Source organism: Anas platyrhynchos, chromosome 5 (assembly GCF_047663525.1).
Source record: "Anas platyrhynchos isolate ZD024472 breed Pekin duck chromosome 5, IASCAAS_PekinDuck_T2T, whole genome shotgun sequence".
Lineage (NCBI taxonomy): Eukaryota > Metazoa > Chordata > Aves > Anseriformes > Anatidae > Anas > Anas platyrhynchos.
In genome coordinates, this window is record NC_092591.1 from 3,570,954 (window position 1) to 3,686,657 (window position 115,704).

General features: G+C 45.3%; 1 protein-coding gene across 4 annotated transcripts; it reads right to left on the bottom strand.

The window, feature by feature from the left end:
* Positions 1-9,007: 9,007 nt before the first annotated feature.
* Positions 9,008-77,034, bottom strand: DDHD1 (DDHD domain containing 1). 4 transcript variants are annotated; one of them, XM_027458070.3, is made up of 14 exons: positions 76,121-77,034; positions 73,391-73,501; positions 62,075-62,248; positions 55,373-55,474; positions 47,725-47,853; positions 45,733-45,880; positions 35,020-35,126; positions 34,772-34,878; positions 22,720-22,982; positions 20,510-20,585; positions 15,795-15,944; positions 14,256-14,508; positions 12,778-12,954; positions 9,008-10,314 (listed from the first exon to the last, which is right to left on the bottom strand). In XM_027458070.3, exons 1-14 carry the CDS (start codon positions 77,007-77,009, stop codon positions 10,133-10,135), a joined length of 2,868 nt encoding a protein of 955 aa, XP_027313871.3. In that variant the 5' UTR covers positions 77,010-77,034; the 3' UTR covers positions 9,008-10,132. The 4 variants fall into 4 exon arrangements, with proteins under 4 accessions (XP_027313871.3, XP_027313873.3, XP_027313874.3 ...); XM_027458072.3 differs by lacking the exon at positions 55,373-55,474 and having other exon boundaries at positions 76,121-77,033; XM_027458073.3 differs by lacking the exon at positions 73,391-73,501 and having other exon boundaries at positions 76,121-77,032.
* Between the last annotated feature and the right edge of the window lie 38,670 nt (positions 77,035-115,704).

The window sequence follows — 115,704 nt, forward strand, 5'->3', positions numbered from 1 at the left end:
CTGCCCGTGGGTTTTGGGTTTTCCCTCCGTGGGTGCAGGGAGCAGCGAGGCCAAGCCTTTTCCCCTTACTCCGTGTTTTTGGGGATCCACAGCCGGGGTATCCTTGAGATGTGCCCGACCGTTCCCACCTGGGTGGATGCGCTCCGGAGCGGGTGGGAATCGATGGGAGATTCCCAGGGGCAAAACCCGGTAAGAGTAGCCCCATCTCCTGCCCCATCCTGGGTTTTACTTCGCTCGAATTCCCCCAACCCTGTGCAAATTTTGGGATGAGTTTCCCAGGGCACGGTTTGACCCCGTGGCATTGCGAAAATCCCCAAATCGTGACCCAGGACGGCAAATCTGGGAAGTGGCCGCCCTGGTGGTGCTCCGGGGATGCGAGGATGGGGATTCACGGGGATGATTTTCCCATTGCAAAACCGCAGCCTGGGCCACCCATCTCCTCTGGCCGGTACCGGGATGCTCGGTGCTGGCTGCAGCTCCAGCCTGCCCTGTGCCAGAGTCCCGGTCCCCACCCTGCAACCCCAAAAGGATGCTCTGGAGATGGGTTTCTGCTTCCTTTCCCATCACCCGGGGGAACAACAGCAGCCTGGGGTGGGTGGATAGGGAAACCCAGACCCCCCTGCTGATGCTGAGAGCAAACATCCATCACCCGAGCCCCGAATCATTCAAAGCCTCAGGAATTAAGGACTCGGAGCCAGCCGTGCCGCAGCGGCGCAGGGAGCAGGGAGTTCCCCAGTGCTGCAAAACCCCAAAGGCCAAACCAGCGGAGCAGCAGGCCCATAAATCCCACCCTCCCCATAAATCCCACCCCTGCCCGGGAAGCTCTGCAGAGGAGGAAGGAGGGCGCCGAGGACGGATCCGACGGGGTTTGGCCGCCCTTGCTCCCGGGGAACAAAAAAAGCTCCCGACCGAGTGCTTTTATCAGCACGCACGTCACGGAGCTGCGAAATCGGGGCTGATAACGGGCACGTGAGCAAAGGCACAGGCGCCGTGCAGGCACCGGGGTGTTCGTATCACGGAGCTTTCCCCTGCAGGAATCACCCCAATTTGTCCCCAAATCCATGCTCTGGGTGCAGGAGGAGCAAGCCAACATCACCCCAAGCGACTGCCTCATTTGGGCACCCCAAACTGCTTCCTTTAGCAGGGAAATGAATAGAAAATAGAAAACCAACACAATTTTTAAAGAGGGGCAGTGTGGGGACCTTTTACTCGCCTCCCGGCTACCCCAGGTGCCCGGTGTGGCCGCAGGGAGCTCCGGGGATGGATGGGTGATGCCGAGGCAGCCGGCTGGCTTCGTGCTTGCTGGCTTCGGTCCTCGCCAGAAAGGTCAGCAGCGAGCGGGGCGGTAATGCAGTTAGTGCTGGAAAAATAGAGACAGAGCCGATCGGAGAGGTTTAATAAGGTGGGCGTTATTGAATCAGCCGCGAGGGATGAACTTCAGCTCCGGGCAGAGCATCCGAAGCACCAGGAGCTCTGCAGGGGAGAGGAGATCCAGGGGCAAAGTTTTCCCTAAAGAAAGAGAGATTTGGTAATATCTTGGGGCAGATAAAAGAGGGTTTACCTAAGGGAGGAGGGATAAAAGGGGGAAGAAGTGCTCAGTTCCCTCCTGTTTCCACAATGGAGAGGCAAAAAGAGAGGGGAAAGCGCCCAGGGTGAGCTCCTAGGGGAGACTGTTTGGGTATAGGAAGGTGAAGAACTGCAGGGGACGGGGGAAATCGGCACCATCAGAGGTTTTTAAAGCTAAGCCAGAAACCAGGTGTCCAGGTTGGCCCAGGAAACATCTCAGTGCTCTCCCACCCCAGCCCTTCTCTGGCCAGTAAATGCTCCTGGTGGCTCCCTGATGAAATAGGAGGGTGCTGGGGCTGCTCTCCGAGCTCCCAAATAAAAACACCTTCATCCTCTCCAAAGGCAGTCTCAAAACCTGGGATGGGTGGTGATGGCAGGAGGGTGGCCGCGTCCTGCGTCCCAAAAACTGCCCCACAACCCGGGCAGGGGCCGAGCAGAAGCAGTGGTGCTGCCCCATGCCCAGATGGAAGCGCTGCAGCAGCGTGCCGGGATGCGCAGCGGCAAGGAGATGTTCCCAGGACCTCTCTTGTTTTCCCATCTACGCAGAAACACGGAAAACGGAGAGGAGGAGAGACCTATTTTGGCTGTCTGCCGTGCTTTTCCTCCCTGAGGGGTTTTAACCAAGGTCCTGTGAAGCCAACGCTGTTTATCCCGGCCTTGCAGCCTTTATTTTGCTCATTTTTTAAATAACACAAACGTAGGGCTCCATCGGCTCCTCTGGGACACATTTTTTAAATTTATTTTATTATTTTTTTTTCCTTAAAGGCTGAGTCCAGGAGATCTGCCTGCCAGAGGATTGATTTTTTTTTTTTTTTTTTTTCCAAGCACAGAGGCCCCTTGCCTCCCTCCAGGGTCAAGGGTCTGCTCACATTATTCCTACTGATTTGGGGTGCTGGGGATGCTGCCGGCTGAGCAGGCAGGTCAGGGAAGCACCGCTGCCTGCCCTCACCTCCCAAATGATGACATGGAAGGATGACACTGCCTGGCCAGGAAGAACAGTGATAGCAGCTCTGGAAAGAACGAGGAAAAGGAAAATCACGGCAAAAACCCAAAATTCAGCAAATCCCATGGAAAGGAGGCTGCGCCTTGCAGGACGTGGCCATAAAGGACGTGTCCTCCCCAGGAGGGACCCAACACGGACACGGAGCCCCCTGTTAAATGGAGATGGGGGGATCCCAGGATCCCTTCCTGGGAGATCCTGGGAGCAGGGAGCCTGGGAACAGGACTGCCACCTTCTGTGCCCAAATGGCCTGGGGACAGAGCCACAGAGCCACAGGAGCTGGGATTGCTCCCTGCCCGGGTCAGCCCCGAGTTAATTTTCCAGGCGAAGCTCTAGGAAATAAGAAATGCTCCGAAGGAAAGCGCAAAGGCTGCCTGGGCGCTGCTCTGCTCCATCCCAGAAAGCCAAACGGATGGGGCTTGTCCTGCCAGGCAGAGCGGTTTGGGGGAGAAATAAAAAGGATAAAAAGGAGAGGAGGACGTTTCCCCGCAGAATAGCCCGTTCCAGAGAACGTGGGTGACATTTCCAGCAGGGCAAGGCATGCTCCACGGTCATGTCCCAGCTAATACAAGGAAGGAACGGGCTCGTTTCCAAGCGCTCTGGCTTCGGGCCAGCCGCTTAACTCTTGGCATCTCAGCTCCTCGGCTGGAAAGCAGGCACTAGAGCTGTTCTGCCTGGCCTCTCCCTCGTCCCCTGGGATTTTTGGGCTCTGGGGAGGGGGGGTGAGGATGGGAGGTAGACCCACAGCCCTACACAGCGAGCTGGCAGCAGGAGGATGCCTCAGAGCTCTCCCTTCTGGGTCAGGTGAACAGGCAAAATGCCAAATTCCCCACAGGCAGGATGCAAAGTGCTCACCTGGACATCGGAGGGGACCACGAGCTCCTGGGCAAGCAGGAGAGCTGCCAGGCACAGCGGGAGGTGACGTGCAGGTGGCCAACCTGCCACCCCACAGCACGTCCCCTGCCTTCCTCCACCCCGTCCCCACCAGGGTCGGGGGATTTGGGGGCTCACGGAGGCAAATCCAGGCACAAAATGCAAAACCTTATGTCAGGAAGAAGTCCCAAGGCATCCTAAACCAGAAGCATATTTGGGGAGTGAGTCAGTGGAGGGGGGAAGCGCGCAGAGAGTTGCACCCTTTGACTTGATGAAAAAAGCAGATGGCAACAGCCAGGACTCTGAACAACACTCCCTGCTCCGGCGGCCGGGCCAGAAAGCAAAATCATGACTCAAGCCTCGGGTTTGATCCAAATCTGAAGGAAAATCTCGTTCAGGAGAGGGGTATCTGCAGGGAGAGCCGGCGGGAACCGATTTCGCAGGTTCATTACCTAAATTGTTTGGAGGGAGTAAAATGATTTTGCAGACGCTTTCGGGCTCGTTTTAAAGCCCTGCTTTAAAACACGGCTTCCACTGTGGGGAAACAAGTGGGACACAGCGCACGGAGGACATTTACCCCCGTTACATTTACCCTCACATGCGTTTTCCAGACACCGCCGCCTCAACTCGCGAGGACCTCAGCGCTTTTACCCAGACACAGCTTGCAGCCAGAGCTCCTGCTTCCCCCAGAAGTATTCCCCGGAGGGCTGCGAACACACAGCACCGTAAATCATAAAGCCGAGGAGGCTGCGGATACCATCGTGATGACGACACGCAGCAAAAAAAAAAAAAAAAAAAAAATTTGGCAAAACGCTGGCGGCAGCATCCCGACGCTCTTGCTTTCCCTTGGGCAGCTGGATGCTGCCCCACAGCTGGTCCTCGGCGCTTCTTTCCCAAGCCCTCGTGGGTGCAGATGTCAAAAGCTCGGCTCGCGGTCAGCCCAAAGACTTGGGGAGGGAAGGGACGAGATCCCTCGAAAGCAGCCCCGTGGTGTTGGGTGGGAAGCTGGCGGGATGGAGCAATCCCTGTTTCAGCCATCGGGATCCCAATTTGTGCCGCTCCGGTGAAGGATGAGATGTTTTTGTGCTGCTAGGGCAGGATGGCAGCCCCACCGCTCCCAGGATGGGCTGAGGAGGATGCTCAGGGTCCCTGGGGATGCCCGTGGACCCCACAGGCTCCCTGCTCCAGCCTTGGGACCGAACCCTCCTGCTTGGGCAGCTCCTTCCCTGCTGCTGGGAGCATCAAGCTGCGACGTGTTCAGCACGTGCCGGCCGATAGGCATCAGGCTGCTGCCAAGCCCTGCCTTGATTTCATCACTGCCTGTTGCTTTTCCCACCTGCCTCCCCCCTTTGGCTGCAGACGGGTCCCTCCCTGGCACGAGGAGGTGGCAGGTTTCTTCTGTGACAGCACAGCACCCGTTTTCGGAGGGAGCATCTCTGCCCTCTTCTTTTTTCCACAACCAAAGCAATCCCCGTCTCCTTCCCTCAGTGCGCTCCGGTAAGACATCAGCGGGGAGATGAGCAGTGTTTGTTTTGGAAGGGACCCTTTTAGACCTCCTTTGCAGCTAGGTCTAACCATTTCCGTCCCGAAAGCACGCCTGAAAAGCACTTTCAAGGTTATTTTTACCCGCAAGCCTCAGTTAAAAATAATGACAGATGTGCAAATCGTTTCTGACAGGTCCCACAGTGTTTAATATTCTGGGAAGTCGGCATGAGAGGACGCCGGCAGTTTGAGGCTGGGAACGTGCGTGCTCCTCGGCTGGTCCTCCAGCACAGGGATAAAAGGTGGAAGGACAAAAAATGTTTCAGAGGGCTCATGTTCATCTCGCAGAGATTTTTGCCATTTTCAGGGATTCTCAGTGGGAAATGCGCCCACGTGGGCAGCCGACGTGCTGGAGATGTTTATTCCACCACCTAATATGATGCTAGGCACTCACCCAGAACAGGTATGGGGACTCGGAACAGGATCAAAAAACATCAAAACTCTAAAAGTGAAAGCATGGGGCTGCTCTGAGATGAGGAACTGGCTTCCAGAGAGAAACTGAAAGAGCCCCAAAACCGGCAGGAACAGATCAGACGTGGGGGCTTTGGAGCTTGTGGGGTCTTTGGAGCATCCCCTCTCCCACGCTCACACCTAGGGTCAATTTGGCACTGGGGATGGGCAGAGTGGCTGAAAGAAATGGCATTTATTTAGGAAACAGGTTTATAACATATATAAGGATATATTTAATATCCCTATATGTCCTTATATACATGTCCTTAATATATAAGGACATATTTAAGGAGCAGATCTGCGGCAGATGCCCACAGAACTGTCAGAGAAGAGCTCTCTGGGTTAAACCACTGAAGGTTTCAAACCCACAAGATGCTTCCCGGGACTCCTGGGGTTTGCTGGGGACCCAGGGGACTTCTTGGAAAGAAACTGCTTGCTAAAGGGCCCAGAGAGCACTGGCCTCCAGGATGACCCTAAAGCTTGACAGCCAGGCATTTCTGCCCATATATTAGCCGCCTCCTCTTATTCCTGGGAAGAGGAGGCCGTGTCAGCACACTGTCAGCACCAGGAGCCTCGCATGCCTTCCTAAGTGGTTCTGTAACAGCACGAAACGGTGCCATCTATACAGCAAAACGGGGGCCCCACGGGGGAAAGGGGAATCCCACTGAGACTGGGGAACCCGTTTTTGGAGAGGCCAGCCCAGCTCTGCTGCTTGCCGGCAGTGCTCTGAGGACAGATGCTGACAGGCCCCAAACGAAGCTGACTGATGGCAGTAACAGTGAGGGAGAGCACACACCCATCCTGAAAGCTCAGCTTTTGGAGAAGTCTCCCCACAGACAGCAATACCTGCCCCCGGGATTTCAAGCACGTTGCAAAGCGCCCACGGCGCTTTTAGGTCCCGAGGATGCACAGGCCACGCTGACACAAGCACTGTCTCGAAGCAAGCTTCAAGGCCAGGGGCCTGAGATCGAAGCACTAATAAATAAATAAATAAATAAATAAATAAATATGTTAAAAAAATAATAACAGCAACAACAGCAAACACAACAAAACAAAAAAACTGTGGGAGGGGGAGGGAAAAAATGCACCAGGAGAAAGTTTGGTTTTGCGGAAAATAATTATTAAATGCAGACCAAATGCGGAGTAGAAGAAGAATGGCAGGCTGAAGTCCATCCCGTAAAGCAGAAAATAACCATCACACAGGTGCATGGTGAGGAGCAGGGACACGGCTTTGTCCGACCCCACTGCTGCTCGGTTCCAGCCTGGCTCGAGCAGAAAAACGTGGAGAAACCTCAGCTCCAAGCTACCAACAGAAAAATGGGAAACGGAATGAAAGTTGAAATAAATTCCCTAGGCAGAGGATGTGGTGATATACACTAACTATTTAACTGCAAAGAGCTGACAGGGATTAATGAAGTAAAAAAAATATTAATGAATATTTCTCACCCATGTCGCTACAGGCACGTTCAGCTCTGCTGAGAAGTGGCACGGGAAAGGAGCACCAGGATGAACAAAAGTCATCAGTATGAAAACGGGACACATCTGTCAGTTCAGCCTAGTGCTGAAGGTGGCCAAATAAAATGGGAGAATAAAACAAAGGGCCCCCAGCACCAAAAACACTGCCAAGCAAAGAGAAGGGGAGCGCATACAGGGGATGTGAAGTTAGGGCACAGCCACGAGAGTTGGGAGGAAAGGGATGGAGTCGAGTACTAAAAAAAGCGCTGACCATCTGCAGGAATGACCTCGTAGCAAAAAATCCCCTCCAAGTGTCAAATTTGGACAAAGAACTCAAGGACACTTTGCAGCAAACAGCTCGGTATCTGTCAGAAGACGGACGACAACGCAGTGCGTTTCCCTTATCTTCGTTTCTCGAGAAAAAGCACCAGTCAACACAGCTTGTAAAGCTAAACATCGTTCTTGCAAATGAAAACAAGTCGGTAATTGGAAGCCAGGACATTCCAGCTCTATATTATGCTGCGGACCATCTGACCAGAAAGCTTGAAGCATGAAATTTAGACTCTAGCATGCAGAGACGTGACTCTACTTGCAGCTGTGTTGCACCGCAGCAGAGGAACGGGGCAACCCTTTTTCTAACAGCTTCAAAATTCAATTACCATACGGTGTTTCATCTTAGCAGGAGGATAAGAGGTGTTTTCTTGAGAATTAAAAAGATGAAAGCCTGCCTACAGCACGCTTAATGCGTCTGCATGCACTTTAGAATAGATTCCCATTTATTCTTTAGGTATGCTTTCTCTTTGTAATTAAGCTTAGCGATTAGTAGATGCTTCGTGAAGTCACAAGTTGGAACAGAATCATAATCCACTGAATCAGAAAAAAATGCAACGCGATGAACAGGTCCTGGTCCTTCCTCTGCCTTCTCATGGGGGACTTTGGGGGACTTCTCCCTGCTCTGCCCAGAGGTGCACAGCAGGCAGGCAGGGATCTCGCCCCTTCTAGGGAGAGCAGTGAGCAAGCACCGGCACGTCCTGATGCGGGGGAAACTGCTATCCCATAAATCTGAAACACGTTCTGGACAACGGCAGAGTTCGCACAGACCACAAGAATTACAAGAATTAAGCCCCTTTTGTTTACAGCACTGAAAAAGAGATCTAACATCGACGCAGTGCTATAAGGGGATAGCACAGCAGTGACATTATCCAACTCAAAAGTACTGAAGCACAGACTGTACACATTTGGAAATGTTTTGCACGCTCTAAATATAAAAGGAGATTCTCCTTTTATGTCTGAGTTCTCCTATTTAGGAAGAGTCAATTAAACAACTTATCTGGAAAACCAGCAATGTAAACAAAAGCCTGCTTTCTGGAGCAGAGGTGTCAATCTCCCTTCTCTTAAAGGGTTGGTTTTAATTTTTAATGATTGTTCATCAACCGAGGTAAACGTGCCAGACACTACAGTTACAATTCACCGAGGCCAAAAGGGTTTCTTTCCAGAGTTCCACGCTGATGCTTTGTGCTTTACAGCACCCACCCACCTTTCTTGTTTTATTTCACTGCATTTATGGTAGTGCTGTTTCTGTCACCTTCTCCTCCCCTTTTAGTTTTTATCTCTTCGTAATTTTCCTAAATCCATACCCCCAACACACAGGCCTAATTCCTTCCCCACTGCACCATGGCCTGGGGCAACAAACAGCCTGAGCAGTATTATTTGGGAGAACAGCCGCCCTCTCCCTCCTGGATTTCAGAAAGGGAAGCCTGGGTGGTTTCCACATCTCTTAACCGCTGGCTGAGGCTGCCTGCTGTTTTGGGCTGATGTTCACACATCTGTTTACATTGAGAACACAGCTATTCACCAACACCACGGCCTCATTTTTTTTTTTTTAACATTAGTTTAGATTCTGCAGCCTCTCAATGTGCCATACAGATCATAAATACCTCCGCCAGAGGCAGCTCTGAGGCCATATATCTGACACTTCTTCTCCAGAGCCTCGCATGTTTTTAAAATCTCAGCAACGACCTTTTAGTGTTTCATTTGGAGATTATTGCCTTTCATGACGACACTTCTCTCTTCACAACTCCTGAATTATTTTCAGATACAAATCTAATCTAAGTTCTGGTATTCTCAGGCCTCACCAAGTTTATTTTATGCTGCTCTCTTTCCTCTCGATAGGTTCCTTGTACATACACATATACACACAAATGCATACAACTTTATACAAACACACACATATATACATTTAATAACGGCAGGCAAAAGACAGCTGGATCCTCTGCACACCAAGGCTCATGTGAGGTCAAAACCTTCATATTCTGGAAAAAAAATGCTTGGAGCCTAAAAAGCACAAGCCTAGCAAAGCAGTTACTTACCTTTGAGAAGAAGGTGACTAATGTCATTTGTGTGAAACCACAAATATTTATTTTAATGAAAAAATACTTAAAGTGTGCCACAGTGTCCATATATTCATTTGAATAGTAGTACAAAGATATGTATTTCTGAGAAAAAGTCTTAACACTGTAGAAAATAAATGTGGTTCTTAAATTATGTCAAAAGAAACCAGTAAAAAAGTAATGTTTTATACACTGGAATAAAATGAAACAGTTAGAGATAATAAATTATAATTACAGTATTTCAAATATTTGCTTCATGCTTTTTCAGCATTAGTTTCTAAATGTGTCACGTATAATATGCCCTCGGAAGCCAGCAGTCAGAATGGTCTTTCAATGGTAACGTGGACAACAGGATGTGGAGCTGAATAAAGTCCTAGAAAAATGACACCACCGCTTGTTATTTACTGATACATAAAACATCAGAACATGGCAGTTTTAGGTTTGTAAGGAACATATATTTTGTTAATGGAAATTAATTTAGTTTTTTTAATCAACTAATCTTTTATACCTTAATGAACTAAACAGCAATTATGGTCATTAACAAGTATGTCACCCAAGCACACTGCACAACTGTGCTTACGTGATGCTACACATTGTATCGGCTCTTTATACAGTCAAAGTTAACAAGAATTTGGAATAATTTCAGGTCTAATTAAGCACTGCAAAATGTTTAAAACTATAAAGTGCTTTTAAATACAAATCATTTTTGCTCTTTAGAAACAGGAAAAAATCCAAACATGCACTTAAACCTGAAACCTCCATGCCATATATACTGCAGTTTAACAGTAAGACATCAGTTTTGTGCCATTCGTTTTAAAATTTCCTTTCCCATCCCTCCCCATCCCCAGTCCAAAATTCAAATAGCATCTAAATTGGATTTGTCGGTATCGTCTTGGTCGTGCTTGTACATGAAGGTTAGAAGGAAGAGAGCAATATCCAGAGATGACCAATAGGCAGTGTGTGATGTGACTGCAGACCAGTATCTGCTCTCCACAAGACCTTCCCTGAGCTCGAAATCAATCCTGTGCTCCAGTTCCACTAGAAATTGAACGAGAAACAGAAATGTCGTTAGAACTGTATGTAGTTGGAAGAAATCCTTGCATATTTTTCTCTCAGACTTAAGTTCAGCTTGCTGTATATAAAATGAACGCAACCCCATGGTCACATTTAACAGTACACTCATATAAATCAACTGCAATTTTTAAAAACACATACATACATTTTAACACACACGCATGTAGCAAAAACCTGACCTACGAGTGGTGCTTAGTTCAGGAAAAAAAAAAACAAAAAACAGAAACTAAACCTAAAGCTTGGAAAAAGCTGGCATTTTTTAAGTCGCTGTTTTCCACATAGTAATGATGGAAATCCAGTTATTTATGCATATAACTACACCGAAGTATCCAGGAAATGTTGGGACCCCCTTGGGAAACTGTCAGAATGGGTATGGCTCAGAGCTTTCAGCAATAAACAAATTTTCTGCATCTATACAAGGAGACTACATGCAATACTCCATGGCCTTTCTGAAAACGAGCAGTTCCTACATTGCACTAGCCCTTTTAATTTCCAGATTATTCCAAATACGTTTCAGCAGTTATCCTTTCATTTCAATGGCTGCTTTGATTAATAACACATTCAAAGTAATTTTCACTGCGTGTTTAACTGGGCCAATGGCTAACCTATTGTGAAGGCACTTTAGTGGTTAGAAAATCTCTACAAGGAGCAATAGAATGAAAAGGACAAAACTAAAAGCCTGCTTAGCTAGAAAAGCCAAAACCCCATATTGAGTAAAAAATGTAGCTATTTATCAAAGCCAATTTCAAGGAATTTTAATTCTTGGCTCCAAGACCGCATAAATGGAGCATCACACAAGCGCTGCCTCCGCAGTCATGGCACAGCAGCAGCAGGGAATGACAGGCCTTCATATTTTTACAGCAGCATTTCACTGCCTTCCAAAACGCAGCGAGGAGAGGGAGTCGGAGCCTTTGCATACCAGGAGACAACCACAGTCATTTCCACTAAGATGCGTGTGTTCAAAATCAGTCTCTCTGCAGAAAAAAAACATCCCGACCAACTCCGTCTCCGTTACAGAAGCTTGGGAGGAAGCCAAAACCCACTGCAAGCCGTGTGGCTGTTCCCTCAGAAATGAACATTTTGGCCGTGGATTGCATCATTCTGCTTGCAGCCTCGCTGGCCTCTGCTCCACGTTCTCCTTCTATGGAGCAGGGATGGGGCTGCAGCAGAGAGGGATGCAGGGACCGTGCAGAAGGCCCTGAAGTGCAACCCCCCAAAAGGACCTCATCAGCAGCTCCACAACACTCGCTGTCACGTTGGTCTGATTTCCTTAAGTTAGTTAGTTTCCTTAAAACAAAGCCTCTGTCCTCGATACTGACTCAGGAAGGTTATCTGTTGAAAGTAGCGGCGATCAACAGGCTGCAGTGTATCATGTGAACGCTATCACAAGATACAACAGTGCTAATACTTGTGACTGCTTAGATTGCAAAAAGCCCCGCCTTGTAATGATTTTATTTTTAAACTTCTCAAGGATGAGTGTCTGTAAAGGAAGTACCTATATTTTTTTTTAAAAAAATGCATCTGCTAAAATTGCTCGCTGTGTTCCGGGTGGTTCAGGCTAGGACAAGGACAGCCTCTGTTTCCAGTCATAAACGCCTTTAAATATGGATTGCTTCAGAACTGCAAATATACGGGCAAGTTTAAATAAAATCCATTTCATGGTACACGGAAAGTGGAATTCTCTGCAGGAATTGTTTTGCTTTCCCCAGTGACAGTCTAGGAACTATTGATGTACAGATCTCATCAGCTGGGACTCATACACACATACATGTGTGTGTATACACAACAGGCACAAGTACATAAACCTCTTTCAAGAGGAAAAAAGATAACAGGGAGAACAAAGTCAGTCCTTGGACAGCCTTCACAGAATCACAGCATGACTGAGGCTGACAGGGTTCATCTGGTGCAACCCCAGCCCCAGCAGGGCCTCCCCGAGCAGGGTGCTCAGCCCCATGGCCAGGAGGCTGCTGGAGATGTCCCCGAGGAGCCCCCCAAGCTCTGGGCAGCCTGTGCCTCAGCCTCTCCTCACAGGGAGGTGCTCCAGGCCCCTCAGCACCTTGGGGGCCCTATGTTGGGCTCTCCCCATCATGCCTGGGTCTATCTGGTACTGGGGGGCCCAGAACCAGACCCAGAACTCCAGGTACGGCTGAGGATGGGGCAAGGATCGCCCCTCCTGACCTGCTGGTGACACTTTGCCTCATACAGCCAAGAAATCATTAAACTTCTTTGCAACAAAGGCACATCGCTGTCTTCACTGTCTGAGATTCAAAAAGAACAGACTCAATTTTTTATAATTTTAGAGCAAACCAACAAAAGTAAATAGAGGCATACGTTATGGTATTTCCAACCCCACCCCCCAAAACACACACGCACGGCCCACTGAAGGCCTTGTTCCCACAGGGGATGTGAGGGGGACTAGTCACTAACATGTGGGTTCGAGAAAGGCTGAGCTGCTTTGTGAGAAAGGCGGCGTTCCAACAGTAGTGGCCCTCTTGTCGTCCCCCTCTCCTCCGTCTTTCCCGGCCTCAGGCGGCTGTGTTGTACTGGAACGACCAAATCTTGAAAAAAGCATCCCTCCGAGGCCCTTCCCAATGCTCGCAGCTCCTGCATTCAGCATGGAGAGAAAAAAACACAAACACAAGCACAAGAGCAGCTAAATCAAACTGCAAATTAAAGTCACTGTAGCACCCATCAATTAGAGCTGAATGATGGAAAACACTATTCATGCTTTTCTAGGGTGGGAACAGCTTATCTGACTTAAGCGTACGCTGCTTACCATGAGACTAATCTAGTGTAGAAGCAAAAGCTATAATTTGGAAACTGTAGTTAAGGGAACAAAAATACAAAATAACACTTTTGAACTTTTAAAGGATGTGTTGTAATTCCTCTTTCATAAAAAGTTGAGGACTAAGACAAAAATGTTTTATAACCGCGGTAGTCCTTTCTGAACATAAGGATCCCATCGGGACATTTAAGACACTCCTTTCATTCAGGGTTCTTATGTTGACATAAGCCTTACGGAGATTTAGAAATGCTATATCACCCTTCAGAAGGGCTATTTTGGTTGCTCAGGAAGAAGGGTACAAAAGTTAAGAACAAATCTATGTTGTTTTCTCCTGACTTTGCTGCCACCTTATGGACAAGACATTAAAGTTACTCTGGTAAAAGAGCAAAAAGCAGTGAGTGTACTGTGAGAGAACACTGCTTTGGAACACTGTGTATTTTTACTTAAGGACTAAAATGCTTTTATACACTCTATTTATTAGATTGAAAAGATTCCTTGCGCTAGGTCACATTAACCTGCTTCCAAATATCACATAGAGAGCTAAAGGAAGTCCTTGAGTCAACAAAAACTGCAAGTGCATGCTCAAATATAAGCTCCAGTGAAAGTGAATTTAATCTGAACTAAATCAGAGCTTATTTTGAATCAGAAAGCCAGAAGGGGACAGGCTTCCTAACTAAGCAGCCTGAATTTCCCTCGGTAAAATGATGAATTAAATAGAACTGTAATACTTTATATGGAGTGATTTTTCTCCTATTTGTCAATGGCAGAACATGTAGTCACAAAACAAGCTTTAAAACATTTTTCCATGAAGTACAGTGGAAACTATTAAACCCCCAGGATGTTACCTCAATAAGCCAGACAACAATAAGGCGGCAATAGCATAAACTCCCTGACCCACATCCTCTCCCTTCAAGACTTGACTCCAGTGTATTATGTAAACTATCTTTACTTCAAAGTAAATGTTAGTTTGGATTAAAACAAGCAATACACCTACACAGAACAAACACTAAAAATAGCCAGCAATAGCTTGCCGACAGTTGCACCTTAAACACCACACCACAGAGCAGTGAAGCTATACAAGAAGATGCTATATAAAAAAAAGGACATAAAAAGCAATTACCCAATATACTGGCTTTGCCTATGTTTGTTATAGACTCCCCGTAGTGGCGTCGAACCATGACTGGTGAAGTCGTTGGGCTTGGTACAGTTGAAGCACTTTCGCCGTCAGTTACTGAGGTAGGTTCTTTTGTTGGGTTGAGAAAACTTGGCTTCATATGCTCATAAGGTAGAGGGTTTGCAGTGTTGTACCAGTGGATCTGGACAGGTGAAATGTTGCTGTAGTGTTTCAGAATTAAAGGTTCTAACCTATAGGCCTGCAAGAATAATTCAGAAAATACTGAGAGAAAATACTGAAGAAAAATTCCCAAACAGAGTCTTCTCCAACCTCAAATCCAAAATATCTGTAACAAGTAAAGCCTAGAAAATGACAAAGTAATGGCATTATACTCTGGTTCAATTATTTTTACCATCTGGGAGATACATTAGCTGCCCAGTTGCTTATACACACACATTTGCATATTTTTCTGCAGCAGCTTTGCTACCCATTCCTCTTACTGACACAAAAACTGCTATTAACAGATGTTTATCATTATGCTTGGAAAGATTAAACTTCACACAAGTTAAACTGATTCTGCACAGTGAAACAGAGTGGAAAACCAACTATGTGAACATTTTGTTTGATAAATCTTCACTGATCCCTGCACAAACCGTGAACTAGAAGGGCATTTGTATGTCTATTAAAAAGTCACTTTCTATTGATTCTTTGTTTATTTTTCATGTTTACTTAGCTATAGAAAAGGGTTCTGCATTTATTTATCCCAGAACTAAGTAAAGTTACTATTTGCTGACTGTTGCCTGACCAATCATCCTAGGTATCCCGGGAAAATTCTGTTTTTGGAGTTGCTAGAGCTGAAGATGATCAGATGAGCAAAAACCAGCATGTTTGGAGCTGAAAGCTTCAGGTAGAGTTTAAAACCAAAAACACCCCCAAATTACTATTCTACAGTAAGCATGAAACTCCCAAATCAGGCTTCCATCAAAGAAGTTGCTGAGGCAATACAGATCAGAAGCCCAACATCCTGCCTTTGATAGCAGTGAATACTGTCTGCCTATGGAAGAGCTTAAGGACAGGGCAAAGCTATACCAACACTTCCTTCCCAAGTCCTATCCCACCCTCTAACAATCTGTTTGTTTTCCCAAGGGGTCCTTGAATAACGTCTTTGATTTTCTGCAGTATCTTGTGAACTGCTTGTGTGTGTTTCTTTTAACAGCAGTAGTCTCTTTGGACATATGACATTTAACAGAAATCAGTTAAGTTATATAAAAGTTGGAACTAGAGTGAGAAATTTCATGTCTTTGCAAAAAAAGTTGAGTGTTCTCACATCTTACCGTTACTAATATGAAAAGAGAAGCAAAGTATATGATATTTAAGGCAATCATTTGTACAAAATATTCAATAGTTATACAATAATCGTTAAGGCATAGTCCTGTGCTGTAACACACTTGCGTTGATTCACATGCTTTGAAGATCACATATTATCACACAGCTGATGCTTAAAAACACTCAAGGCAAAAGCTTGCAACTGCAATTACAACTCACCACTGGATCTGTTGGATGAAAAATATTTAGTAAGCGGTTACAAATTGTTCTGGGCAGAATATGATCTTGACTACCGCTGTTTCCTGGACGGATGCCACGCAATGCCAAAAACACTGCTAATGGAGATCCCATACAGAAGAAATTCTCAACCTAAGGAGAGATTTCATCTACGTTAATAAGGAAGTAATGCTTTCTAACATGGCTGGATATGATTTCTCTGTTTCATAACCAAGAGACTTGTATAGTATTAGTAATTCAACACAGGGAAGAGAACTATAACATAGTGTGACATAACAGGTTAAGTTACCCATTTCCCTTTGCCGTCAGAAGAGAATTATTACATGTTGTGGTGCTCCATAGTTCAAAAAAACTGAAAAACAAGTTGGATAATTGAACTGAAATGAGTCTACCAACACTGGAAGGGGTAAGGTGAGAAGAATTTGGAAGACACTTAGGAAATGTGATGAGTTTCACAAGACTGAAGTCTGATTTCTCTTTCCAAAGTCTGCCACAGCCCCTCAGCCTCACCCTCGCCAAGTATGCCAGGACACATTTTGCTACGTACACCATCAAGGAAGTAGAAATGCAAGCTAAACTAAGGATTAAAGACAACACACAGGATTTTCAAGGTAGTCACGCACACATACACAGGCTGGTACATCCTCTTAAAAATATCTGGTGTTCAGTGAACAGAATGGTGCTTGTCAAAAGTGCCACCACATCACGTGTTAGGAACCTAGGTACAGCACACCGAGCTACCCTGCAGGCTACTCCTGTTGTCCAAAGCTACCGTGACTTTGCTCCAAAAGGACTGCCTTTAGCAAGCTGAGTGAATCTGGACTGCAATCACTAACCCATCTGACAGAGGTCACTGAACATGCAGCAGTGGTAACGACTTTTGGTCACTACCAACCTGGGCCGGGATTCAACAGTGACCCAGAGGTGAATGGCTTCGTATCCCATTACCAATCCTCAGACATCGTCTCCTAGAAACATCAAATGTAAAACTCTGTAGTCAAAAGTATTTTCAGAAGTCAAAGACACTTTTTAACCTTTAGAATATTTTCTTATATGAGAGGTTAATTTTACCGTTATCAGAACTTCACTGGAACTTTCCCAATAGTGCCAGTTTGCAAGGCACTACAACCAAGCAACTATCAATGCACTGCTGCTGAACTGGCGAGAGAAATGATTTAATTCCTGCTAAGTGCACGTGGAGAATGTCTGGATTCCCACACGCCTTCACTGTATGTCAGCACATGGAGCGAGGGTGTGGAAATAATGGTCTGTTTCATCTATCAGATTCCAGCCCTGAACAAAACATTCTTCCTCCTCTTACTTGGCACTGCTACTCCACCTCTTCCATCCAAAAGAACGCACAAGTCCCAATTCAATAGCAAAAAAAAAAAATCTAGGTCTTCAGTAAAGCTATTCAATGTCATATGCTGCAAAGCACTGCTCGCTGTCATCTGTGTTATTACTCTAGCCTAGTTCAAAGCAGCTCTTCTTTCTTTTAATTAAACTTTACAAAGAGCCTTACATTCTTGCAGTTTGGACAAAAAGCTTTCTCATCTTTAAATGCAATAGGAACAGACATTCACTGTGTAATCCTTTAAACCGAGGAACTAACTTCTAACCCTGGCCATCTGATACGCCTGTATAGCACATTGGGAGTACACGATTATGGTCTTTCTGCTTCAGGAAGAAATCAGAAAGTGACCGCCACCTTAACGCTTGCTTGGAGATAGTTTAAAGATGTTTTAATGAGTTCACCTTAGGCAAGTACAGACTAGGTGAGAATCTCAACAGGTAAATATTTGCAATGGTTACAAGGTACATGGCTTTTATTCCATTGTTTCTACTGGTAAACAGAAGATTAACAGCACCCACAGACAGATGACATTTTCTTGGACCACAGTGTTCTTTCCTACGTATTTTCTTACATGTGCAAGCCTTTCAACGTGATCTTCCAGCTCTCTTATTTCCTCTGGACATGTTTACAAAGACAGAAGTACCAAACTGAGGGTACTTTAAGGGGTGGCAACGGATCAATACCAAAGCAGCACACACTAAAAATCGAAAGTGAGTCTTCCAAAAATAAAGTCCTTTAAATTGCAGCCATTAGACTCTTAGCACTGCTGCAAAGTGGCTGAAGAGAAGACTAGGATCTGATGAAACCTGCTGGGAACAGAGGAATAAAATCTTCCCAGAAAGCATCTATTAATTTTGATGTTTCTCCATGAAGCAGGAGTGAGGCACTTCACATATACTTCACTGTAAATGTTTAAGAGCAGAGAAGCAATTGTTAAGAACATGACCTTTCGGGATAGCACTTTTCTGCCGGTTATGATTCATAAGCAGAAGTCATAATTAATTAATTTTTACGTTAAGCAGAAGCTGAGCCAAATAGTCATCCATTCAACTTAAGACTGACGTTTTTTCAGAATGAAGAGAAAAATAAAATAGCTGAATGAGACAACAGAAGTAAGACAGCGCAGCTCCTTTGTGCATAAATGAGTGTGGGGGATAGATGAACATGTTCAGTGGTGAAGTTAAAACAGAAGAGACAGAAGGCAATTACAGTTTACATTTATGTTCTGCCTTTTAGCCTGGAGGATCCCAAATTTCCTCCCACAGAGAGGAAATACAGACCTCTCCAGCAGCCTCTACCCATTCCTTTGCCCAGAAACGTTCTGCAGTTTTAACACAAAGAACAGAGAGTATCCATCAGTATTACATGGGGAATTTAACTGGACAGTTGTGTGTGGAACTACTCTGGCACATTTTTGTATTCAGTTTAAAGTCTTCCTCCTCTCCGATAAGGTTGCCCACCAGCATCCTATTAAACACTCATAGTTCTTGTACATGTGGTAGAACACTAGTATCTTACATAAATTTGTTGTTTCCATCAATATTGACATCACTGCCAATTAAACTACACAGAAACCACAGGGTGAAGTACAAGCTGGAGCTTCCCCTGGAAGAGCTTCTGTAACCATAGGTGAATTAGAAGTGCTACAGAATCATGAAGCACTTTGGAGCAGCACATTAACAAGTCCAGACTTAAATTAATTTCCATTCCCCGGTACTAGGGAGCAACTGAGGCACATCCTGCTCTCCCCTTCTATATTGTGATTGAATATCACCTCACAACACTGTTATTTTCATGAACCACAGAGTCATAAAGAGGTATGTACCACACCATTCCCCACGTTTTCATTTTCTGGCTAATCTTTTTCATTACAACTGTATGTACCCATTTGGTTGTGCAATACAGCCTAAGGAGATCAGGGACCACAGAGTCCAGCTGCCTGCATGGCACAGACCAAAGTAATTTGTGGATCAAGCATTTGCACTGAATAGTAGTAACTCATGGCCATCTAGAGCTCCGGGCTGGCATGAAAGAGCCAAGGTGCTTACTAGTCAGTACCTCCAAAGCAGTTCCTTCTCTTTCAACAAGCTAGTCACCCTCAGATAGCTGGACTGGCTTGCTCATGAGCAATAATTTTTCAACGTCATCCTGTAGAAAACCTCCCTTGGCAGAGGTCTCTTGCCATCAGATTCCCAGAAAGCCTCCTTCTTCCCCTGGAGGTCTCCTCACCTCCCCTTGAGGTCTGTTTCCAGCACAGTACTCAAGCAATGGGAGTCACCAGAGTAAAATGCTACTTTACATTAGGAGCACTAGCATAAAGAAGTTAAACGTCTTTCTTTTAATCAGGGTAAGAAAAAGGATGCACAGTGTTGGAAAAATACCTAGCAGCAGTTTGGTTTGATACAGTCCTCTCCTTCCACCTTTCTTTTCCCCTCCCTTGCTGCTCCCTCTAAAAAGCATCTGTTCAAAGAAATCTTCAGTTTAAGCAGAGCTGAGTGAAGAGTCATCTTTGCACAGAGCTAAAGGAGTATCAGTCTGGCTCCAGCTTCTTTGATGGCAGAGATAATGGCACAACATGTGTTTTTAAGCCGTGATAAAAAATGAGAAGGCTATGACAAATTGAATTATGGTTAGTTTCCTCTTTTTCATGGCTCAGGATTGACCTTGGCTTCTGGAAGTGCTTCTGAACTCAGAAGGAAAGAAAAATGGCAAGTTAAGAACAATGATCTATTTTCTTCCCATCTATCATGTCACATTTTTATCATTTAATATTTTAGGATATAGTAAAGCAAATATAAAGTGTTGCGTATACCACGAAGAAGCTAGAAAATGTAACATAAATCCTAGCAATTTACAGAGCTGATTAGGAAGCAATCTATTAGGAAGCAATTCATGAGACTGAAAGTAACTTGTCCTAACTGTCAGACCAGAGTAATTTGGAAGGAAAATCCACTGCTGGAGGAAATTCAATCAGATTTCCTCAGAGGTGTGACATGTTAGAAGGAGTCCCCAAAGAAAATGGATTAGTTGACAAAATAGAAGTGAAAATTTTTAAGATATGTGATTGATGTAGTTTGCCAAATGGCTTTTACCTTCCCACATGGTTGTGCGTGTGTGTAATGTAACAATCTATATGTTGGCTTATGTATTTACATATAAACATATATATTTGTAATAAAATGTAATATATGAATGTAGTAACATGTTTACACACGTCCATACACATTCAAACTCTTCCACCAACATTATGTCTATGGACATGGAAAAAAAAAAAAAAGGTAGAATAACTCAAGTGCACTTTTACTACAAGCGAAACGTTTAGTAAAGCCCTAGACATACATACCTTAAATTTTAAGACAGGTGTTTTCGATATGGTGGATGCTTTTAAGCCTTGTAACCTCTCCTCTATCTCTCTCAACCTAGAAAATAAGGAGATCTTTCTGAGATACAAAAAATAAAATAAAAAATAGCATTAACTTCTCTGATCCAAGCAGGCACTCCTGGAGGGTCCAAGAGTTTTGTTTGTTAGGAAGAGTGACTGCTAATTTTTTTTTCCTTTGAGGCAGTCCAGTTGATTAAGATCAATGCTTGTGAAATCCCGTTTCTCTGACAACAGGAGGAATCAATCAAGACATGACAGTTTCCTTGTTCATCACCCCAAGAACTTGGCTATCTGCCTTCCTCAAGAGCAGGTGTCTCACATCCTGCTTCCTTGGTGGTTTTGCACCCAAATCAGCTGGTTTTTATTTGTTTCTTCCTTTAACCAGAGCCACGGGAAACTCCATGGCCCAAGCATTATGGAGCTCTATACTGTGGTGGAGTATCTGGAGGACAGCATCCCACATTTTCAACTATCATGAAAAAAGGTCATTTACTTGTTCTTTTGGTCAGCATAAATTCAATAATAATAATAATAATAATAAAGAGCAGCTACAATATAAAATGCCTCCTATATAGGTAGAGCATTATGCCCTCTTCAGTAGAGGAAAAAAACCAACTTCTTTGAGTTCTCCTAAAGCATTTTACAAACAAAAATGTTAAGTTTAACCTCTGTCATCCTGATTAGGGAGAAACAAGCTGGAGCTAAAGCTTTCTGAAAAGTGGTACTCTCAAAAACGTTAGTACGCTTTAATGAACGTGTTTTAAAAAAGGTATGTGGAATGTTCGACTATTGTGAACTCCTTTCGAAGGGTTCCAATGAATAAATTCATGTTATTCTACAGTGTAGAATATTTATACATGCTGTCACATACCCTACTCAGGTATAAGTATTTCCAGAAATCCACTACGTACTTGACAACCTTACAACACTAGAAATCCAGAAGAAAGCAAATATAAAACTGGCATCCTGTAGCATTTAAGACTGCATGACACTAAGGTGGTTCATGAACAGGAGAGCCACTCTATCTATTGCAGAAGTGCCTGTCTGAAATGGTACTTGAATTACCACGGATGAAACGTGAAACACTTCAGTGAACGCCTAAGGAGCTGGAGTGTAAGTGTGAAAATGGTAATTTTTCACTACTTACATGCCAGTAATATGCCTGAAAGCTTGCTTTACCACTAGGTAAGATTATTTGGTCTCTTACTTCCCTTCTCTCAGAAAGGTTGCACTTTATCCAGCCTTGCAGCTGTTAAGAGATGTTCTGTACCAATCTCTAATTACACACATACTGATTTCAAGCACTGCAAGAGATTTGATGCTGTATTAATGCTTCCCAAGTGCCACCAGTACTAAGATAGGTTTCTAGAAGGCACAAAAAGAACCATGACCATGATTTATCCTCGCCTTCCCACTGAAAGACTGAAGTTCAAGCTCCTATTATTAGATTCTCTATTTACAAGGGCCTCATAGCACCTTGAAATCGAGGTTAGAATGGGGAAGGGACCTACAACGTCCCCTAATACTGAGAATCCCTACCAATGCTTGTAAGGCACCAAACCCAAGATCCAATCTGCCACAATGGGCAGTGCTGCTTTGCGTGCAGAACTGCATTAACATTTCCAAATGGCAGCAGGCAGAAATTGGTAAATGATCCGCAGCAGAGCAGTAATCCCATAAGCCCAATCACAGCAATCACAGCATCTGTAATCCAGCTGGTGCAGCTCAATTTCCAAGCTAATCCTTGGAGAAAACTTCTCATTTTCTCCAGAAACTTAGAAATTTCACTACTCAGATTCTCAGTATTTCAGCTCACTGTCCACCTGTGAGCTACTTTGCTGTGTTTCTCAAGTCTCTTGAGGGCTAACAGCCTGACCTTCTCCTTTCCCTCCTGGCTAGGAGCAGCTCCCAGTGCCTGCAGGCAGTAAGCAGCAGCTACTTGTTTGGTTTTGGTACAGCCCTTAGGATGTGGGTTCAGAGCTCTTATTAGCAGTTACCAGCTACCTCTGACTGCTTAGTCCTGTGTTTAGCTCTTACCACTGCCATTCAGCATCACCAGAGGAACAGCAACCACAAAAGATAACAGTCACGTTGGGTTCTGGAAACACCCAAAGGACATCATCTAGGGATGTGGTTTTTTTCCCTTTCATAATCAGAAGTGGATGCATTACCGTTGTTTGGTTATGTAAAGTTCTTCAAGTAAACGTTGCTCCTCGTAACTCATCCAACTCTCCTCGAGCTCCTCCTCCTCCTTCTGCAGCAACTGCTCGTAAAGCCTGACGGGGTTCCAGCCAGTCATAATGTCATAGGTGATGACACAGCCCAGCGAGTGGGACACGATCGAGACTTTCCCTCCTTTCTCCTCAAATTCTGGATTCCGAGAGCAGAAAAGCGTGTAGAGTCGGTTCAGCTCCTGCTGCAGCCCCTTGACAAGCTGTTTTAAGACAGTAGAGGGAGAAAGTTTAACAATATCATTTTAACACTCCTGTTCGTGCATACTCATGCACTACAGAGACCAGCTTCTTGAGCACGCCCACCTGCAGAACAGATGGATTCGAGGGGCACTGGGTTTCTGATGGCAGCAACGTGACTGTCACTGACTCCAGTTGTTCATCTCTTCCCTCCAGGCCCGTCAGGAACCACCAGACCATGTGGTAACCCTAAAAGTGCTGCACTGCACAGCCTGAGGCATGATATTGAAATAAACCCTCAAACCAATAACAGCCGTGCTTGAATTACTCAGCAACATCCTCACGAGATAAGCGATAGGTCTCTGTTTTCACTAGCAGCCCATTTGCTTGTTTCTCCCCCCATTTCTCTTTCTCAGCACTAAGTTTCTCCTCTGTTAGAGGTTCAGCTCCGTTTCTAACTACGGAGGCTGGAAGGAGCCTGGGCCACACGATCTGGAACCAGCTTGCATCTCTGCGACAAGCCCTGCACGTAAATGTTCCCTTCTCTATTCATCAAAACGAAATATCAGCATTCCTACCTCACTGCAAGGGACTGGGAAGATAAATCCACTAAAACTGATATGCTCAGACACTAAAACGACAGCCTAAATGGGTTCTGAGAAAATATCCCAACCTGCTTTTGGATCTTTGTAAAGCATACTTCATCTCATTCAGCCTTTCATTATTCTGCCCACTGTCCATCTACAAGTAGGCTTTTTATCCTACTTCTACTCCTACCATACTACACCCAATGTATTTTTTCCAAAGAAATCAGAATGAAATAATGCTGATAAAGAACAAAAAGCCTCACCTCAAGCAAAAGGAAGATAGGGGAAGAGAAAGAGTATAAATGAGACAGGTAAAGCTAGAATTTGAACATTTGATATAAACAATGCTAAGAAACAGGGTGGATATTTACTGGTTAAAGGTTTCTGGGAGATTTCAGAGAAAAAATAGGAATGTAACATAGTTCTCAGACATCATAAGCTAATCTTATGATCATCTTATGATACTACCAAAATAAATACGTATTGGCCCTAAGTTAATTGAATCTCCTAGAGGTTTATCTGCTTCCAATCCTGTACTCGTGTACATAAAAATAAATGTTAAGATTCACAGAAATAATTTTTAAAGAGAAATGAAAAAGCCAGAAGATTTAGAAATGTGACAAAAAAGCAAAAAAGCAGCTTTACTTGTGCTATTCAGCATGGTGACTGAGCAATGCTTCCCGACTGTGGCACAGAGGAGGACAAACAAGAAATTGCAAATCATTTCCTTGTTAGCAACAGGAAATTAGAGCTATAGAACATGTAATTTGAGCATGATTTTTCAAGTGCCTGAATCATTACTGAATATAAATATGAATGGCACTAGGACTGTCAGTGTCTGATGCACTCTTTACTGAGATAGAAACCACACAAGCCCTATCCCTCACAGCACTGTGAAACGATTAACAAAGCCTTGCGACAGCTCAGAGAGGAAAATATCAACATTCCCATTTTCAAGTCTTTTCACTGTGATGCGTTTGGCACTATGCAGACTTTGGGTGCAGCTTTCACACATGAACAAACAGGCAGAGGTTTTTTAGCAAGAGCTGAAAATAGAAATCAGGACTTGCTTTGGCTGGCTGGCATTTTCTCCGGTTAAAAAAAGGTTTTGATTACAATCCAGAACAAAATAACAGATCTGTTGAAACCAAAGTGGTTCAGGATTGTTGCCAGGAGCTCAGAGATAAGAGGGAATGCTGCTCTCTGGTGTCTGTGTGCCTGGCTGTTGTGGTACCCTCCGAGGGAGCTCACACACATTGTCCTGCCATCGGGGACCTCAGCAGGGAGCACGGGACCCCCAGACATGCAGTAGGTGCTCTGGCTGGAGCACGGGCTCCTGGGTTCAGAGCAGGCAGTGCAGAAATGCCAAGCAGGCTGGTGCTGGACTCATCGTGGCTTCCAGGGACTCTGTCAGTACAGAAGGGAGAGGAGCAATGCCGTCTCATCTTAAAAATCCTTAACAAGCTAAACCTGAAAATCCCAAGCAATACATGCCAACATGCAACATTTTTTTTTTCTCTGATGGGAAGTTAGAAATAACAGCTCAGCTACTCTCCTGTGTTGCTTGTTGCATTAAAGCTATTGTCCCCAGTGTGCTGCCCAACTTAACTCAATAGTCCTGTGTTCTCTCTCCTTTACCATAGTCTTACTTAGGAAGAACAGCAGACACCTTCCAGGAAGGATCTTCTGTCAGCCTGCCCACAGCCCATCAGCACAGAGAGCATAAGTAACCTTCTGGCATCATGGCATTTCCTTATGAAGCTTTTGTTCTCTTGCCATTTTGGGGCGTAATGCAAACAGCAAATTCCTGGAAAGTCATGGACAGGCACGATATCTAACCTTGTTTTTGACCATCCTGCTCCTTAAAAACATGCCATGACTGAGGAGATAGGCAAAAACATGGACAGCAATGAAACTGTGGATTTCCAAATAGCAGCATATTTAAGTTTGCAAACCAGAGCACAATATATTTAATTCAGACTAGATCATCTGTCAGATACTGTTTGTAAACTCCAAATCACCGGTTACCTAACTTTGTAGATTTTCTGTAGTAAAGCCTCCAGGTTTTGAAGCACTATGACTGGTTAATTTTTCTGTTATGACAAAAACAACTCTGATCAGACAACTGATCCTTTTGATATACAGTAAGGAAAAAAAACAACAGAAGGAAAAGAAAAAGAAGATTCATTTTAAGTCCCAGCTACAAAATTATTTAGTTAAGCAGTCTATAAAGTTAAGATATTATTTAATCCTGATCTGCTTTCTTAGTCTTAAAAAGCACACAATACCCTGACCTGTAAAACAAAAGCTTGTTTTGAAAAGGGTTTTAGCTTGGCAAGTATAATGTGAAGTGCTTTCAGATCTGTTTTGTAGTTACAGCCTGAACATATCCTAACCCACCATTATAAATACCTTCTATAAATACCAATTGTCCTTATCAAAACCAACATTTCATTGAAATTAAACGCAAACAGAGCCATCTATCAAATTTTCTCTCCTAAATTGGATTGTAAAGCTGACTTCCCCCCCCTCTATCTACAGCTTGTCGTGTTTTTTTCCTGCCTTTAAATGGTTTATGGGAATCTGTTTAATGAAAAAAAGAAAAAGAAAAAAAAATCAGGTCCCCTTTCACCACCACCTGAGTGGATGCTGCAGGTTGTAAGCAGAGGGTGCATTGCCCAGAGCCTGGTCTCCTGCTGGCAGAACTCCTCCTGCTCACACCTCAGCTATAAGCGATGGCTTCCCAACAAGGAAGCCCTTTGCCCTCTGCTTTCCCCTGTGTTTCTGCCAACCCTAAGCCTCGCTGCCTGCTGCTCTATGGATCCATTACGTGCTTAGGAAACACCTGCTGTTCCTGCCTGAAAACAGGAAAGTAGGAATCATCCAGGAAAAAAAAAAAAAAAAAAAAAAAAAAAGGTGAGTAGTGGAATGCAGCATGAACCGACCCCTCTCTTTCCATCTCCCCTCTCCCCTCCTCATTTCCACCTTATTTTGGTGATCAGTGAGACTGAGCATTGACAAAGAGCCATTTCTGCAGCCCTTGCAGTACTGCTGTTCTTTGCCAGCCCCCCCCAGAAGGGCTTTTAGCACAGCTTTCCCCACAAAAAGGCTCGAGTTTCCTCGAGTTTTTGCCCAACCCGTATCACCATCTCCTAAAGGCTTCTTGCACAGACTAAACAAGCTCAAATATCTCACACAAAAAGGATAAATGTGGCAGCAGTCAAGTGAGTCAATTTTTTTTCCACGCAGCTGCTCCCACAAACCCTGCTTGCTGCTCTGACTGCTAATCTGCTGGCTGCTAAGCTCTGTGTTACCCTCGGCTCTTCCAGGAGGGACCAGGGAAATGCAGCAGGCTTACGTGGCTGCTATGAGCAGATCAAACCACCGTAACAACAGGAACACTGCTTATTTCCTCAAGAACAGCCACATCAAATCCCTTCATCCCAGCTGAACCTTCTACCACAACGTTAGTTTAGATCCAGCCTGAGGACACTCCAATATTTGAAAGAAAGGTACAGAAAATCTTCCAATCGTTCCTATTTTCCTTTCCAGAAAAGTCCTTTCCCTTTGTTCTGATTTCTGGGGAAGGGAAACCTGAGCACATTTTGCAGACCGATGGTTTCAGTGCAGAAGATTGCTGCAGGATTAAAATGCTAGGAACCTTGCAAATGCACCACTGCAAACGCTCACGTATAACCAGAGAACATAAAACACGGATAAAAACGGACTTTACAACACCTAGAGCCTTTGATAGAGTCAAGTATCAAAGGCAGATTTTATAGCCAGTCATAATCAGGCAAATTAAGCAACCCACAATCCTCAGACCTGGTAGAGCGCCCTTATGTGCCATTACATTTTCAGACCTGCAAAAATAGAGCCTGTGACACAGTCTGACACAGCAGTATCCAAGTCATGGATGCATTTCTAAGATGTTTTATTTATCCCAAAGGGCAAGAGGGAGACCTGATTTCCAATGGTTAAAGATTTCAGTAACACATGGAGAAAAACAGCACAGGACCGAGCAGATGCCGCATGCTGCTACTGCTCTGCAAGGCTCTTTTGGGAAACTATTTCATTTTTGCTTCATGAAAAGCAGATTGATTATTAGCTGCCTGGAGCTCCCTTTATCAGCTGAACGTGTGCCAGCATATCTTCCGTGTAGGAAACTTAAGCTGACAGGATCAAGTTGCTGAGAAGTCACCAGCTTATATTCTGACAAACTGAGGTTAAGTGCTCTACGCCCTTCGCAAACTTAATTAAAAGCCGAGCAAAGAAGGGTTTCTCTGCATATGTGTTGAGAGACAGAGTGACAGTCATGCAATTTGAGGGGAAGACAAAGCTGAGGCTGACAATCCAGGCCTGATGGGTCACTGGGCCTGCTCTGATCTGGCCATAAATCCCCTCTGCTTTTCTGCTTTCCAATTACATGCCTGTCTGGCAGATCACTCCCAACACATAAACCAAACCAAACCCAAACAACTCATCCCAACCCTTCAGGAGTCCTGGTGGCAAGGACATGTGCTTGTGAACACAAGATGGGAGCCTTGGCCAGACGAGACACACCACTGCCATCCCGGCAGAGGAAGGAGATGTGGCAAGACTGACCATATGGGCACAAGGATCACATCCCTAATCGCCTTTTGGATATCTGGGTATGCCTGGGCTGCTGAAGCATGAAGGGCAGTAAGTAAATGTGTAGGCAGTGAGATACGCAGAGCTGCTGGCTGGCTCAGCTGAAGGCCCTCTGTGAAGGGCATTAAGAGCGCCCTGTGCTGAGCTGGAAAAAACCAAGCCTCTAAATCCTCATCACCAGCATCCAAAACAGCTGTTAATTCCTCTTCTGATGGAAAAAAGCCTTGTGAGACACAAGTGTAGATAAGCACGCCGATTTCTTGCAAAGCAGAAGGAAGTCAGCTATGTGTGTGGCAGACAAAGGCCTGGACCACCCTGAGGAGGCCCAGGCAGCAAGAAGCACATCACCTCCCTGCATATCCCAGTGGGCAGATTGCTGGGGTAAGAGTGGGCTTTTCAGTGCATTCCGAATGTACCAGGGTAGAAAATGACACTTTCATTCAATATTCAGGAAATGATTTTTTTTTTTCCAAAGAATAAAGACTACAAACCCTCTGCTGGCACCCTGACCACAGAAGTGACCCAGAGATTGTGCTGCTCTTACTCAAATCCTCAATGGCCTGCTCGTGGCTGAAAACAGAATACAGCACTCTCATCTCAACCTCTCTGATCTGTCAAAGCCAGCAAAAAAAAAAAAAAAATGTTCTTCTCTTGGGGTCTATCGATTGTCCTCTTCTGGCACTGCTCTCAGCTCTGAGCACCCCCTTGTGAAACTTTCAGTGCCTTTCTGTCCTCTCCACGGGATCCTCACCGCTGGACGTCTTCTCACATGAACAGCTTGAAGCCCAAGGGAAAAAAAAAAAAAACACACAAAAAAAACCAACAAACAACAATAACAGATAACTACATATTAAAAGGGAGTGCAGGAAACCTGACCTCTGCACCACTCCAGCTTGAACAGCATGAATGTTTTTGTAGGCTTCGTGGGAAAAGAATCTGAAGCAGATCTGAGAACTGTGAGCACGGCGAACAGCTCCCTCCAAACGGCAAGAGAACTTCAGGAAGAGAGTGCAAAATTGTAAGAAATTCAGCAAACAAGCAATAAGAAAGCGTGTGGGCCAACTGAAGGTGGAAGAAGGTCTTCAAAAGCCAATGAAAATCTGCAGCTCAAGGATAGATTGTAAAGGAGCACGAAAACAAAAGCAAGGAGGATTTGCTTTGCATGAAGCAGAGCACGCCAGCACGCAACGCCGAGGTGGGGAGGCTGCTCTGACCCTCCAGGATACAGGAGTTGTCACGCTGCCTGACGGCATCACGGATGGATGCCAGAAGAGTGTCACAACAACAGATGAGAGGCCAGAAGGAGACTTAACTGTGGAAATGACAGGAACGGCTTCGTGTCTTAGCGACGTTACAGATAAAGGATCCACAGATCTGCCCAGACCCCAGCCTCTTTCCCACTACCCCTCTTTTTGTTGAAAAGCTGAGCCCAACCCATTTCTAGCCAAGTCACAGCAGTCAAGGCTAAGTTTAGGTTCTGGCAGATCCAGTAACCTACCACTTTATGAAGCTGACAAGTGAATTAATCAAGCTGTGAAAGTGCTGGCAAGCAGCTCCCTATTAGGTTCAAGGAAATAAACAAAACCAGCGTTGAAATAGTCCCAGTTAAAAATCTCCTGTTTCACATCCCTCTCCTTTTGAAACACACACACAAAAAGCTTTTTATTGCTGAAAGTAGTGAACCAGAGAAGAACGTCTTGATTGCAAAACCTCTTATCAAAGCGTGATGAAATCTCTAGTAAAAATTAATTCCAGTTCCAACTTTGAAGAGCACGGTCATTAATCCCCTTTTTTCATGTGTGTATAAGAGCAAAGCGACAAACCACTTCAAGGTGGACAGTGCAGCCTGCCGAAGGGAGCAGAGCTATGTTGGCTGCATGTCACTGCAATCCCTGGCCTCCTGAAGCCTGTAACACTCCCCCACGTCCCTGACCCTTCATTTCCTCTCGCCAGCTGGTGAGAAACATCCAGTGCCCACTGCATTCATTCCCCCGCACGTCAGCTGTGGCGGAAGCAATCCATAAACATCTACTGATCTTCTGAGGCTATTGCAATATTGGAACTAACATTTTAAAGGTCTTTCAGTGACGGATGCAGATGATATGAAGCCCGTATTGCAGGCACTTTCTGCCAAGACGTATCAATAATTCACAGCATTACAATTAGCCTGGAAGTAAGCACAGCGGAGGTCAGTAAAATAAGCACTTAACAATATAATGAAGGTGACAACACAAAATTCGCTATGCATCAATTAGGCTTTTTAAACCCTGTCAGAACCATTTATTATTAAAGAAACACAGAACTACAGCAGCACGGATGTGACACAGTCACCCACTGGACACGCTAACAGCCCATATTACGTTACCAGAAATAGCACCAGCAAGGGCAGAATCAGTGTGAAATGACTGCTCATTTCGAAATAGGCACGTGGGCATCAAAATATCAGCTTAGTTTCGCTTGTTATTACGTCTGCAATGTTTAAACAGGGACTCTGCTTTCCTCGTCACGGAGCACCACACAGATGAGGAGCTGCAGTTCATTTGCAGCCTCACACGAATGCCACAACCGAATGGGAGGGCTGCAAACATCCCCCGGACTGATCTCTGAGACCAGGCTGCCTGAGACGTTCACTGAATTATTGATACCTGTCTAGAGTCACATTACATGTCAAAAATCCAGAAGGTCCTTCTGACATTTCCCTACCACACTGCAGAAGAAACAATAACTGCAATCAGAGAGGGGGTTATCCACCAGGTTCCCGTAATGCCTCACTGAACAATCCAGCTGCATCCCAAGCAGCTGTCTGCTGTCTCATATGAAAGCTGATATGACAAGGTTTTTCCTTTTTTTTTTTTCCTTCAGTGGCTGCCCACTCGAATATCCCTTAGCAAGAGGTTTAAAGAGCGGTCAAAAGCTTTAAAGCAGTGGCTACATTACTTCCAGATGTGGGGAGAAATCCTTTGAATTAGAAATAAAATTAGTATCAAAGTATAGTTAAGTGTTGTCAGGTGGGTAACAGATTTTGTTCTTCTCTAGGGTGAGCTCACTGCGTTGTTCAATTCATTTCCAGGGGCACAGCAAAGTTTAATTAGTTCCTTTTGAGAAGCTTCTAAGATGTTTGGATGGAAAGCTTAAGGAGCACCAGCAGTATCCAAAGACTCAGGTTGGTGTTATGAAGTGGCGTGCAGGAACACTAATTCTGAGCAACATGGGACTACGAGAATACTTGAAGACAAAGCTTGCTTCTGAGCTGGAATGAATACTCTGAACAGACTGACCACTGAATATGGTGGGGACATGGACATCACAACGCTGGTTTTCCACAGGAACACTCAGCTTGATGATACTGCCCTTAATCTGTGCAAAGTCAGGTCACGGGAAATAAAATGGGATAAGAAGGAGTAACTAAAAAAAATACAAGTCTCATTTCTGTAGCTAAAGGCAAAATAAAAGGTGAAAGGATGTACAACTATTTAATGACTAGGAGTTTACACAACTCCTGGCTAAGTGAGCAGGGATGTGATCAAGAGGTCACATCCCTGACAACCCAGTGGTAGAGCATGAACTCTGTAGCTGAGAGAAGAAGAAAACCCGAATCCAAATATTTTGGCTACAACAACAGATTCATTTCAGAAACCTGTTGTTCAAAGTTTTAACATTACACCTGTAAATAGTGCTTTTTGGACAAATGCTTGCAATTCACAGTGTACAACTTTGCTTTGAGAAAGCTGTAAGATTTACTGATGCAGGCTGAATATGGCAAGGTAATGATCAACCGGGGTGTATTGTTGGGGTGAAAAGTTTCAAGAAAATTCATAGAATCACAGGATGGTTTGGGTTACCCTGGCTCAGGTGTAGGACCTTGCACCTGAGGGCCTTGTTGAACCCCATGAGGTTCTCACAGGCCCACCCCTCAGGCCTGCCAAAGTCCCTCTGGATGGCAGCCCTTCCCTCCAGCCATCACACAGCTTGGTGTCGTCAACATATGTCCTCTGAGTGCACTTAATCCTACTGTCCCTGTCGTTAATAAAGATATTAAACAGTACCAGTCCCCATACAGACCCCTGAAGAATGCCATTTGTCCTCGGTCTCCACTTAGACATCAAGCCATTGACTGTAACTCTGAGTGTGACCATCCAGCCAATTCCTTACCCACCGACTGGTCCATCCATCAAATCCATGTCTCTCCAATTTAGAGACAAGGATATCATGCAGGACAGTGTAAAATGTTTTGTACAAGTCCAGGTAGATGATGTCCATTGCTCTTCCCTTACTCAGCAACGCTGTAACCCCATAGCAGAAGGCACCAGATTTGTCAGGCACAATCTGTCCTTAGTGAAGCCACGTCACCAATCACCTCTGCTTTCCCTGTGCCTTAGCACAGTTTCCAGGAGGATCTGCTCCATGATCTTGCTGGGCCCAGAGGTGAGTGTCTGTTGTGTAGTTCACTTGATCTTCCTTCTTCCCTTTTCAAAAATTAGGGTTATGTTTCCCCTTTTCCAGTCATGGGGGAATTCACTGGACTGTCACAACTTCTCAAATATGAAGGACAACTTAACAACTTCATCTTTGAGTTCCCTCGGGACCTGTGGATGCCCCTCATCAGGTCCCACAGACTTGTGCACCTTCAGGTTCCTTAGAAGGTCTCAAACCTGATCTTCTTTTACAGCGTGTGGTTGTTCATTCTCCAAAAATTCACTTGATTTAGTGAAGAAAACAACTTCTGTAATCAGATCTAAATATAGCCACAGCACAGTTATTTGTCAATTCATACCTGAGGGATGGTAATATACCTGCAAAACTACAGCTCTTCTGGGCAATGAATTCAATTTTTCATGCATTGTTGGCCAGCACACTTAATCTTTACTTGATAATCCATTTCCCATAAGATGCCAATAGGCATGCCAAGCCTCTAATGCACTTTAAAAATCTATTTTTGAGCTGCCAGAGAAGTTTTCTTCATTTGCCACAGAAGTTCACAGTGGTCTCAGTTCCACAACAGACAAGGAAACCTGATACACAGCTGAGAACCCAGGAGCCCTGAACAATGAACTCTGCATTACCAAGCAACAAGAGAGCACAGCTTTCAGTCCACTTATTTCTCGTGTTGGAAGCTTAAAAGGCTCGTAGCAATTTCAAAACCACTGCTGCTATCAGGAAAGTTATTATTATTAGGAAGTTTAGGTTTTACAATTACGTTGACAGTCTAAAGTACTTAAACGTATTTAATTTTAATGAAAGGTAGCATCAGATCCTCTGGTAAGCTTGGAAAATACCTTCCACAACCCCTAGTTTAACCATGCAGACTGAGCACGAAAGCTGCAAAAACACTACCATTGCTCCATATATAATGTAGTCAATACAGAAAAACCTAGAATTGCTATAGAAAGTAATCCTAAAACCTCCCTACAGGGCTTTTCCAGGATGTGTGGCAAACAAAGGATGCTCTTGGGGTGATGCACTGTACACGTTTTATGGGGTACTTTGTCATTTATTCAAGGCTTTTCCATTTGATGAATGAGGTCACACTACAACTACACGGACTAAAGCTCACGTGCCTACACAGACAGGGCAAGAAAAAACAACAGCTTCTAGTATATGAACAGTCACCTAACAAACAGGTGACCGTCCTGCTTTTCTTGCAAGGGCGAGCGTATACCTCTATTAAAACTGGCTTGGGCACGTTTACAGATGCTGTCGGCCCATCTGACTTCACATTTGACAGAAATTAAATGACACGTCCACAGATTTTGCAAGAGGTAAGAAGATGCCCAGCTCTCTGGAGTCCCATTGCTCAGAATGTGCAGATCTATGAAAACACTGTAAAAAACCTTCTCATTTCTAAAGTGCTGATTTCTGCTCTAAACAAACCATGCTGATTAAAGTTTTTGCTGTTTCTCTACTTTTCTCTCTGTTAAAACTCTGTATTTTGATTTCTTGGAGCGTAAATGTTATTTTTTTATGTTCATAATTTCTCTAAAAATACATGCCAAACTTAGGAGTCCCTTAACAGCAAGGATATACGAGGATATCCTGCTGGATATTTTCCAAATATTTTACACACATACCGGTAGGACAAAAGGAGAACCCAGTATCCCTAATTTTACAAAATTAAAGCCTCATCTCTTTCAGAGATGTTGAAGCTGCTGATTACTCCTCAATGATATTAAAAACCACCCTAAAATACTATATGCTTGCACACATGGTAATATTTCTTATTTTCTACTGTAGAATCACAAAAGACATCTCTATTGCTCCTCTGAAATAGATGCCTGTCTGCTCCTGTCTCAAATCCTAGGAAGAACTCTGCCAAATCCAGGTTATCTTCTCACAGATAGCTTCCCACAGGAAAACAAACCTGAATTTTGCCTATCCCTCGGATATAAGGCCAGCATTAAACTGAAAGCTTCTCCCGTCTCAGAAGCAAGAAGTGAGGACTGTCAGAGGTACAGAAGGAAGATCCCAGAGAACTGCACTTGCTGCCCATGCAATACCAGCAACTACAGATGATCAATATATACTTGCAAAGTTTTAGTATTCTTTATTCAGGGTCTCAGGAAAACAAAGAAACAAACAAAAAAGCAAACACTTACTTCATCCCTATAAAGAGGACTTGTATAGTACATGATATCCATCGCACTGCTGTTCAGCATGTCCCTTAAACCTCGTACTTTATCTGGAGTAATGGAGTCCACAGTGTCTGAAAGAAAAGAGACCTGAGTTACATGCAGGAGAATGATAAAATCCCATCAAGGCACATGCAGAGAACACAGCATGAAACTTCTGGGGACAATTTTGTAGACTGCAGCTACTGGAATAACAAAAGAATCAAATAATGTACCTCCATCCAGGGTAAGTTTTGACCTCCATTCAACTGGAAGAAATTCAACATGGGTTGCAAGATTAGAAAAATACTTCTCTTCTATTTTTCTTGCAGTATCTCGCATCCTTACAAAAAAGAAAGAAAGAACATATTCCTGTTAAGACTAGTATTGGTGATCTTATCAAATAAAGTCAGTCCATTCACTCATTTCTCACGTTACTACTTTTACTACAATGCATGCTTATTAAGGTAGGTAAAATAAAATTGTGAGGTGAAGCAATTCAAGTACTTAACTTATCTTATAATAGAAAATTATGCATATTACATGCTCAAAAGAATTTATGAACTTAAATATATTTTACTATAAGCCTAATAAACCGTCCAAATTCAATTGAAAGACATCTGTTAACGCTGGCTGGTTTGGGCTAGAATGTGATCTAAAAATTAAGAATTCTATCACTGCCTTGAAATCCTGAAATCAACCATTTAATCCATTACGTAAGGAAGACAATTCAGTGCTTTTAAGCACAATGAAAACTATTAACAATATTGCTTGGAAAGTCAGAATTTTAATTTCTCATATCAAATTGGAGGGCTTAAGAGACCTCAGAGTGAGAAATAGGATCATTTATTAGCATTTCAACTTACAGTAGCAGATGCAGAGTCTGTGTTTTTAAATTACTTTTCATTTTTAAAAGATATCTCAACATGGACATTGGTGGACGCATCCCTTGGAATGGACATAAAAAACGTAAAAATACCTCAAAACAAAATATATCTGAACCTCTCTGCTGTCTGGGGGAGAAAGGGAATACTGGCATATTACATTCCTTAAAAATGCTACTTTACTACTGAGGCATGAAAGACCATCAGTAATTGATGAAAAATAGCATGAAATTCTAGAAGATGGTAAAAATCCATGCATTCTATCAAAGACATTTAACAACCAGGGGAAGTGTTGTATTTTCCCTTCTTTCCTTTCTGCTATACTTAGGTCCCAATGACATTAGCATTTCTGAAGATGAGCACAACAAACTAAATCTGACCGAGGGGCAGCAATGCTGCATTTCCAGCAGCTGGTTCCCAGTTAAAAATCAAAATTTTGTTTTGAGGCAAAGCCCAGAGTTCCAACATGTTTTATTCTATTTTCAAAGCAAACCCCCTTCTAACGATTGCTGCAACCAAACGCACGATGATATTAAATCTCTCATCAGTAATTCTACAAATCCAAATGTGCTCCAGGTAAGTTTAACCCCCTGGCTGAGATACTTTCCTTGAATATATGAGTGCTCCTGTTCTGCTTCAGTAGAAATGCAACAGTTCAGCCTAAATCACTACCAGAACCTGAGACAGTAATCGCTTCAGCTGCTCTGTTTGATGGGCAAAACTATCTGCACTGAAACAGCATCAGCACTATGCAGGGATCCTGCATGGACAACTCGTGTCAAATTCCTGTCTTGAGTTTAAATCCATCTTTAGCTCTTTAAAATAAAGCCGGCAGTACACAGCAGGTAGCTGAGACACGAAGTCGGGAGCTGCTCAAATCTCCTCCACGAGGTTGCCACAGGAGGTGACAATTCAGATAAAAAGGAAGGAGCATTGACAAAAGTCATTCTTAATTTCCCTCCGTAGCTGTTGCCCAGCACATATCCGGCTCACTAACAGGATTTATGTCGTGCAGGAAAGCTGACGGTGGATGTGGCCAGAGGAATGGACGCAGAGAGGAATTTCATCTCCTATCATCAGCTTGTGAGGGCTGCAGTGGGATGTCACGGTGGCTTTGGGCAAAACACCTTCTACTTTTTGACTTTAGCCTCATCAGCTTCACAGCGTGGGAGAACACGCTACACCGAGGAAGGGATATGAAAGCCAATGCCTTGCAAAAACATTTTCTACAAAAATAATTCTTTTTCTTAAATCGTCTTTTCTTTTGTTTTTCTCCTCAGGATAACGAAAAGCATATTATGCTACAAAAAGGCAGGTCTGTAATACACCAGATTTTTAATTCAAGTGGGCAGTCAAAAACATTTTCCCATCCAAAAGTAGGTGTTGGTTATGAAAGAAAGGAAAAAAAAGGGGAGCATCCTTTGACACACTGTGTTTCAAAATAGTTACTGATGGCGTGACCAAGCCGTTAAGAAATGCAACTAATCAACATCTCTATTATTAAAGCCTGGTTTGATTGCACTCCTAATCTCCTAGTAGCTAGTCCAATGAGATGGCAAAGGTTTACACACAGAATGTCCTTTCTGTATGATGGGGGGGAAAAAAATCAGCAAGAAGACCTGCTTAAATCAGGGCAGATGAACCTCTTTGCTTAGGGCTGTGCAAGCTTTTTTGAGTATTTTTTGCATGTCATATGCAAAGCAAGCAAGCAATATATACACACACAAATAGTGGTGATTATGTATATTAAATGAAATAAAGAGACAAACCTTACCTAGGAGAGTAGATCCTAAAAAGGAGAAAGGAACAGTGTTGCTTTGCCCTCAACAGAGCTTTTAGCATCCTCATGAGCAATTCCAGCATGCCTTACAAGCAGTGTTTGTACAGGGAGAGTGACTGGTACTTGGCTTAGGAAGGGAATTGTTAACATTTCTGTGCAGGTGTGTGTGGACTACACAGGCACAAAGTGACCCAGCTCTGCAAAGCACAGACCAAGCTGCCCCACCACCATGCACACAATGTGCTTTTGAGGATACTTTGAGAGCCTAACTTCAGCAGCACAGATTATCAATAGGATAAAAATTCAGTATGTATAACATTCCTGGAGTCCCTATGTAACCAAAAGAAAAGAAAAACAGACCTGTGTGAATAAAATCAGATAACTGCTCATACAGGGAAATGCAGGGACCTAAAATCCATGAGAAAAGTATTTGGCAATGCTGTCGGTTCTTTAGTATTGCTAAATCTGCTAAATTTTCTGTGCAAGAAGGACAGTGGCCAGCTAACTTGAATTCAGAAATAGCAAGTTTAACAGTAGATCAGCAAATGAGCAGCGATCTAAAGCTGCTAGACTTAACAGCAGTAAAAGCACAGAAATATTACATGAATAAAGCACAGATTTCTACATAGCAACGATGATTTTGTACGAAAGAACTTTTGTGTAACTCAGTCTTAACAGTTCAGGGAAAAACATCTAAACAGTTCACCCATTAGTGGCTGCTATAAACATTATGAAGAAATAGCTATTAGAGCTATTTACAACCCCTGCTTCAAATAGGATGGCCTTCTTTTATCCTGCTGGTTATTAATCTGCTGATTTGATGGTTTTGTTTTCAAACACAGATGGGCGGCTGTTAGGTTTTTAACCCCTAAACCTCAGGAGGTTATGGGACAGCACAAGTCACCATCAAGCTGTATCATGTCCAAAGCAAGGAGGTGGACAAACTGGAACCCGCTGTCGGGAAACAAAATGTTCCCTGGAGCTCTTTGCCATGGAGTTTCTTCCTCTTCCAAAGGGCTCAGGTCTTACCTAAAGCTGTTCACAGGAAAACTGACAGAGGATTTTTAACTGAAAGTCTTGATCCTAAAGCTAGACTTAAAGAGTTTGGAAAAACAATGCAGCTAAGAAATTCTGCCAAAGCTTTTGGGAAAGCGTCAGGTCTCCCCTCCTAAAAACTGTGCTAGTTTTGTGTCCTTTAGCAAAATACAAAACGCAATTTAAACTTTTAGGCTCCCTCATCTTGATGGCTTTCCACCCTATCCGCTGTGGTTGCCCAGACATGGTGCATCCTTTGGCAGCAGAGCTCCAAACTTCTGCTAAAACAGATTATGGACAAACACTCAAATGCACGTGGGCATACTAGAAAATCAAAAGTTAACTCTGCGTGCATCTTCATCCTGTCTTGCAGCACACATTCTAGCAGAAGAGGTGGTCTGTTTCAACAGCTTTCTGTTAGCTGCCACATCACTGATGGCAGAGCAAGCATGCAGAAATTCCATTTCCAGTGCTGGTTCAGGTGTGCTCCTCCACTGCAACACACTGCACTGCACGTTAGCCTTAAGGAGCTGGTTAATACCACAAAGTGCTGACTGTTTTCAGATTACAAACTATATAGTTACTAAAAATTTAAAGTTTTTTGCCTACCGCTAAAAATTCCTATGCAATCCCATTCAGCATTACTGGCCAAATACCGTCAGAAGGAGGTGCAATTATTCTCTCCCCCATTATTTTACAGCAGCAATATCACACCCATCTCCTGATCCCAAGAGCCACAGAGGCATTAAAACACATTAGCAGGACAATTCCCAGTGCAGCACATCTCATTTACAGTGAATGGCACTAGATGGCATCTCCCACTGATTTTCATCAATATTTCAGATTTTGACCAAAACTGTGTAGTAATTTCCAAGCAGTATGGCTGTGCTCACACACAAAACACCAGAATATACACCTGCTGCATATACGCACATCTGTTTTGCTATTAAGTACTTTTTTTTTTTTAATACCTTCTTCTGGCTTAAAAAAAAAAAAAAAATCAGCTATTTTATTAGATGGCAAGTCCCTCCAGCCACTTGCTAAATTAACACTAACTGAAGTGATAAAACCTCATCTAAACAGGCAGAGAATTATTCTCCTCTCCAATACAAACTGAAGTTGAAATATTGACCCCAGAGCAACAATTACTTAAATATATACATCCAAATACACGGTAACAACTAAAATTTATGATTTTTCTATGAGAAAAACCATTTGAGCACAGATGCAGTGCATGCCTTGGAAAGCGTTATGACCTACTGCTATTTTGCATGCAGGAAGTAATGGCCTGAAAATACTTTGAGACTCACGATAAATAAAATGTGTTTGGCTGCCTATCTCTGATAAAGCAATGTACTAATACTCCCGGATTTTTATAGGTATGCATCCTTGCATAAGTACAATCCACGGGTGAACTAACAGATTTACAATTACTGCTTTTTTTTTTTTTTTTTAAACTCTCACGCTACTCGTTTTACTGTGCTGCAGCATTCAAATAGTACATAAGAAATTGAAATATTGGAGAGCTACAAACAAGTTAGCTTCATCTAGTTCACGAACTTTATACAATCACCTTGAGCTGTTAACAGAGCAAAATAACTGAAGGGTTCAAAATGTTACTCATTTTCTTTCCAAGTCATCTTTGCAGACTCTCTTCATGAAGATAATCCATAGCCAAGAATGAGGGAATGCTCCTGAATTTAAGAAGCTTACACCAGCCAGCTTCTGACTCTGAACTCTTGATTTAGGAGCTAGGGCAATGGGGCAAATGGCTGGGAAAAGGAAAACCTTGAACAGTTTTCTTTCCTCTTCTCAATGTGAAGGAAATCCATGCTCTAAATGCATGTTCTCAAAGTAAAATAGGAATAATACATACTTGTATACATACTTTTATGAAAACTTAAAAAAAACAACAAACTTTATTCCCAGAACACTACACTTTGCATTTTTTGTTCATCCATGGTAGAGATCCACTTAAAGTCTCTAAGAAAATAGTCTATAAAATATATATAAAAATCTAAAATATACATTATTATTATTAATAATAGAGAGTCTATAAAAAATAGAGATTTGTTCTGCTGCTAACCCAGAAATAAAGCAAGCTAAAGCCATTCGTGGGTCACACACCTGGTAAATTATGCTCAAAAAGCATTCCCATACTGGTTTCATTACTCTGGAGCTCAGCACAGCAGAGCACAGCACTCCCTACCTCTTTGAGGAAACAGTATCCCAAGTTTTTGAGGACACTGGGGGCTGGGTTGAACTAAATTTGGTAAGTCGAAGCGAGTAGTGGGCATGAGTAATAAAAAGTGAGTTTAGCTCAAGCCGGAGGAAATGAAAGGGACGCTGTGTTCAAAAGCTCAGCCACGTCTCAGAAATGCAAACTCGAGTTTTATTCAAGGCAGATTTCAAAGAGCAACTGCAAGACATGTGTTGTCTTCTGCCCCTGTTAGTCAGGGATTCATCTGCTCTCGGGCCTTAACTTATTCAGACTGCTGCTCTAGGATATAGGGAGACTCATTTTACTTCAGAGGAAAGATGAAAATTCTAGGAGGCAACCAGAATGAACACAGCTGTGACTCACACTTCATGCTCTACAAGGACTCTGGATGACCAAAGGAACCCAAGCTTCTTGGTTATGACTATGGGATCCCCAGGACAAGATTGTGGAGGTCCAGGTACTCGAAATGCAGGTGCCTCCCTACCCAGCAGCATGGATTTCCAAAGAGCAGCAAGGTTGTCCTTCGGTGAGATGCTGCCTTCGGCAGTGAAGCAGATCAGGCACTCCCTGTTCCCACTGCCTTACCCTGACGGTGCCTCCAATCATCCAAATGGGGTTCTGGGTCTTCAGATAACTGCAGTGATCTGGATTATGGGGCTGTACAGTCAGTCGTGCTGCTGTGGGCAGGGAAAGTGTAACACTGGGCAGAAAAGAGGGCTGGGGAGAGGAAGGGAGCAGGAACAGATGCAGAGATGTGCCTAAGTCCTAAGCAGGCTATTGTACGTTTGGTCCAATATGCAGTCGTGTTAGGTAATTAATAAACACACACAAAACAAGCTCGTACAAGAGTATTAATACCCTAACCATCACCTTTTACCTCTTGGGCTGAACTCGTTTAGCTTCCAAAGAAAGCTCAAGTTGAAACTGGTACAGCCACTGTTACCGCCTGCATGCCTAACTGCAGAATGTGCAATTATTGCCAGCACCAAAGAATGGAAGACAAACACGTAATATGTAGTGAAATGCTAGTCTTTAAATGGAAAATAAGCACAACTACCAAATGCATGAAAAGCCAAAAAACATTAAAAACGTTCTACTAGGAAATCTCGATTTAAGATTCAAGCAGCAAATATTCAATGCATTGAAGGGCCTCTGAGAGGCTCTGCAAGGGCTTGCGTACCACTGGAAATTTACCAAAACAGCTATTCTGAAGTAATTATAATGATAATCCACAATTAAAAAGCTTTCTAATGGGGCTTGCAATAAAAATGTAATTGGTGATTATGGAACGCCAAGATGATGTGCTTGTGCAGACAGCAATTTTGGGGCTACGAGCAGCAGCACAGGCAAATACAAATTTTGAATCAAAACAGAAGATTCAGACAGAGGCAGACAGATACCAGGGTTGGAGAAAGAGCAGCCAAGAAGCATTACAGCTATTATGGAAATACACAGACCAGTTACTCCATTCAATTATTAAGCACAGGAGTTTATAAAATTGAGAGGGTCAGCCTGTGGTAGAACAAGAGGATTTCTTTGAAAGAAGGTTGGAAACAACACACACAACCTTAAAGCACAACTTCAACAAAATGGGAGACCTGGCCTCAGTGCACAAATATTCCAACTAAGTGTGAAAGTATGTACAATTAAAAGATTATCTTCAAATTATCATCTTTTTAAAGTTAACATTGTACCACATCAGAAATCTAGTAATGTCAGAATACTGATGGCAAATCCTTTTTATATTACATAAAAATACTGAATATATCTTCTTCCATTAAAAAAATGATTCCTTTTCTTCTGGAGCATCTCACAGAGCATTATTCTGTCCACGTTAGCTCAGCTGAATCATTGATCCAGCCTGGAGGAGGTACTGTCTCTTCTCAGACGAGTTCTGCTGTTAATATCAGCAATGACAGGAGCAGCTTGTTGTACCAGCTGCTGTGCTACATTTAGATAATAAATGTGTTTAACTTGACTGTGAAGAAACAAAATCATGTCACATCTTTTAAAGACCTGTTCATTCAAACGTTGATAAAACGCATCTTTTCCATTTACCTACTTAGAGGATGCCCTGCAACCCTAGCATCGAACCACATTAATGAGTAGACTGAACTCCATTTCTTAATGAAATTAGCGTGTGCAAGTTTAAATTAACCTGGAAGCAGGGTTCTGTTTTCAAGTCTGTGACCAACAGTATCTGCCTAATGATGCAGATACATCATGAGCTGTACCAGGTCCTTCTCGAGGCAGTAATCTGAGGACAGCATATCAAGTGAGCTCTGGTAGGGTCTCTCAACCCACCTGGGTTACAGAGAGAGCACTCCATGTCTGGGTTATAAGCTGCATTTTTACATTTCTCTCTCTTTTCTCCTTCTTTTAATACCACTTGTTCAAGTGTGACTATGGTTTTATGCTATGAACTGAAGTGTTGCTCTCACACAGGCTGAAATGAATACAAAAGTTTTACACCAGGGTAGATCGAACCAAAAAGAAACAACAATATATGTACGTGGCAAAGACGAAATGCAGAAGAGAGGTTTTTCAGGATGGGAGAAAAGGAAGGAACCCGAGCAACCATCCCCATCCAGAGATCCCACAGTCCCTCCAAGCACCATACCAAAAAAAAATGCAAGGTGTTGTGCAGTTTGCCTCTTCTTTCTACCCCCCAGACTGTTGGAATAATACAGTTTACAGCAGGCTCTGCATTTACTTGCTTATCAAAGACACCAGACAGACCAGAGCAGAAGCAGCTTTCTATTTCTAAGGGACACACAATGCCTACTCCAGGGTTCCCACACAGGTAACATCTATTTCTCAAGTGACACACAAAGCTGAGTGCAGCCCAAGACAGTGGCGAGCTCTGGGGGCTGCTAATGCTTTCTGCCGCTGCTGGTGATATCCAGATATTGGTGAAGGAAGAAAGGAGGGATGGCGACACTGGTGGGCTGACTTAAGGCTTAAGTTCCAGATTTAGCATGGCTGCAACTACAGGCTTCCCATGAAAGCCTGCCTACCTGAAAGGAAACAGCAATGAATTATTTGCTCTTTAGATTCTACTTTAAAGGGTCAAAAAATACTTCTGCCTGTCCTTCTAATCCTTTTTCAAAAGACAACATTTGACTTCTCGTGTCCCTAATGCAAAAGAACATTAAAAAAAAAAAGTTAAAAAGAAAAACACACACACACACACAGAGATCACAGATGAAAGCGCTAACAGAAAGTGTTAGTACGGCTTGTGAGAACTGCCACGCTGTCGGCCTGGCAGACGTTTCTTCTAAAATCTCTTCCTAGAACATATGGGATCTTCTCTACTGATAAGTTTTTTAAGCTATTAGAAAAAATGAGCTTTCAATCTAACACGATGCTTTCATTTTCTGATTTTGCACAGACAATTTATGCCAATAATTAGCATTTTAAAAGAATACGCAGTGCTGTCTGCTATTTCTTGAGGGTATCTGAGACCAGAGCAGAATTTACTGAAGCACAAAGAGTCTTGCTTCCCTTTTAGATAAAATGTGTCATAGAATGGGCTGCCGATTAAAGTCAGACTTCTTATGGAATGGACACCTATGCGCTGTGTCCTGAGCTAAAATTAATCCACACATACAAACCCTGTATGTATTTTCAATGCAAAATGGGGTAGGAGGAAAGAAAAAGACAAAACGACTCCAAGGTGGAAGTTTTATTTCTGGTAGCTGTTAAAACAACAACTTATATTTAGGACTCTTGCATTACCAGTGCAATTGGCTCCTACAAAAATGTAAGTTTTTACATTTATCTTGGTGACTAGTTTCAGATTTTTATCAAAAAAGGTTTCTCTCTCCAGTTTTGCTTGCTTGCTCTTAAACACCACAAATGTAAGAGAAGCGAAGTGCTACACAAGGAGAGTAGGGAGTAGCAGGCTGTTGCTTTGAGATGACAAATGACACAGCAGTGAAATCAAGAGGCCTGATCTACTGTACCAGAGGACACGAGTGGAACCACGAGCTGAATGAACACAAGAGCCTGCTGACACGATGGCACACACTAAAGAAATGGCACCTCTGTCACTCACATGAGTACTGACCTACATAGTTGTTAATTTACCATGAAATCAGCAATCTCAGCTCTACACATGCCTTAACAAGAGGCACTGGGTGTGCTACTATTGCTGTTGACTTTAAAGGGAAGCGGAACTATTTGGGACACATGTAGTAAACCATCCATACAACAGAGATCTGCAGTTACTACTTTTAGCCTCCTCTTTCAGCTAATGAAGCATTCCTTAACACCACCTTGTCCCCACAGTGCTGTCATCAAGACTTTACAACTCCTTCTAATATTCAAAGGTATTTTCAGGGACAGCACTCTCAATAACTTGGGAGTTTCTCCTCCGATTCACCAGCACTCTCTAAGTGGCCTTCTGAATTAGCTCAGATGTCAAATCAAAAAACATCTGCAATCCAAGCTTCACAAAAAGACTTTTAATGAAAAGATCCCGTAAGCATTTAATTCTGTTGTACTTTTCATCAGACTTCTGTGTTCAGAACTCAGTGAGTAGACTCTCAGCTTGAGCTTCCCACTGTATTAAGTAACTCGGCACTGGTAGGAATGCCAACATTCATGCAATCCCCTCGTTTTCCCTCTCTTACCAGCATGCATTTCACTTGCTCGCTGTTCTGCCAACCAGCAGGAGCAATGGAGATTCCCCTTGATTTTGATCAAAATCTCTCCCCACCCAGTTGGCAAAGTCACTGAGCACCAGTGCTAGAAATCCACTGACCAGTCCCCTGAAAGTCTTAAGCCTTGGTCATGAAAACTGGATATATCTTTGCTCTTCTGGCTTGCAGCTCCTCTCACTAGGCCCATACAGTTGAACTGACGTAGGAAGTAGTGCACCCACAACATAAAGACTAATGAGTGAGGGAAAGAACAGGGAAAGGAAATAGGAAGAGATACAGCTTAAACTGAAGTGTCTGCTATCATTTATAATGTCAGCGTTTCATTCAGGCTAGAGTTGCTACTGCAAATAGTATAATGGACTCACATAGCTGTATTTTTGATGATCCTTCCTTGGTCCATTTTCTGCCCAATACCATGCACAACAAACACAATGTGACTAGTTTGTGGTGGCTTGTCTTCTAACGTAGCTTCTTCTACATAGCCTCTATGTAGCCTTGTCCCACTACTTGAAGCTGTAGAAAAAACATTATCCTAGATCAGTTACATTCTACGAAGTGCAATGGTCTTACACATTGACAGATGCTTCATTTGTGTCAGACCAATACATTAAAGTATCCTGAAAATACAATTGTACATAAAGAAATAGCATGTACTTTCTAATAATCTGCAGTTTTAAACTCCTGAGAGATTTGAGCAACTAGGTGCAATTAACTGTATCACTCGATGCATTAATAGGCTATTTCCACTGTAAAGACAACCAATTTCAGAGCTGTTTGGAAGAACAGCTTTTGGAAAACATTTGTATAATTGTCCATCCACTTTTACAACACAGTGCTCTGCTTCTATGTACCTCAGCCATTAAACTTCCTTATATTTCCACCGTACTTCTACAGCATGAACTGATCATTGAAATGTCTTGCCAGCCAGTCAATATGCGTTGTCACTCTTTCTCTGACCCCATTAAGAGAACTGGCTGAAAAGCTTTGCAATTTTTCACTCTGATGGGAAAAAAATCTACATTTTATTCCAAGCCCATCCATCCTCAGATTTCCTCACTCATTCGCCAGCTGAGTGGCCAAACCAAAAATCAATGATGCTGGCAGATCTGGGCATCCTCTTGCTGTCCTGCTGATGGCTTGTGAAACCCACTGGCACAGCGTGGCTTCATCCCCCTCTAGTGACAGACCCATATAGAAGGCAACAGCCTCATGTGAACGCTGGCTGTGCAATGGGAGAGAAGGATGAATCCAGCAAGTCCTGCAGATGGCCATACAGAGGAAGAAAGCATCATTCCTCACGTGAAAATCCAAAACAAACAACTTGCTTTTCTTTTAAGGAGGAGGAAAACACAACAAAAATGCTAAGGGTGGTTTTTACACAGGACAGATTTATCAAGTGGGCTTCTATTTGGTATTTCTTACCCCAAACTGCTTAGGACAGAGTTTGTTTATTATTTATTACACACTGCCCAAATCATGTTCTGGATACAGACTATTTCATTTCTTCTGTAATTTTGTGCAACAGCATTGAATTATATTAATTCTTGGCAAACATTAATTAAGTATCCACCCAAGAGCCCTGTGGGTTAAGAGGGCATTAATTACAGAACAGAGGCATGAGATTAAAGCCAAACCTATTACTTGATCTTGTCTCTTCAGAGACCAAGGAAGAAAACAAATGGAATTTGTGTATTTTCTTGTTTTTGTAGCTGTCCAACACTGCAAAGGAATATTACTGTAGAGAGGACAAGTTCCAGATTTCCAGACTGGCAACAATCTGCCTTTCCTTTGAGGGGGAACATCCTCTCTTCCAACCTTCTCAGTCTCACTGGCTTTATACCTGGTAATTTTGAGCTTAAATGAGCTTGGATTTGTACTCAAAATACCTTCTGTCTAGGCGTAGCTGCTCACCCCTCCTCGCAGTTCATAGGTCTGTCTAATGAACTGAAAAGGGCAAGAACTGGCAAGAGGGGAATCTATGATCATGTATTTAAGGAATGCATCACAGTATGCAAGTACACGACAGCAAAATTAAGGTTGCAAAGGGAACTGTGATTCTTATATTGTGTCTGTTAGTCACTGCCACTGTTGTATTATAGTAGTAAGCTTATGAAAACTGCTGCTTCTAAAATAATAAGAAATGTAATACAAATATGCCACAGACTATTCATGTATAATTACAATTATGCACAACAACCCAAGACACCTATTACACCCTTCCGCAAAACTCCAACAGCAAAAATGGGCCAGTCACATATTGTAACTTCAAACTTGAAGTCTTCCCCTTCTAGTCTTAAAGTAACAATCTTAAAATACCAGTATTTAAAAAAATCTTTACAAACTCTGAGAAATATTACCTTTGGAAAACCCCAACTTTTGTGTAACAGTTCTTGCAATTTTAGATGTTGTTGCATCACTGTAAAGATACACTTCATCCACACTGTGCCAGTCCACATGGTTGCGACTCAACTTTAGACTATGAATAGCTGCAGCAAAAAGGAACAATATTTAATTTAGATGGATAAAAGGAAAACAAAAGCCCATTCAAACACAGAAAGAAGGGTAATTCACACACACTTTAAAATCTAGAGCTCTATTACGCCTACATTCACACTACTTCTTACCTTGAACAGTTTTTACATTTCGGATTAATCTTACCAGGACAAACAGCAATTTGGAGACCCACTCTGAGGACATTTCACATCATTCTCCTGCCACCCTCACCTTGGGCTTCCAAAATATATCCTTAACTGAAAACAAAGAACAGGGTGGTGTCCTGGTTTCAGTTAGAACAGAATTAATTTTCTTCCTAGTAGCTGGTGGAATGCTGTGTTTTGGCTTAGGATGAGAAGAGTGCTGATAACACCCCGATGCTTTAATTGTTGCAGAGCAGTGCTTATACTAAGCCAAGGACATCTCAGCCTTTTGCTCTGTCCTGCCAACGGGCAGGCTGGGGGTGCAGTAAGAGCTGGGAGGGGACAGACCCAGGACAGGTGACCCAAACTAGCCAAAGGGGTATTCCATACCATCTGACGTCATGCTAAACAATATATAGGGGTGGCTAGCTGGGGGGGAAGGGGGCCGGACTGCTCGGGGTTAGGCTGGGCATCGGTCAGCGAGTGGTGAGCAATTGCATTGTGCATCACTTGTTTGTACATACTATTATTACTTTCCTATTATCATCATTGTATTATTATTGTTATTATTTTTATTATTATTTTGTTATTATTATTTTCCTGTCTTATTAAACTGTCTTTATCTCAACTCACGGGCTTCACTTTCCATTTCTCTCCCCCGTCCCGGAGAGGGAGGGGGGAGGGTGAGCGAACGGCTGCGTGGTGTTTAGCTGCCGGCCGGGTTAAACCACAACAGCCTTTTTGGCGCCCAACGTGGGGCCCGAAAGGTTGAGATAACGGCAGATCTGACCAGAGTGTGTTAAACCCATCTGGGCTGCTGCATTGTGGCAAGATATTGCTGCTCGGGTAGAGAACCTGGCTGTGAAAGTACGCCACGTAGATGCTCATGTGCCCAAGAATCGGGCTACTGAAGAACATCAAAACAACCAGCAGGTAGATCAGGCTGCTAAGATTGAAGTAGCTCAGGTGGACCTGGATTGGCAGCATAAAGGTGAATTATTTATAGCCCGATGGGCCCATGACACCTCAGGCCATCAAGGTAGAGATGCAACATACAGATGGGCTCGTGATCGAGGGGTGGACTTGACCATGGACGCTATAGCACAGGTTATTCATGACTGTGAAACATGTGCTGCAATCAAGCAAGCCAAACGGTCAAAGCCTCTTTGGTATGGAGGACGGTGGCTGAAATATAAATATGGAGAGGCCTGGCAGATTGATTACATCACACTCCCTCAAACTCGTAATGGCAAGCGCCACGTACTTACAATGGTGGAAGCAACCACCGGATGGCTGGAAACATACCCGGTGCCTCATGCCACCGCCCGGAATACCATCCTGGGCCTTGAAAAGCAAGTCCTATGGCGACATGGCACCCCAGAAAGAATAGAGTCAGACAATGGGACTCACTTCCGAAACAACCTTATAGACACTTGGGCCAAAGAACATGGTATTGAATGGGTGTATCACATCCCCTATCATGCACCAGCCTCCGGGAAAGTTGAACGATACAATGGCCTGTTAAAGACTACATTGAAAGCAATGGGCGCTGGGACGTTCAAAAACTGGGATACGCATTTGGCAAAGGCCACCTGGTTAGTCAATACTAGGGGATCTACCAACCGAGCTGGACCTGCCCAATCAAACCTGTTACGTACTGTAGATGGGGATAAAGTTCCTGTAGTGCATGTAAAAAATATGCTAGGTAAAACAGTCTGGGCTACTCCTGCCTCAGGAAAAGGCAAACCTATTCGTGGAATTGTTTTCGCTCAGGGACCTGGATACACTTGGTGGGTGATGCAAAAGAACGGAGAGGTCCGGTGTGTACCTCAAGGAGATTTAATACTGGGTGAGAATAGCCCATGAACTGAATTGTACCATGTTAATTAGTATATTATACTGTATGTTATCACTACCATGATTACTATAGGTGACTAATTAGAATGTATGGAAAAGAGTGTAACCTGAGCATGACATAAATGGTATGGAATAAGGGGTGGATAGATGTCCTGGTTTCAGTTAGAACAGAATTAATTTTCTTCCTAGTAGCTGGTGGAATGCTGTGTTTTGGCTTAGGATGAGAAGAGTGCTGATAACACCCCGATGCTTTAATTGTTGCAGAGCAGTGCTTATACTAAGCCAAGGACATCTCAGCCTTTTGCTCTGTCCTGCCAACGGGCAGGCTGGGGGTGCAGTAAGAGCTGGGAGGGGACAGACCCAGGACAGGTGACCCAAACTAGCCAAAGGGGTATTCCATACCATCTGACGTCATGCTAAACAATATATAGGGGTGGCTAGCTGGGGGGGAAGGGGGCCGGACTGCTCGGGGTTAGGCTGGGCATCGGTCAGCGAGTGGTGAGCAATTGCATTGTGCATCACTTGTTTGTACATACTATTATTACTTTCCTATTATCATCATTGTATTATTATTGTTATTATTTTTATTATTATTTTGTTATTATTATTTTCCTGTCTTATTAAACTGTCTTTATCTCAACTCACGGGCTTCACTTTCCATTTCTCTCCCCCGTCCCGGAGAGGGAGGGGGGAGGGTGAGCGAACGGCTGCGTGGTGTTTAGCTGCCGGCCGGGTTAAACCACAACAGGTGGGCAGGGAGATGCACCCCAAAAATACTGCTGGCTGGTGTGACAACCAGGTAGCTGCCCCATGTACTCTTTGCTAGAAAAGCCCAGCTGCACTCCTATTTTCTCTGTCCTGTGACTGCTCAGTGGGATCCCTGGTTTTGACCAAGGCTACGGAGCTCTACAGCAACACAGAGGCTTTCAAGGCTCTGTTACTAGAAGGCTCCACTGCATCTGCTAGCCTTTCAGAAACAGCTAGGAGATGGAAATGCAGTTCAATGAGAAAGCCTCTGAATGAGTAATTTCTGGCACCGAACAGAATTTAGCTCTTTCAAAGGCCACTACGAGCTCTATAGAGCATTTGTGCAGTTCCTGTGTTTTCCAGATTTGGAACTGATTGAATTCTGGGACCAACCTCATGACACTGCCCGATTGTCGGATTAAGCACAGCAGGCATGTTGTAATGCAAGGCAGAAACTCTCAGCTGAGCTTGGAGCTCGAGTGAGCAAAACCATATCACAGCTCTATTACTTGTAATGCAGATTTCACCTAGGTTTGGAAATCTGCTGCTTAGGTCCCATCTAATGTGGGATGTGCAATACTTGGAAAGCTGACAACTAACAGCAATAGCCCTCTGACAAGAAAGTGTTATTTATGTCATTGGTCTTGCTAAAAAGCCCAAAGTCACGGAAAACACCCAGAGGAATTTTATTTTTTTCCGTAACAAGTGGGGCTCTAGCCTGTTCCCTACTTACAGTCACTCGTATGTTTTGTACTCTAAAAACATTCTGGGAAAACTTGAGCCATCATGGTTTCGTATCTTAACTCTCTTGCAGCACAAACCAGCCACATTAAACTAAATGTTGTGACCTTTCTCCTATAGTATGTGCTTTTTTTCCCCCAAGGTAGACAGAACTAAGCCTTATGAAAAACCGAATCAAGCCTCTAAGAAACAAGGGGATTAGAAAAGGATGACCCCTTTGGCACAGTAAATAGCTGATACACAAAAAGTAGCTAGAACTACATGGCTGTTTGACACTGGCAGAGCAGAGAAGAGGAAGGGAAGCCAGCCTGACTTTGCAGGGCAGACACGTCAGCTCAGGCTGATGACTGGCCAGGGCAAGAAGCAATCTAGTGAGAACTCAGTGAATGAGCAAACTGCTTCCTAAACACCCCTACAGGCAGAGAGACGAGTTCACGCCCAGAAATCTCAGTTTAGAACTGGATAAGAAAGGAAATTCCCAACAAAGCTTCCTCTTTCAGGCTTGGAGTCAATGCACCAGTCTGTGATATCCTGAGAGGCAGGGAGTCCAGTGGCAAAGTGATTTCCTTGCAGATCTGTCTGCAAACTCCTCTACCCCCAAATCCACGATCACTGCAGACTTCTTATGCATCATCCAGCAGGTCTTTAACAGGCTTGTTCCATTCACGTTCTAGGAAATCACTCAGTATGCTCCTGGGCAAGCTGACAGAGGAAGGCTGGAAGCACAATGCCTTTGGAGATCGCTGTGTTTGAGGTCCAAACCATGCCCAGCAAGAAGCAGAGAAGCCTGTGACTGAATTGCTTATTACCACCACTGGAAAGGGAGTGGTTTGGGATGGGTGATCCTTAAATGCTGTCTGCAATCAGGAGTAGTCCCCCTTAGTAGTAGTCCCTTTTTTTTTTTTACTGCACTTGGACTATGTATCCTTCCTTTCCATCTAACACCAAAAAAAAATATTTTAAAAGGTACTTTGTCTTGAAAAAGATAGATTATTATGACAATAATGATTCTTAAAAAAACAAACAAACAAACAAACAAACAGAAAAAAGATGCAAATCATGCTTCCCAGGTATGGGATAACAAGGGCTGCCATCGTTATTTTGAACCTGAACATGGGTAAGAGAGAATGTTTTTCCTGAAGACGAGATAACATTGATTTACATTTTGTTTTCAGACACAGAGGCTGACTGCAATGTAAACCTCTTGCACGTTGCAGAGGTAGTCAAAGTGACAACTCTGGAGCTGTTCACACCAAGAAGTGACACAGAGTGTCAGAAAGTCACCAAGGCATGTCACAGTTTGCCTGAGGAAGCAGAGGGTATCAAGCTGCAGAATTCAGATCAGGCAGTGGGTATGGCACGGGGGAATGCTCTTCGTGCTCATTCCTCTGCCTTCTGACCCTCCAGCAGCACGCTCGCTGTGTTTGTGGCTTCATCCCAGGGCACCAGGTTAGGATGTTGCTGAGCTCCACTGAGATCTGGCTGTGGCTAAGGCATCTCTGAAAGGCAGGCACAAAAGACGAAGATCTCCTCGTAAAACCACAGGACAGGAACCTCCCTCTGGATCTGACTTCTTGCAGCTTTGTTTTCACATGAGCTACTTCACTGACACTAAGAAGATGCACAGCTTCCTTAGCAGGAGTTGTAGATGCATCTTCCCCAGCTGGCAAAACCCCTAAGCAATCTGCACACAGCTCAGTTTTATGGTTTGCTATTAAAGACCAAGCCCGTAGAAATGAGACCAAGTTTTGGTTTCCTCTGTAGCCAGAAACAAACCTTTTTCTTTTTCAGGAATACCAACCAAGACAGACACCTAGAGTATGAATAAGAAGGCACAGCCCCACTGCAGATGCAAGACAGGCTGCTGCTAGACAGAGAGAAGCAAAGATGAAATGAGATGGATCAAGAAAGGCCTTCTACTGGCTAAAAATTTTTCTATTTTTCACTCTTTTCTATCACACAAATCTCCAGTTTCACCGAGACAGATGAACATGGATGGAAAAAACCCTCTACAAAGTCTAAATATGAAAATGGAGAAACAAAAAAAGAAAATACAAAGTATGTATTCCTACAGCCTTGAAGAATCTGGTCTCAATTAGACAGCAAAAACTCATCTGGAGCCAAAATGACTAGAGAATAACTGAGGAGCAGGAAGCTTGCTTTGTTTTTTTTTTTCATGCCAATAGCACAAAATGCATGGAGAAGCTGGGAATGTGCACAGTGCACATGCACTGCCAGTGCAAACAGCCACCTGGCTCCAGTAGCACTTCCAGCAGAAAGCACTGGCAGACAGGCACTAGAAGATGGCATTTCACAGAGCCAAGAGTTTTAAATTAAGTATCTTTTAAGGTAAGCACCTGGTTTCCACTCAGTGCTTTCATCTACCTGCCAAGACCAAAGCACGGGGCGATTCTTTTCTACCAGTTTCTATGCTCACGTCAAAATCAATAGAGGAAAGCATCTTTGAAGTGCTAAGAGCTCCACAAAGGCACTGTCACTCCAGTTAGGGCTAAAGACCAGAGAAGGATACACACAGTTTGAAATCCCTTCCTGCCTTCCCTCCTCCTCCAAATTTATTTTTAAATAACTCCGTGTTGCAATCAGCCTCAGTTTCTGCACAAAAGCTGGCCAGATCATACACATAGCTGAAAGCATAATTTGGCCACTTGTTCTTTTTTAAACAACTTTGAAGTTCTGGTACGTAAACCTGAGGTACAGTTGTGGACTTCAAATCACTTTTTTCATTTAATACACAAAAGCACAGCCATGAAAAAGGCTGTTGCTTTTAATCAAATTGGGCTGTTTCACATTGCTGTCCTTTTTCTATGGCACTTCACCACCTCTTAATGCATGAACGCCACTAATTGCTATAAAAGCAACTCTAATTCAAGCCCATTCAACAATACAACTGAACATGATTTGGTGAAAAATACATAGAATAATTTCAAAATTACAAGGACAAAATGAAAGGCAGAAGTCTTTTCTTACTGTTTAAGACAGAAGTTACACTCTTCACCTTTAACAAATCTGAGTTCCATGTGTGGGAAGAGGCAGGAAAAAGCTGACCATGCACTGTTTGGAGTTCAGGCATTTGCATTTGGACTCAGTTACCAAAAAATATAATTATAGGAAGTCAAATGGCAAGTATTATATGTCAAAATATGTTCTCATCCTTCAAAATATTCCTAGGAACTAAAAGAATATACGGCATGACAAGAATATTTCTAAACCTACCACGTGTATTTACATTTTAAATCGAAGGTGCAGCTTTCAGAAGTCTATTTCCACAGTCACTAAGAGTTTAATCTTAGTTTAAGCATTACCATGCTTTAACGGTGCCGGAGAAAGATCAGTGACAGGTACTTTTGAGCTTCCTGCAATCATTAACGGTTCTACTCCCACCTTCTGAAACAAATTTGCACATCAGCTGCTGCAAAGTTCACAGTTCAGTGACACAGCAGCCTTGATCATGTATCCTGTACAGCCTCCCTTTTTTATATCATGCGTCCAAAGTCTTATTTCATTTCAGTATACAAAAGCTGCTGTAAAAATAATTTACAACGCAAAGTTAAAGACGCATGCATTATCCAAAAAGTGGCAAACAAAATATTATCTAGTATAAAACTCTTCATTCAGTTCAATCCCCCGTTCCTTCTCTGACATAATTTATCTTAACACCAGGCCTGCAGAGAAAGTTGCCTGTAGGTTATTGAAAAAGACAAACCACGTAGTAAGAGCATAACAAAAGTTTATAGTTTTTATCAATCACAAGCAATTATAACAGAGATTACAGCATCATACTGCTAACATCTACTTTCTCTATGATTTACAACGCTGCTACTTTTCTTCTAGGATTGGTGATGCTTTTTTCCTTCCCTTTTGAAGGAAATGGCATGAGCGCAGCTCAAGACATTGAAGCATGTAATTCTAACACATTTCACTGGTATGAGCAAACTAGAATTTAAAGCTTCCTAAAGCAGGAGTACTACAAGGAAAAAAAAATAAAAATCTACAATTACTGTACCTTGGGAACGCTTTCGCTTAAGACATGCAGCATCTGAATTCTCCTTATATCCTCTCCATTTGAACAAAGAAGGGAGGGAGAAGGGAGGGAGGTAGTAGTGAACTAAAAGTAAAAACACTGAGCTTCAAAGTAAAATTTTTAAAAGGGGTGTCATTTTTTCATTAATGTTAACATTTTTAGAAAAAAAAAGTTGGTGCATTTATTGAAAATTTATATACATTTAAACTGGTTTTGTAGCAAAAGTGTCAGGTCATATTAGCCAAATTCAATTTCATCACTCTTCATAAGTGGTTATAACATCACAACAAAGCTAAAGGCATTATTAGTAAAGGAAAGCTGTGACACAGCACAAGCAGTCTCCCTGAGTGCCTTTGCATTAACGTGTACAAAAGCATAAACACACTATTTGGTATAGGGTAGAACACAGAAACCCTTAAGTATACTCTAAGCATTTAAAACCAAAAAAAAAAACAACTCCATTTTAATCACAGCTCTATTACTTTCCCCAAAGAGTGTAAGAGGATCATTAGAAGTTAGACTAGCCAAAATATCCTACTGTCCCTGTTTTGGAAGTCCTCTAGAAGCTGCCTTCAGCAGTGAAATGCAACAGCATGCACTTTACCTCCCATCTGCAAACAGGAGCTTCCCCTTGATGGTAAGGCAAGTCCATGACTTTTATTAGATTTTTAATCGTCTTATCTCACTAAGAATACTGAAATATTGCATAGCAGACCAGAAGATTCTTTTTCATGGACTTACCTTCACATCGGTGCTGTGTGATTATGGTAGAAATACTATAATGTAAGTGAAAGCTGCTGCTGAGCAAGTTAAATTATGTGGTCAGGAAGCTGCTTCTCTTGGCACTTACAAAAAAGGGGAAAAGTCCTCAGTTATAACAGATACCTTTTACATCTTGGGGGCTTCCTGAGCAAAGCTGACAGTGAGTTCCTGCAAATCTAACTCTTCTGTGCTAATGCTCTGGGGGCTTTCATACAAGTGTTCTTACATCCTAAGCAAATGAAATAGTTTCAAAATGCTCTAGCCTGGAAAAAAAAAATGCAGTCAAGAGGGTGTGCCTAAATCCAAGGAGAAATCAAAGTTCCCAGTTGGGCTTCTGAATCCATGAAGTCACTAAAGCTGCAACGATCAGTCAGCCTGCTGGAAAACAGGGAAATTGCAACTGAAATAACATCTTCCCTTACGAACACTGGGAGTAATTAGTACTCTGTAGCCCAGCAGCTTACGCCAGTGCCAGTGGGTGATATTCCACGCTTGCGTCAAAGGCTTCTCACGCTTCTTCCTACCCTCAGCTAACAGCTCTGTCAGCAGATGCCTTAATACAGATGCAGGCTAAGTGTATTACTGTTGTACATCTGTTTTCTACAGGAGAAGAAAACTAGGCTTATAGTTCCTGCACTTGGGACCTGACGGAATAATTTAGTCTATGGAGTATTTTACTCACTGTGGCACTACAGCTCACAAGAGGAATACACACAGGAAATTCAAGTCAAGTGTAAGAAAGAGTTTTTTGTTTTTTTATAGTGACAGTGGTTAAACATTGGTACAGACTGCCCAGAGCTTCCTTGGATGGAGATGATCAAAACCCCACTGGAAGCACTCTGAGCAGCCTGCCCTCAGTGGCCCTGAAAGGGGTTTGGACTAGATCTCCACAGATCCCTCTGATCTTGACGATTTTGGCTCTAGGAACAAGACTTTCCCTTGTAAAGGTTAACTTAGTCAGCTGCAACAACAACAACGAAAAAAGCCTTTTTTTTTTTTTTATGAACAAGGAAAAGCGTATTTGAAATCTAAGGCAGAACGGAGCACCTACTCCAAATGCAATTTTTCTATTTCTCGTGGCATCTAACCACACACTGAAAATCCATAACAAAACACAATAAACTTAGGCAGTTTCAATATCAAGGCATTATAGAATTTGTCCTGATTCTGACTCATGGGATTTTTTTTCCACGTTTCTTATAACCTAACACAGAATCAATCACAGAGTAACTTCCATGAAAAAGACTTGCTGGGGGTTGTATGCTCCAATATCCCCCCAGACAAGATAAACTTTTAAGTTTAATCCTGTCCAGCGTGATCCCCTGTGTGCAGCAGACAGGACTGAAGCTTTACCACGTACCAGGCAGCTGTGGGTCCCATGGACTGAGCTTCCAGCTGTAATTCAGCCTGCTCTGTGTCACAGAAGCTGCTCCTCCATCCTTGATCACCTCCATGCACCAGGGCAGTGAGCTGCCTGCTGACAGCTCCTCTGTGCCACGGGAGCTCATAGCGAGGGGTACGAGGGCTCTGCCCACACAGCAAGGCAGGAAAATCAACATTAAAGTTGCAGAACATCACTGCCTTTATGTGGCTGGATGTTGTTAGCAGAACATCTCGTCTAAGGAGCTTTGAGAACCTGCCACGATCCAAGTGCATGGTTCTGTTTTCTCTTTCTATGGCCTTGATACCATAAAGTCACTACAGAATGATGCTCCTTGAAGAAGTCCTGAGCTCATCGGCTGTCTGAGCACGCACAAAAAGCAGCTTCTAAATCTTACGTTATTCTGTGCATTTTAGGCTTACTGACTGCTAACAAGGTATTACGTTACCCTTTTTGGATTCCTTTCTAGATGTTTTCATCTCAATTACTGCTTTGCAGAACAAGTGTTATAAAAAAGGTCTCTCAGAAATATTTATAGAATTATTTGACAACAGTAATATGTTTAAGTATTACAAATGGGTATATGCAGTACAAGAAAGGTCTGTATTACTGCAGAAAGACAGAAATATCTACCCATTCTCAGTGTGATCAAATAAAAACCTCACGTATTTTCATATTTTAAGTGTTAATATTTATATTTAAAATTTTGAATTTAGATCAAAACATCACCTTACATCTTGTGCTGGTATTAATTTATGTCTGATGTTTTTAAACATTTTTAGAAGTAAAATTAATTGACTAAAGTTGGAAGTTTGAAGAATGAGTTTTCCTTAAGAAAGCTATGCAAAGCCAATACATAAGAGAGCCTAGTGTTACCTGGATGAAAAAAACGAAAACAAAACAAGTACTAGATAAATGAATTTCAGGGCCCAACATCGTCTACTAGGAGGACAACAAATCAGACCTGGAAGCCCACGTACACTGCTTCAGCAATGAAGCATCTCATTTAGGGGTGTAATGTGTCAGACTCAATCACTTTTAGCAAAGTGTTGAGCATCAAACATTAAGCTCTACTCCCCACTACAACTACTGAATGACAGCTACTCAGAAAAAAAAATAATAAAAAATTCCTTAAAGTAATGAGAAGCCAGAGGATACTTTCCTGAATCTGCTGATACTATCCTTGTGATTTGCATCAATTCCAGCACAGGCTGCAGACAACAGAGTCGACACAGAAATGCAGCCAAACCTCTGGTGCTCATCCTCAGTGTGGTTTCCTCCTGTAGCTGTATTGGTTACCTTGTCTTACAAGACAGAAGAGCAATGCCCCTTCCTGTATCTATCAACTATTAAACCTACCCTTAACACTGAAAAACGCATCTGGAATTCAGCCAGGATCGAAGCAGGCTCCGGGGTGATGAGATGTGAAAGAGAGGGCAGTCAAGCTACGGAGGAGGGAGGTGATGCCCTTGCAGCGTTTCCTTCCACTGATATTCTGGTCACAGTCCTCTGGCCTGGTTTGAGGCATCTCAGGGGGCAGAACATCCTGCATAGTTGATGAGGAGAGAGAGGCTCGTGCCCTCACCATCCCTTCTCACCAGGTGCACATCTGCCTGGTCTGTGGTGGCCTGGGGAATCAGCTGTAGCATCCCCACAGCTCGCATGCACGCTGCACTTCAGAGATCTCCTGTAACTGGCCTCTTAAGGCATTACAGGTGCTAAAACATTCGGGGCTAAGCATCCCTCCAGAAATCTCAGGAATTTGTCTCATTTCTACAAGCAGCAGGAAGAGCTCTGGTAGCTGGGAACCTCATCTATGAGCTCCTACAGAGCATAACCTTCTGGGAGCCACATCCAGGCACAGGTAACATGCATAGTGCTCATTGCCCCTTTTTGCAAAGCTGAACTCATCTGTATGGCTGATTCTATGCATACAAGAGGAGCAGCACCACTCAGCCTGTGCTTAAACGGGGTCAATCCAATGCCAGCGATGTGCTAGCAGGCTACTGAAAAGCTGAGGGTGCTCAACACCTGCTAAACTTGCTCATAGTCCTGTTTTCTCCAGGAAAAGATTTCAGAGGACAAAAATAATAAAAAAAAAAGCACATGAACTGTACACTGAATCTTAGATGCTAGCTTACAGGATATCGTATGCTGCCCCAACGTAGTAGGCTGAAAAGAATTATTAAAGTTATCCAAAGCAGGAGCAGCAGAATGGGAACCTGCTCCTAGCTTCTCAGCCTGCTGCCATCACTTACGGCAAAAACTGGGGGAAAAATCAGGAGCCACCAAGTTTGTCAGCTGAGCATCAAATCAACAAGGTTCCCATTGCCAAGCTAGCTTTTCATTATTTATGATGCAAAGTGGCATGTTCAAATAATAAAATAATTATATGTAAGTAATAGGAGGCTTTGTTACAGCAGATTGCCTTCACTTTTGCTGAGGAGTCACGTAAGATTGCTGTTTTTTCACTGTTTACAATGTTTTATCACAGGGTTGTGAACAGTGATATTTACAGATCTATTCTAACTTCCATTTGTCATACCAGCTAATAACAGCTACCTGGAAAATTTGGTGGGCCCAACTGTATTTAATACAGGATGCAATTACAACGATTTGTAGTAACAAGGCATTTAATGAATTTAAGCTGAATTCAGCACTTCAGCTAGTTAGGTTTACTTCACCAAAGACCATGCAAGTCACAAAGCTTCTCCCAGTGCTGTGTGCAGATGGCAATCATAGACGCCAGCTGACCAGAGATGCTTCAGAGGTACATCATCATGACAAAATCACTTCCCACACTTCCTGTTTAATAATTTTTCTGCAACTCCCCTATTACTACAAAAAAAATATTGAAAGGTTCTGGTGACTTTACACGTATTCTGTTTTCAGGTGACTGCATACAGAGCTGTTATTTTTTACATTAGTTTTCAAAAAAGCTCTGGTGGAATCTCTCCGGAATCTCTTTCTGGTCTTTTATATTTTTGTAAATAACAGGGACTGTATCTTTCTCATCACTTTCCTCAATCTTTTCTGCCCCAAAACTGAAAATTTCTGTTCTATAAGCCAGACTTTTGCTGAAAAAAGCCCACCTGAGCTCCAATCCTTACACAATGGGGTGCACTCAAGTGCAAACAGACATTATTCCTTCCTTCCATGCAAAGTTAGGCTACCAAAGGCTGGAAGCACTCAGCAGCCATAAAGATGTGCTTTCCAAGCAAAAGCATACTGCCCTACCAGAACAACACTGCACTCATGGGGAGGGTACAGCTGTAATAGCAAAGCTGAGCTTTGTTTCAGTCCACTGAAACAATAAATATTAGCACATTTAAAACCAGGTAACAGTGCCCTTCCAGAGAGGGTTTTTGCTGGCACAGTTCTGTGGCTCAGGGGTCACACAATTTCATGTACCTACCTGACAGAGCTGTTAAAGCAGAAGGCTACTGCAGACTTGGCCAGAGGGAAAGAATTTTTAAAGTGGTACAAATAGAAAAAAAAATAATTCAGAGTTTTTTCTAGCTTTGAGGGGAGTTAGGAACTGCTTTCTGCATTACTAACAAATCTCTGTAAGTCAAAAATTGCTTTTCTTATTTTTCCCTACAGTTATTACAGAAGAACCCTGAATACTATCTTGCCTCTAAATTATTAACAAGGTTTTCCTTGCATGGTCACACAGTTTCCACAGAACTCCTCCATGTTCGTGGCCAAAACACAGCCACTCCTTCATTCTCTAATTGTTTCATACAAAAATAGTTGTGTTTTAAAGAAGTTTAAACATAAAGGTGCTTTGTAAAGAATAACACAACCAAAATGCTACTAAAATGTACTGGAAGAGCTCTGTACTTGCAGCTCTGTTTTTTTTTGTGGAAGTGGAACAAGTGACAACCAAAACACAAAAGCAAAGTGTGAAAGCCAAAAATACTGTTTTGCTGTGCTACACTTACCCAGAGCAACCAGTTCGACTGCATGCAATAGACAGACAGTAATTTCAGAACACTATTCTTAAAAATGTTAAATGCATTTGACTGAGATTCCCAAGAACGCTAACTGGGCATCCTCAGCCTGGTCATTAAAATATAAGGACTTCTGTAACAGTACGAATGCCTAAAATTTTCTATAGCTGAAAACTACTCTAATAAAGTCACAAATTGAACTAGAATGGAAAATGATCCGTATATGTGATCTGTAAAACTGATGCTCCCTTTAGGGTAGGATTAGGAACATGGGCCAGACAGCTGAGAGCCAGTCTGCATTCAGACACTGACGCTCTTCTTGGCCCACAAAGAGATTTCAGTTTGAAGTAAGATTTCAAACAAAGCAAAGTGGGAGCAAAAAGTTGATCCATGAATATAATTTTACAGTGTTCATCAAATGTGCTAGCAGGAAATCCTACAACATTCAGATGCACTGGAGAAGGGGAGAGCAAACTGAAGCCTATAACACTGCTCATTACATAGGATGGAAAAACCATCACAGATCATGCTCTTATAAAAGAAAAAGACCCCGGCAGCCCAGAAAACATACTATAAAAGTGATCTTACCTTCCTTTCCATCAACAGGTTTTGATACTTCCATATCAAAGCTCTCCTGCAGCTGCTGGCCTCTGAAGCGGTTGAGATGCTCCTGCTCTATTAGGTTACTTTCCTCCTCTTCCAGAGGTTGCCACGTACCATCAATAAACCATTGTCCACGCATTACAGGAATCTTTTCAGTTTCTAAAAAATCAAATGAGAGATTCTTTAATGCTACAGATCACAGACTGACAGCAGATAAAAGGGAAAGGGAACTCGGCGGTGTTTTGATGAAAGAGTTACACTCCCTCTGCTGGGACCCCTAACAAGGTAACCGCAACTGCCTTGAGAAACACCACGTCTTCCCACGGGGCTGTGTGTTTGAGGATGTGAAGGATGGACAGAAAGATGTACATTCTGCAAAATTTCTTCAGGGTTGATTTCAAAAAACAGCCCAACTTTAATGGGGTTATTCTCCTCTCTACCCAGCTGCCCTGTATTTAAAATGTTTCTCTATGCAATTTGACTGATACGAACCGGGGGTTTCAAAGTCATAAGGATGATGCAGAATGAGGAGACAAAACCACACAGCTTACCCTGACTGCACAGAGCTTTGTTTCCTTTGGGAATAGCACTCAAAATAACTCCGTGTGCGTATCACTTAACATAAAGGATGTATTTCAAGTTATTTCTTGATGAAAATCAGCCTTGCAGCGAGGGTCGTTTTCAGTCCCTGTCACTCTAGTTTCATTTTCAGCACTCTGAATGAGGAGGCTGGGTGCAGAGCATTTGCTGCCCACGTGACAAGCCAAAAGTCTCTGAAAGAACACGTCCTGGTATCTATTCACCAAACCATGACTGATGCCCAGACTAAATACTGGGGCTGCAGGGAGCAGGAATTCTCCTATTACACAGCTCCCTGAAGGAAGCTGAGACAACACTATCCATTTTAGCTAGCTCGGCTCAGAATTTCTCCTCCTATACCTGGAAGGCTGAGAACAGCAGTGCTGGGTGTTTGAGCTGTGTCTGTGCACCTCCAGCCTCGTGGGACTGGCACAAAAACCCAGGCGGCTGAACGAGACCCCTGGGTGATCCCACTGCTGATTTCCAGCACATGCTGCTGCATCCTGCAGATATAAAGGGAAACTCAGCCAAATGCAAACATTTAGTGTGCACACACTAATGCACAAGCTCAGCTCTCTAAAGAAGTCCTCAACCACAAAAGGAGAGGCTTGGAAAAGGGGATGGGGAAAAAAAGCTAGGCTTTACTGCCCAAAAAAACATTCCTACTTGGAAGGTGGGAGAACAGCCGGTAACAGCTGAAAGAGAAACAATAGATGCAAAAAAAAGTAAAGTAACATTAATGGGGTAAAATGCAAACAAAAATCAAAAAAACAACCAAGCAATGAAAAAAGTCAATAGAAAGCACAAAGCCTTCATGGTTCCTGAGCAAAGGACAGAAAGCAGAGATGCCTGAGCTGACACCAGGCTGGCAGGAGTGCAGCGGGGCTCAGCAGAGCTGCCAGCAGATCTCTCATTGCTTGAGCACCACGCTGGGATGTGCCACATCCCACTAAGCTGGATATAGGGTTGCTGGATGCAGGTTTAGGAGCCTCTGCACTGCCCTCTGATACAGATATACCCCTAGCACACCTTGTGCCCATGGATGCTGATACACAGCACAAGTATTTTAAGTACTTTTCATGCCAGCTGCTCACAGGTGAGAATGTGTAAGTAGCAGAGATTTGCCAGCACCTCCCTTATTTACTTGGAACCTCTGAATTGTTCTGAACTCTCCATCCCTTGGACCATTGCACTGACAACCTACGAAAGCAACAGGAAAATCTCCCTGCAATGATCTCCCCACAGGGCAGGAACGCTCCAAATGTTCCAAAGCCATTTTCAAAACCTTTCCTGTAAAAGATTTACAGGCAAGCAGCATTTCTCCAAATGCTGGTCAAATGTTCCGACCTCCCTGCACCACCAGCTCTGCACAAACACAGACCACAGCCTGGTTGGCCTGACCAAAATGCAACCAGAAGCAGCACAGGACCCGGTTCTGCCATTCAACTTCTGTTCTCCCAGCTAAAATAGCTCTCCCCAGTAGGGCTGAGTTGTTATGCCCCGAATTTCTGATGTTTCAGATACTGATGATCCAACCAGGTGGATAGAAAGGCCGGGGTGCTAATGAAAATGAATGCAAACCATCAGAAAAACAAGAGGTGGCTTTAAACTGCAGAAATCAACAGGCACTACAAATTTTTCGTGAAAATTTAAACTGGTTTTGGAACCTACCTCAGTAAAGTGTGAAACTTCAGTATTTGAAATGAGCTTCGTCAACATGAAAGCTTTAGCCACAGCAGTGTTACACTGAGCTGCACCCAGAACAAAAAGTGAGTCTGAAAAGGAGCTGCTCATCGTGTGCTTGTCTGAACCTTTGCTGTGTCCCCCTACATTTTACACCCGTCAGATATCCGCATTTTTCAGCGGAGCTAATATACACACATATCCAGTTTGGCTGCTCGTACAACAAAGCACTGTCTGTAGCAAAAAAATGAAGCACACATAGGATGTGAGTGCATATAAAGGATCCCATTGTTGCTGAACCAATGACACAGGCATGTCAGATGTCGATCCTTACTGGGAAAATCTGCAAGCAGTTCCTTAATTCTTGACTAAGCATTCTACGAGGCTCCATTCACTGAATCCATAGAAAGATTTTTTTAAAAGGCACATGAATACTATTTTATACTCGGCGCCGAATGAATACAAGACTCCTCTTTTTCCTTTTTGAAGGGTTTCAAGGTTTTCACATGGGAATTTCCACCTCCAGATTTCTAAAATTCTAAGCATTAGCAATTAAAATAAACATTTTCAAGCTATTTCTGCCCAAGAAACTTTCCCACAATGGTTCATAAAAAAAAAAAAAAAAAAAGTAGATGGCAGCATTCAACAGCAACTCTCAAATAATAGATGGGCAAGAGCCTCCACCAGAACGGCTCAGCCAGGATGAAAAAAAAAAGGCATGATTGAAATAAGAAAGAATTTATTGTAAAATCTTTACAGTATAATTTAGTTTAGGAATAAACTAATATATCTGGCTCTAGGGCTGGAAAGGGCATTTATCTGGAAAACACTTCATCTATAAATCACCCTCAGACCCAAAGACAGATTATTAGGGAGCTCTGTTTTCAGACCAGGGCTTTAAAAACTGAGCAAGGTTATTCTGCAGTCCAAAGCTCAGTGGGATTTGGGGGAGACCCAGGAGTTGCTGCCCCGCAGCCTTTGAACCATCTCACCCTGCTCCTGCAGCCACGGTGCCTCTTGCCTCGTTCCTTGGCTCCTGCTGGGTGGCAGGTTTGATGGTTGCTCTCCTGCTGGGAAACCTCTGCAGGAAAACCTCTGGGTGCAGGAGGCAAGCAAACGATGTTTCCTTCCATCAGGGGCATGGCTTGGAAACTATCAGAACTGAAATCACCAAATTTACAGAGATGACAACAAGCTGTGCCATATTACCTCTTGTTAGAAATAGGGAAGAACAATTTCCCATTAATATCTGGGTTTTGAAAACAGAGCAATGTTGGCCATACCGTAACAGCAACACTGGATTTTTGTTTGGGTCAAGGGGTGCATCAGCTCCGAAGCAAGAGCACTGTGCTAAAGATAATCCCAAACCCTGCCTTGGCTCAGGTGGGGAAAGGAGGTGATTACAACACAGCAGAGATTGCTCCCTATCAGCTGCTTGGCTGTGGGAAACGGCAAAGGTGTGCCTCAGTAAACAACGCTGCTTCATCTCAGACAGGTGCTGTTACTTAAAGATTACCCTGATTCAGCCAGTGAACTCACTGCAGGATATTACACTGATCACCATTAAAAAGTGATGTACCCAAATAGCCATTTTGAGACCCAGTTTCACTCGTTCCTATCCACCCTCCATAAATTCATTCGTGTCTTCAATGTTCAGATGATTTTAGAAGGCTTAAGCTAAAGTCTTCCAGCATTTTTTTCTTCTATGGAGGAATGAAATACAAGGCTATTTACATCATAATATGTTTTTGTTCCCCCCGCCAATACAGAATTCAAGATCTGTAAGATGAAACATTATTTATCTTTGTCCCTACAACCTTGATCCCTAGGAAAGGATTTGCCTCGATTTCTTTACTGCCTTAAGTCTTACGCCATATAATCTGCAGCTGGCGATGCTCCAAGCTGAAAGATACCGATAGGTTGGGCTGGTTAGACACTTCCAGGGCATATTTACACAAGAAGTCCTACAGAAGTTTGAATGGCAGAGATTAGGAGCTAATGAAAAGCACTTTATTTTAATTAGTCATACATATTTTACCACTTCTGGAGAAAAATAGTTTAAGTGACTGCAACAAAGGGTTTATACATTTTTAAACGAGTCCTTTTTTTTTTTTCCTGAAAAGTCAAATACAAGAGCTGTAATTACGTGAGGAGACAAGGATACATGCAATTTACACCCTGAGAAACACCTAAATCCTCTTAAGAGGAAAATTGTGTGGAAATAAGAGCCACATGCAACACATAGTACAGTGCAGTAACCTATATACGTTATACTCCAGCTATTCTTTGTGAAGATCTTTGAATTGCGTGACCACCACCCAAATATCAATTGCATGGAAAAAGCTATGTAAATCCTTCAGGATACGGCAGGAAAAGTAATAATGGAGCAGATTTTGCCTGCTCTTTTCTTCCTTTTCTATTTCTACAAGAACACAATCATTTGTTTTGCTTTAAATGGCAAAATAGTAAAAAATAAATAAATAAATAAATAAAAATTAATAAATTTAAATAGTGTACAGCATAGACCGTGGCTCATAAGCCTCTTTCACGTCACTTGATGAGAGCCAAGAAAACTTGCAAAACTAAGACCAGAGAAGCTTGTAACTAAAAGTTTACAGAGCTTAAACAGGAAAGCCAAAGGAGGTCTGTTTCAGAAATATCAATACACGCTAGCACGCAACGTGGAGATGCACGGATGCAATGAAATCAGAAGAAAGCAAGATGCAGGAAGCTTGGTTTTGTTGCTTTGAAGCAACTTGTTCAGGTCTGATGGCAAAGTCAAGGCACTTGTAGCTCCATCCACATGCTGGGCTCCAGCCAGCTATGACAATTTACCCACAAATGAGATCTAAAAGGTTAATATCATCTTCAAAGGCTCAAAGGTCAAGATCAAAACTTACATTCTGCTGAATATGACAGAGCCAAAGGGCTGGACAAGTCAGCTTGATATGCAGGACTTCTGCTTTCTGGTGCAGTAATTTCTGTTCCTTCAATTTGGCTTCCTTGCTACCACAGTTGTGAACAACATGTAGTGCATGAGGATCCTATCTGCACAAACTGAATGTAACTGTGAGGCTACAATATGTGACATCTCAGCTGAAAGCTATTTAAATAATGAAGGGAGGTGCCCACACACTTACTGAGGAGGGAAAAATGTGCAAGAATGTGTTTTGTTTGTTTTGATTTTGTTTGTTTGCTATTAACAGTTCTAAAAAGTGCTGAACATTGCTGGGAGTGCTGCACTCCAAGACTTGCAATGTAAAATACACACAGGAACCTGCACATTGACACACGAGCCACTGAAATAAACGTATTCTACAACAGTATCCTTGATGCTGTTCTGGACTTTTCAGCATTTGCTATTCATTGCTACTTTCTAAGGACTGAGAAAGTAGATTTTTGGCACGTTAACTATTGCACAGGCCATCAGACTTCTCACTGGTGTGAAAGGATAAGCTCTGGTGTTATCCAAGCAGCACCAGCACGCATCCTACCCACCTGACAGCACTCGCTGTGACTGCCTCTCCAGCGGTAATGATGCTCCTACCTTTGCTAATGCAAATGCACAGGGCACAGTTTGCAGGGAAATAGCTGTTCCTCTTGCTTAGTTCCTTTATGACTTGGTTTGTAGTCTCATAAAGAAAAAAGAAGGAAAAAAAAAACACTCATGAGAACAGGAAGCTTAATTAGGAGAATAGATGGTTACAGAAGCTGATCATGAGACGGAAGAGTCCTGTGTTTTACTGACCAGACTGCACACGGGGTGAACAAACAGATGTAATAAAAGACAAAAAAAATAAAATTTTATTATTTCCATAATCGTTAGGTAAGGGACTTATTGCTACAGCTTACTGTTCTATAGCTTTCTAGCTATTTCCCAGTGTATCATTTCAGAACAGAGCAGGCTCCAGATATTTAAATAAATGGAACCATTCTTTAATCACGGCCAGGACGACCTTCCCTTGTTTAACTGCAAACACAGCAAGCTGCTCTGCTCTTCCAGAAGTAACAACATAACCTAAAGAGGAATTCAAGGGTAAAATCTTGGCCTCAGAAAACTTAATAGACGTAGCTACATGAATTTACAAAGACAGAATTTCACTGAGCATCCAGATCAAATGAGATTTCATTCGCTGAGTGGTAAAGGATATTATTCTGCTGGTCCATCAAATAATTCTAAATTGCTTTACGGAGCCAATTTCAAGATTACGGGTGGAAGTTACTTTTGAGTTTCACAGAGACGAAACATATTAAGAGCAATCTGATTGGCATAGAAGGGATTTTCTTTCCCAGCTCTGATCTGCAGGGCAGCTACACATGCAAGCCTCTGCACTCGCTTCAATGGCAGGCTCTGCTAGAGAGGACCACGTATTTTGCTCAGCTGTGAAGGTGAAATCACCTGTTTTATCAAGACCACACAAAGTACTCGAGCAACAGCTTGTTGTAGCTTTTCCCTGAACCATTTTTAGTTGGTTTACACTAATGAGCAACCCAAAACAAAAAGAGAGAGGCTGATCTTTGGGGCTGGTTCAAACATCGAGTGCAGAAGAAACCTCTCAGAAAGAGATGAATACCTTCAAAGTCATCTCTCATCTCGATTGCTGTACATCACCCCAAACTATAGCCTGTACCACGTTCTTCAGGAAGGACTTTTCTGTTTCTATATAGCAGTTTCATCATCACCTCTGCAATCACTCTTCACACAAACTTGAACCCAATGGTTTAATACGAAATCTTAAAGCCCATCCCACTAGCCATGTCAAAGATGTGTTGGAAACACTCAAAAAAAAAATTTGGACTGTTGAAACATGAAACAGGGTTGCAGCTTTAAGTTTAGGGCCTTATTTTTATGGAATCCTAATCCATTATAATAGCTGATCAAATTTCAGTGCTGATACTCTGAAGTGAGGCGCTTCCAGCAGCAAAATTTGTTGCTGCAGCGTTGCAGTCCCAGCTGTAGGAGCTGGTCCCTTACCAGCCCTTTTCTAACCCACAGCAGCTTGCAGTTTTTGAAGCGGCACGAGCTGAAAGCTAAACTGAACCACAGAAGAATGACCGTGCCACATGACAAACATGCGGGGAACTCCTAAAAGCTGAGCACATGCTCGAATCCCACTGAAAGTCACGGGACTTTTGCACAATCGCACCCTCAGCTCGAAGTGCACGTGCTCTGCTGGGAGGTGCTCTTCAGTTGGTCTTTGTTAGCAAGCTCTCCAGCACCAAGCAGCAATGATTATGTATGTGGTTTGAGCAAGCAGGTTCCTATACAGGAATATTTAAAAAAAAAATAAATTAAGATTTTTTCTGTGCATGCCTGAGACCTACCAGTACCGCTAATGAACACGACGAATGTATTCAAGGGCACAGTAACCCTTTCTCTCAGCTCCTTCCCTCTTCCTCCTCTGCAGGCATTTTCCTTCATCTCAGAGCTCACTGACCATGCAATTTACAACATTTACAGTCTCTGTGTGTCCCCATGCCAGGTGTGGCTTCAGCTACTTGCAACCCACACTCAAACACCTCATACCACCCTGCTGACCTCCTCTCCGGCCAACACTTGCAACCATACTTCACCCGTACCTTTTTCAGCCTTACACACCACTAACAGAATTGCTCGTCCTTCTAATTTTTATTTCTCACTCTTCTGCAAATTTTTCTTCCATCAATTCTTCTGCTTATTAATTTCTATAGAGTCAGATCTTACAAATACTCTCTTGCTCCTGTCAGAACAAAATATGAGCTCTGTCCAAGTTCTCTTTCCCCTCAATTTATTTTTATTTCCTAAACAGCCTCTCCTTCTCACAGACATACACAGAAATTCAATGCATTTTTAATCTGGTCCTGGCACCTCCAAATTAGGTCCCACCTTATTTCTTTGATATCGCCACAGTTTAGTCAGTACTCAGACCTACATGAAGCCAGAACAGAACCCCTGATCCTTCTCATCCTACAAACGTGTTCTGCTTTCTCAGTTACAGTGGGTAACACCCTCCTGTTCTTCACCAAGAACCTCTAACCATTGCATTCCCACCACGTCTGCATTCTTGCTGGATGAGATCGAGGAGGAAAAGTGATAAACAGCACTGAAGGGCAAGCACAACTTACTTTGTAAGCTGAGTCCATCCTTAAACTACTCAGCTGTAGTTGATACCACCCATCAGAGAGTGATTCTGGTCATTTATGGCAGTAAGAGAACAGATTTTTGTTTAAATAATGCTTGCAAATCACAAAAATAAAAGCTGAAGTCACAGAAGGAGCTTGTCCTCAAAGACGCATCCAAACCAAATGCCAACATCTCCCACCTTTTTAAAAAAAGCATCCTTGAAGCCCCAAATTACCCATTTTGAAACCAGGAAAGGCACCAGAAACCAGAGCATATGTACACACAAACGTACTTTGTGTTTTGATACAAATTTCAGATCTGCAGTACTCACTGTGTGTTAGGCCTTCTGGGCAGGAAGAAGCTGGCCGGACCTAAGCTAACAAGAACTTCTGGAAGGAAGGCAAAATGAAGAAAAAAGGCAGAAGAGTAGAACCCAAGAAAGATTCTGATCAGCAAAAGTAATGCTTTACCTTGCTATGTACACTATCAGTATTTTATTAGCAAGTGAAGAGTAACATACCTGGGGAGAAATATAAGAAAATAGTATTCATGTATTCATCCTTCAGATGAAACAGCAACCAACTTCAGCTGACCAACACACCAAAAGCAATGCTCTAAGCATGCCATAAAGCAACTAAAAAAAGTGTTCAGCTATGAAAAACAGACTAAAAAAATAAAAACCACGTACTGATATGAACCACTCTTGGTTCCAAACCCCCAATTTTCATCTCGCCTCATAAATCTGTTTTAATACTTTTTCTGTGTTTCGGAATAGAAGACAAAACCCCTAAACCAACGACACAGCCTTGGAACAGCAGGCATTGATTAAAGTAGCCAGGCAAGTGGTCTCATGGGACCCGTGCCACAGGATGGGTTCTGGGTTGCCGGTGTGGAAATTTGTGCTGCCGAGGGAAGGCACAGCACCCGGTGGTGCTCCTGCCCAGAGTAGGCAGCAGAGAAGCACCTCGCAGCTCCAGCATGGTGATTTTTAGTCTTTACAGCACAGTCCTAACAACGACCAGCGGCTGAGGTATGAAAGGGTTCATATCTTGCTGCTGACCTCTATCTCCTACATCAAAACAAGCACATAAAAAATAATTTGCTAACAAAACAGCCTTTTGTCATCACCCGATGCCAAGCATTAACCACAGTCCTCCAAGATTTTCCAGTAATCCTGACTGATTCTAGGTTCAGAGGGACGCCAACGCTTCCCTGGCTTTCACATCTCATTTTGCAAAAAGCTCAACTGGCAGAGGCTTTTTACAACCTGCGAACCACTACCTCTTCTTCCAATTTACAAAGCAGCTCACAGAAGTATACACTTCTCAGAAATCTCTTTCAGCTCAAGCTCAAAGGCATCTGAAACAGTTTTGAGCCTGCCCAATTCCAGCCTGAGTATACAGATTTTAAAATCAAGACCGAATGACCCCCCCCAGCACTCACAGAGGGGCTAAGCCCAGTCAAATCTCTGTTTAATCAGTACAACAAAGTCACTCTTACATCTCCAGTCAAGGATGATCCTTGTGAACCAATTTTTTTTCAATACAAAATGTGGTTATTTTATTTAATAGACTTCTACAACTATTAGGTACGAAAACTTGCATGCTATAAAAAATAACAAACAAATCCCTTACTAAACCTGTGTGCAGCAGGGGAGTATTTTATCCTTCCCTAAAAGACAATCATCCAAAAACTCTCCAAATGGCTGCAGAAATACACATTTTGTTGTTGTTTCTCCCCACATACCGACAGATTTGGACAGAAGTCCTACTTCAATTGTAAAAGGTGCCACAGCACGACAGAGAGCAGCCGAGGTGATGGGTGCCCCCAGCACAGCCAGAATTCAAACTGGAGAACACGCTGGGATGGAGACGACTACCCGGAGGGTGAAATTTATAAGAAAACACTGCCAGAACTAAATACATGCAACTTGACAACATAACCATCAAAAAGCAAGGGAAAAGCAACTACCAGACAGGGCAACAGCCACACGGGACAAACTTGTGAGCCAAGGAACAGGATGGAGACAGCCAGAAGTCCTCAGTTTTGGATTAAACAGACTCAACCAGGCTAAGTAAATCTACAGAAAAACAGGTTTTAAGCAGCCCTCTTCAACTGGGAGGGCAGAAGAGGTCTGGATAATGTAAAATGATTCACATGGAAGACCCACATATAAAATATCCCTTATATCCACAGAAAACAAGCAGTCCAACTCCAAGCTACTCACTTATCTGGAAGCCTACAGTAATAATTTCAGTCCTCTTGTGCTGTCTTTGCAAGTTTTACAATGCTAATTAAATAAATCCCAGAGGTCACAAGGTAAGGATAAAATTCTCAGTAATTAATCTGCTCGAATTGTAACTCAGTCTGATATTCCTGATGCTACGAACGAATCCTGTGATGAGCTGAAGAGTGAAAAACACGTTTCAGCAAATGCCCAGCTAGAATCAACATCCTCCTGTCACTGAGATGACACAATAGCTAAAGAACTGTCAGGGCATCCAATATTGTTGCTGCGAGATAGCAGCCTTCCCTGAAGTACGGTACAGATGTGAAACAGAACAACAAAACGGGCCAGTGCAAAGATAAAAGCTTTTGACCTTTGCTCTGAACCGAAAATGTGAATCAGCAAAACCAGAGAGCAGTTGCTGTACCCTTTTGCGTGCACCTCAGCATATTTTAAGTCAGTTGTACTCATTGTTTTTCATGCTCGTGCAGTCAGAGAGCATGTTCCTCCTCCTTTACTCGTGGTCTTGCCTGGTGTGAGATCTGGTTATGCCATCTGCACCTCCCTCCCGTATCACAGGGAACCAGCGTAGGAGCTACCCTTCGGATCCAAACCTGCATGCAGCGTATCAGAGGGGGGTAATTGGGGAATAACAGCCACACCAAGGTCTTCAGAAGAGCGAGAGGAGACAGAATCCTTGGGAGCTGACCTTGCCGTCTTCTCGGGCCTGGGCGCAGCAGAGAACCAGGCAGAGAGCACCAGGCAGCAGCGCAGCACAGCCACGCTGGCCAGCTGCCTACGGGGGCACGCGGCGCCTCACCTGGGAGGAGAGAACGGGAGAAAGGCGAGAACTCTCACATTTACAGGGCAGAGGCAAGGCAACGTGCGAGCAGAGGAGGAGTTAGGCCAGAAGACGCTGACAGATCCCTGAAACACCAGAAGTTTATCTCAGCCTTGCAAATGAGCGGGCCCGATAAGAAGAAAAGACTTGAGCACTCTTTTAATCAGCTTTCTGAGGGCTAAAAAATATCCCCTTCGTTAGTCTTCTCAGCACCACGGGTTTGTTTCTCTCCTGCCCAGCACTGCTTCTGGTGCTAGCCTTTGGGAATCTCCGCTTCCAAACATTGTCTCTCTGCACAGCACACGTTATTACTTGAAACATCTGCTCCTCGGGCTTAAGGAGACTGAATCAGCTTCCAAAATGGACGAGGCACTGGGTCAAGAAATTAAACCTTTAAGCTGCTGCTGAGTACAGCCTCGTGCTCTCATTACCGGGAGCAATCCTGCCTTACCTGACAGCTCTGCTCACTCGATCCCCTCTGTCCCCGTGGCACGGCCAGCAAGGGGGACAGCAGCAATTTCTTCATCCCCTTGATTATCTGCATCTTCCCAGTAACTACGTGGCAGATGCAGCAAGAACCAACAGTTGAGACTTCAGGGTGCTAACAGAAAAAAAAAATGCACTTTCCAAACAAGGAGCTGTGCCCAGGCTCTTTTTTACCTCAAAACATGCGTGCACTGGGAGCCCTGCTTGCCCCTCGAGCTCACTATCCATCTGCTGGGGCAATGATTTGAAAGACGAAAGCATCACATACCACAAGTGAATTGTACCACCTGGTACCGTCTTTTATGGTCTCCCTCCTGTAAAGATGCTGAGAAAGAAGAGGGAAAACAACCAAAAGCCCTAGTTTTCAGATCTGCTCCTTTGAAGCAATTCTGCTGCTCCTCTGTGATTCTCCTCTGAATATGCAGAGAGGATCTAAGAAAATTGCCTTGCCTGCTTCCAAGTGCATGCCAGGACAATGTCTACTGCTTGCTCGGCCAGTCTGCATCTCTCACTCTACTCCCTAACACTTCCCTTGGCCTGGAAAGACAGCAAGTCCAGTTGTGAGACAGGGACAGAGGGTAAGTGGTGCCACTGCTCATCTGTTCCAGGAGACCAGATGCATGCTTGTCCAGCAAGACCTCGGGACACAATTCCTTCTGAAGAAATAGGTAGAAGAGCTGAGGTGCCTGCTCCTTCACCTGTTCCCCTAGGTCCCCTCTCCTCCAGCAAAGGCGGCAGATGAATGCAAGGGACAGTGCCTCTTGAGGAAGGGTGACAGAAGGCGTACATCACCACCTCCTTTTGAAGCTGAGGTGGTAAAGCAAGCACCCCTCTGCTGGCAAGAGAAGAAATAAGAACTGGTGCATCTGAGATGCCTGTTGCATCCCCTTGAAGCAGAAAGAAGTCCCACGTCATGCAGAATGATGGGCCTGGGGGAGACGAAGCACAATGCCGTTACTTTCCTAGCAGAGAGGATGAGAGCAGGAGAGAAGCCAGGTGTCTCTTCCATCATTCTTCATCAAAGAAAAGGGATCAGAAGCATGCATGTGGTGGGGAGACTGGACAAACAATTGCTCATTTTCACCCTTCTGAACAGCAGGCACATATATTGAGGGACAGGGGGAGTAGTGATCTCCCCCCTCACTTACCCATTCCCATTTAGGAAATGGGAACCATCAGCAAAAAGGCTCGCAGTCACCTTCCCTCCCACTTTCTCCCGTACGTGTCAAGAAGCAAGAGGATGCTCAGATCTCCCATTCCACCACCTCTGTATGCCAGGGTGTGCATGCCCAGATCCCCCTTTCCTTCAGATGCAGGTGCACAGTGGGGAAAAAGAGGGAAAGCTCCCCGAATCCCTTTTCAGATGGAAGCGTACGAAGAAGCGCCCAGTGCCCCCTCTCCCCCATGAGTTTGCATGCGGCATGGGGGGCACCCAGTGCCTCCTGCCCTCTGGGTGCATTAGGGGGATCCAGTGCCCCCTTTCTCGAGTCTATGGTGAGGGATACTCAATTTCCAGGGCACAGTGTGTGTCCAGGAGGGCAGGATGCCCGGTGCTGCTGGATGTCTGAGACTTGGCCTCCTCACCCCGTTATCTGCGAGACAAAGTGGTCCTTTCCCCCCCAAACCCCATGTCCCCAAATGCATGTGGGTATCAAGCAGCACCCGTTCCCCTTCCTTATGTGACAGGGCGCACTCATTCACCTCCGTGTGTGTGTTATGGGGGCAGGAAGGGCCACCTGGTAAACCCAGTGCCCCGTGCGAGCAGGGAGACCCTTTTTGGGGTGGACAGAGGGCAGAGACAGCCCCATAACCTCGCTTCCTCAGGTGTGGGGCAGATGGGCCCAATCCCTGCCTCATGTGGTGTATTTTGGGGTGGCGAAGGGTCTGTGGCTCCCCTGCTGAAGGGCCTGTGGCTCCCCAAAACATGCATGGGGGTGATGGGGCTATGTTTTTGCCGTGCCCCCCACCCCAAAGGGTGGGTCTGTGCGTGAGGCGTCCCCTCCTTATCCCTCTGGGGGACACTCACTGACAGCCCCCACATAACAGGGAACCCCATGAGGGCCTTGTGTGTCCCCCCCAGCTGCCAGAGGGGGGTTCCCCGGCCACACTCACGGTTCCAGTAGACGGGATAACACTCGGCGTTGACCACATCCACCTCGTACAGCCCGCTCCTCACACACACCGGCTCCACCGCCTCACCCTCCTCCCGCGGCTCGGGGCCGAGGGCGCGGAAGGCCAGCTCGATCCGCAGCGAGTCGTAGCCGATGAAAGGCTTCCAAGTCTTGCGGTCCTCCCGGTAAAACCAGCGCACCTCCTCGGCTCCCAGCTCCCTCACCACCTCGTAGCGGGGCCGCCCGCCGCCTCCCCCCCCCGCCGCCGCCGAGCGCGGCCGCTTCCTCTCGGGCAGCGCCGAGGCCGCCGGGGCGAAGCCGCTGCCGCCGCTCTCGCTGCTCGCCAGCCCCGCTCCTTCGCTGCCTTCGCCGCCGGTGCCGGTGGAGTAGCGCAGGGAGGCTCCGGATTCGGCCGAGTCGAACTCGCCGCCCCCCGCCGAGTCGCTCAGGCTGAGCTGCCGCGGAGGGGCGGCCTCCGGCTCCCCTTCGGAGGACGAGGTGGAGAGCGCGGCTCGGAGCTGCTGCTGCTGGTGGTGCTGCTGGTGCTGCTGGTGGTGCTGGTGGTGGAGGTGGTGGCGGCGAGGCGGGCGGACCAAGGGATGCTCCACGCCGCGGCTCTCCTCCTCCTCTTCCTCCTCCTCCTCCTCCTGCCCGTAGCAGCCACCGCCGCTTCCCCCGCCGCCGCTTTCCCCTCCGCCTTCCCCGGGCAGGTCCCAAACGCCCTGCGGCTCGGGGTAATCCATGCCGCCCGGTGCTCTCCTCACTGCTCCTTCTCCTTCTTCTCCTCGCTTCACCTCGGCCGCCCCCGCGCCGCCCGGCTCGCGGCTGCCGCAGCCGCCGCTGCCGGCTCCGGCTCCGGCTCCTCCGTTCGTCCGGGGGCGGCTCCGCATCGTCACGCGTGCGGCGACGCGGCCGGGGGCGGGCGGAGGCCTGAGGCGGAGCGGGGAGCACCGGGCGGGCGGGCGGGCAGGCGGCGGCTCGGGGGCCGCGGGGCGGCGCTGCCCTGAGGCGCCCGCTGGTGCCCGGAGCTCCAGGGGGTGGCTGTGTGAGGCACCCCGGGGTGCTGTGAGGGGCTTTAGGCGGTCGTGAAGCGATTGTGAAGCGATCGTGAAGCGATTGTGGCACTTTCCTGAGGGGGTGTGAGGGGTATATCGTAGTCTGGAGGGCTGTGGGGCGCCCTTTCTGCTGGTTGGTGTTAGTGCTGTGTTTGTTAAAGGGGACAGTGTGGGTTTTCTGAGGCTCTGGGGGGTGTTTAGAGAAGGGTGATGAAGGTGGTGAAGGGGCTGAGCACGAGTCCTGTGAGGAACAGCTGAGGGAAATGGGGGGGTTTAGTCAGAATTGGAGGTTCACGGAGACATCATTGCTCTCTGCAACTACCCGAAAGGAAGGTGTTGGCTGGAGGGTTGGCCTCTTCTCACAGATAACAAGTGATAGGACCAGAGGGAATGGCCTCAAGTTGTGCCAGGGGAGGTTCAGGCTGGAAACGAGGAGACATTTCTGCTCAGAAAGAGCAGTCAGGCGTTGGGACGGGTTGCCCAGGGAGGTGGTGGAGTCACCGTCCCTGGGGGTGTTCAACGAGAGGCTGGACAGAATCACAGAATTTCTACGTTGGAAGAGACCTCAAGATCATCGAGTCCAACCTCTGACCTAACACTAACAAGTCCTCCACTAAGACATATCCTTAAGCTCTACATCTTTTAAAGACCTCCAGGGATGGTGACTCCACCACTTCCCTGGGCAGCCCATTCCAATGCCTCACAACCCTTTTGGTAAAGAAGTTCTTCCTAACATCCAACCTAAAACTCCCCTACTTTAGCCCATTTCCCCTCATCCTGTGGTGCCTGGGGACGTGGTTTAGTGGGTGACTGGTAGTGGTAATGGAGCAGTTGGATCAGATGATCTTGGAGGGCTTTTCCAACCCCAATGATTCTCCGATTCTATGATTTGTGTGAGGACCCTCCCCACCCATATCTAATGGGGTGCTCACCTCTGTGTGTGCGTGGGGGGGGGTCACACCCTGTGGCAGCAACCAGACCCTGCAGGCGAACGGGTGATAGCCACACTCAGGGAAAGGCTGCGTGAGGTGTCCTCATGCACACCCTTGTTCAAGGCCCCAGTCCTCCAAACGCTAGTGATAACCACCAAAATGGGAGGTTTTGGGGCTCACCTGCGCTCATTGATGTGCCCCCAGTACGCCCCTCGCAGTCGGCTGGAGAGGGGTCCAGATGTATTTGGGTGCTGCATGATAAACCTGTGTCAGGAACAAGGATGAGGGAGGGTGCCAGGGCTTCATACATGCCTGAGAGCACTCCCGGCCCCCACCACACACCCATGGTTGGATCACTTCTCTGTGTGCAAGTCTCCCCCCATCCTTTCTCATGGCCGTTGTGTGGGTGGGAAAGGGCGAGACTCCCAGAAACACACCCCGGCTTACTGGGGTGGGGTCACCTGTTTATGAGAAAACCCCCTTTTCGCAACACACCCGGGAGCGACGAGGTGGTGCGAGGGTATGTGAGCGATACTCCTATCTCACCAACACCTCAGGGGAGGAGGGAGCTGATAACCTGTGCTGTTGTCACATCTGTGCGCGCAGCATCCCCGCTGCCTTACACACCCATCCAGGCATTACAGCCAGCAGCTCACCGTGTTGGTCTGCAGCCTCCAGCCCTCTGCAATCGGTCAAGAACCACCCCCAAAAAACCCAAATGCTGGTGTTTTTGTGTGTACACAGCCAGTGTGCAGGCAGGAAAGTATTGTCAGTGTCACATACATCTCTGCCTCCAGCCCTAAATCTCTGCCTGTGCCATTCCCCTTCTTGATTTACAGCAAAATCTCTCATAGCCTTGCACATCGGCTGTGGAAAAATAGGGTACAGTGCATATGTTCCCTGATTCCTCCATCTCCTACTGGAAAGGGGATTTCACATGCTTAATGCACCATTCCCCTCTGCTTGGCTCCATCCTACAGTCTGCTGCAGCAACAAGGGAACCTCTGTGTATTGCGTGGCATTTTATCTCCCAAAATAGGCTTGTGCCCTACCTCCTACATCCGCTGTCAGCGAGGGAATCCTGTTAATGGAGTGTGTTAAAACACAGAGAGGCCAGATTAAGTTCAGGAAGGACGGCTGAAGCTTTTAAAAATGTTCACTGCGGGTGAATGCATCTTGAATGCATCGGCAACACTTTTCAATCCTGAAAGCTCCAAGAATTTTGTTAGCATTCAGGAACCTCCACCACAGGAGCTTTGTGCGTGCTTGTTCTACCTTCTCAGATGGGGAAAGAGGAAAGAGAGAAGATAAGGTACAAGCAAGAAGTCACCAGAGGAAGCTGTGCTAGGGCATTTGGCTTCACATCCCTGTAGCTACAGGGATATGATCTGTTTGTTTAACGTAACCTTTGCATTTCTCATGAAGTCCACAAGGTAAGCTCTCCATGGAACCTGTCCCAGACTTTCCTCTGCAGTGGGGAAGAAAAGGGTAATGCTAGTTACCCTGTAGGTTGTTTTGAAGACACATCTCATGGGATTCTCTTTTCATCCTTCTTTCTGCCAAAGCCAGTGGGGTTTCACGATCTTTTGTCATTCAACAAGTGTTTCACTCTTCATGTCATCCTTCTCAAATTCTCCCTCCTTTTGCTTCTTGTCTGAGACAGCAAGGAAAGATTGCCCACGTGAACAAGGGACACGTTAAATGTTCTTCACCTTATTGATATAATTCTTTCAGATGATTTGATCTGTGATTCCATGGTTTATTTCCTGATGTGCATTTCTGGAGGTGTTTGTCTGCTCTTCCTATGCAGACTCTATTTTCTTGTCCATGGTGTCTCTCTAGACAATAGGCAAAAAGACTTTCATCATCATCAAGCTGAACCACACCATCAAGAGTTGCAATTTGACTTTTCCATTACAGCCATCTTGGAGATCAATGGAGATACATGGCCTGAAAACTGGCTTATCAAATTGCCAACAAAAACACCCAAAAAAGTCCCATTATCATTCACTTTGAATTTGTGGGGAAGGTCTTGCAGGGGTAGACTGGTGCAAATGGAAGTTGAGAGCCCAAACCTCTCTTATCTGAGCTCAAAAGAGGATTATTTTCCTCTTTATGCTGTTAACAGCTCTCAGCTCACAGGCGTAGAGTAGCGTGAAATCTTCTGACATGACACAGGACTCAACTTCCATCACCGCAGATCTACATGAAATAAAAAATAAATGTATGAACTTCCTTTACGACGAGAGGACAGAAGTTTCCTTACTGTGGAATAAATGTAGTGGAAGAATGCATCTGTCTATATGGAAGTTTTAAAGCAAAGGTGCATTAATTTTGAAGTGTCATTTGTATAGCACTGTGAATTTCCATGCAGACTAAGACCAGTGGCTGCTGTGTTCGCTGTACCATGGGACCTTCACAGAAGGCTTCTGCAGACTGTGTATGCATACATATTTTCTTCCTGCAGAGTTCATACAGTTAGCAATTTCCATTGAAAGTATAAAGTAATGCAAATCACCTCTGAATATCCTCCAATTTTAAAAATTACTTTAAAAAAAATGTGCACACAAGAACTGGACTTTAAATTTTACCATCAGCTTCACTAAAAACAAGAGTCACATACTCTGCTGCTTTTCAGGGTACAGACTAAATAAGAAGTCCTTCTGAATTTACAGATTACGTCCACATGATCCTGCACTGTGCTGGATAATTGCTCCTAAGCGTATGACTTTGCACTTGCCTGTCCTAAGGCTTCCTTTAACTAACCTCATTTTACCAGGTAGCTTGGATTGCTTTTGTCACTCTGCTGTCTTTGTTTTCCTGACAAGCTACTCTTATTAATGCAACTTTAAACAGCGTAGTCAGTTTTGAAATTATTACGGTTCACAAATGATGCAATCATGCTGTATTTTCTTCCAGATCCTAAATACAATGAATAACACAAGTCCAAGTGCTTGCAAGAGTCCATTAGAAACAGTCTTTATTCGTTGATGAATCCTTTATAACAAAGCCATTTTAAGATCTTTCCATTAGCTATTTTTAAGCCATTTATTATGCACTCATATTGATTTTGTATATATTTTTTTTCTTCAAATCTGGATACAGCGCAGCACTGAGTCAACACAGCTACTGCTATCAACTGTATCCGTGATTTTATTAAGGAACAGGGTGAAATTTGTTCTTTGACAGGAACCAGTTCCCATGAAAACTGATGATTACCTTTTCATTACATCCCCGCTCTCCATCTCCTTATTAATTGGTACGCACCACTTCATTATACCTAGGTCAGGAGAGGTGTCAGGCAAACCAACGTGAAATTATGTGGCTTTGCCTCAGTCACACTCTTTAAATATTGACACAACACTGATTTTCACCTTAAAAATGCTCTTCTGGCCCATTTCTAAACTCTCACATTCCCACCCTGTGTGAGAACAGTCGCCTGAAGAGCCAGCTCTTAAAACCCTGACGTGCAAGTCCTCTAGACCTGCTGCTTTTAAAATGTCACTTGTGCTGTTTAATGTTCTTTTTTTAAGTTGCTTGCCTGGGAAGCATTTCATCATCATTATATAATGTGGAAACGGCATTCAACTTTGTCCCAAATGCAGGCAGGAAATATTTATCAAACACTTCTGCTTTTTCAGTTTCACAGCTATCCAAATATATTTGGATACACTGCGAGTGTTAGTAATTGGACTCTGCTAAAACACTGTTCATCAAATTAAGCAGGCTTCCAAAAAATCTTTGCTTACAACATGATATTATCTGCACAGGGAACATTAACTCTCTGGCTCCGTTAGAAGGGATGTTGGTCAACTGAGCTAAAAATCCCCCCTGGCAAGAGTTTTGTCCTAGTATCGGACACAGGAGGCTTGTCTATGTTTATCTTTTCCTTGAACGCCAGCGGGTTTGGTGTAGCTCCTATGCCAAGGTCAAATGTGCCTTTCTGTAGATCTGAGATGTTCTTCCAAGGCCACGGCTCCGTGTCCCTTTTTCCTCTGCTGCAAGCAGCAGCAGAATATCCTGCTAGCTGTAAAAGACGAGAATTAGGGGGCAAGGAGCAGGTCATTTCCAAGATATCAAACAATCTCTCTCAATGCAGCATTGTTCAATTGTATTGCCTTTTTTTTTTTTTCCTTTTGCCTTTGTTCCAGGGTAAACAAAAGGAAGAAAGCAATGTAATGACCACTGGCAGAAGTATTTACTCTTTCAGACTTTGTTCTGGCAAAGTCCAAGTGCATACTGAACGTTAAGTGCTCACCTGTGCATTGGTGAGACTCACAGAAAGCCGTGCAGAGGCAGATTGCTGGCAGTGCTTGCAAAGAAAAGGCTGAACTAGAGCTGTACCTGAGCTCAGCACCTACATCTCCTCCTGAAGGTACAGATTTTGCCCTTTGTACAGTTGTGAATCAGTGCAGGGTGAGTGCCCCAGCCCTGGCAGTGCCCAAGGCCAGGCTGGATAGGGCTGGGGGCAGCTTGGGCTTGCAGGAGGGGGTCCCTGCCCATGGCAGGGGCTGGAATGAGATGATATTTAAGGACCCTTCCAACCCAAACCATCCTGTGCTCATAGAGGTGGATAAAAGATCTCTCCCAGAAATGTGATTGCAATCCAGATGCATGTCCTGAATCAGAGAGAGCCCTTCAAACAGAGCTTCTCCTCCTGGGTCTTTGGACTTGATGATCTTGAAGGTCTATTCCAACCTAGATGATTCTATGATTCCTCACAGAACATTGACATAGTCCAGCTCCACAGCTGTCAACAGCTACTCCATGTACACTCTGTCCCGTAAATGATGCCATCTCATTTCTAGGCTATTTCCTTTCTTCCTGGAATATTCTTCCAAGAAAGTTTGTTTTGCCACATGTCCCTTAGCTCTGGGATTTGGGCAGTTGCCAGTGTTAGAGGGGTCACTCTCACTGAATTTCTTTCTTCGTTGCTAGAGGTGGTGAGTAAATGAATGATGTAGAAAAGGTGGTGTAGAAACTTTGTGGTGTTTTTCACCAATTATACCAGGATGCAGAAAGTTCTCAAAGTGTGAGCACATGGGAGGCAAATGGGTTTTGTATCTCCAAGAACAATAAAGTTGAGAAAGATATTTTTGGCAAAGATTTTTTTTGCAGGGGTGGGGGGGTCGGTGTTGTATAACCTTCTGGTAAGCACTGACAGTGGACTTGACCAGACCAAGGCTGAAAACAAGGGCTGTTTTCATGTTGTGCCAACCACTAGACCCAGAGATAAAGAACAAAAACCCTCCAGAGGAAACCATCAAAGACCTGTGGGAAAATGGAGACCTGGTTCCTGTCCGTAGGCATTGAAAAAAAGAGTAGGAGGCCACGGTCTGTCCCACACGTCTGGCACCTTGCAGTTGGAAAGGTACACACAGTACAAGCTGGAAATGTCACCAGGAAAATGGAGAAGAAAAAAAAAAAGAAAAAAAAGAAAAGAAAAGAAAAAAACACAACTTTTTCCTGCACATAAGACCAGGTTGGTGAGTAGCTGAAAAGTAAAGAACAAGAGGTGGTTGCAAGTTGTCCAAAACTCCTGCACGTAGGGGTTGTAAAGGAACAAATTAATCAAATCAAATCAAAACAAAACAAAACAAAACAAACCCTCATTCATTTGGGAGTGGGTCTGCCAGGGCTGGGAGCCAGGAGGATTTCATAGGGGTGTGCTAGAGGTCGCAGCTAAGGATCTCAGGAGCAGGGTCAGTTGGGGAATGAGGAACCTTTGATGCCCTCTGTGCCAGAGTCACAAGGTCTCGAGGGTTACACACAGATGTTCTGTCTCATAATAACACCAGAAAATGTTGCTGGAATGCCAGGACCTTGGGAACACTTGGCACTAGAAGTGCGTTTGGGGTCACTGTCAGTGCGATAGGGTGTGAAATCCTGGCTTCACTGGGACCTACATGGGTAGTGCCAGGGTTAAAGTTTCAGCTGCTCTCTGTGGCTCATTCTTCCCCCTCCCAAGTGTTTATTAATGTCAATTGATCACAATCCACCGGCTGTATTTCTGGCTCAAACATAAGATAACTGTTAGGCAGGATGAATCATAAGAGATGCAAAATGCATTACCTAGTCCTCACAGCACGCGCTGTTATAGGAAAGCATAGTAGCAACGCTCATCACTGCATCCTTGATAGAGGTCCTGAAGGGCATATTTGACTTCGAGCATGAGAACTGTGATGGAAACACTCATGTAAAGTCAGATACTGTCTTAAATACCTTACTGAAGCAGTCTGATTCAGAAGCCCTTTAGGCCTGCACCTGATGCACGAGATGAAAGCACTACGTCTTGGTGAGGTGACACCAGATAGTAGTGAGTGACCTTGGATCATCTTTGTCATATTGCCCTGGTAGGAATGTCCTTATGACTATTTTTTTAGTAGGTAAGATGGGATCTTTGCCTTGTGTGGCTGTAGCACGTGTGGAAATGTGCAGAAGAGTTGTGGAAAGCTGCTATGGTAGCGTGCAATGTCCCTGGGCAGTCATCAGGTGACAGCTAGCGCCAGGCCTGATGCCAGCTATAAATACACCACACTGCATTCATTAGGTGGAAGTGCTTTCTTCAGGAGTCTTCAACTCCTACAAGCCTCAGGACACCCTAATTTTGCTCTTTGCTGAATGTTCCAGCTCCTTTGTTCTGTCTTTGTTGACAGATGTATTCGCTTCTCCTCCGATGTGCTGCTAAAAGGTCTCCTCCTTCACGTCGTGCCTGGCAGGAGGCTTGGACTGTGGTTCTGCAAGCCTGAGAGGGACCGAAGGCTGACTGCTCCTGTGGTGTGTGCAGGCAGGAGATCTCCTCTCTGTTCGTGGTGGAAGTCTTGTTATAGCCAGTAACACAGGGCCTGGCAAGGAAAGGAAGAGAAGGGCCTTGAGAGTGAGCTCTCCCTGGTTAAACTCATTTTGCCTTCATGTTATCCAAGATCACTCTAGCCTTACGGCCTGAAATGAGACAGCCTGTACTCATATGGCACAGGGGGATCAAAAAGGGAAGGAACAAGCATCTGGAGTGGAAAATCTGCCTCTCGTAGAAAATCTGTGTTGGGAAATACAACTACAATGGAAATTTTCCAAGGACTCAGATTATTTGAAAGGCCACGTGAACAAATTACCTCCCCATCTCTTTGCAGAGGTAGAAAACCACCAGCCTGCTGTCCAAACATCTCACATTCATATAGAGCATGGTGACATATAACAGCATGTCCAAAACCTCCTGCCTGGACCACGTGGATGGGGACGCTGTGTGGCTGCTCCATGGGTAGGATTCCTCCTGCTTCTGACCTGTGGATCTGGTGTAAATGAAGTAATTGAACTCTTTCAGAATATTTTCCCATCTTCATAAGGTTGAATCATACAACTTTCCAGAAACGTAGGGAAAAGCTTATTGGTTTTAAAAGTCCTATCTCACCGCAGCCCTCTCAGCCCAGGTGAACCTGGTGGATGGTTAGCAGCCTCCGGTCCTGCTTTTACATCATGCTTGTAAAGCAAGCTGTAATGGGTGGATCTGCAAACCGTGCTGCTTGTTATGATCCGTGCCCTGTTCCCCACACAGGCACTTGCACTGGAAAACAGGTGCCTGCCCTCTCAAATTATCTAGGTGCAAGTCTGGGATTTGGGGTGGGTGAGGGATGAGCAAATGATTTGTGTCGCTCTCACCGTATCTGATTCCACGCCCTCATCAAAGGGTTGGCTTTCCTTCGGGTCTGTATCACCTGGGTATTACATGGGATTTGTACTTCACAAGGGAGATTCTGGTAAGAGAGGCACACATCCAAAGCTGGTGTCAGCACTACAATTGCCTCGCTGAGCAGCACGAGTAATGACAGGTTTAATGACATGAATGTCCGTACTCTGATGGCAACATCCCATGCCCCATTCTCTTTTTAAAGGGATTTTAAATCAGCTTTTTCTGCTGGGGGGAGTAAAATCAGAAGCACATTCTGTATTGCCACCTGGCCTGGCCTGGGTGGGCAGACCATGACTTGGGAAGATCATGATTTGTAAATTTTGTTTTCCTTTTCCTTCTCCATCAATTGCATCTGCTTTCCTTCTTGCCTTTTCTAACCTGGAGGAGCTAGCCAAGAATCCGTATTTTGCAACTGTTCTAAGTCTGATGCTGGGAAAGCCATATCCAAGGAGAGAGCCCAAAGCTAGCAAAAATGTGTCAGGTTTGAGGGCTGTTGCTAAGGTGAGGGAAGTGTCTGTTTCTCCAGCAGCCAAATCACAAATGAGAGTCAAAATCAAGCAGTGATTTCTGTTTTTATTGGTCTTCTCTGTCTACTTTGCATTCATTGTACCTTTTTGTAAAAAGAAATCACTGTCACTTGTATTGCCTGCAGAAAGCCAGAGATGATGATGATGATGATGATGATGATTTTTATTATTGACACATGGTGGGACCAAAACCAGAAGCAAGGACATCAGCATCTCCTTTGGGGATGAGTTATATGGCAGAATAAATGCCTGCAGGATGGGCTCTCCCTGACAGTTGGACTACTGTAGGATTTTGTTGTCTGATATGATCACATCACCTGGATCAAGGTATTAGATCACTTTTTTCCCTTGTGGCCCTGATCATTGAACATCCTTGCTTTGAAAAGAGTCTGAGCACTTTTACCACATGCTTTTAGGACAAGGACTGTTGAAAGTGCTCTGAGCTGTGGTGTCCCAGCAGTGGGCTCTTGGCCATGGTTTTGGGTACAGCTACACAAGCAAACACAGACACTGCAAAAGTGCAATCCCTTCTCCTTTATCGGTGTCTCCATGGCAATCACCAGTATGAAAGGCCTTCTCCAGGTGGTATCCCTTATCTCTGTGGTATGCTCCAGCTCATTTATGCCATCTAAATTAGTAGCAATACTTACAAAAAACAACCCCCTGCCCTGTGGCTTTTTTCTTAGTGCCATGCTGCCTCCCTTGCTCTCACATGCATCTTTTACTTTTTATGGGGCTTGAGGGCTCTTTGGCTTGTGGACACACCAGCAAACAATACCCGGCTCTGTGTCCATGAACAAAACACTCCCCACGCAGCTCAGCTCCCACCAGCCTTGGCTTTCTCTCGTGTTTTCAGCAGTGCCCCCTTCCTCCTACATGAAGCTCGCCCCTTCCTTGGGTTCTCTCCATCAGGTCAGCTTGAAAATGCTGTGCTCAGAGCAGCCAGCAGAAGCTCCTTGTTTTCACCTCTGGATGCTGGTGCCTGTTATACATGTGTATCAGTCAACAGCACTCAAGTGGAAGGACTTTGACTTTACATGAATTCATTAGTGAGCTTCTCTACGGGTTTGGTTCAGTCAAGTCAACAGGAGCCTTTCCAGGGGCTTGCATGTGCTTTGGGACCAGCCCTTCATGGGTTACTCATTTTACTCAGATGTAGGCACCTGAGGCCCCTCTAGCTGCCCTCTCTACCCCGAGGGACCTTTTCTGTCCTCATCACTCCAGCCCTGGAGTAGATTTTCCTCTGCCTGTGCAGCAAAAGTCAGGGCAGGCTCTGTGCGGCCAGCCCCCATCCACTGGCCCCAAGGTATGAGGCTGGTGGAAGGGTTGCTCCACACCGAGCAGCCCAGCCCTCTCCACCCTGCTCCTGCTTTGTGCAACCTGCTCCTTCCTTCACCCGACAGAGTAACAGAGACTGCCTTAATGTGTCTGGAAAGATCACTCCAGGTAACAAGTTTGGGGAATTCAAGCTTCCTTCTGGGCTGATTTCAGCCCAGCAGGTGAAACATTACTCGGTTAATTGTTCTTTAAGCTCTGAAATGGTTTTTCTATCACGCTTTGATTTGCAGACGATGATACTCATTTATTTCAGATCATGCTTTCCCCGTCTTTTAGCAACAGCACAGCTGGAAACCCAGAAATGCCTGGTTAGGTTGGAACATACCTACCATGTCCCAGAGGCTTTAGTGGCTCTTAATAAATATGATTATGAATGATTTAAAGGCTTTATCCAAATCAGAGAACCACAGTGCTATGTGTTGGTGCCAAACAAAGAGGTGCAACTGTGTCCCCAAAATGTGCAGTCTCTACTATGCTATTGGCAGAGGGTAAAGCAAAGTATTGAACGATGGTGTGGCTTGTGGAAGGCACAGGGGTCTTTTGTAGGGTCTGGACATGAACCCAGCTCAGGAGGTATCTGGCTGCTCTCTGAGCTTTCTGGCAGGGCAAACTTTGTTCAAACAGCAGCTGTTCCTTCTCTCCCTTCTGTCCTTAGGGCGCCTCTTAAAGAAGGAGCGGAGAAAATTCTCTGTGATGAAAACAGCACTACATGAAAGGGCTGAGGCTCGCGTCCCCTGCAGCCCCATTCCTGGCCCATCCTTCTCTCTTGGCAGAAGGAGGGAGGCAGTGCTGGGGAGAGAAGACATGAGTGCACACATTTCACCCAGCTCCAGGAAGGCACAACTGGGTCCATGCTCTGTGATAGGCAAGTCCAGACATTTTTAAGTACAGCTAAGCTGGCTGCAATTCTGTGCTAGATAAATGCAGTTTGTGAGTTGATGGATAAAAATCTGCCATGTATTTAAATAAGTGCCTTAGGAGTTTTTTTTTTTTTTTTTTTTTTTTTTTTTTTTTTTTTTTTTCCTTTTTTCTTTTTCTTTTTTTCTTTTCTCTGGAGTTTTCTAGCTTTTCCACAGCAGGACTATCCCAAGCATTTGGAGCCCATCTGCAGTAACTGAGCATCCAGCATTATCCAAAAGGATGTGATAGGGGAATCAGGAATTTAAACTTCCTACCTCCTGCGGCTCCTTACAAGCATCATTGAAAGTGATCTTTTCAGACTTACCCTGCAATGATGAGACACTCCATGTTTGTTTTTTTCTCACCCCGTCTCCACATTTTCATTTCCAGATTTACTCACCAGCAGAGAGAACTGCTCATGGAAACCCAGCCCTCCATCGCTGCTGGCAAAGTGCTGATTTTTCATGTCGTGTAGCTTCTGTGGAACACCACCAGGAAATAATACAATAAGTGATTTAGAAATCTACATAGAAATTTTAGTAATAAGTGGCAATAAGTCTAATTACAATAAACCAGCACTTATCTGAGTCTCTCACACAAAATTTGTGCTTTTCAGATGCAATTCTGGTCTCTGCAGGTATCTAGCAGCGTTGACAGAAGAAAGGAAATGTTTAAGCAATTAGAACCCTTCTTTTTGTGGCATGTTTTCTTCCCAAGACAATCAATATCCTCAAGACATCATCTGCAGTGTATAAAACTACACGTAGAAGTCCTGAGGAACTGGAACTGCACCCAAACCATTGCTCTGCACACAGCCGATACCTTACTTTCACTGAAAAACTCGAATCACACGTGATTTCTTGAAGGTCAATGACCATAAACTGAAATTTTTTGTATTAGGCAATGTTAATCGGATTGAGGCTGATCTAATCAAAGATGTGAAGAGTCGGCTTTGGCTCTGCTTGGCAGCACGAAGCCTGCTAATCCAAGTGCCACAGATGCTGAGACATTCCTTCATGTGCTATGAGCCAAGCCCTGCAAACTGCCAAGTGCTTCCTCTGAAATTCATGGGAACCGGGAGTGCGTGGCACCTGGCAAGACCAAGCTTGCTGCAAAAACCCTTCGCAGAGGACAGGGTTTACATACCAGAGCCTGGTGTAGTAAACTGAGTGTGGCCCCAGCCTTGCTGTCTGCCAGCACGAGCCGAGAGCCGAGCATGGTGCAGGGAAGCTTGTAAACCAGGGTGGGGAGTCTGCAACCCGAGCGGTTACAAACTGGAATTTCATTCATACATCCTGGATTACATGGCTCATTCTGCCATGGTTTTACAATAAAACCTTAGGTAACGTGTTAGCAAAGCTTATTTTGCCCTGAGAAAGGCAAAGGTTCCCCGCTGTTATCAGTGAAATACATCGGATCCATTGCACAACTCTGCTGGGAAACGTGCAGGGGTGCTCGGCAACTACTTATCCAGCCTGTGTCTAGACTTGGCATTGACTTTGTGCACCACAAGAGAACTGAACTTGATTAAACCTTCACACCAAATCCAGACGGAGAATGGGAAAAGGCAGATTTCCCTTCTCGATCTGTGAGTGCCATTTTCAGGAGCATGCAACTTTTTGGGCTCCAAATTCTGGATGTATAAAGGTAAACATGTGCTGATGAGACATGCACCCACATATTAAGAGATGGTCCCCACAGCTCTGCAGAAGGGTAGGTCAGGTATTGTGAAGTTGTGGCTGTGACTAGGAGAGGATGTGATCTCAGGGCCAAGACCAAAGGCAAAACAAAGGGACTGAAGGGCAGAACTTCCTTGCCGAATCTTTGTTGATGTTTTGCGTTTAGAAGCTCATCCCTTTAGTCATTATCCTGAAGCCAAGTTCACCAAAATGGTCATGAATGTTTTTTAATCATTCCTGCAAGAAATTGCTTCTACAAAACCAGCTTGCCAGGTAGTTGATATCCTTTATTACTGGTGACTTTTATCTCTGGGTTGAGCAAAGTACATGACATATGCTTTCATCTGATCTGGAGGCAGGTTGAGCAGAGAAGGAACTGGTTGGCCATTGTGAGATGGAGAGGAGATTACAGGAGCATTACATCAATCCTGCACAAACAACAAGCTGGCTGATTGAGCCTGTGAGAGGCAATAATCAGGGCTCACCCCAAAATATTTGGTGCACCTGGTTTGTTGGGGGTGTGATGAAACCTTTTACAGGGAAGTGTTTATGAACTCCGAGACACCTTTTCTTCCAGTGCCCACCAGGGACCTGACGTGCCATGCAGATACGCTGCTCAGCCCGGGACTGTCTGCTCTGGGTGCTCACATGGGGGCACCCTGCTCCTGGAGCACAGAGCAGATATTTTGGGGTGGGTCCTCATGGGGTCAGTGTGAATCTACACGGTAGGTTCTACCTTACTTCATTTTTTCCATCATTTCACCTACTCTAGCACCCATGAGCTGGATAATGAAATTTGACCTAGTACTGACGACTACTAACAGAGGCTAGTTCTCTGGGGCATTAGAAGGCAGTTTAAGAGATCATTTCCCTCTTTACACTTTTACTGCTTAATTTCAGCTGTTAGGTCCCGTTGATTTTGCTGTTTGTATATCCCAGTTTTTCAGGGGATAACATTTGGATATTTTATTATCATATGATGTGAAGGCTCGATCCATAATTCCTCCAAATAAGGGACATCTAAAAGGAAAGTTGCCTCTTCTGATATTAGGTCCTTCCATAATGCAGCCAGGATCATTTTACAGTAACAGCTGTTCCAAGGGTCCAGCAGGGACATGACCTTTGCTTTAATTTTGAGACACTCAAAATAAAATTGTCTTTTTTGAGGATGCTTTGTAGTAGGCCTGGACTGGCTACAGGTCTCAAACTTAAAGTTGGTGCCTGCCCCTAGGCCTCTGCATCAGAGATTAGTCTTGCCCCAGGAGTTAAATGGCACTTGGGGTAGTGTTACCCATGGCTATGCACCACCATCCAGCTGTACTTAATGAAGCAAGGCAAAATCCTTGAGAAAAAAAAAATAAAAAAATCTCTGTTTCTCATTGGCTTTACTTCTTTAAGACATGACACAAACACCCCATCTTGGCTTATTTCTCGAATTACTGGTGTGTCACATTCATCTCAGTGAGGTCAAGTAAGGCAAGCCCTTCTCTAAACATCCATAAAATAATTTTGCAAGCAGGATTCCTTTCCTACAAACCAAAGAAAGTTACTGGTTGATGTGTAGACTTTAAGTTTGAAAAGAATATTTACACAGCTTAATCCAATGGCACCCAAGGTTTTTGCTGGACTTAAGGTTTTAAGGGGTAGACATGATGTGGAGCAGTCTCCTGCCTCTAGGACTACTCAGGTATCTGGCATGGGACACAAGCTTTGCAAACAATCTCTGTCACAGCACTGGCACAGGTCTACAGCCAACAGACCAAAGATAGATGAGAAATGATGGTGGGAAGCAGGATATATGAGTTGTATTAGGGCCCATGGGCCATGCATATGACTTGTGTCCTCTTTGCAGTTTCCTCCAAAGAGAACCAGATGAAGGAAGTGTTTTTGTGGGCCATCAGCTGTTTGTTTTTCAACTGAAGATTTCTGATTAACTCAAGTCTTGCAAAACACGGGGCAGTAAATACCACTTGGGAGCTGTCACATCCTGGCTAATGACTTGTGGTGAGGTGCAAGTGTCTCTGACAAAGTGCCATCCAATCTTGGCCTACAGCCTCCAGCAGCAAAGAAGTCTGGTTTTGAAGCCTGCGGCATTTTTCTTAACTAACTTTAACCGTGATACTATTGATGGCTATCTCTCAAATGGCTGTTCCAACTACATCTTGTGTCAATGAACATGTACCATGTATTTATTTACTATATGCTTATCAGTGTACAATGTATGAGGAATCCTGGGCTTTAAAATGGAGACTGCAGAGACGCCATTAAGTACGAACAACTTGAATTGCGCAGGCCCTGGAGTAGGGTGGTTGCTGGCCAGGATGACATTCAGCAGGACATGGGTACAACGTTGTGGTTTTCCACATCAGCTAATAGCTACACCAAAGCAGAGCAGCCCCAAACAACAACAACAACAACAACAACAACAAAAACAAAATATAAAACCAGCCAAATTCTCAATAGCTTCCCTGGAGCCAGGACACTACCATGGGATATGATGTCCTGAAAGCTGCTCCATGCAGACAGACCTCTGGTTTTGTTCAGAGCTTCAGTTGTTTTCCTGGGGAAGCAGATGGGCTCTGAGACCTGCTGAACGGAGTGGTGCTGGAGCAAGAGCTCTGGGGAAGGGACATGCAGTGTCCCTAGATGAATGGGATGATGATGAGCTGTGGCATGGGCCACTGGCTTCCCAGACCCTGCAGCCTTCTGAAGCCAGCGGGTGTTCACCAGCAGTCAGGGGAGTTCAATCCTGAGCATATCGCTGAGCACTGCTTCAACATCCCTGCAGCCTTCAAGGGTGACAAGCGATGTTAACCACCCATACTCAGATTCCACCTTTTTCAAGTGTCACTTGGTGGAAGATAAAGTACCCTCTCTAATGCCTGGCGAAAAGGTCAAAACTGCTGCCATTTGGGAATAAGGGGCTTCCAACTAGGGCTTTCCTGGGGAAAACATTTCCCAGAATTTTTTGACGTTTCCAATCCCGGAAAAGTACTGCTTGGGCTGCCAGAGGTAGATCAGAAGGCAGAAAGAGGAAGATGTGTCATATGGCCACGAGATGGCAGCTGGAGCCTGGAAGTTGCTTGCAGGCACGGTAGCTCCCACAGCAAACTCCCTCATTTGCCAGCCCAGTTTTAAATCGCCCAAGACACGAGACTGCATTTGGGAATATGCACCTGCACTGCTCTGCTTTGAACATTTCGCATGTGTGCTCGGAGTGTGTGAGCTCCAGAATATCTGATTACCCCTTTCATTGCCCGGCTCCTCTGAGCCTCCCTCAATTAGTCAGTATAAAAAAATGGTTTAACCAATGTAATCCCTGTTGATAGGAAAACAGCAGTGCATCTGTTTGTACACTGTGCTATGATTTAGTTTGCTCCAAAGCCTAATTCAACAGAGATCTGCAGCCAGGTGCTCTGCCCACCTCGTGCCACGACCACTTCTCTCTGCAGTTTCTCCCAAAGCTGTGCTCTTCCACTTGCTGTGTTAAATGGCCAGCTGTGTGTGTTTTAAAGGGAGATGGGGCCTCATTGCAGAAGAGACCACCTTTTTTTTTTTTTTTTTCAGCAGCAGTTTGAACCAGCCCCAGGAGGCCCTTTGTCCCTGCAAGATGGCCCAGCAGGGCCTGGGCTCTGCGCAGGCCCGTCATGCCGAGCAGAGCTAGGCCTGAGCTCTCTCGGCCTTGTTCAGGTCCTCACAGGAGCCAGAGAAACGTGGACTGGAAAACAGGATTAGGGCAGAAATGCATATTTATAGAATCATAGAATGGCTTGGGCTGAAAAGGACCTTAAAAATCATCTAGTTTCACCCCCCCCCCCTGCTCTGGGCAGGGTTGCCAACCACTAGAGCAGGCTGCCTTGAATGCCTCCAGGGATGGGGAGATCCTGGTAGGAGCATTTACATGGATGGATATTAAGACCATAGACCATAAGTGTTGGTCAAGGTAGTGGTTTGGAAGTCCTGCTATAAAATCTTTTGGTCAAAAGCCAATCTGCAAGCAAAGTGCCCATGCCTCTGGCTGCTTTCCCGAGTGACAGCATGGTACGCTCGATCCCAGCCTCTCTCGGCTGCTGAGCATATGCCAGTGCGACACGGTTATCCTGTTATTTGCATAATGGGAAACACAATAATATTTCCATGTTTCTGCTCATGGTGAGAGCTCCACATGCAGTGAAGCTATTGCTGCCCATCTTCGACCCATTCCAGCATTTCCCCATTGAAATGCTGTTTTCCCTCCTGAGGTGGTGATAATCATGCTGCAGACTGCTGCAGCACCGACCGGTAACAGATGAGCACCTGCTGCTTCAGAAACACCTTAAAAAAAAAAAAAAGAAAAAAAAAAGAAAGAAAATATATTCTTTGATCTGATTATGATCTGTGTCAGGGTTAACACAAGTGGAGCTAGAGGAAGGTGGGACTGACCCACACCCCAGACTAGGGCAGAGCTGTCCCCTGTACTGGGTACCCCCAGCCAGCCCTGCACATCCACTGGAGGCAGAGGTACCTGCTCCTCCTCCTGCACCATCGTGCTCATATATGCCATGAGCAGATAGCTCTGAGGAGCTGTCACGCTTCTCGCCGCAGCGGGAGGGATTTCTTGGCAGTCGGGAGCAGTAGGAAACGGCCACGGTGGGGACACCGAGCAGAATAAGGAGGAAATTGTTATCGGCCGCGGAAAAAGGTGAGGAAGCATTGCAGCAATTTTTGCGCTTCTCGAATGGTTTGGCTTGTGAAATGGGAACTGCCACTGCTCGGGGTGAATTTGTGGAGAGAGCTCTCCTCTTTCTCAAGTGTGAGCATATTTTACAGGACAGGGGAACACAGCCAGATAGGAGCTGTTAGCTTCTTTCTCCCTGACCTACCGTGAGTTATTTACAAAGGTTTAGACTTTGTTAAAGCAAAGATGAATTTCTGAGCCTGCCAGTTAATATCTTGCAGCTGCTCTTCTGAGGCCCTGTCCGAAGACCAGCAATGTTACCAGGCACCTTCCCTCTGACATCAGGGGGCACTGGGATGGGGTTTATGCATTTGGCAGAGGTTTTTTAGTAGTATATTTAAACACTGGAGAGAGCAGCAATGATTCAAGTCAGGTTGAGCGTTCAAGACTGGCTTAGAGCTTTCTCAAGCACTGAGTCTTGTGGATTTGCATTTTGTATGTAACGGGGCACTAACCTTGGGAATTATGTGGTCCTCATGAGACAGGGATGATTCCTGCTCTACTTTCTCCTCGTCTTTGAAGCTGGTGTAGCCCAGTGACATCCCTTTGACATCCTGGGGCTCTGAGGAGCCAAGTCACAGAGCTCATATGCTGGTGGATTCACACTGCTCCTGCTCCACAGCTTTCTGAGCATAGTTCATAGCCACAAAGCTAATTGTCCAAGGGCACGAGCAAACATCAGCTTCTTGGGATGATTTACTTGTGCAATCTGATGCATTGGGCCTGTGTATCTCCTTATGAAACTGGTTCTGCAACCGAAAGCTAAGATGCCTATTAATGAACCATGCAGAACAAACAAGGAATTAAGAGAATAGGAAAGCAATCTTGCAGATCACATCAGGGATGATGAAACACAAAGATCGTAAGCCAGGAGGCGGCTGAAGAAGGTACAGAAGTAAAGAATTCAATGGACAGGAGATAACAGAGGCTTGCATCATGCGGGGATTAAAGGAGATGTTGAAAAAAGTTAACCAACATAATCCTTGGTCATTGCAGAGGGCAGTATCGCCCTGCAGTACAGCTGTTTGCAGCCACTGGTGGCAGCTTTGGGTTGGGATGTTGCTTCTGCAGCTGGCCAAAGGCTTGCAGAACTGCCAGCCCATCCTCTGTCCCGGGGCACAGAAGCTGGGCTGCTCTGGGCCATGCCCAGCCAGAACAGCTGTGCCCTGTTGGGCGGAGGCTTCAGGATCATAAACAGGGCTGAAAACTGGGGCATCCCTGAGGGTTTGTTTCCACAGTGATCCCCAGCTGTGCACGCCAGGGCTGTGATTTAGCAATTTCTTCCTGGTGGGTGTCCGGGTCCTTCTCTTGTTGTGCACTCTCAGGTTTTCAACATCCGTACACAAATTCCCAGGCATGGCACGGGATGAACACACAGAGCCAGGGTCTGCCGTGAGCAGGGATGTGTTCCCCAAAGAGATGAATTGAGAGGAGCAAACGGAGCCATTCCCACCTCTCTGGGAAGGAGATATCAGTCGCTTCCTTTTCTGAAGCTGTGCCCTTTGGTGCTGCTCCTCCATCTCTTTCTAGCAGGAGCAAGTAGGAGGATAAAGCACTTTTTCAGCAGTGCCTGCAGCTGGAGCAAGGTTCCCAGTGTGGAAATGGGACCTGTGTCACCATCCCTTTGGCCATCAGAGGAGGGTGCACTCCTGCCACCTCATGGACGTCTCGGAGAACAGAGAGGAATTTCTCCGCAGGAAGAGGGGATCGTGATGAATTTTTCTTCAAATCTATTTCAACAGCCGAGAATTTAGCTAAGTATTAAATAGATTAATTTTTTCTTTTGCCTTTATGCAGGCTTTTGATTATGCAGTTGCCGTAATGAACTCAATGTGGTTGTTTCCGATTTGGCCCTGTAGCATCTGGCAGGGAGCCTCCGTCTGAATGCGAGTCTTGCTGCATCCAGATTTGATTCCTTTTCCTTGGCACGGCTTTCCCTCCTGCTGATGGAAGCTTTAAAGAAAAAAAATACCATGACATCTGAAACACTGCCAAAAAACATCAACATGCTTTCTGGCTGCCATCTATTGTGCAATGCAAACCTCTTAAGATTTAATATTTCTGAAACTGCGGTGCACCTGCTTGCAAGAAAAACTACCTTGTCACATGATGACATGTTTTGTTAAATCACTTTTTTTATTTATTAGCTTCAGAATGTGGGTTTCTCCCCATTCTCCCCTTTTTTACCTCCTCCGCCCCAAGATTTCTCCGTGAAATAATGCTTCCCTCTCAAATCGTAATCTGTAATTATACAATGCATTTCCCACCCTCTGGTTTTGGCAGATGCTTGTCTTCTATCTATGGTGAGAGCTTCGGTGCACTGGGTGCATTTGGTTGTCTCCTGCCACTGGACCCAAGCACCAGTTAAATCCCAGCTTGGCCCAACTGGGAGCTTGCCAGTGCCTGCAAGGTCACTTTGGTTCAAGCAGCTCTTCACTACCGGCTGCTGGACTGAAGAGGGCTCTGCTGCCTGGCCAAAGCACAGCTCTCCGGGCTGCCACTAAAGAAAGTTTCCTCTTCAGTTTGATTCTTTGATTTCTATTTTTTTTGGTTGCTTTTCAGGGTAGATTTCAGTTCCACAGGTGCTTCGCTGGGTGGGGAATCCGAGACAGAGCTGGACGGGCTCAGGTGGGCTGGGAGAGCTCAGAGGGGCGAAGCCTCCCGAGAAGCACGTGGGATCTGTTCCTTTTGCTCCCACCTGGTAGATCAAAGAATTGTTCAGCAATAACTACCAGCAGGTCACCTTCCAGGTGTCACAGAGGTACGGCACGTTGCTCAGGTTACACTTACCCCGTTGCCAGCACTGGAACAAGCACAAATGATGTGTGCTGGCTTCAGGGATTGCTCTTGTAAGACCTGCCCCTCGTTTCTAAAGGGGTGGCAGCATGGTCTCAACCTCTACCTGCCTTTGTCCAGTGTTTCTTAAGGACCTTTGTGCCTCTTCCACCCTCAGAAAGTGGCACAGAGTAGAGAGTTCTCCATAAATAACCAAAAAACCACACTCTCTTGCTTTTTATCAAGCCACCTGGCCCATGAGAGAGGTGGAACTATGGGGTCTGCTGGGTTGCAGCCCCTTGGGGATCCCCAGCACCTTTGCGGTCACTGATTTTTCCACCACATCTGCAAAGTGTAAACCCTAGCAGCAAACTGATTCAAGGAGGGGTTCACACTGCTGCTTCGAGCCTTGTGTCAGCGTTACCAGCCCCTGTGACATTGAACTGGGAGGAGAGGACACCAGCTCTGAGCTGGTGTGGGTGGCAGCTTGCGGTGGCAGGCAGATGCACCCGGCTGCCGAACCACCTGGAGCTTTCAGCAGCTGCCGAATAAGCGGGGACCCTTGGAAAGTTTGTCAATATTTATCCTCGCTGCATATAGCAGACGAGTGTCAGCAAATTACAGGCTGTGCCACCACAGACAGGCAGGCTCTGGTTGCGCGGAGCCGGGCTTGCCAAGTGTCCTTATTGATGTTGCCTTCATCAGCTGCGCTCGCGAGTAAATCAGCTGCTTCAGCTCGACATTCCCCTCCGTGGAGGGGCTGGGAATTATCTCAAATCACTGCAGAAATTCTCGTGCAATCCAGAATGGCGTGGCAACACCAAGGTCACCAGAGGAGCATGTAAGTGGTCTGCAGTGGTCTGAAAAAGTCACTGGACCTCTGGAGAAAAGCAGCCTGTCCTTGGGCACGAGGCCATTTCTTTGAATTGGTCAAATTCTCTTCCATGATGTGAGGCTGAGCATTTTTGCCCCCACCTGCCCTTCCTGCTCTCTCCTCCGTAAAAGTGGGCAGGCTGTGCAAAAGTGGACAGGCTCCCACTTTCCCTATAACCAACTCTGGCTGCCCCAGAAGCTTTCCCAGCTCCTGCCCTCCCCACACACGTGGGGAACATGTTCTGCTGCTGCTGCTGGGACAGAAGGCTGGCTCCTTTCTCTTGCCATCCCATGGACACAAACCCGAGTCCACTCCACGGCCTCACTGCCCCCGAGTCAGTGCTTTCAAGTGATAACGAGCTAAAGGGAAGATCTCCCCTCCCTTCTTTTCCATCCTCCCGTTGAGCAGACACAACATTTCTCTTCGTTTGCCACAGAACAGCACAGGTCCCAGTTCCCATATTGTGAAGCCCTCTGCCATAAATCAGGCTGATAGGTTTATTCTCTACGTAATGGGAAATTATGACAAATGCAGCTGTATAATCTAGTTAGTAACTCACCATAATGACTACTTCTAGGGTGATTTATGGGTTTTGTCATATGTAAGCTTTCAGAACATTAGAGATTACATTTTTCACACTTTTTGTTGGAATCTCAGTTTATTAGACTTTACTGCAGCATTAATCACTTGCAGTACAACCCCAGACTTCACAAACGCATCGGATCAGCATGAAAAAGGCAGAGAAAACAAGGGCTGTTGTGAATTAATGAGCCGGGTAGCATGTCTCATAACCAGCAGTGAAACAACCTGTGTTCTTCTTCAAGCCGCCGCAGAAAACCCCGAAGTCCGCGAGTCTTGGACGTGATGCGAGCAGGGCAACGAAGTGAAACACCACAGCCAGGCTCGAAACCCCAAGGATCTGCGGGGCTGAGTCTATCCTAATTAATGGTGAAATGATGTGTGAATCTGTCCTAAGTGTTCAAATAAAGAAGATTGATTCCCAGTTATAATACGGCTTATAAGTAAAACACGAGGATTATATAGGGGAGATGTATGTGTCGTGAAACAACCGATAAATCAGGCAGACAGTTCCAAGGTCTACTGTGAAGGTCTGGGAAACTTTCAAAGTTGCCATTTATGGAGTTTGGTGTGGGATAAACTGGACTAAAAGGCCATCGTTACCCGAACGGCTTTGGTTTATGGTGTTTTTTTGCAAGAGGCCCGTTCAGATAACGCTTTATAATACTCCGGGAAACGTGGTGAAAAAGTCCCTACAATCCATCAGGAGCAAGCAGAGGGGAGGCTGGGGGTGATGAGGCGTGTAGGGACGTAGGGCCCCGTTACAGTGCACAGGGGCAGGCCTGTTTTGGGGTAAATCAGCATAGTTTAGGGAGTTGCAGCTCAAACCTTTGCTTGCAGAAGACTTGAGGCATGCTGAAGGTCCTCAGCACCCATCTGATTCGGGATGTGGGTGGGTAAGGTGATCTGCAGGAGGTGAGGAGTATCTCTGCTCACGGAGCCCCTGGAGAGCTGCAGACACCGATAACTGATAACGGCACGGGCCAGGGAGGTGACCTGGGGCTGGGGAACCTGGTGTCCCCTTTCTGCTGCTGCTTTCTGCTAAAGATAACAGCCTGTTACCAGGTGATAAGCAGCTGGTGAGATTCAGTGCTGCATGTCCCTGTCTTTGTCTGCACCTCTTCTGTGCCGGGCAGGATGGGACCCAGGGTGGAAGGATGTGGGGTCTAAGAGATGAGGTGGGCAGCCAGACAGAGCAGCTGAGGTGTCCCAAACCCTCACAAGCCCAAAATATAGCCCTGCCCCGCTAGTGCCAGGAGGGGAGACTGAGCCACACCACAGCGTGCTGGGATGGATGGGTGGGTGGGTGGGTGGATGGATGGATGGATGGATGGATGGATGGATGGATGGATGGATGGATGGATGGAGGGATGGATGGAGGGATGGATGGAGGGATGGAGGGATGGATGCCACGGTGCTCAGGGCAGTTATCTTCAAAGAGAGGTCATGATCCCATGTGTCTTGTGGTGTCAAGTTTTTGCTGGGAGAAGAGAAGGTGTAAAAGGAAACTGCTGAGGCTGGTAGATGGCCATAACCCCCTCCCCACGGGTGCTTGCTTGGCCATCCGAATTCATGGCATTTATCGGGCTGCGCGTGGACAGCTGTCTGTGGAAATGCTGACGTGTGAAAAGCCATCAGTGGGTGGGCAACGCTGCCTCGTACCACCAGCAGCTGGGCTGAGCCTTCTTCAAAACTTAATACGAGTCTTTGCTGTCAGGAGCAACAGACTCCATCCCTCATTAAACCAGAGCCTTTTTTTTTTTTTTTTTTTTTGAGGAACACAAAGAGCCACTCTTGTTTATTTCATTCGCATTTCAATTTGCCTTGTTTGGGTAGTTCAGGACACCCGTTGCATGAGAAGCATGAAACATCGCATATTGCCAGAGTGTGGCATCTGTAACTAGACGGAAACGCTGGTAAATATCCTTCGGGAGGCTCAGGGACGTGGCAGCCAGAGGCTGACATCCTCCAGTGACGTCTGGTGGCAGACAGGAGGCCAGCTCTGCACAGCCACAGCAGATCTTCCCTGGCAGGTAAAAGCAATTTAGCTCATATATGTGGATTGTATCTAAAAGACACAAATTAGCAAAAATTCGCACTTGTTTTTCCACCTTTGGCTTGACGCAGGCTGGAAATTATTTTTTTTATTTTTTTTATTTTTATTTTTTTGTGATTCTGATGTACCCGTTCCAGGCTGCAGGCAGTGATGCTGATCCTGTATGGATATGTCAGCAGAGTCCCCATGGGAACCTGGAAGAGCATCCCCATGATTATAGGGCTGCAGGTGCTCACTCCAGCATCACCTTGAGCCCAAGGGACCAGACTGATTTGCACCCAAATCTCCATGTCCCGGGCTGTGATACGCAGTTTGGGAGCACGGGGCCGGGCTGGGGGTGCACCCCACAACCCCCAGCAGTGGGGTGGATGTGGGGTGGATGGGTTAGAGGTGCCTGCCTGGCCTCAGCCTGTGTCCCTACACCCATCTGGGGCTTGGGAAGCTCCTGCTCTGCAGGACCATGAGCAACTCTCATCCTCCACCGAGTTCAGCGTAGGTGGTGGCACGATGCTGTTAGAAATGGTTTCTCCCCATGCCCACATCTCCACGAGCTCCCAGCCTTGGGTGCTGGGTTGTCTTCTGGGGGCAGAACACAAAAAATGGAGAAACTGGGGAAAAGCCAGTGAAAAAAAACTGCGTTTCTGCTCACATCGCCGGATCTGCTCCGAGGTCAGGGAACTGCCAGCAAAAAAGAGCCCAGATGTTTCTCGGTCTGCACAGGCAGGCTGGCCAAATGCAGGTTAGCAATACCAAACTGCACGTTTGTGACGGGGAGGATGCCCTCGTTGCAAAGCCCCTGGCATAAAATACACGCTGTGAAACGGGAGGTCGGGGCGCCGAAGTGATTTAAGAGCCTCTGCCCCGACTCGAGCATTTTACAGGGGTCTTTGCATTTGCTGGGTTTCTGGGTTCTAATATCAATGAGAGAATTAAATCATTATATTAAAACATCAAAACACTAATGCTTTGTTTTCATTGGCACGAAGCAAAATGATCTAACTCAAAAGCCATGAAATATCAGCCTTTTTTTTTTTTTTTTTCGCCGATGAATAATAATAAGATCTCCGGCTGCTCGTGATTGTAAATTTAATAATGTCAGTGATTTGAAAGGTTTGAATCCTAAACGTGAAGAAATGTGTTTTACCCCTTCCATCCACTGCCTCTCTCCCCCCTCCCCTCCCCTCCTGTCAGGACGTTTTGGGGCAAATAAGCCAAAATGCATCGATCAGAGCCCGTCGGTCTCGCGTACCAGGTGAGTGCCAAACTCTGCTTACCCAGCGCAAGCCTCCATCTCCCAGGTGGTCTGCATTTGCTTATAGCTGGGTCCTGTAAGCAGATTTAATATTTCATAAGCACTGCTCCATCTCATGCCTATATTATTGACACCACATGGAAGTCAGGAAATTGGTTCTTTCTGGGAACAGTTTGCAGAAATATGCAGCCTGTCAGCTCCTTTCTCATGGGGTGCATTAACAGAGGGGCTCGCAATTACAAGTAATGAACCTTCTCCAGATGTCTGCAGTGACTCAGCTCCAACTTTATCTTCGATGTACGAGATGGACTTGACAAGATGGATTATTTGTGGATATAATATAATAACTTTGCAAAACGTGGAATTCCCAATTATTGCAAGGCAGGCGAAGCATTCGGTAGGAGAGGAACGCCAAGGTTTATCCGCTGGATAAACAACAACAACCAAAAAGGAAATAAGCTGTGCTGTTTCCCCCTCTTGAAACTACAAATGTTCCCATGCTGTTTTAATTCTTCCTCTTTATGATACCGTTTATGTTACACACATTAAAGTTAAGTCATGTCTTTAATAAGATGGAAACTGGAAGTGAGATTTTGAAGGAAAAGGAGCTCGGCGTCCTAAATTTGCTCTGCACTTGGAGAGCACAGAAAAACAACAGAAAGGATGGGATATACCAAAGAAAGCAATTTTAATTGTCATCTTCCATGGAAAATTGAATCCAGTCGTTCCCCACTGCTGTGAGTGCCAACGTACTGTGCTATATATGGCTGGGTGCTTATTTTAGCAATTCAGCTGAACAGAAAATAGTGTAACCAAAGTGAAATTTCTTGGGTAAAGCTCTAGCTGCAAATGATGCATAGGGTTTCTCGGGTTATAAATTTTAAGCTGGGTTTTTCGAGGCCTGCACCGAATAATTGGGACAAATCTCTTTTACTTTGGGTATGATTAAGAGCGATAATTTCATGCTAATGCCCTCTGAAGGCATACTTGTCAGGCGTGGATAAAGGGATGCTGAATTATCTTTCTTTTAAATCACACGTCTCCTGGTACCCAAGTTGTAAGACCGGGCTCTCCTTGGGGAAGTATTTGTATATCTTCTTGGGCTGAGCTGCAGGTTTGTTTGATGTGGATCTTCAAGATAAAATTACTGCGCTCCAGATGTTACAGTTTAAATGTTTGTACATAGGGATTTCCTTGGTTGTTGAAGAGAGGAGACTCAAAACAGACTCGATCATTCATGCATCTATTTCTAGCACATGCTTTGCTCTGTTTGAGGAGGCGAATGTCAAGAGGAGCTTTTATAAACAGGCCTTTCTTTCTCGGGGCGGTTTGTTTACCGGCTAACGTGCGGCGCGGGCTCCTTCAGCGCTAACAGCAAACTGTTGATTCGAACTATCACGCCTCTCTCAGCAGCTCCAAAATCTTTCCTTTCTCCTTGGGAAGAGAAAAGAAAGGGGGCGATTCTGTTCCGTACCCATCGCCGGGGGGATGTGCTCTGTCCTCTGCCTTTTTGCAGCGAGGCTGAGCACCGAGGCACTGCGGGGATTCAGCGCTGAAACAAAACTTGTCCAGGATGAATTTTATGAATTTCATAATGCCAAACGCCGTGCCATCAGGCAGCCGATCAGAGGAAATTATAAATGTTATGGGTTTCTCTACAGGAAAGGCTCACACAATCACATACCTGCAGGAGACGAGCTCTTGGCGTTTGGTGGGATGGAAGAATCTGCTTGGGAAGGAGCAGAGAGCTTCCCCGCGGTGGGGCCGCTTCCCTACCGTGGCTCTTCATGGGTGTCCTCAGCAGTTTGGGACCAAAACGTGTCTCAAAGGAGCAGCAGACATGTGTTGAGACACAAGCGACTTCAAAGGGAACAAAAGCACATCAGTGCGGTTGATAATTATCAAAAGGAAAAGCCAGCCCTTTGTAAATAAGGAAAAAAAATACACAGAAAAAAAAACAAACACTGCAGGAGTGGGTATCTTCTGCCACGGGTTTTGGTGGCATCGTAAACACCAGTGGGGGAGCAGGGTTGGGTCTGCTGTCCTCGTCTGGGTGTCCGAGAGGTCCACGTAAGGGGGATGGAGGGAGCCTGGAGCAGTCGCTGTTCTCATCTGGCCATTTTGGGTGGCCTTGATGTCTCAAGTGATGGCTTTGTCAGCATGGAGATGCAGGGGGGGGGATTAACTTCTTCACTTCCATGTATCTACAGACCCTGCTGTTGACAACAGATGAGAAATTTGGGGAAGAACAGACAACCCAATTAAACAGCGGGACACAGAAGAGGCAAGGGCAGAGCGACGAGGAGCAAGGTTGTGGAGACCTGCCCCGAAGTCGCTCCCAAACCTCTGTGCCCCCCAGAAAAGAAGGAAAGGGTCCACTAAAGCCCTATTTGGGGTGAAAGCGGAGACCACCTGCACCCCTCCCCTGCTTCCCAGGAAAGAGGGAAGGCATCGGGGCGCGAACGCCACGTGGAGCTGCACAACACCTCCCCTCGCCCTCCTCTTGGGTAGTGATGAGAGATGAGGAGAGCCTGGTGCACGCAGCCACCTGGTGGCTTCCACCCAGAGCATCTGGGGCTCAGGCTGCCTCCTCCCGGGCACCTCGGCCCCCGGCTATGGTGGTGGTCTGGGATCTGCCGCGGCTCCGCATCTGCTGGCGAGCGGGACCCGCGCCGCCTGCCCCAGGGTGCGAGCGGGCGGCCCCCGTCGGATGTTTCCCAAGCTGCTCGGGCGTTTGTAGTGAGAAAGGAATGTTCTTCCTGTCCCGCCCCAGCCCCGTTCAAAGCCCTGCGCTTCCCAGCCAGCCATATGAGTCCCTTCCCAATATAGTCTTCCCTTCGGCTTTATCCGACTTTCGCAGGGGTTTTCGTTAGGCTGTAGGAATGGAGACAGCTCGGGAGGAACATCTCCCCGCTGTCCCCTGCGAGGTGACCTCGTGTGCCTGGTGGTGACCATGTCCCAGGTGTGAGGTCGCCACAGTCAGGCTTCTCCTTGCTCGTTGGTGCTTCAGGGATCATAGATTCACCCATGGACAATGGCAAGAGGCATTTCTCTTTATTCTGGTATTTTTTCTTTCAGCTTGTAAATATTTTTAAATAAAAATTATGCACCTTTGCTATTCTGCAAAAACTCCCCCAAATATCCTCTACACAACATCGCCCCGCAGTTCCTGGTGTAACAGCATCAGGGCTGAAAGCCTTTGGTGCATGCAGGTGCTGACAAAATCAGTGGGAAAGTCACAGCCTGTAGTGCAGCAGCCCCAAAGCTCTGCTTTACGGTAGTTTCATGACATTATGTGTGTAAGACGAAGAAGGCTTGAGCCCTTTCTCTGTACCCGTTCTGAAGCAGGAAGGTCAGGAACAGATTCGTGCTGCTGTCCCAGGTGTGTGAAAGGCAGCTGAGCTGCAGGCTTCCTTGCCTAAGCTTTAGTCCCACAGCTGCTGGATGCGTTTTTGCGACCCCTACCCAGAGCACTCACCTCGAACCATGCTTTTGGGGTGGTTTGACTGAGGGTGGTGAGCTCTTTGCTCAATGGCAGGAAGACCGAGTGACCAAGATCATCTGGAGGGGGTTCAGGGTGAGCTTTGGGAGCAAAGCCCTCATGCATGCATACAAAAGTGGTGCCCGCTGTGAAAACCCCATTTATTTTCAGATGGGAAGCTGGGTCTTGGGGATGCTTCAATCCCACAGCCTGAGGACCTGAATGCTGCCCCTGGATCAGACAGAGTGATGCAGGTGAGTATTGAAGAAAGTGAACTCTGCAGTGCTTTTAACACCTCCCACGGTGCGTATCGAGAGCTGGCCTGGGTACGTGTCCCTCCTGGCTCCATCCACACTGACTCCTCACTCTCCCCAGGCATCACTGCATGGCACCTCAGCCATGAGTGGCAGTCTGCAGCTTGTAGGTCCCCAAAAGGATGGTTTTCTACTCCATAGCTAGCTTTTTGCTGCTGAGTGGCTTATTTGGTTCACACCCAAGGTGCAAACTGGCATATATGCAAAACAGGCAGCAAGGAGGCAAAATAGTTTCTGGGCTAGTGCTGGTCATGGTGTGATGGGGAGGAAAAGAGGTAAATAGTGGAAAAGTCAGTATAAATGTAATATTTTGGGCTAAGAAATAGTGAGGGACAAACAGGTACAATTTTTTCTGGGATACAAGAAGCTGTGCCACTGCAAATAGGGACACAAAACCACCTGCAGCTGTGCTCTCACCTCCAGGAGACCAGCAGCACCCTGCAGCACGAAGGGTGGTCTCAGGTGGCCCCGTGGCTGTCCTTGGCGGTCCCCTTTGTTCCCTGGCGTGTGGCACTGGTGGAGCAGAGCTCATCCCAGCCGGAGCAGCAGGAGCAGCAGGAGCAGCAGGGCTCCCACCGTCCCGTCCCGGAACACTTTGTCCTTGGATGCTGCTCGCGGTGCGGCTGCGAGGACAAAGATCGACGAGCCAACATAAATCATCGTTTGAAGTCTGCAATGACAACATGGAGAAACATTAATGGGCTCGTTTAATAAAATCCACATTGTTTCCATCGGGAAGCTGTATAAACAGCACTATCAGGGGCTGCCTAAGCCAGCCCTTGAAGGCCGCGAGTGCGTGCCGCTCGGCTCATGCTCGTTGCATGCGGAGGGAGGCAGGGAGCTGGATCGAACGATTGATTAATCAAACGGTAGTTTGGCTCGCAGGGGAGCTGGAACACAGCTCTAACACACCCTTCCCTTCCGCGTCGAGCTGGCCACCTCCTCCTCCAGCCCAGCTGTAGGTGAGAGATGCTCGGAGGAATGCGTGACGCCTCTCGCCTGCATTTACCCGCTCGTCCTGCCGGCACCCATGGGTCCCACCCCACTGGAGAGAGAGCCCCCTGGCTGCTCTTGTGAAAATTGGTTAATCAGTGCCAGTTTCCCCATTTCCTGCTCCTTGTCATTTAGGGATTGTCCCCTTGTCCCAGTGTGCCGTGTTTGGAGGGAGGCTGGGTACGTATAAATTCATGCATTTTGGCCTTGAGCCAGCACCCGGATCCATCACAGCCAAATCAATCTGACCACGATGTGTATAATGATCCAGGGGGATCAGGGAGGTCCTAAAGCCTATCCACAATGGATATCACCCAGGACAGTGGTCTCGCCTCTCTGCCAAAATCCCCTGAGGCTGCCCCGAGGAGCTGTGGCTGCCCCATCCCTGGTGGTGCCCAAGGCCAGGCTGGATGGGGCTGGGGGCAGCCTGGGGCCCTGCCCATGAAATTAGATGATCTTTTACGATCCCAAACCATTCTGTGATTCTATGTTTTTCTCAGCACCAGATGCACAAGTTGGCCAAAGGTCCTTCCTGGAGGTTTTGGTGGTGCCAATGTGCTGACTGCTGCCTTGGCAGAGGGAGATTTTCCTGCAGAGAAGCGAAGGCTGGAGGAAACACGGGCTGCGTTGTCCATATTTTGCAGAGGGATGAAGCCTTTTCCTGCATTCACTTGGGCAGTGCTTTGATTTTTCTGGTATTTTTAGGAACTGCAGATCTGAACTTGATTGTTCCGAGCAAAGCCTAAAGACGGGCAGAGCTGCCAACTCGTGGGATTTTATTGCCAGCTCTGTGGTATTTCTTAAGCCCCAGTGCTTGGCGACATGTGACGAAGTGAGAATTTCAGGGTTTGTTTAAAAAGTTTTCTCAAATAAGGTGTGAAACCTGAGACACCTCCAAGGCTCAGAAAATATAAAGAACAAAAAATATTTATTTATTTATTTTTTTAGCTATACTGGTTTTTGAGCGAGTGTTTCAGGGAGCTGGCCCTGAAACATAACCTGGCAGGTTATGCTGAGAAAGTGTAATTTTAGTAGCAAGGTAACGTCTGTGGGGAGAGGGCAGCGAAGGGCACGGTGGAGCCAGACCTTTTTTTGGAGCAGACCAAAAATTCAATTTGCCCGTTTCTTTCCAGCGGTTATAAAGCCTGTGGGGACCACCATAGATGCAGGTACCTGAAAAAGGTGCAAGTCCAAATACATCTGCATTACCCCTGGAGGACTCGGTGGCCTTCACCCTTCAAATATTCAGCTGGCCATTTCGCAAATCTAGCAATCCTTCCCGTGAGTCCTTAGGTGGAAACTTGTGGCTGTTGCACCTTCCAGTGAGACTGAGAAGCTCGATTTATGCAACTTCAACTTGGTTTTGCCTCCTGTAATTTTTTTATCTTGTGCTGGTGCCCCCCATCCGTGCTGGATTACAGACCCAGCAGGGGCAGATGCTGCGCTGGCACTCAGTACCCAAAGCAGCCCACCAAGTCCTGTGGGGCCCAAGAAAATTGTTCTGCATTATTTTTTTATATATTTTTTTTTATATATATTTTTATATTTATATATATATATATATATATATTTATTTTTTTTTCATCTGTTGCTTTTTGTTTGTGCAGCAGCAGCTTGCTGGGGTTCCTTCTAAAGCCATGCACGGTGCTCCCAGATGTCTTTGATCAGCCAAGGCAAAACATTTAGGTGTTTTTATTTTCTTCTGAAGTTTGCTTTTTTTTCCCTGAGTACAGCGTGCAGCTCTGCTTGCTGAAGGGGCTTTCCTGTGACAGCACCACTTTCCTTCCTACCTGACACCTGATGGTTTGTCAGTTTGATTACTGAAGGGAAGGACGTCTTGGAAGGGAGAATTTGCTTCCATGGGGGTGAAACCCTGCTCTGATGGAGCCAGGTGATTTCTGCATCTGGATCCAATGGGACTGGGATTTCCAGCCCTATTCTCTCTTGGGCTTGGGAACGAAAAATGGATCATAACATAGCATAGCAGTGTGTTACTGAAAAAAAAACATGAATGATCTACCTGCCCTCCTGCACTGTCATAGTTACACTTTTTCTAGGTTCACTGTTAGCTCAAACACAGTCCCAAGGGACTGGGCAATGCCAACAGCAAGCTGAAACCCAGTTTTCCCCAGTACACCTCCCCAGCACGCTGGGGCACTGGGCAAAATCAGCCGATCTCTCTGCGAATTTGATGTTTAGTTTGTTAACTGTTTGGCAGCCTTCACCCACCCAAAATGACACCACATCTTTAAAGAGCATAAAGGAAAACAGAAGAGAGAAAGAAAAATCTTTGCTGAATCTAATTAGTTGAATCTAATCAAGGGCTACAAACATAACCATGCTTGAATTATAACTGCGTCATTATTTCTTGACTGTAGGGCAGAGTGAAAGAAAGAATATCCTGAATGAACACACCCTGGACTGGTTTGGATTTCTTTCCCATTTCAATTTAATTCTGATTTTTCTGACCCTAGCTCCTGGGGCTTGGGATGCGTCCAACATCTCCGTAATGGTGTTACTCCACCTGCAGCCTCCACTCCAGCCTGCGTGTCTGTCTGGGACTGCCTATTTTTTGCAATTGGAGCAATATCTGAAGAACCCCTCCAGGACCAGACCCCACTGTGCAAGAATTTGCACCAACACGTACCAACAAGGTGGTTTCAGCTCAAAAGACTCGTGGCTATTGGGGGGAGGCCCTGGGCATGAGCTGAGATTCACCTGCTGCCCTCAGTGCACTTTTTGCTTCACCCTCCTGCTGACACAGTGACTTGGATCCTACAGCACCATGTGCACCCCCATTTGTCACTAAATCCCATTCTATGACTACTTTAATGACAAAAGAGGCAGTAGAAGTGTAAATAAGGTCTTAGTATTGGCTTAAGGCTATGTCCAGATTTTAGGATTGGGACAAATGCACAGAGGGAAAATACCAAGTGTGATCCCTGTGTGTGACTTCTGGATATAAGGACAAAATTTTTCATGATGAGGGCAGTCAACTATTGGAGTGGGTTTCCAAAGATGAACTGGAAAAAGCCCCGAGCATCCTGAGCTCAGACATTGGGTTAGGGACCCATAGATGCTCCTTCCAGCCTGAGTTACCTGTGACTCTACAGCACTTGGGTTTATCAGGTTAATTTCTAGATGATGTGGCCACCTGCAGCTGATGAAGGGAAGGAAGCAAGCCACCAGGGAAGGAAGCAACCCCTGGGGGAATTCCCCCCTTCCTGGGACAGACCCTTGGGCTCTGAAGCAAAGCGAGGGGGTGAGAATGTGAATTCATGGCAATCCGTGTAAGGAGCTATAGGATCCTCCTTCCCCCAGCAGGATCACGGCCTTGGGGCACCCAAAGCTCAAGGGTTTGCTTCTACTTTGCTAAAATTGCCAAAACTCAGCATGAGCAGCAAAACGAGCTGGAAAGCAAAGCCAAACAACCTTCAATCAGGGAAGACTTTGCTGATAAGGAGAGACCCTGTCTGGGGCTCTGGTGCACTTGGGGAGGGAATAGTGTATCACAGGCTGGAAAGGAGTCACCAGTGCTCTGCCTTTTGCAAGCAAAACAGACATCAGACCAGCAGTGCTATGCGGAAGACATGCGAAGCTATCCATCTGCTCCACACAGCCCCAGGAAGACCTCGGCTGGATATTGAATCCAGCTTTTGGCACTGCACTTGAGAAAAGATGCGGACTCCTTGGAGAGGGTCCAGAGGAGAAGAACAAAGAGGAACAGAGCTCTAGAAAACATGACCTGCAAGGAGACACTGAGAAAATTGGGGTTGTTTAGTCTAGAGAGGAAAAAACGGAGGGAAAACATGATAACAGCCTTCAAGTATTTTGACTTTCCTCACTGGATAGGAGATAGGAAGCAGTCCTCGGTGCCTGCTGGGGATAGCACATAAAGTGATTAGGTTAAGGGCAAGGGTGGCTGAGGTCAGGCTTTAGGAAACATTTTCCGAGGGTGAGAACTGGGATTCCTTGTGTGGGAGGTGGTGGAAACTCCATCACTGGAGGTTTTCAAGAAGAAATTACTTAGCTATGTGTCAGGGCAGGCTAGGTGGATGAGAAGACCCGTGGGGACTAGAAGACCTCTTGAGGTCTCTCTGGCCATATCTGCCCTAGGGGAACTCAGAAGCTGAGCCACGTTAGCCTTGTCCATGTGGACTAAGAAGAGTGCCACCCTGCTGGACATCACACCCATCGCTTCAGCCACTTCTCACACGAGTGCCAACCCCGGCAGCTCCGAGGAAAGAGTGAGGACAGGGCTTCCCAGAGCGCCGAGCCGTGGGCCAGCTGCAGTTGAGGGCTCCACGAGGAATGCCAAGGCTTGCAGAGACGCTGGACGTTGCCGCTGCGGAGCCGGGTGTTGGAGGAAAACAGTCGTGTCAGAGGCGGGAGGTACCGTGGGTGGTTTCATTGTAGTTGTTTTTGTAATTTATGGCTGGTGAGCCTGGAGTCTGGGAGGAGTGTTCCTTTTTATGCTCTTTTGTATAAATCCAAATAAATAAATTCAGGGAGAATCTCTTAGGCAACCAGGGCCCGGCCAGCGTGTAGCTGTTAAGATTAATATCTGCCTCTCGAACCGCGCCAGAAGACCAGAGAGGGAGCTGGCAGGGATCTCAAAGCACTTTGTAGGTTCTGAGTGTGTTGGAAAGTCTGGCGAGCTCACGGCGCTCCGGTGGGAGCTGAGTCCTTGGGCAAAGCCAGTCGCAGCGGAGGGTGAAAGACGGGACGTTCCCTCCCGGAGTGCTTACCTTGAGCGAAAGCTATGAGCATTTCTAGAAGGAGGGGACATCCCAGCTCTGGAAACCACGCTGCTTTGCTCAGCGATGAAAACACCACCAGGACACGGGGTCGGGTCACCACGCTTTGTCCCCAGGGATGTGCTGGGAAGGGGAGCAAAGCCCACCCCAGGAGGTGAGCCGGGGCTCGCCACATCCCCACCATGGTTTTTAATAGATGGAGGAGGACACCAACAGAGCAGCACGTTGGTTTATTAGCAGAACAGCCAGGAGGCCAACTTCTTTTGGAGGGGAACAGGGTGCCGCCAGTAAAATGTCACCGCCCAGCTGAAGGAGCGACAGGATAATGGATAGGGGTGAGCCCCGAGGAAGTTTTGGATCCTGAACGCTCTCAGACGCTGCGTTCAATAATTTTATGACACGGGCGTTCAGGGGAGTTTCTCCCGGAAACATTTGTTTTATAAATGGCTCATTTTCTAATTACATTCTGCAGGGCTGAGCAGCAACAAGAAAAAGGAAGGGAAAAAAAGGAAAAAAAAAATAAATAAATAGGGAGGGCCACAAGACTTGCCAAAGCTGACTTGACGCACACTTGCTGCAGCTTCCACTTTGATGTGAATGAGAAACATCCACCGAACGCGAGTGATGGCCCTGGAGGGAGATCTCCGATGGGGAACTGGTGGGACCTGTGCGGTGGGGTGGCTGAAATGGCTTCAAAAGGGGGTGCCCAGGGAAGGGGGCCCTCCATGGTGGGCGGCCAAGGTCGGTCCCCACGGGCTTCCCACCCAGCCCCGTTCCCCTCCCACGCAAGCCAGCTCTGTGGTCTCTTTCGCTCTTGATTGAAGAGCGTGTTTGCCAATAAGCCCCGTCGCGGGGCGGTGAAGGAAGAGTTAACCACTTCCTTCCAAAAAAACACAAAAGGCCACCGCTTCCTGACATCCCAGGCTCGGTGCAGGGCGAGAGGAGCAGAGCGGTGGGGGACGGCGGGGTGACCCTCGCCGGTGCCTTCAAAGAGCTGGGGGAAGAGCTCGGGGCATCGCTGGCTGCAGAGAGGGCCCCAGGCTCCTCCTTGGGCTCGTGCCCTGGTTCACGGGACTTGGCCTGGCTGGGTGCTGCGAGGCCAGGAGCCCCGCGGAGCCGGGAGGGAGCGACTTTAAAGCATCGCCGGTAAGAGGAGAGCGAGGCGCGTTGTTACAGGATGCGGCCCGTCTCCCCGCTGGAAGGGAATCTGGTGGCCACATGTATCTACGTCCCCCCCGACTTGATGATGATGATGAAAGATGTCATGCTAGGAAGCTCTGGAGATCAGAGACACGCGGACCACATACCGGCATTTCAACACGAGAACACAGCTCCCAGCGCCTGCCGAACCTCGGAATTTGCACCTTGTAACACTAGAAATGGACATCTGTAGACGAAAGAAAAACCCTTGTGTACACACGGATTTTATGAAGCCGAGGGGGGCTCTTTCATCCCTCCAACACTGCGAGGGCAGCCCGGCTGCCAACTGTTCCCTTTTGGATGTAAAAAGCGAGTTTAACAGAGTTTGTGTGTGTGTGTGTGTGTGTGTGCCTACGTGCATGGGTGCACACGCACATTATTCTGGGATTAGAAATCTTTTCCAGGCTCAACAATAACGGGTGGCACATGGCAGCTATTGTCCCCGCTCAGCCAGGGCGAAGTCGGGGGAGGTCACAGATGTCCTGACCATATTTAGCTCTCAGAACAGGATTAATTTAGTTTAGCTTAATTTATTTTTTTTTTTCTTCTTCTCCTCTTTTTTTTTTTTTTATTATTATTTTTTCCTCTCTAAGGAAGAAGTTGCTGGCTGGCTGGCGGGAATGCAAGTCACAAGTTTTGGGACCAAAGAATTTGGTCCTCATCCCATAAAGTCCCAGAAAATGGCTGTTTCTCTGGGAAATGGGAACCTCCTCGTGCCCTCCTAGGCTGAGTCTCAGTGGAGGCAGCCTAGCTCACCAGCCACCTTTGACAATCAGGGAGCAATTTCGTACAAAATCGTGGTTTTAGGCTGGACCCAAACTATTGTAGCTATCTTCTCCTGACCTGCTCCCCCACGGCTGGCAATGTGGGGGGGACAACGCTCCCCTGAGTGCTCCCTTCTATGAGCTGTGTGCAAGTCTGCCCCTTTAATGAAAATAAGAGGAAGGAAAAAAAAAACCTCAACCCAGCGACCCTCCTTCTCCTGGCCAGATGAGCTGTTCCTCAGAAACACCTGTCTGGTAAATTAGAGTGGGAATTGTAAACGCCAAGCACAGCATATTTTCCTTCGCCACTAATATATTGAAGTTGCATATGGTGCCCTAGGGGAAAGGCAATTGTTTCAAGTCAGCTTTTCAAATCGTGAGCAAATCCTAGGGAGAGAGATTCGCTGATTTACAGTGGACCTCGAGAACATATCACCATCCCGTGCCTCGCATGAGGAAAACACAGAACAGGAGCCGGGGTTGTTACCAGCCAAAAGGGACAGTGAGGACCTGCGGTGGCACAGATGGGGACGTGGGGAGCAAAGCCCCCGGTGCTCAGGCTGGGGCCAGGGGAAGAGCTTTAGCCCCACACAAATTACCATCTCTTGTCTAAAGGAAGGGGAAGCAGCAGAGAGAAATTAAGGGGTACACAGGGGGAGTTATGTCCCCCCTTGGCCATGCACGAGGGGTGCGAAGGAGCTCGGCCAGCAGCCCCACTGCCCCAGGGATGGGAATTCTCGCACAGCAGCCCTGCACGGGCACGCAGAGGCGAAACGACCCAGGCTTTCAGCTCGTTTCAGAACAAATGTTAATGCAAATAAAAAGCATTTAGGTAAGTGTTTTGTCATTTGGTCCCTTCATAGCTGGAAGAAGTGATTGTTTCAGATTTATGCGCTACGCGTTGTTTTTCTTGGCAGCGTGCGGAGTGGCGTGGTCTCAAAAGGCTTGCAATTTTAGGGATACTTTTTGATATTTAAAGAGAACCTTTTGGCTGAAGTCCACCAACTGCCTATAGTCACAGATACTAAAACTTCTTTCCAGTGACTGCCACTAATCACGCAACACCTTTGTGCTTAACATCTTGCCCTGGAGTTGACCCAGGGACTAATGGATCCCCATCCTTGCATGGTTCTCCAAAAATTGATGCACAGACAATCCCAGCAAGGCCAGAGAACCTCACAAGCTGCTGCCTCTAACAGGCTCTGACTGCTGGGGTTCAGTGAAAAAAGAAAAAAAAATATATATATTTATATATAAAATAAAACAAAAATACAATGTCCATGCCCAGCATTGTGCAAATGTTAACGCAAAGATGAGGCACAAAATGAGATAACAAAGAGGCAATGATGAGAAAATGAGTTCTTTTTCTGAGCATGGGATATCGGTGGGGTTCAGCTGGGAGTGGAAGAGAATAAATGAAAAGCTACCTGGAAATAATAGTGATAAAGCAAAGGTAGAGAGGAATGGAGGGAAGGACAGGTGCAGTGAAGTTGCCAGGCTTGTTGATGTTATTACCAAAAAAAAAAAAAAAAAAAAAGTCCAAAGGATTATTTCTTAAGTTTTAGTTTATCAAAAAAAAAAAAAAAAAAAAGACTAATGCTAGGTCGGGTTTATATATTTATATATCCCAGCTGAAGCCATCAAAGAGAGGAAAGAACTTGGATGCTGCTCCCACCTGTCCCCTGCCCTGGAGAAGCGGGGCCAT

Excerpts from the sequence above, each read along its gene's own strand:
- DDHD1 (XM_027458070.3), bottom strand. The coding sequence starts at position 77,009 with ATGCGGAGCCGCCCCCGGACGAACGGAGGAGCCGGAGCCGGAGCCGGC. Across the intron at positions 47,854-55,372 it reads TAAGCGAAAGCGTTCCCAAG|CTATTCATAGTCTAAAGTTG; the intron begins GTACAGTAATTG and ends TTTTTGCTGCAG. Across the intron at positions 20,586-22,719 it reads CTTTACATAACCAAACAACG|GTTGAGAGAGATAGAGGAGA; the intron begins GTAATGCATCCA and ends CTTATTTTCTAG.